General features: G+C 41.1%; 10 protein-coding genes and 1 long non-coding RNA gene across 16 annotated transcripts in view; 4 read left to right on the top strand and 7 right to left on the bottom strand.

Moving 5' to 3' along the window:
- Positions 1-2,973, top strand: part of isl2b (ISL LIM homeobox 2b) — a 6,013-nt gene extending 3,040 nt beyond the window's left edge. For both annotated transcript variants that reach the window (XM_037248228.1, XM_037248227.1), the window contains exons 5-6: positions 1,578-1,745; positions 2,303-2,973. In XM_037248228.1, the coding sequence (XP_037104123.1) occupies positions 1,578-1,745; positions 2,303-2,419 (285 nt within the window). In that variant the 3' untranslated portion in view covers positions 2,420-2,973. The remainder of the gene's footprint in view (positions 1-1,577; positions 1,746-2,302) is intronic.
- A 64,200-nt stretch (positions 2,974-67,173) lies between these two features.
- LOC119120953 (proline-serine-threonine phosphatase-interacting protein 1-like) lies at positions 67,174-72,395 on the top strand. 3 transcript variants are annotated; one of them, XM_037248237.1, is made up of 14 exons: positions 67,174-67,328; positions 68,111-68,211; positions 68,404-68,478; positions 68,564-68,598; positions 68,671-68,777; positions 68,854-68,916; positions 68,982-69,074; positions 69,461-69,506; positions 69,579-69,658; positions 69,822-69,920; positions 70,032-70,128; positions 70,226-70,405; positions 70,493-70,578; positions 72,105-72,395. In XM_037248237.1, the coding sequence occupies exons 1-14, from the start codon at positions 67,296-67,298 to the stop codon at positions 72,234-72,236; spliced, it is 1,227 nt and encodes a 408-aa protein (XP_037104132.1). In that variant the 5' UTR covers positions 67,174-67,295; the 3' UTR covers positions 72,237-72,395. The 3 variants fall into 3 exon arrangements, with proteins under 3 accessions (XP_037104132.1, XP_037104133.1, XP_037104134.1); XM_037248238.1 differs by lacking the exon at positions 69,822-69,920; XM_037248239.1 differs by lacking the exon at positions 67,174-67,328 and having other exon boundaries at positions 68,390-68,478.
- Positions 72,396-72,536: 141 nt separating this feature from the next.
- On the bottom strand, positions 72,537-76,088 carry LOC119120690 (tetraspanin-3). Its single transcript, XM_037247827.1, has 7 exons — positions 75,895-76,088; positions 74,755-74,946; positions 74,601-74,675; positions 74,382-74,483; positions 74,021-74,173; positions 73,837-73,920; positions 72,537-73,746 (listed from the first exon to the last, which is right to left on the bottom strand). Exons 1-7 carry the CDS (start codon positions 75,955-75,957, stop codon positions 73,654-73,656), a joined length of 762 nt encoding a protein of 253 aa, XP_037103722.1. The 5' UTR covers positions 75,958-76,088; the 3' UTR covers positions 72,537-73,653.
- A 1,393-nt stretch (positions 76,089-77,481) lies between these two features.
- nmbb (neuromedin Bb) lies at positions 77,482-79,729 on the bottom strand. Of its 2 annotated transcripts, XM_037247829.1 has the most exons (4): positions 79,388-79,729; positions 78,882-78,967; positions 77,969-78,150; positions 77,482-77,722 (listed from the first exon to the last, which is right to left on the bottom strand). In XM_037247829.1, the coding sequence occupies exons 1-4, from the start codon at positions 79,507-79,509 to the stop codon at positions 77,672-77,674; spliced, it is 441 nt and encodes a 146-aa protein (XP_037103724.1). In that variant the 5' UTR covers positions 79,510-79,729; the 3' UTR covers positions 77,482-77,671. The 2 variants fall into 2 exon arrangements, with proteins under 2 accessions (XP_037103724.1, XP_037103725.1); XM_037247830.1 differs by lacking the exon at positions 79,388-79,729 and having other exon boundaries at positions 78,882-79,056.
- LOC119120694 lies at positions 79,713-80,392 on the top strand. Its single transcript, XR_005097567.1, has 2 exons — positions 79,713-79,835; positions 80,035-80,392. It is a non-coding gene; the product is annotated as an uncharacterized LOC119120694 (long non-coding RNA).
- A 150-nt stretch (positions 80,393-80,542) lies between these two features.
- Positions 80,543-82,689, bottom strand: sec11a (SEC11 homolog A, signal peptidase complex subunit). Its single transcript, XM_037247828.1, has 6 exons — positions 82,504-82,689; positions 81,776-81,885; positions 81,524-81,673; positions 81,336-81,455; positions 80,707-80,764; positions 80,543-80,626 (listed from the first exon to the last, which is right to left on the bottom strand). Exons 1-6 carry the CDS (start codon positions 82,573-82,575, stop codon positions 80,576-80,578), a joined length of 561 nt encoding a protein of 186 aa, XP_037103723.1. The 5' UTR covers positions 82,576-82,689; the 3' UTR covers positions 80,543-80,575.
- A 3,097-nt stretch (positions 82,690-85,786) lies between these two features.
- alpk3b (alpha-kinase 3b) lies at positions 85,787-95,776 on the bottom strand. Its single transcript, XM_037247914.1, has 14 exons — positions 95,600-95,776; positions 95,316-95,514; positions 94,365-94,486; positions 94,043-94,160; positions 92,995-93,859; positions 88,630-90,916; positions 88,408-88,555; positions 88,222-88,349; positions 88,109-88,144; positions 87,761-88,035; positions 87,601-87,689; positions 87,195-87,412; positions 86,830-86,878; positions 85,787-86,745 (listed from the first exon to the last, which is right to left on the bottom strand). The coding sequence occupies exons 2-14, from the start codon at positions 95,441-95,443 to the stop codon at positions 86,454-86,456; spliced, it is 4,755 nt and encodes a 1,584-aa protein (XP_037103809.1). The 5' UTR covers positions 95,444-95,514; positions 95,600-95,776; the 3' UTR covers positions 85,787-86,453.
- A 2,447-nt stretch (positions 95,777-98,223) lies between these two features.
- cry5 (cryptochrome circadian regulator 5) lies at positions 98,224-101,897 on the bottom strand. Of its 2 annotated transcripts, none has more exons than XM_037247475.1 (11): positions 101,815-101,897; positions 101,015-101,263; positions 100,753-100,947; positions 100,217-100,335; positions 99,993-100,147; positions 99,737-99,877; positions 99,490-99,657; positions 99,279-99,419; positions 99,067-99,218; positions 98,617-98,837; positions 98,224-98,529 (listed from the first exon to the last, which is right to left on the bottom strand). In XM_037247475.1, the coding sequence occupies exons 2-11, from the start codon at positions 101,227-101,229 to the stop codon at positions 98,471-98,473; spliced, it is 1,566 nt and encodes a 521-aa protein (XP_037103370.1). In that variant the 5' UTR covers positions 101,230-101,263; positions 101,815-101,897; the 3' UTR covers positions 98,224-98,470. The 2 variants fall into 2 exon arrangements, with proteins under 2 accessions (XP_037103370.1, XP_037103371.1); XM_037247476.1 differs by having other exon boundaries at positions 101,015-101,234; positions 101,816-101,889.
- Positions 101,898-102,810: 913 nt separating this feature from the next.
- Positions 102,811-120,380, top strand: LOC119120508 (FERM domain-containing protein 5-like). Its single transcript, XM_037247473.1, has 14 exons — positions 102,811-103,118; positions 113,148-113,252; positions 113,376-113,418; positions 113,546-113,624; positions 114,584-114,681; positions 114,910-115,033; positions 115,414-115,501; positions 115,613-115,701; positions 115,776-115,839; positions 115,911-116,002; positions 116,079-116,153; positions 116,231-116,299; positions 116,386-116,492; positions 117,606-120,380. Exons 1-14 carry the CDS (start codon positions 103,017-103,019, stop codon positions 118,166-118,168), a joined length of 1,698 nt encoding a protein of 565 aa, XP_037103368.1. The 5' UTR covers positions 102,811-103,016; the 3' UTR covers positions 118,169-120,380.
- A 38-nt stretch (positions 120,381-120,418) lies between these two features.
- wdr76 (WD repeat domain 76) lies at positions 120,419-124,891 on the bottom strand. Its single transcript, XM_037247474.1, has 15 exons — positions 124,711-124,891; positions 124,106-124,222; positions 123,841-123,921; positions 123,681-123,767; positions 123,555-123,616; positions 123,315-123,432; positions 123,135-123,227; positions 122,955-122,995; positions 122,726-122,876; positions 122,468-122,626; positions 122,175-122,290; positions 121,992-122,090; positions 121,762-121,911; positions 121,617-121,670; positions 120,419-121,300 (listed from the first exon to the last, which is right to left on the bottom strand). The coding sequence occupies exons 1-15, from the start codon at positions 124,747-124,749 to the stop codon at positions 121,045-121,047; spliced, it is 1,623 nt and encodes a 540-aa protein (XP_037103369.1). The 5' UTR covers positions 124,750-124,891; the 3' UTR covers positions 120,419-121,044.
- A 691-nt stretch (positions 124,892-125,582) lies between these two features.
- LOC119120859 (ras-specific guanine nucleotide-releasing factor 1-like) lies at positions 125,583-140,861 on the bottom strand. The gene is made up of 27 exons (XM_037248082.1): positions 140,331-140,861; positions 137,766-137,872; positions 137,541-137,688; positions 137,060-137,152; positions 136,631-136,884; positions 136,470-136,549; positions 135,340-135,533; positions 134,707-134,816; positions 134,456-134,574; positions 133,989-134,149; positions 133,506-133,569; positions 132,860-133,002; positions 132,621-132,703; positions 132,248-132,496; positions 130,701-131,065; positions 130,502-130,615; positions 129,631-129,801; positions 129,199-129,305; positions 129,022-129,134; positions 128,781-128,841; positions 128,603-128,709; positions 128,316-128,400; positions 128,034-128,231; positions 127,883-127,962; positions 127,673-127,790; positions 127,538-127,606; positions 125,583-127,338 (listed from the first exon to the last, which is right to left on the bottom strand). Exons 1-27 carry the CDS (start codon positions 140,598-140,600, stop codon positions 127,249-127,251), a joined length of 3,753 nt encoding a protein of 1,250 aa, XP_037103977.1. The 5' UTR covers positions 140,601-140,861; the 3' UTR covers positions 125,583-127,248.
- Positions 140,862-142,188: the final 1,327 nt, after the last annotated feature.

Genomic DNA, 142,188 nt, shown 5'->3' with positions numbered 1-142,188 from the left:
AGGGCTCTTGATAATGTAAATGACTAGTTGACCAGATTAAAGAAAGGAGTGGGCCGTATGTGGACCCCGGACCACACTTTTCCCACGAATGCAAACTGATTACAAAGTTGACCTCCTGTAACATTATGTTCAATATCGTGCTTGCGAATGTTGTATTATGTTAAGTGAGAGGCGGTCATCACATTACAGACAAGATGCACGCAGTGCAAAATATAGATTGAAGAATTAATACCTGACATTAAAAATGATTTACATCACTCTTATGGCCGGTGTCCCGGTCGTTAGCACGTCTGCCTCATAGTTCTGAGATTCTGGTTTTGTATCTTTTATATTTGCCGTTGTTTATGAGATTAGCAGTTGTTATCGCGTCTGCCTCACAGTCGTAAAGCTTTGGTTTGAATCTCGGTTCCAGCCTTTCTGGGCAGTTTTGCATGTTCTGCCAATTGCTTCTATCGGGTCTCGTGTTACATTCCAAAATCATTCTGACAGTTGCTTTATGTTGAAAGCAATTGTCACTGTCCAACCGCTATTTTGCACATCATAGATGGCGCAGCTAATATCATCTAATTATCTGATTGCGAGATGCTGTGTGGAAAGTGTGCACATTTCCGTCAATATCTTTTTGCTGTGTTCGGAGTCATTATCATGAAGTGCCTTTGGTGTCCTCATTAAGATCACTCACATGAAAAAAGACATTGTGAGGTCTTATTGGAAGTGGGCAAACATTTGCACGCTAACTAGTACAATGATTAGTATCTTTAAATGTATTTTCTTAATTTTATGTGATTTTGGCACATACCCCGCTTTGTTAAATAGTGTGTGTAATGAGTGGTTAAATGACACGAAATCCAAAAAACTTTTAGGTGGTTTTGCTGTTCACAATATCAGTTATTGACTATAGTTATTTGATTTACTAATTTATATAAACCATATTGTATTTTCCCAATCACCTTAAACATTAGCATGTGTCTATGATTCCACTCTGATATGACAGGCTAACTGGCCATTTAAAAACCTCTCTGATGTTTTCAATATCATTACGACCAACATTTTGTCTTTCTTCACTGGAGGCTGAAAAAAAGATCCAGAGCAAATATTTACACTTTTGTAATTTACACCACATTATGTATATGGTTGGATGTCATCACGTTTACCGTGTCCGTCCACTCATATAATGAAATATATTAAATATTTGAAGTATGCTTGTGACACCCAACTTGCGAACTGAATTGTGTTGCTTGCTAAATGAAACTCCTCTTAAATGTGAACATTAGCCGAAATGTCCATTTTGTCAGCATATTTTGAATGTGCACTGTCTGCTTAGTCAATTGGGGAAAAAGTGTGGGAGTTTGACCAATATGCATTTCTAACAACATTAACAGGACAATCCGTTTTTAGCCACCTTTGGTGTTCAGCATACAATCAATCTAAAGTTCAATACAAAATCGCAACATTTTTACAGGGGGTGAAATGGGGACGTCTCAAAGGCACCTTATATTGACTCTTCAGTTCTGATGCAGCACTTTTGCATAATCATGATGTGAAAAGCAAAACTATATAAATGACGCTCATTTCAGAACCTGCAGGGCCTGACGGGAACGCCCCTGGTGGCCGGAAGTCCCATTCGACACGAGAGTACAGTGCAAGGCAACCCGGTGGAGGTCCAAACGTACCAGCCGCCTTGGAAGGCCCTCAGCGAGTTTGCCCTGCAGAGTGACCTGGACCAGCCTGCCTTCCAACAACTGGTACTTTCTTATTCTTGATGCACTTGGATCTAAAAATGGTCACAAACACAGAAGCAAACAACTGTCAAAAATGTCTTCGTGAGATATTTGAGATTGAGGAGGAATTAAAAAAGTCTCAATACTTTTGCCCACGTGTTGCTCGACTCATTAAACATAATGCAAGGGCACGTAATAAGATCTTATAAGATCAACATTATGAAACAAAGATCACGAAACTCATGTCATATGAATCTACACAATAAATGAATTTCACTTTGCGAGTCGAACTGCACCTGTAATGTTGAATTGCCCATTACGCAAGTTCTTGGATGGTATGTCGCACTTTGTTTAAAACGTCACTTCATCATCATGTTCAATATATTTGAGTAGCATAAAACAAAGCATGAAAATGTGTTTGGTCAATTTGCTTTACATTTAAAAATACACAATTTAATAAAATAATTTAATATCATATGTGTTTGTGAGTTAAACAGTATGAGAAAGAGCTGACAAAGCAAACATTTTGCATTATATTCTGCTACTTCTAATGTGTATTTTTGTGTTTTTTTTCTTTGCAGGTGTCTTTCTCTGAGTCTGGCTCTCTGGGCAACTCGTCAGGAAGTGACGTCACATCCTTATCCTCTCAGTTACCGGACACCCCCAACAGTATGGTACCGAGCCCGGTGGAGACGTGAAACCTGCGTCCTCCGCCAAGGCACCCGCCCCCTGCAAATGTTGCAGCATGAAATCCTCCTACTTAATTCCCTTTTGCATGTGAGCAGCTCATCACATCGACCATAAAAGAAAAAAACAAGGATTAGTCTTTTTTTTTTTGATTCCCAATCATGGAGAGGAAGATGGACGATAAAGCTGGCGATGTTGCATGAAGAAAGAAAGATGTACAGAACCTTTGGATGTGGATATAACCTCCATGATGAGACTTGAATGCCATGGAAACACTTCATGGACTTCTGTCACCTTTCATTGTGATCTTTTTGTGTCATCTTGTTTCCTCGATGTCATCTTTTTGTTTTTTTTATACGTTGGACTCTTTGTCTTAAACGCTGAGCATGAACAATAAGGAAAAAAAAATGCAATTTATTGGTGTTGTAAAATACAAGCTTGTTTGAGCTCCTCGAACAAACAGAAGAACTAAATTATTGTTATATTATTTATTGTTTGAAGGGCGATTCGTAAAGGGAATATTAACTGATCTAAATAATAATAATAATAAAAGCTGAAAACACAAGTATGTGTCGGTGCAGCTTTTATTTGATTTGTATTTTTTGTTTAAATTAAACATTATTTAAAAATTATTTTGACTTTTTTTTTTTTTAAATTGCATCCAACCCCATCAGATCAGTAAAAACGACCAAAAAAAAATATCTGTTGCTTCTCATGCATGTCCTTTATTTCTGTCCACTAAAAAAACCTGCTTGCTGCTCAGTCCAGTTCTTCTGGTCTGTGCAGACGGCGGCCAGCACGTCTTATCTGCTTCTGGCATCAGCTGATACACACTAAACTGAGACCGCCAACACATCCACATGCGCGCACACGCGCGCGCGCACGCACACAAAGCTCTCCCAGACCCTGAAGGCAAGTGAAGAGAGCTGCATGGTATTTATTTAGTTTTTAATCATAGCTCGGTCGTTTTAATACACAATTAAGAAAACAGAAACGTTTCCACAACGGCATTTTAATTGATTAAATAACGTTTTGCATTGAAATGATAATTTACCTATGTATTTAATAAAGCGCGGCTGTGAGTGACGTTTGGAAAAAGAGCGAGAAAAAAATCTTAGTGTTTAACGGTGATATTGAAAGACAGAGGACAGATAAGAGACGTGTAATTGGGCTCCCCCCCCCAAATAAGATAAGTAAACAATGCAGCTGGATTAAGATAAAGAAGATAAGTGAGGAGAATAACAATGGCGTTTAAAAAGCGAAGAATGCAGACCCTGTTCAACTGCCCGCGCGCGCGGCGCATGGCTGCAGCCATTTCTACTTCTGAAATGTTTCTTATACAATATGCGTCAATTCTGTCCTTTTGAAAAGATAATTTGTAATCATTGAAAATAAATGTCATGATATTATTTTTAACTGTCCAATGCCCGCAGCGTGCGTTTTGTCTTGTTATAAACGAAGAGCAACATTTTTTTTTACATTGTCAATGAATTTGTCAGCACCTATTCGCACCTAAAAATTAAGCAGATAGACCTTTTAAAATCTTATACAATATTAACTGAGATAGATACACTTATTTTGCTGTATTAAAATAGTGGACTAAAACAGTGGCAATTTTCTCCTGAAAAACCAACACAAAAATATTTTTTTGAATAATTTCATGCAAAAAATACGTATATTTTCACATTCCTAAGAAACGTATAATTTTCTTATTTCTTTTATTTCTTATAGCATTTTGGTGTATTTTTTTATCTACTTGGTGACGGCAGAAACGCATGTACTTCCACCTCTAAATCAATCAAACATATATATAGTCTAATTTAATGCAAAAAATACACTATTTTTTATCTAAATTTCGACAAAAAATTGTAATAGAAAAAATAGGTTTTGGATTAGGTCATCGAGGCAGATGGTGTATTTAACAAAATATAATTAAAACGCTCGAACGCCGAAATCAAATTCAATTTAGTTCAACTAAACAACAATGAAATGTATTTATTCTGATGCTTTTATTTGTTTTCAAGGTGTTGTTGATCTTTGGTTGCAATCAGTGGGCGTTTCCCCTCATTGGCAACCCAAAAATGGCAAACCGCGCACGCACGCACGCACGCACGCACGCACGCACGCACGCACATTTTCCTTGTTTGCGCAATGTAACTTCTTCACAGCTGATCAGGCTCTGTAGGTTCGAACGTGCGCGTTCCTGCGTCAGGCTGGATGCGGACGTGTCCGTAATGGGATGACGTCACCACATGAATGATTGAAGGCGAAGCTGTGACGTCATGCTGTCACTGACAGCGGGCCATGGGTAATTAGAGCACCACAAGCCACACACACGCGTTGCTCGCGTTATTATGTCTGATTATTACATGATTCTTTTTTTTGGACAGCTATTGCATTCTTGAGGCAATTTATCGAGAGTTATAGCATTAACAAGTAGTGTTTAATAAAATAAAAAGGAAAATTGGCTCAGGCAATCAGGCAACTAGGCTAATTATAAGGCTTATAAACAAATGACATAACATTCTTCCCTTATGTTGACAAACATGGCTAATTTGTTGTGAAAATAGCCAATAGTGAAAATTTCAGTAATTTGTACCACACTAGTGTGGCATTATTATGTCCAGTTCTCAAGAAGAAGCTCTCACGTTCAAAAAGGTTGGCGACCCCTTTTATATTCAATAATACCAACATTCCTCAGTTCAGTGCTTTTTATTCCTCAGGGGTTTTGCTTTAGTCTTTCGAATCTCATGGTCCAAATGTTCTTGGGGGACCGTAGGTTGGCCACCCCTGCATTTTAGATGGTTTGTGACAACAGTTTGGAGAAGTAAGGTTTGTGCTCCAGAGTGACCTTGGTGGTCCTAAGGGGGGGCCACCAGCAGAGAGACATACTCTCCTGGGATCATCCTGACAGGCTGACTTACTGCAGCCACTCAAGTGGGATTTTTTTTTTTTTTACTTTTAAAAAGTAGAGAAAGCAGAGTGTTGAACCAAGTGGGGAAACAAGGACTGCATGGCCGACCTACTTCTATGGACCAATAACATGAATTTGAAACATCTGCAAAAATATCCAATATATATATATATGATATATTTTTTATCGACTGCAAAATATCATTCATTATTGCGGCTTTCTACTTCTGTTCCATCATAACTCGTGAAGTATGCGTCTGTACTGTACTGCCCCTAGTGGCCAAAGCAAACATGCCAGATGGAGCAACAAATTTCCCTTTGAATTATCATGACAGTTTAATTCTTAGAATTCTACTCAATTATTATTATTGTATGTTTTTATCAAATACAGTATTGTAAATGCTATTGTTATTGAAAAACTTGCAAAAACTACATTAATGGCATCCATTCATTTCAATGGGTGTGCTTCAATGCCTGGTTGTCAGGTGTTTGCTAGTGTTGAATTTAAGGATCCATTCATCGTGGACGTGTAATAGCCAATGTAACATGCTGTGACAAGGATTTAATCATAGTTGCTCCCAGGTTACAGCCACAATGAGAGCTTGAGCGCAATCGATCTTGAACGCCGCTTTTATGGTAAACTGACACAATGAGTAAATATCCACATTTTCTCCTCGCAGCTTAAAAGCATCCCAGACAACAACGAGGGAAGGATTTAAAGTTGATGCATTAAAAAGACATCCATTAAAAAGAAAAACATGCACTTGCTGGCTACTATCAAACAAGCATCATTTAGCAATGGCTAACAAACTACAGCTATATGACTTGAGCAAAATATTTGGGGCATCTTTTCTGACTGAGGATGCCAACATGTCTGAAAAGTTCCAAGACTGGTGTCACAAAAGAAATAAATTGAATATAACTACATCAACAATCATAAGAAAATATTGAACCAACTCCAATTGAAATTGCATGTTGAATCGAAAACAATCATTTCATCCTGTGTGTAACATATTATTATATGAATAAAATAAGCAATCTATTTTTTTTCTCCAACAGTTTATAGTGAATTACAGTATCAAGCTTATTTTGGATGTTGTCATCTGGGATTTTGTTCAAATCACAGCCAGCAAAAACATTGTTTCCCTTCAGTTAAACAAAGGTGACTGATTTAGTATTTTAGCAACAAGTGTCCGAAAGAAAACGGAGCATTATTATCTTTACAAAGACCTATTTGTGTTTATATGATTCTTGAATTGGATCCGAAACATGAATGACCTCATCACCATGTGTGTACTTTAAGTGAACCTACAGGAGGAAATGACAACAAGGAGCAGCCGCCTGGGGCATCACACCAAAGAGCTTGCACACGCACACACACACACAGAGTCACAGCCAACCCGTGTGAGCCAGTCGGTGAGTAAATCATGGCGCCACACCCACACATAAATCTGTAGCAAAAACAACACAGCAAGGCCCATTAGGAAGACAGAGCCTGGCACAATGACTCACTGTAAAACACAGCCAGTCCCCACCCACAAAATCGTCGTTAGGTAAGATGGGAAGACAAACACGTGTCAATAGAAGCAAAGATGAGGAATCAAGACCTAGACTCGGCGGCGTTCGCTTCAGTAGGTCACAAGTTCAAGAATGTCTCGAGGAAGTCTTTCTTTTTTAGATTTAGTGCCAAAGTTCAATTATGTCTCTGACTCACAAGTTCACCAACTTTAATGATACGCTCGCAGCGGATGCGAACGGCGGCGGAGATTTACAGTGGCCGTCAAAAGACAACGCCGTAACTCACTCGTGTCATCTTTGCTGCTCCCGCCCGGCACGGTGAATTACAAACGTTGTCTTTATGGATGACCACGCCCTCTCAGTCAGGCTCGTGTCACATCGAGGATGTGCTTGCTACCGGGGCCACACAGAGAAAACAATGGTCAAAATAGAAGGAGGAAAGAATGAAAAAGAAAAGCAATATTAGTCATGAGTCATTTTTAAAGGGAAATAAATTCAGGTGTAAAGTACAAGAAAACAATAATATGGCAGTGAAAATATTTTTTAAATAGGTGTAAAAATTTGAAATATTACAAGAAAAAAGTACGAGTTGCGACTGTACAAGTATAAAAATGTAATATTACAAGATATTTTTTTTAAATTAATTTTTGTCCCGGGCTGAGGCCGCCTGCCGCCGGCCTCTTGGGACTCGCTGGCAGAAGCAACAATGGGTCAGCGGGCTTCTTTGTGCGCTTCCCTCCTTAATCAAACTAGCCAGAGGAGTGATTGGATTTTAATACTGCCGGGCCCACTGTAATGGCGTGATGGACGGGGTCCGCCGAATTGGAGCAGGATGTCAGCCCAGCAAGGCCTCCATTAATGATATTGCTTCATTTCTTAAAGTGGCAGCGACCACGAGATCACCAGCCGGGGCCCTGACCCCTCCCCCTTGCACCCCTTCACACTTTTCCCTCTGTTTTTATATATTTTCATCTCACACCGTCCCCAATATCATTTTTGGCATTAGACACACAGATGTGAACACAGTGCCAGACTAATAAGTGATTTTTCTTTTTTTTCCAATTTCAAGTGCAAAATGTCCTCATGAGAATGGAGCACTGCTACACTTTAATTTGGCATATTTTTGTAGTTGACTTTAAACTTTTCATTTTGGTCATAAAATGCATGAACCATAACTGTATAACCATTTTAGTAGACAAAGTTGATCAGAAAAAAAAAACTATTTGGGTTTACTTTAAGCTTTAAATCATGCAAAATATACAGAAAAAAAAAAATCTTACAAAAGACTGTGATGATATTTTTTGTACAATTTATAATAAAAACTTGAAAATTTGACTGGCTATTTTCAGTACAAATAGAACAAATCTATAGGTTTTGTGTCAGGGCTCAATATTTTAGGATAGTCTTGCACAATGCAATTTGATGTAAATAAATAAATAAATACATAAATAAATAAATATTGGATTATGAAGTCATTTCAAAATTCTAATACTTTTCCAGGAAAATGTTTTTTCCAGCAGCAAGTACAGTACGAGTTGTGAATTTGGCAGGATTTTAAAAGGGGTGCCTGACTGTGCGTTGTTTGCACACAGCGCTCCCAAAGGCACAATGATGCTCATGTTGCTGGGAAGCAGTCCACTTGGAACATAATACAGTGCTATCACTCTGACCAACACAATTTGTTCCAAGAAGCTGGGCCACCTCCAGTTTGTTTGGATGTGAGGGGGAAGAAAAAAAATTCTATTCATTTTAATGGAAAACCATGATTTGAGATACAAGTTGCATCTCAAGGTATTCACTGCGTAGTGATTAAGGATGGAGTGAAGGATTGCGAAAGCAATGGCTGCAAAGTAGCAGTCATCTCGGCTGCCTTGTGTCAGTGTCAGGCGGGCGCTGCCCCACAGGAGGAGGTCACGTCGGTCAGCTTACAGCAGCGCAGGTACGAACCTCTGCACCAAATTAAAAGCAGAAGGCCCGACCGGGGGTGAGCCTCCGTGACCGCGCTGACATAAATTACGGAGATTTACAAGATTTTTAAAACACTTTTAACAATACTCTCCGTTTAATGTGCTCTCTGTTTAATAATGCACTTTAGGCTTTAAGAGCACGATAAACAAACCAATAATTCACTGTTTTTTTATCATCTGAGGGTGAAGCGCCTTCAAAGAGGAGAGTGAAGGCTTGTCGCTTGATGTTGTTGCCAGCACTTTGAGACGTAAGCGCTGATCTCTTTGCTCTTTGGGAGATAAAAGTACACTGAGGTTGATCTTCCCAAGAAGATGGAGTGAAAGGGGATGCTGAGGGAGGAGTAAACAAGAGTTCTTTGCTCATTCAACACGGACCATGTTGTACTGAATATATCACGGCTTTGTTTTTTTTGCTTGATGACATCGATCCACTTTATAAAATCATTTGAAGTAACTCGAACCCACGTAGAAATGTTGATGTCGCCCAAATTCACCTATGAGGCGAAATAACGCCAATCAAAATTCTTATAATCGGAACTAATAATTATTGGTGATTATATGTATGAGAAACACTTGCAGGGGATGAATATTAAAAAAATCCAATAAAAAGACCAAGTATGGCAGAAGTGGCTTTTTGGTATGAAATTGGCATCCAACATGGTGGACACTTTTTTTTTGCCCATGTGAGATGTGTCATTGTGTCTTTGTGTGTCTGGGGAAGCTCACAATAGCATCTGGGTGGCTTTTCAGGATGTGAAGCCTTGCAGAAAAAGTCAGTTCTTCAGCCTTCCAGGATTTAAAAACAATATGGTTGCACAAAGATAAAAAAAAAAAAAAATCACATATAGAGATGATTAATTTTTAACGAATGTTAGACTTGGACAAAACACCTAAAGGGTGTTTTTTCCTCAGGAGATGAAGCGCACTTGTGAGAGGACAACTGACGTCTGTGTTAGAGCAAAGACCTGGAACTGATCACACACGTAGGCTCACACAGACACACACACCAGCACACTGAGGCTGACCCACTACCAGCCGCCACAAATCACTGAGCCATCTCGTATAATCCTCCACCAGCAGCGCGGCGGCATTAAACATCCAAACAAATTGCCTCTCGTCAGGCGCTCGCAGCGGGAGGACGCCAGAAGGAAACGCAAAGGTTGCAAGTGTAGCAACTCCTCTGTGGGGCTGGAAAAATAAATTAAATAATAAATGATTTAATTTAACCATGATAATAAATTCTAGCAAGGGGGATAAGGACAGCATGGAAGCCACTGATGGTTTTCACTCATATTTTGGTTTCTTTTTTGTACTGTACATGAAAGTGAAGTAAAACCTGTTGGTGACGTGAAATGTTGGTCAGATTTATTTGAATATGCCAAACAACATGTTTTTTTTACTCTATTCTCTTCGACAAAAAATAATGTGTGGCGTATAATAGTGAGAGATGTTTCTAATATATTGGCGAGCGACACATTTGGAACTTTAGTGTGTTTTGGGTGAGCCAAGGACGCAGTCATCTAAAATATTTTTTTGAAACAGCCAAAGGGAAAAATTACGTAATTTGATGTAATTTATTAAAAGTTGGTGTTTGATGAATGTAAGAACAAATAAGAAAGACCCAGATTTGTGCAAACTTAAAAATTTTCCACGCTTGCATGCCCTAAAGCAAGCGCGAGTCATTTGGATTGGCCAACAGTCAGTAAAATGCTGCTTGACAACTATTTTATTGATCCTCAACCAGACATGCCATTTAATGTCAAATAGCTTCCAAATAACATCTTCAGTGCTTTTTTAATAAGTTTGGGTTACGGGAGAAGAACCACATTTCCAATTCTGGCCAGGTTGTGAGTACGTGGCTAAAAGCGAGCCACTGACCGTCTAGACTGGCTTGACATGGTTTATGCTGAGCCCCGAGATGGGTCAGGAAAGCGGACACCTCAGTCAACATCACCTTGCCAGACCGCCCCCCCCCCAAAAAAAACCCCCAGAAACAAAACAAGCAGATCTGCAGAAGTCCGTGCAGGCTTCCTGTGGAAGTGGGCACGTTCAGTCTCCAGATAAGAACAGAGGGCACGGCTCTATCTGCTCAGAGATCTGACACATGCTCTCGGGTGGACCGACTTAAGCTGCGCCGGGGACTTATCTTTACAGTTTCCTATACCACCTACTGACAGATCCCCGGGACTGTGTAAATTCCTTCCCCAACCCTTCCCCCACCTTAAAACGACTCCGGGCAGACAATGAGACGACGCTTTGTGTACTATAACACAGAGAACAGAGGAGCTTTTTACAAGGCGTACGGAGAGACGCAGACAAACACAAGTTGGAGATGTTGCAATGTGTGTTTGAAAATGGACAATCCTTCAAGTGAGCTCATGAAGCATGACACCCTTCTCAGACTCTCTTGTGTCTCATTTGAACATTGTGAACTCAATTGTTTGATTGCAAGAGCTTACAATTCCAGTTGGCTCCTCTCACCAGCGTTCACGATATTCATAGAGCAACAAATATGAAAAATTATGTTACAGTCAGAAGCCTAAACCGAAACCCTGCCCTAACCTTCTCTATGAAATAATTGAACTTGGAGAAGTTCAAATCATTTGCGGCCACAAACCCAATAAAGAAACTGTCATATGCCAGCTAGTCTGTTGTTTCCTTGGCAACGTCAGGCAGATGGCTCTTCTGCATTATATAACAGAAACAAGGACAAGGAGAACTGATAACATGCCATGATACAGTATGTACTCTAAAGTCGCACTTTATGAAGGGGAAAAAAAACTGAAGTCTTGTCAGAAAAATAACAATGAATAAATCAAAATTGACAAGGTTGATCGCATAGCTGTGTTTTGCAACCAGTGTCAATACGACTGGACACAGTCGACTTCACTAAAATGAAAATAATAAAAAAAATAATACTAATATCAATAATAAACATAATAATATACAATTTATATGTATTTCTTATTACATATTGTTTATTGTTTATTCTGGGAGGCGTAACAGGTGTCAATTGAAATTTTACGAGTCATGTTCACAGTGTCAACTTTGTTGGGCTTTATAGCGAAAATGACTTCACTAAGGTTCCGACGTCAATTCATGCTAGCTTTGCTCTCTGCTCAACATGCATATCATAACACTCGTTTTCCATTCCAGTCATTTTCTAAATTCTTTGTTCCCAAGTCTACACTATGGTTGATCTTCTCAATCCTTTGACCCAAAAAACTGCAACACTATGCAAAACAAAGATAATCAAACTCACTCCAATATCAATGTACAACAGTCCCAAAGATTTGGTTCAAATTTAAACAACCAAATTCCCAGTGGATGACTCTGTTATTCAGAAAAAAATATGGTGTTTTTAGTAACCCTTGCAATGTCTTTTTTACTATAGGGAAGAGTTATTTATATGCGGACGATCTTGCGGGGGCATTTATCATGTGTGCTAGTGCTTCCCCCTTCAAAGTTCCCAGTTTTATGACGTGCATTATTTCTTGTGCACACACATAAACAAAGCCAGGGCTGCCGGCACTGAATCAGCAGCCTGTGTCACCGTGTGGCCCCCGGGTCAGGCTCGCTTTCTTGTGCCGCCAGTGCTTACATTAGCATGTGAAAGGCTAAAGCTGTTCCAAATATTCCCTCTAAACATTTAGCCTGCCCAAGACTCGCATGGAAAAACTCCAGGCAGGCACGACGATGAATGAGATGAGTTAGTTGGGATAAAGCATGAATGTGATTTTTTTTTTTAAGTTAAGAAAAGGATATGCGACAGCCTTCATCAGTACGTTTGAGCTTGTCCATGATGCGGTAGTCACGGAGGCACCAGAAGTCTGTGTTTACATTGCAAGTGCCTAAAAACCAATTTAGCCACACTAGTCCCATTTGTCTTATCAACATGTAAATGCGTTGCCGTGTCGACGGGGCATTTAAAAGATTAAAAACAATCATCGATTTCAAGCTGGTGCTTCTTTCAGCGCGGCCGGAGACGGTGAAACGGCGTGCAACAAGTTCAGCCGCCGCTGTTCATTTTTTAAATTAGCAGAGTGCCAAAGGGCCAGAGGGGCGTTGAAGCGCGGGCGAATATATAAATATTCAAAAGGCAACATGTCGTATTCCCAGTCTGCTCCTTCTGTTAACTTTTCTCAACTGGAAACAGAATCGTGTGTCATTCACCCTAATTTAATCATCAGCCACTCTCATTCAATTATCCAATATAATATGCAAATGAGATGAACAATGGCCAGCTCATGCTAATTATCTGCATCGGAATAATTAAATTGGACACAAGCGGTGGAGGGGAACTGAACTACCATAAAATAGGGAGCAGATTCTTTAATTAGGGTAGCAAAAATTTTATTAGAATCTGTAATCTGCCCGTAAATTGTGCGAGGGTGGCCGGGCACCCGGGGGACATTACTCTTATTGGAAAGCGCTCCCTGAAGACTCGCTCAGGGGAGTGGCAAGCAACATGGCCGTTATCAAGGGCAAATCCATCCGAAAACAGGTTTCCCATTTATGATATTATAGTAATAATCTTGGCTTGGGAACATTAACAAGAAACTGCAAACCAGAAAGCTGTTAATATACTAAACTGGGGATTGTGTTGTGAATCAAAGTTAATAAAATAAACTTTGTCTACTAGTATAGAGTTGAACCATGTGGATTAGCGATTTTTTTGTGGCTATTTTTGTCAAATTTTATTCATATTTTTGTTTATTTATTTTAGAAATCTGTATTCATTGTATGTGCCTTCTTGTTTTTACTTTTTGTATTGTTTACTTGAATGTTTTGTTTGTCCGTGGACCAATATAATATATATATATATAATATGTAATATGTCTTGTCACCGTGGGATAGTAGGAAACGCTATTTCGATCTCTTTGTGTGTCTTGACATGTGAAGAAATTGACAATAAAGCAGACTTTGACTTAAATTATTTTTACAATTTAGTATTTTTTTCCTGTTCTCACTCTGTTGGTACAATAAAAGATTTTCTCCCATTAAAATGAATTAAAATAGAATAAATCCATTCCAGCTCCTCAACTGAATTATACTAACAATGTTTTTATAGGGCTAAGCTGAAAGTAAATATTGAACTAAATGAAGCCTTTTTTGTCTCTTTCTTAAGACTAGTACAGATACAACAGCTTGAGCTTTGTTGGCAGCCATACTGAGGGCAAATTTAGAACAAAAACTAAACATTTACTGTCCCTCTATGTGAAATACACGACAGAGTTAAAGGCCCGGGCCGCCAACTCTGTGGCTGGCACTCGCCTTTGACGATCCAAAGGAGTGAGGTTTGACTACTAGCATTCGTTAACTAAGCATAGTTAGTGAACCAATGCAATGCTGGTTGGAGTAGCTTGTTTATAAACTGATTCGGTTGTGAAGGCGTCACGAATGACTTTGGAGTTTGTTGCTGCTGCTTCAGCACAATGATGGTCATAAATGGGCACTTTGCCACCTTGCAGAACCAAGTGTTGTGAATAATTTCTGCTGTTCCAAGGCAGCAGAGCATGCCTGCTAGCCAGTTTGACACAGAGAAAAACCTGGAGCGTAATCCTCGGCTCTGCTCCTGCACGCATGCAGGCACCGCTGCCTCCGCACAACAGAGCGGCCGTGTCCGGCGGCACAGCCCAAACCGGCGTGCCACTGGACACACAATGAGTCACTCCGAGGGCCGGCAGACAACGAGCAGCAGGACCCCGCACAAGGTGCCGCAGCCACTGAAATATTTACAGAGACGTGTTTTGTTGCTTTTGTGCTGAGTGATTGAAGGGGGAAGACCTCAAAGGCCGACGGGCGGGCGGGCGCCCTCAGCCGAGGGGAGGCGGCGGAAACAGTAATATTTCAAAGTGTGTAGCGAGTTGTGAGGTCTCCGTGGATGAAATGCACGAGAGTGTGAGTTTTAAGATAATGATAAGAAAAGCTTCAGCGCCATATCGTCCATCACTTTGTGAGCGGAGGCACAACAACATCTCTGTAACACCCTGATGTATCCTGCTCGGGCCCGACAGTATTTGTTAAACATGTCAGCGTGACAGAACAGCAGTGGGTCAGGAGCACGGCGGGATCAAAGCGGCAGTACGTTTGAGTGAGGATGTTGAGACGACTCGCAGAACACAATACACGGCACCCGCAGCCACTCGGCTGTCTTTTCTTTTTTTTTTTTTCCACATATATCTACTGTAGAAGCGCACATGAGGGAAAGGCCAGTGTTTACTTGGTGGATCCCCTTTTCTCTGTAAGATAAGCATGCCGAAAGTCTTGAATGTATCATTTTAATATCATCAATCACACATTGCAAAACACGTTCTTCAACAAATCATATGTCACCTCAATTTATTTTTTGAAAATGGTTGACATGTCAATCGAGACAATAATTGTTGTGAATCATCACCTGAGTATCAACAATCTTGCTGCATGGGAAGTTAACTTGGTGTAAGGACTCATTGTATTTATATAAAGATGTAACTTTGTAAATATTCCCTGCTGCTGCCTGACGTCAGAAAGCGTTGACACAGCATGAGACATCTCCGTGCGTCACTTCTCTTTAGGGCAGCAGTCCCCACCCAGTCGATTTGTTTTCTCCAAAATTTGAGTAGGTCTGGGTTATCATAAAACCGATTCTGCAATTCCAACTAAAATAAACCGGTGTCCTTTCGAGTAGTCCAAAAATGTTCCATTGGAATCCATATTTAAATATCTGAATAGCAGGCTGTCTAACCACCGTCTCTGTCTTGTCTGTCCCTGTGATGGATTAACAAGGGTCAACAGTCACGCGAGTTTATTCTCACAGAGGAAACAGCCCATTCTAATGAGTTTGTTATATTGCATGGGAAGATCGTTCCGCACTTCAGGTTTTAGAAAGGCCACCAAAATCTTACATCATCATAATTTGACATCATCATGGCAAATTTGGCTTTCCTTACTATATAGCACAGATGGATGCTTTCTTTTCCTGCTGTCGATATTGTATATCAAATGACTGGCAGCTTGTCAGCTAATATCCCGAATAAGCAAAAAGTCCACACCTTGAAACGAAATCCTTGTTCCTGGATGAAAGGCAAAATGTGCGTAAAAGCCCGATTCAACACCATCATGTCTAATAAAGTCATTACAATTAGCTTCAAATTGCTAGCTCAAGCCACTAAATGTCAAAGTTGTTCACAGCAACAAACACCAGCCTCACAGCGCTGCGGCGTTAAATCCCTACGAGGATTCCTAATGAGTCGGCAAACATTTTCCTTGCAAATTTTTGCGCCACATTCCGGTCCAAACGAGAGGCACACTTCCTCGTGTAAATATCAGCTTAAAGTATTTAACTCATACTCTCGCCACAGCATGCCAATACCGCCACAGAGCTCCATAGCCGCCCTGTACTGGGAAAAAACAAAAAGCGAGGATGAAGGAAGGCATATCTCAGCTTCCTCTCAATAAAAATCAATGTATCTTTGGACACTAAGGGAGCGTCAGTAAAGTGGCACTAAAGAGACTACGTTAGGTCGACTGGAGGGCACGACTCCCCCAATTGACGCTGGCTACTATTTTAAATAAAAGGGCTGCTTTTTCTCGCCGAGTTGTATTCGCTGATGTTGATGGGAGTGTGGAAAGAATGAGGCAACAAGTCACAGGTTTCTCACACATATTCAGTGACGAGCATGCGGACCATCAAACGGAAGGCTGTCGTTAAAACAGAGCAGCTGGAGCTGACATGGCGGCGGGGTCAAGTGAAAGACCTCGGCGATACGAGATGTGGATTCACTACATTTACAGCTTCTGTAGAAAACACTCTTCAATTTATTCCCCAACAAGGACTTTTTCCAGATAACTATCAACTCTGGGCACAGCAACAGGGTAAGATTACATAAGCATTTGCATTCATTTTTTTGCCATCACTCCCGTCAGTCCAAAACCTTCTTTATCACAATTTGATCAATTTAATATTTTTGTCATAAATCTGTATTATTTATTAATTTATTAATTTATTCATTTGTTTATTTCCCAAATTATTGGTCTGTGGAAAGTGTTTAAAATGGGTTGCCATACCCAAATATATCTACAGCACCAAAAACGGTAGATGGAGGACTTTAAAGCCATGGGATGACCGAGAAATGTAATAATAATCAAAAAAAGAAAACGAGTTGACATTTAATATGGTAAGATTAAACACCTTCACAATGCATTAGTGGGATATCACTAATTTGACTGAGAACATTCAGTACAAATGACTGGTAATTGGTCCATTACTCTGTCGCCATGTCTGCTTTAAGAAAAGCTCAGGGAGGCCAGCGGGGATCCGCCTCACCTTGTCTGAGGGGCTCAGGTATGTCAACCCCCTCCACAACAGCTCACTTCTCCTCAGGGGAAAAGATCTGTCAATCACAGCCCTCCCTGAAAATGTCTCCAAAACCCCGTCAGGTCTGGCGAGGAGTGACCTTGTGTGGAGCACGCTCCTCTTTCACGTCTTTGTTGGCGACTTTGCTCACGACAATAATTACAATCTCAAAGCCCTCGCAGCCTCCACACATCACTTGGGCTTAAGCTTGTTGTTATGACATGCTTGTGTTAAATGCTTTCACCGTGGAGGCGGCTATTGTCAATTTGTCAGCCTACGACTGTGGGCGCCACATTGAAGGTTGGATTCATGTGCCGCCGGCCACACTAGAGCTTAAGTGGGATGGCTTTAAGTACACTTTGTAGGCCACGCCTCCTCCATGCTCTAATACGTAGACAATAGTACCAGATATAATTGTGGACCTTTAATACAATTGTACTGGCTTTACAAGCATTGCCAAGCGTACTATAACTATACTATAACTGCTTTAATTTACACAAAAATAAGGGACAGTAAATATTGAGGAAAATAAAATCTTGTGGGCAAACTTTGGTTATAGGTTGATAGCCTGATCGTTTTAAGCCCTAATTTTCACTCATTACCCTTAATTTCTTTCCCCCAGTAATTATAAATACTATTTTTGGGCGTGTTTGTCTGATTATGAAATAGCGCTTATACATCGAGATTTTTATTATCCTTTTAATTAATGTAGTTTCTCATGAGAGCAACTTTATTCTTACATTTTTTGAATAAATTAAACATTTATTTTGGTTACACATTGCCAATTCTAGTCTTAATGTTGCTATCTTTGTACGTATTGAAAAAAATGAAATGATCAAATAAAATTAACAATTGTGGAAAAAAATGACAGTTTTGGTAAAAAAAAAAAAAAAAAAAAAAAAAAAAAAGGTGACAGAGAATCCAACCCTGTGAATAAATTTACGAAAAAGCAATCGAAATAGTAAACCCTCGTAAGGAATTAATTACGACTACACAATAAGTGATTCTGGGTCTAATTATTGTATATACTCCATCCTCCATAACGAGCGTAAATTACGAGCGAACAACAGTGCACTGAAGTGATGGAAACAAATTGGCATACGTAGCAGGAAGTAAAATGCATTCATTGAGACTTTTGTGAAAGAACAAAGGTGGGGAGGGACACAAACTTCCTTCAAATGGATGATCACTTAATCGTGACATCTCAAGTAAGACGACAGCTTTATGTTTGTGTTACCTAATAGCGTCAGAGTGACAGAGCATGGTCGTTTACATCGTCGCACATGTCCGCCCCCTCGCTCAATTAAAAGCCCCTCATGAATATTTATGGCTATCTACCAGCCAGTAATTCATATAAACGATGTTTCCGCTTGCGAGCACAGACTGGTCACGTCGTCTTGTAAACACAGCTCAGTCATGGGACTGTTGCTCCGCTGTAATTCCAGAGCTGGTGTGAATCGGGCCCGGGGCCAAGGCCTTGCAACGTGGCCACGCTAGCGGTGATCGGTTTCGTCAAAGCGGCATAGCGCCGACTCATCTGTCGCCAGAGCCCGGCGGCGGCGATGATAGACGAGGAATGCCGGAGGGGAAAAATAAGATGGAGGTCAAACGTGTGCTATTCTGCAAGCAAATTTATAATGAGCAGTTGTCATTTTGACTTAGGAAAAAAGGTGAATGGTACAAGACGTACATTAGTGTTGTTGACTTGACCTTAAACCATCATCCGGTGTGACTTCACATGTGTAACTTTATCTCATGGAGCAGTTAAAAGATTCATTACACAAAAGTGTTTGGAGGTTTCTTTGGTTTTTTTCTTTCATGGATGTCACCATCTTACCAGTGAGGGCAAAAAGTGTGGTTAGAATAAATTTTAAATCAATTAGACACAAAAAAAAATGCTTAATATTACTGCAGCTTACTGAGCCAGTTGTAACCGTCTTTTTCACGTACTATATATCCTGTATGCGTGTATTGTACTGCCCCCTAATGGCAAAGACATGCGCACCAGAGGGGACAACACAAATATACATACGCACAATGCATGTTTAATTTGTTTTTCCCATTTAATCATTTTATTGCGGTATGTTTTTGCAAAGTGCCTACTGCAGAGTGCTATTTTTTTAATTTTTTTAGGGGGTGCTGGAACAGATTAATGACATTTCTATTCATTTCAATACAGACTGATGCTTTGTTGAGTGTTGGGAGTTCCAATTGTGGTCAGGAAACAAATTCAACTTATTGGTCAGGTCACAAATCAAAGACGTGTTCATTCCAGCAAGAACTATACAACGTCATTCAGGGAAACTTCCTCTTTCTTCCTATCCAATATGTCAGTCTCTTCAACCAGGTAAGTAGTTTTACACAGTTTTATTAGTACAATTGTGAATTTATTTTTGAGGCTTGTTACTTAAATCAAAGCCTCTCAAGTCAAAGTGTCAACATTTTGATTCTGGAACAGATTACTTAATTCCTATAGAGGCAGGAAAAATGAAATTTGCAAGTCAAGCAGCGTCACCGATTGGGTTGTGTTCTACTTTGGAGGTATGAACTTCATATTGTCACAGCAACCAAAACATGCATCACATTTCTATGATGTTGCATTTTTTTGGTCTCATTTGCAAAGCATGGCACCACGAATACAAGCTCTTTTCCTTGTATTATTCATCAGCTGCGGGCTAAAGGCGATCGCCAGCAGTCACCGTGACAGATGCTTTGTGGTCGGCTGCCAAATGAAGGCGAAGTGAGAAGTCTCGGAAGTGTTTGTAAAGGAGCCCTGCAGGTCATGTTAGCCCTGTTCCGATAACCACGGTTAAACACGGAGGCCAAGCATGAAGCGTGTACAATGAGTTAACCCTCCAGAGGACCATTACAACATCACAGTGTCAACTTATAGCACGACGTGGGACTATATAACTTGATCCATTATATCAAGTGTGTTGAGTTTGATGTTCAAGTCTGAGCGGCTGGCCGTGACAATGTCTAAGGACACTTGTATCTAGGTTAGTTTTGGATTACATTGTTTTCATGGTTTACATTATTAACAATATGACACAATACACTCGAGGCACACAGCATTTGTTATTTCGTTTAGCCGAATTGTAATATTATTGAAGTACTTCTGTGACTAGTTTTGGGAGTAACACACGGTAATGTACGACTTTACATTTGAAAATATCAATAACGTACATAAAACTACATTTTAACATCGTGGTGAAGGAAACCATTAATGTTTTCCAGGACGATTAAAAGAATATTACTGGTCAGTTCAGTCTTAGATAACACTATAATGTTAATTCATATGTATAAAAAGAAAGTATAAAAAGACGTTCATCATTGCATAATGAAAATTAAATCATTTAAAATGACTCCTTTTTATGCATATTTTTGGTTTTGTTCAATGCATGCATCCATTTTCCAAGTTCAGTATGCAAATTCTTCCTAAATAAAGGAATTCACATTTTTAACTTCCACTTGCTTTTTTCCATCTATCTGATGTATACTTGCCATAAAAAAAAACTACTTTTGATATACAGTTTTTGATCAGTCCTAAATCCTCAGACCCTGCCTACACTCCGTTCATGCGATCATATGATACAACTATATATTTTTTGTAAGTAACGTTCAACCTACGTTGGACGTCTTGATGTCACTGACTGCACATGTTCGAGTGATAAGGTCAAAGAAGTTTTTTTTTCTTCTTCTTAAACACAAACCATGTGTGCTGAATTCTGGCGAACCAGCGTTGTTTAGTCTGCACGGTTCACTTTACATGACGACGTGACAAATTCCACATCTTATGGATCGGGACTGTAGCTATCTACTTGAAAAAATAACATTATGGATACTAATCAAGTTATCGGTCAAAACATTGAGAATTTGGAAAGGTTGTCGCTAACATCGTTTCGTTCATACAGGTGGAACTAATGTCATTCAAAACAATTTTCAAATATTTTCATTTGTCTCATATTTTCAAATTCCGTTCACGTTGTGTCCTGCATTGCGGCAGCTGTGGATTCACTTTTGTCTTTGCATACGGTGCTAATTCCAGAGATCTCTCTTTTCAATTATTCATGCCAAGTACATAACTTTTCAATTAAGTAATTGCCAGGCTCGGGAGATTTGTGCAAACACTGTAACACACCCACCAAGCTGCAGCAAGGTCACCCAGCAGCCTTGGGGAGGGAAAGCTTCACCTGTATTCTTAATAAACACTGACTTCAAGAGGTTTAGCAGTAAATATTAAAGAGAACAAAATGATGCGACATCCATCTGCGTTAGGATCACAATGCTTCCGTGCTGCCAAAGCTTTGATTTAGGAGACACAAAATGATTAGGAAAAATGTGGAAAAAAACAGCTGCAGAGGAAGTGATGGGAAGATAGGAGGAACCTGTTTCAATCACTTGCCAAATTCTACCTAGCAACCAACAATCTAATCTCTTTGACCCAGTAACCTGTCCACACAGATAAGAGCGCAGGACACTTCTTACATAACCTGCTGTTGGATTTTCAAACAACATCATACATAACATCCAGAAACTGTGCAGAGCATTTATAATATCTTTTTGTTGTAGCAATGTAAATAACTTTGATAGAGAAGGTTGGAAGAAGCAGATCTGGAAAATGCAATCAGCATTCTGATTTTTGACCTTGATAACCTTCAACTCTCAACTGAGAAAGGCTTAATAAAATTCAGTAGGGGTCTTTCTTTGACATAAAACAATAATTATATGTTTATAGAACTGACCTTTAAAAATGTAGCTTCTAATCCTATGTACTGCCATTGATCAAATTAACCATAGTCAAAATTACGACTCTTAATCAAAAGGTCAGATCGTCACAAACCGTCCTTTTTTCTGGCTGCCTGATCAAAAAGCCAAACCAGAAATCCGAACATTAAGCAGAAAGCCAGCGTGATAGCATCAGGCTACATTTGTGGAGTTATTCTCCAGCAAGGCCCTGTTTATACCTTGTCATAAACATTTCAACATCCATGATAATTGTATCCATCTGGCCCTACTCCTCCGATGCAAAAACGGTAGACTCGTGCAACCGCACGACGTAGCGGCATCAAGCTTGGCCTTGCGGTTACGTTCCAGATCGAGACCATCTGAGCGAGGTTCGAATATGGCCGCCGCTGCCTTCGGACAGGTAAACACGGTAATAGGAAAATGTCACAACTGATTTTAAGCGGCACGCAGAACATGATGGCAATCTGTTGCATTGGAGGGAGTGGATAGGAAAGAAGAATAGAAACAATAATGATGCAAATGGAGATGACAGGAGGAAAAAGAGCGCGAGAAGGCGGAGCCTGGAGGAAGCGGCGACGAGGCGAGGAAGAAAAGCAAAGGTGTCAGGGTGAGTGCGCTACAGTGATAATAGGGGTGCCTTTCAGCCGCTGCACAAGGGTAAGGTGAGACTGCCTCACAAACTGTGCTTTCTGGGCAGCGGCCCAAGCCCGGGGCTGCCTCATTGATTTGCGCTGGAGAAAGGTCCGATTGTGCAGCTGTGCCAGAGCGCTTTGCGCCCAAAAAAAAAAAGCAGCTCATCTTGCTTCACGTTCGCAGCAGCCTCTTGTAAATAAATTTTGTTAAAAAAAAAAAATTATTTAAATCTTCTGGAATTAGGGCCGTTTTTTTAGTTATTTTTAGGCAATACGTATTTCCCGCCGGAAATGATCAAATCCGCTCTTTAAATGAACATTCTATAAATATTTGACATTTAGGACGAGCCAGCGTCCTTTCATGCCCTAGTACGATTATATGAATCAAACCCGCTTTGATTAGTCAATTCATGGCGGGCGGGATAAGGCAAGACCCAGGTGGCCCCCTCCATTAAATGACAGATTAAGCAGAGGCCAACTAATTTCTTTAGCCTAATCTTATTAAAGGCAAAAACAGCTGTCAACTGTCATGTGACTCCAGGAAAGAACCGGAGTACGTCTGCGTGGTGACAGCGAATATTCCCACTTCAGCTTTGCCTCCATTTTCGTTTCTCTCTTCTGTTAGCGAGCTTCTTCTCCACAGATAAGCAACAGAATGCTTTCTGTTATCATTCAATTTAAATTAAAGTAGCCATTAAATGTGGATATTGATGCAAATGTGAGAATTGGTTTCACACAGCTCAGATAATTACATAATGACATCTGGATTGATGTCGAAATTAGTTGTTGACAAATGCATTAGGGCAGTGAAAATGTAATTTAGGGGGAATTAAAAGAGGAAGTGACATTGGAGAGATGTTTTCATTGGATAAATGTTTGGCGCTTGTACTGTCAACCACACACTGTATTCAGAGAGTACCTTGCCATCAGCACTTTTCGATTGCTCCTCCTCGCTTGTAATTGCCGGTGACTGACCCTGGCAAGAGACATGACTGGTGAGGGTCCCTTCGCCCTATTTGCTGACAATCCTTGTCAGTGGGCTTGAGGGGCAATTTGGCCGCTGACAAGCCTTCCTCAGTCTCTGGTTACCGCGGGGGGGAAGTATACGCCGAATTCAAACTAGCCATGCGAGACAATCGGAGGTGACTAAATTCCTTTCTCTTTCGAGTTGTCTTTTCCTTCGGCCCTCCAGGAGTCTCTTCCTCTCTTAACTCTTCTTTTTTTTTTTTCCACAATGGACAACGCTGGCTGCTCGCAAGGCTGCAAGGGGCCAACAAACAATGGGCATATTGTTAATCGGTCCATAAGAAAGCCTTATCTTGTTGTAGACGTGGTATTAAATTTCGTGGAGGCCCCATGCGGACGAGCGAGGGAGGGAGAGAGAGAGAGAGAGAGAGAGAGAGAGAGAGAGAGAGAGAGAGAGAGAGAGAGAGAGAAATGTAATAAACTGCATAATCTCTTCACCCAGTTTTAAAGAGCTTAACCCCGTGTCAGTGACTGCTGGTCCAGCGGTACCCCCGAAATGAAGCAACAAAGGGTTAAAAAAAAACAAGCAGGTGGAATATTATGTCAGGGTCGGGAGCTATTTAAGGTATTATAGTTTTTTGAAGTTCAGAAAAGTGCGAACAATTGTATTTATTTTTATGCACTAGGTGAGAGGTTTTAATTACTGCCTAGCCAAAAGTTTCACAGTTTTGCATATTAATACCGGCAACTATTAAAAAATTGAGTCCATGACACTGCTTGTGTTTTCAGGAATTTAGCTTTCTTAACTTTGGTTGCAGCGCAGTTGGAATTCCAGGACAGATGGTTTATCAGGGTGAGGGGGGAAAGAGGATTATAAAGGAGCATTTTTGTACATTCGACATGACTTCAAATATACTCATCTGGGGCTCATTTCATTGGAGTTAAAAGACGTCTTTTAAAAACACGCGCATGTTTCCAGTTGCTTGAACAAACATGATACCCGATATGCAATTTGATGTATTTACAGCCGCTTTACGAGGTAATTTGCGCAAGGGAAAAAGACAAAAAAAGGTTCGTCTTATGCCAAAGGATCATTGGGGATTACCCAAATCAGGGGTGTGCATCCAAAGTTCAGATTCCAGAGTTCAAACTGGACCCCCCTGTGATAAAAAGAAGTAAGATGGGGAATCAGGTATGACCTCACACACCAATTAACAGACGAGACATAGTCTTGTTGCTGGACACAGAAATGCCGACAATCATCAAAAGTTGTCGAATTGATCTCGTCTATCTTGAAAATGTAACAATAGCCAAGTTGTGCTGACAAAGTAGGTTAAACAGTGTTTTCAAAATGTTTGCCTGGCATGAACATGCAATCTATTGTTACTGTGGCTTTTTCGATCAGGGTCTCCTTGGAAACGTGCTGATTTGTGGACTGATTGCTGACAGGAGCTTGGTGGCAAGCCCAGATTGTGGACTGCACACATGCAGAGTTAACATAGACGCACAAACGCACACACACGCTCACAAACACACATTATCTACGTTGACTCAGCTGCTCTCTAGCAGCACCTACTGGGAGAAGTGTGAATCTTCAGAGACTGTCAGAATGGGAATGCAGAGCAACTCATACTGAAGTATATTCTATACCCATTATACATTATTGTTAAAATACTGCACATTTAAAGTTTTATTTTACATTATTATACATTTAAAGTTTAAAGACAGTTAAAAAAATGCATTCCTATTCACAATCTAATTGACAATCATTACTTTAACCCTTTATAGACACATTTACAATAACATTTAAAACGTTTATTTTTTATTTTTTTATAATGTACTATTATTACAAATACATGTCAAATAATAATTCGAAAGGATAAAATATAAAATGCTTTCATTATTGTATTGTTTAAAATGTTTTCTTATCAGAGTACATAAAAACTAGGATTTTTATTATTATTAGTAGTAGTAGTAGTAGTCATAGTAGTATATATTAATATAATAATAATATTAGTAGTATTTATTTATTTATTTGCTTTCAAAGAGGCTACATTGGAAAGCACGCACACACTATATAAATGTCCTCTCAACTAATATTGGACGGGTGAGCTAAAGGAATAAATACAGGAGATGCTTACGATGAGTAAGAACCATACTATCCAGAATAACAAAAATATAAAGCTTTCCAAAGCAGTGATGCATCATCCACAGAGGCAACATTAGCTCACATTTTCCTTGAGTGAAATAGAAATAGAGAGAATACATAAACATGGCATGTACTTATCAGATGACAGCAATACTTCACGAGGTCACTTCAAGGAAACAAGAGTGGGGGACTGACATTACCCAAATAAAAATCAATGATTATCCATTTGTTGTATTGTGTATGTTGAAGTAAAAACAAAGTGAGTGCATTGAAGAATATGAATGGCCGCATGTGTAGAGATGATGTTGTGTGCTTGTCTTTATTTATTAGAGGACAATCGGGGTCAATGTCTTGGAGGCTGTCCATGCACATTACAGGCGTATGCCTGCTGCAGGTTCATTACTTGGTTATTTATGTAGACAGCAGCAGTTGTCTCCCTTGCGCTCGTCACATGAGCAGACAAGGAGCTTTGTTTATTGCTAACACGGCAACTCAACCGTAAAACACACAAAAGTTGACTCAAAGTGTGCAACGACAAGGCATAAGCAAAAAAAAAAAACCCACTAATTGTGGTCCAGGTTTATAATCCAACAGACATCAGCCTCACATTATTGACGGGGGGGGAAAAAAAAAAACACTTCAAGGTTGCATCTTGACGCAAAGTAACTGGATTAACAGGCTCCAGAGATTCACTGAAAGGAAATGAGGTTGTCCACCAGGTAGGCAGATTTCTGCCGGCGTAATCTTTTTCAGTTAATGGTCTGACTTACTCAAGCGCTGCCAATCAATAAAAACTTGCTGAAGTTACTCTCTGGTAATGGCACACCTCACAGCATCATGAGTGACAATCGAGGAGGAGATAAGCAGATTCGTGCATGTCACTCTCAACGTAGGAAGAATAGAAAATATGCTTCAAAAATGACGGCATGAGGGATGTACGCGAGTGTTTAAAGCAAATTTTAGAAACATGACGGGAATGAGATAATCTGTGAGAATTAGGAGCCTTTGGGACCTTCCTGTGGTGCATTATAGAATCTCCAGGAAGTAGACTGACCCCAGTAGACTTCCATTGTGCCTTCTAGTGCTTCTGTATATAGCCTGTGTGCGCGCGTGTGTGTGTGTGTGTGTGTGTGTGTGTGTGTGTGTGTGTGTGTGTGTGTGTGTGTGTGTGTGTGTGTGTGTGTGTGTGTGTGTGTGTGTGTGTGTGTGTTCGTGCGTGCATGTTTTACATCTTTACTTTATTAAATGCAAAAAAAAAAAGTGTTGATGAGGGGGGGGGGGGGAAGGAACAAGAAAAACAGTCTTTGATGCTTATTGAACTAATTCCAAAGTATTATGTGACCATAGAGACATAATTTCCAGAAAACTATGGTTGAATGAATTTTATGACTGCGGGAATATTCCAAAGATGTTCCACAGAGTAGAGTAAGCAAAGCTTGAAAGGATAGTAATAAATAAAAGGCCCAAATGTTTTAGAAAGATTTGAGATTCAGGAGGAGCAAAGTCTAACCTGTGATTGATTAGGCGTACGTCTCAAAACTTTTGTCCATCTCAAGTATGTGTTAGATGTTAATGCTGCCTGGCTTGCACTCCTCAACACCAGAGATAGCGCAAGTGGAGACGTTTCTCACACTCACACACACACAGGAAGTTGAGGTGCTGGGGAAGCCCGCTCTTATCTAACACACACACGCACACACACAAACGCACGCACCGGGATCGGCTCTGCTTTCTGTCTCCAACATTAAAACCTCTGCGGGTTATTTTCATTTGGACATCAGGCGAGCAAGAGAGGAAATCACTCGATACCTCAGGCGGAGAACTAGTTGAGGGGGACTTCCACATTTTGGGAGCGGAAACTTAAATCAATTGGTCTGACATATGAGGAACATCACTTCCACTGTGTATGCTTTGTGCTCTTCTATATTACGCTTTTGGATAATATTATTATATTTAAAATATATATTATATATAATATATATAAAACATAATATTTAATATTACGCAACTGGAGTTGCGGGACTACAATGGCGTATTTCAAACTGCATTATAAACACTGATGTCCTTCAAACTTGAATTATTTGAATTACTATATAACCCTACGATAAAATATAAAATGTCATATTGGTAAACCTCAGAATGATCAGCTTGCAGGTATCCAAAGTTCTACCACACACTCACTTTTTGTTATTTTTGCTTCCATCAGCATCCATCCGCATGCAGCAACCGCACACCCTTATCAAAACGTTGTCTTGTTTTGCAACTCAAACCCAGTTTTTCTTAATGCTTGCAAAAAAAAACTTACTTCATATTCCACAATTGTGTAGATTATGATATTGATTGTCCATCCCCTCTGTAAAAGCATTATAAATATAAAGAGCATTCCACCATTAATGGAGAGTAGGAAGCTGGCTAATGCTAATGAGCCTCAGAGTGCCCATTCCAGTCCATTAAGGGCTCTTAGCACTGGGAAATGATGGTGTTGTCGCGAGGAGGGGAAAAAAATAACACGGGCCGCACTGGCCCACAGCGTGCACATAGTCGGGCTATGATGAATGCTGCTAATGGACTTGCTGTACATTGGTGAGAGAGAGAGAGGGGGGGGGGGGCGTATTTATTGCTGTATGCATGAAAAATTGAATTTATTTGAGGATCTGATTCCTAATGGGTGATATAAAAGAGGAGAGCTTTTATGAAGCTCCAAAAAGTTAGACAATACTGTTTGTTTGGAAAGTTAGGGGGAGATTTACTTGGCAAAAAGACCGGGACTTTTTTTTTTTTTTTTTAAATCACAACTATTGGAAGCCAAACTTTTTTTTGGGGCCATTTTTCAGGAATGCTATTGATTTTAAAATATATCAGACACAAGCTGGTTGAGAGATTTTATGTTTTTTGAGCAAAGCAAATGTAATTTAGAACCTAAGAGGAAAAATCAGGTCAAATTCGGACAAATGGTTAAATTGTTTTCAACTCATCTTCCAAATTCTGCGGCCTATTGAGTCCTATCAATTTGGATGATTGATATCAAACAAACACCAAAAAAACAAAACATCAGTTCCTTGCCACCTGCCTGTCTTTAAATTCTTCCGGATTATTGTTTGAAATTCGAGCCTTACCATTACTGGCAGATACCAAATGCAACATGTTTGAGGTATTACGTTCTTAAATCATTTTGTCACCTCTCCACAAAGTCTTACAAGCTATTGTCCATTGTGAAATAGGTCCGTAAAGAAACAGTATGGAAAAGAAAAAAGTGATACTGTAAGACATGAAAATGTCACCTTTGAAATGGTAGAAAGTGACACGCCCCTTTCCAACTCCCAGAGTTTGGGCCACCAGAACCACCAAATTAAAATTAAATTACATTTTTATTTAGCTATATTTATAAGATTCAAAATAACTTTTTTTTCTTTGAGGAGCAGTTTTGTCAGTGACTTCATTTGCAGAGCAACCTTCTAATTTTGGTGAATTTTTTAGGGGGAACATTATTATCAACACTGGTAAAAAATACGACATGATTACAAATGACTAAATGGTCTCAAAAGTCAAAATCAAAACTCGGCACATTCTTGTAAAAACAAACAAATAATTGGAAGATGTTTATTTGAGGTGTGTTGCTTGTGCAAAATGCCAGTAAAGAGAATTGGGTGAAAAGAACGCGGACACACAAAAAGAGGGGGGTAATGAAGGTGTGCAGGGGTCCAAGAGAACTACCTGACTGGAGCCAGAGGGGATGAAAAGGCTGGACTTATACAATGAGACCAGAACAAGGGGGCCGAACATGGGATGAGGGCATTGGGGATGCATGAATTGCGCTGCTGACTGCGTGAAAGAGAGAAGAAACAAATGGATGATGTGAGGGGGAGCAGAAGAAGGGGGGGGGCTACTTGTCTGCAGAATCAGACCTGAAACATGACCCCGTCTGCATTGTTCACTCACGCACTCAACAAGACACAGTCAAGAAGCAACCAGCCAAGCCGCGGATCAAATGATTTCTCACAGAGAAGAGATTTACCCTGCGACCCCTAACCCCCCCCCCCCCCGCCTAACGAAAGCTTGCCCCTGTTTAGCCCCCCCTTCATTGCTCCAGAACTTCCAGACCTGAGGTGAAACTTGAAACACAACTATCCCAAAACACTAAATCTCAAAAGCCCACGCTGCCAATGCCCCTTGTCGCACAAAAGAGGCCCGTGAGTACACTGAGACACACTAAATGCCCTGACACGCCACAACATGCTCACGCACACACACACACATGCACGCACACACACACACAGGGCTAAGAAGTGAGATGAAGAAGTTGAGAAGAAGCAGGTCTGTGCGTGAGGGAGGTCTGCTCTGATCCAGGATGGCGACCACGAGAGAACGTGGGAGGGAAACACGCCAACAGAGGAAGGGGAAGAGAGCCAATGATGTCAAATACAAGAATAGGAAAAAAAGGAATGCCCTAATTTAACAAAACAAAAGGTTCTATTCATGCAACTGCACTGCGTTGTGTTATTATTGAAAATGGTGTTCAAGCATCCCTTTCATAAAAAACTGCATTGAAAAATATTTGTGCTGCATTCAAATTGAAGCATATTTTTATTTTCCAGCAACTTCAAGCTGTGTTGAACAAATCAGTCGAAATAGCAACAATGGATGGGAATGAGAGTCGGGCTAAAGAAACTATTTTTCAGCACACAAGACTGAAGAAGCAACAGAAAAATGGACTGCTGCAGCAAAGCGGAGACTGTGGAAGGGGGAAGACACCAAAACAGGCTAATATTAGCATAGCTTGACCAATGAACAACCACCAGCGCACATTATACCCAAAATATATCAGCTCAGCATGTTTGGAAACAAGGCTGATTAGGTACTAAAACATTTTTTCTTAAATATATTAAAATTGAAGGTTTAAGTAGCAGTTGCACTCCTGACACATTTCAATTTTTTTTTTCATCCCCTTTGAAAATAAAATGAAATAAAATAAATAACTAAATAATAATAATAATAAAAAAAAAACTGAGTTTAGTAGTAGGACCTCCCAAAAGAAGGCTCAATCTGAATGAATGGGCTAAGCCCCGCCTCCTTCAACAGGCTTAGCTTGGTGCAGGACTTTCACTGTGGCAGCAGCTAAGAGGCTACATGATCCTTTTGCATTGCTCACATACTTAACCTGCTTGCAAGACTTTCCAGCCTAAGGGCTCTTTGTCAGGACTTGCAAATGATTTTTCAGTGATACAAATAACGTCCGAATGCTTTAGATAGTTTACACATGTGAGATAGTTATGAATGAGGAGAATGCACCCTCACAATTATAAACAGACCAGCGCATATATCCACAAGCAGGACACTTTAACTTTCTCTACAGAAACGTCAACACCTTTTGTGGATTGCCAACAGCCCTGTACCTTGAAAAGTGACGCTCGAGCGCTTTTTTGTCACACCTTGATGCAAACAGCGAGTGAAAACAGGCCTTTAACAACACAAAAATGCACACATGGTTGACCAAATTCATCAAAGATAGCTTAGGTGATGAACCATAGATTAATCAAAAATAAACATTCACGAGTAGTTGAGTCAATGTATATTTAATAGCAGCAATCCAATTGTGGAATTTGTGTATTTATATAAATAAAATATCTCTCACAATCTTGATAGTGCTGTATTACTTGCTGTCTGACCTTGGCCAGCAGGTTCTCTATGTCCTTTATCTGATTGGCAGAGTAGCAAAGCTGTCCGACCCAAATTAGCAAGAAAACTGTAAAGCCAGCTTGACTGACGTACGGCAATTTTATTGGACTCTTGGGCACAAGTGATTGTTATGATTGTAAACGGTTGTACGATGTGGAATGTGACCAGCCATAGAAACCGAGCACCGTAATCTGTCCTGTACAGTTTAAAATACAATTCTAAGGACCCTTATGATAAATAAAAGGAAACCACAAGAACCATGGCGGACTGTATCTCCCAAATCATAATCACAAGTTTACATCATTCCACCTGTGAAAGTCTGTAAGGAGTTCCTCATAAACGTACTTTGTCCGCTGTGACCTCCTGCAAATCAATTTCCGTCATGTCAAGGACTGTGTGCATCTTGCACAGCAATTTTAAAGAGAATGAGAGGAGCTTCTATTGGCCAATCAATTTGGCTGTGTTCACACCCACAATGGCGCAAAACACCCTCTTTAAATCGGGGCAAGCCGCATGTGTCTATGAAAATACCAACATGAAGGCCGTTTTTGTGTCACCAACCTGCCTCATAAACAAATTAGACCATGCCTTGTGCCGGATTTGTGCTATTTCATGAAATTATCTTCAAAGCTCCAACCTGCTGGACAGCACTGACAACCGCCCCGACCACACAAAAGGGTTGGACGTCAATAAAAAGGATCAATGCCAGAAGTGATTAATCGACAAAATAATATGTGATGATCCATCTCAGCAAAGAAAAGTCCACTTGTTTGACCCATGAGGTCAACGTAGTCGTCGCCTGAGGACATTCTAGAACAGACACACAGAGGACATCTAATCAAACAGCAGACCCAAAAGACAATATCTCTTTAATGACAGACTATTGGCCTGGCTGACCAGCAACTAGATTAGAGGCTAAGTCGCTGAGCAGCAGACCAAAGACAAACAAGCGAGGTGGGCCGGGTGGGACGGGAAGAGGTGAGTGACACGGCCCGGGCCAGTTGTATCCCATGATTAACCCTTTGTGTGCGGGTCTTCTTGGACCTAATCAAAAGACTAGGACAGGTCTAATGGCTAGAAATGATGGCTCAGTAAAAGGAGGAACAGGGTCAGTGGGTGGGCCAGACGAGGTCTTTGTACTGCCCTTTCCTCACCCCACTAATTAGCTGACATGGAAGGTGGAGGATGGAGCACAGACGAGGCGAGGGAGGAGCAAAAAGGAGGAATAGGAGCACAGAGGTGAAGATTTGAGGCAACAGATGGAGAACAACTGTGCCAAGCCAAGTGTGAGGGCAGCGTTACTGCGACTGTTACACCACATAAGAAGACGTAGCCAGATGGAAAGTGACACAGTCACGGGCATCTCAACATAACTTCACAAATGCTTAGTGGAGCTGCGACGGACGCCCTCGGGTGCTCAATTCGAGTCCTACTGTTGCATTCATAATAGCCTAAATTATAAATGCACATGAAACCATCACGGCTGCATCATTGTGTTTAAAGTCACTGGAAAAGGTTCACGACTATTGTAAAAATGAATTTATCGAATGGGTTTTTTGCAAAACATTTTAACATGACATAAATGGCTGCCATACAAGCGTACACATAAGTTAACCATTGTTAATATTCAAAATAATACAGCATTTACAGTTCATTGAGAATAGGATAATAGAAAGTGCAAAATGAATAAATATCAATAAATGCTTACTAAATACATGATCGAGACCACACTGCCCAAAAATTGGGGTAAAAAAATCTGAGTTGCATGCCCATCTTTTTTTCCAATAAATGACTGTTTTGTCAATATTGGTAGATTAAAAAAAATGAAAAAAGGCCTGCTATGGGTTGCAGACCTACTGCAAAAAAAGTCTCTAAAAGACAGCCTGGATCCACTTCCAGAATGACGATGCCCAGCTAGCAACCAACGATTCTACTCAATTGGAAGCAAATGTCATCACATTTATTTAACGTTCCCCACCCAGCTCCACCGTCTAGACCTTTGATTTACAAATCAACGCTATGAAAAAGAAGCTTTGAGTCAGAACAAAAGTTGAAACCTCAAGGCTCTCCAGGACCAATGGTTTTGCACAATAAATAGAAGCCATGCGGTGACCGTGAACTGCCAAGACGGCAGCAAGAAAGAAGAAGGAGTCAAAATCACCTTGGAATGCCATCCCAGAGGACAACGCTGGGCTCCCGGCATCCAGTAAACACTGTCCATCTTGGCTACCTTTTATTTGAAAGGTGTGACAAACAAAGGCAGACCTGCGTTGTAAACACGTGAGCTCATGGCTGTCTCCAGTTGCATGGCGACGGCTGAATTTGTCCAGAAAAAAAACAAAAAACGATTGAGCTGAGAGGGACCAAAATGCACTTTGACACAAAATAAACCATTAGTGGTCACCGAGGGAGCTGCACCGCCAGGTCACACGCTCGCTCGGGCCAACGAGTCGACACTGTGAGTGCGGGGAGGCTCCAAGTCTGGCGCGGTAATGAAATTTACCTAGTGAGATGACTTTTAACCTTAGCTACCTTCAACGTGTGGCATCAGATATTGTTCATCTGCATGCTTGCTCGTTTCTTAAATCTTAGTTTGACACAGAGCAATAATCCCAGAAGGTTTGACGAGGATTGATTTAAAAGGACTTAACGACCAAATACGTTGCCAGGTAAGATTCAAAATTGACAAATCAATAACAAAACCAAGTTTTGAAGAGGCTTAGTGGATTCTGCCTGCCATTATGCATCGAATATTAATTTAAAACTACTCCCAATCAGTAGGGAGCCCCGTTTCAAACTGGATATTGGTGTTTTTTAAAATCACTTGTTGAAGGTGTAGATTTTGGGGTGGGGAGGCAGACGAGGGGCGGCGTCTACGTTGGCAACTTTTTGAGTAGGAATGTCCGAGGCGATCAGATAATCCAGAAAAAATAAACGTAATCCAGGGTGGCTCCGGGACACGAGAGACGGCGGGTGGCGAATGTGAGGTCATGTTAACACGGTCAAGACTTTGGTTTACTCTGGAGCCAACGGTTTATACATATACTGATGCTATAAAAGTAAATTTTCAAGGCTCTAAAATCGACGACTAGTAGGTTCTTCTGCCGTAAAATCAATAGTAAAGGAGAAATATCCTCTGGGTGCGCAACAGAGGCAGCAGCCACTTTATTGACTGGAGTGGATATGTGATCTGAGTGCTAGGCAGGGGAACGCCGCGCCCTTTGACCCCACCCCCAGCCCTCAGGCATGGCCCTTATGCCCATTGGCAGATGTGACTTACTGGAGCAGACTTTCCTGTATGGTGACAGCTTGTTAGCCACCCCTTCCCCCTTTTTATGACACAAGTGCAGCCTTGACTGTGAGGGGGGCTAGCAAGATTTATTTTTTTTGCTTTATTATTATTTTTATTAATACCGCAAGTGTTCTTAAATTGGTCAGGCACTCTAAGAATATTTGAGCTATGCTGGACAGACATAACACAAGTTGGGCAACTGGTTTAACTGGATGATGGGAGGCCGGGTTTTGGCGTGGCCACGATAAACTAAACAGAATCCGAATGTTTTTCAGAACTGACCACATGTGCATCCACTTTGATGAAAACGAGAAAAAAAAAAAAAAGCGAGCTGGAATGCAGTTGGTAGTCGTTTGTTGATTTGGATTTTCAGCTTTAATTTCTTTTTTATGTCAGGTGATTCAACATGTAATTTATTTGGCATTTATCAAAAATACTGGCAAAAAATGGAACCTTAATGCAGCACTTGCCCAGTATGCGACTGCTGAGCTGGTTGCGGTCTTTCCTACACTATATTTCTTACTTTAACTATACATAAAAAAAAATCATTCTTAAAATCCAATAAATAAGAAAAACTGTCACTGTCGGTGCTATCTGTACAGACTCAATGTGAGCTAGTTTTGCAATAAATAGGAGACAAATAACTCAAACACGCCTCCACCACTGTTGCCAGTCCGCCCCCTTCACTCAGTCTCCTCCATTGCAATCCCCGGGGAGACTTATTAATGATCCACATGGTCTCCGCCCTCCTCGTCGATTGGCAACATCAAGTACCCATCCACTCCGCCCAGCACATCAATGACGCTTGTGTGAGTTGCTCGTCTGAAGGCAAAGAGCGACGACTGTAAGAGCATCTTGATATTGAAGACAAAACAAAATGAAAATCCAAAGCGAGCTTATCAATCAGAGGTCAAGCTTTTAAATCCAGGTTAAAAACTGCCCCATAAATATGTTTGTTGCGTTTGTGTAAAAGAACTTGACCTCAACCACATCAACCAAGTTTTAGATTGGTCAAAATGTCTTCCAGTCTTCCAAAAAGTCATGGTTCAATTTTATTGCTCTAATAAAAAGCGAGCAGGAGATACTGTCAAGATAGCTCCACCTCAGCGAGGCATGACACAACATCTAAGTGGAAGGAAAACAGCGAGCGCTTAGCAGAGAGAGGTGTCACTTGTTCTCAGTATTAGCGCTGGAGCAGATAAGAAAACAGATGGGACAGGGCAGGTCAGAGGGCCATGCTACGGCTGACAGCTTTGTTTATTTGGCCTGTCTCTGATATCCTGCTTCCAACCCCCTGACCCCCCCTTCAATGCACACTCCTCACGCCCGACCTGGAAGTGACCACGGCTGGATCAAGGCTGCTTTCCACCCGAGACTCAATCCAACCTGGCCCGCTCACCACTCAGGCCAACTCAAAACACATGGAAGGCAAGTGTGGGCTTCTTTGACAAGAAAAACAATTGGCAAATTTGTTCTGGCTCAGTTGGGTGGCGTTAAAATATTGTAGAGTGAAATGTCAACCAGAATAAACATGGCTGACCTCGACAAATAGATCAGATAAACATGACGGAAACTCCTCAAATGAAGTCCGTGACGATGGGCGTGACCGAGATTATGTCATACATCAACCATGGGTTAAACTTCAGCTTTGTGACGATATGCGAGGCCTGAAATGCACCAGAAACGATAACCCCACATGGACAACAGCAGATAAGAACGATCAGACCCAGTTACACCAAACTAAATGGGGTCCTTGGCCTGGTGGTAGATAGCCAATAACAAAAGATCTTGGATGCTATGACTAATTTCCTGCAATGACACATGGCAAAAAAAAATAATGCTGAAGCAAAAACAAAGTTTGGCAAGGAAAAATAAAAGTCGCGGTAGAACCGCCATTTATGGAAAAACTTTGAAATTCCTATCAACTCGATTATTTTATTGTGGAGTTCCAACATAAGAGATTTAACACTCGTTCAAATGCCCCATTGCGGTTAATTTGTAATCCCCCCGCCTCTAAACACACCAGGGAAAACCAAAAACAAAGCGGCGCCTAACAACAACCAAAACATCTGCAGGGCATTGGAGCCGACCCGCACACACACTTTTAGGCCAAGCAGATGGTTTGTCTCCACCATCACCCTTACACACACACACACACAAGGATCACACTGCAGAGCCGCCAAGGTTCTCAGAGAAGGGGGTAGGCCGTTTGAAAAATGAGAAAAATCCCACATTTGTGTTTTCTGTATGTGCGCTGTATGCGTGTGTGTGCGTCTGGACTTCTTCTCTGTCTGTCTCTCGGCCTCGCACAGTGCGATGGAGACCTGTTGAGACAGCGAGGGCCCGCTCCTGTTTAGACTGGGCCGGCGCCAGTCGTCCCCTCGCGTCGCCCTCAGCAGCGACAGGTGAGACGCTTCAGTCGGCCATCATCACACTCTCGGCTGACAACGCCGCGACGTGCCGCATTCAATCCATCACGCCTGTCACGAGCTAAAAACTCCCCTTTTCACATGTAGTGTAAAGGAATTTGCTTTTTCCCTTTCACCAATGTAAGAACCAATTTTGGAACTTGATTCGGAAGATGAGAATGGCACATATCAAAAATGGACAACACGCTGTCATCCATTATTGTTTTGGGCTAATTATCTCCACTGAGATGCAATTTATTTAATTTAATTTAAATTATTTAATTTCATTTAATTTAATTTATCTATTTATTCTGTTTATTTATTTTTTATCTATTTAATTAATGAATTAATTTGCTGACTGCCCTATTTTTATATCTCTACTAAAGAGGCAAACATTACAGTAACATAAAAAATTTTTGTCAACAATATGTGAAACTTGTCAAAGTCACCTCGAGAGTTGGAGGTGACACGTGTTGCATTGTTGGCTGCCTTCCATCAGATCTCGTTTCTTTAATCGCATGTATAAAGCTGCGTGTGCTCCTTCACACCCAACAATTGGCTAAATCCCAAATTCACATGTCTGGAAATGTCCAATTTTTTTTTTTGGAACTGCCAACCCTTTTCACCATAAGGAAATATTATATTTTGCGCAACATCCTGTAACACATCCAACATGTGTGGTTACTTTTGATGTATTTCACATCACATGGCCTTAATTACAGGATTTGAAACAAAGCAGAGGTTGTTGGACTTCGTTTTGATCAAATTTGCAGCTACCTATTCCCTGTACTATAATTTGCCCCTTTATGAAGGTGAATATTACACTATTCCCCCACGACAGCTTTACAATCTTCAAGGTTAAATGAGGACCAATTGCTACGCAATATATTACTTCTCGACCATTCCCAGTTAAATGGGCTGATGGTTATAAATATTAGTAATCATTGGAAGGGAAAACACAAGGCTTGTGAGCTGAACTAATGATCAATGAATCAAAAGTGTCCCTACGTTCACCCCTGCGTGCGATTTGACGCACGCAAGCCTCGTCATAAAACGAGATCACGGAGGAATTTGCTATTTATTGCTGCTTACCAAGCACTGACAGTGGACATCTGTTTAAAGTACGCAGTAAGGGCGTCCATTTTTTTTTTGTGCAAAGCATTCCTCGTTTGGTGACCTCGGCATGTGACGGGGAACTTTGAAAAATTGAAATGAATTGCTGCATCAATTTGAATGCGCCTCCATGAAAATTTTCGGTCAGCCGTAACCGAGATGACAGGTGAGGCAAAAAACGCCCTTTGTTATGGATGGCGATCAAACATCACGTTCCTACAAAAACATGCAAATCAAAAGCTAAAACCTTCTCCAGTTGCGAACGGTTTGATATTAGAGATAAAGATTTAAGACATGACTGTTTGTCTCCATTTTCTTCCAAGTAGCGTATTTTACTAGCCGCTTGGCTACAGTACAACATGTCCAGCAAGATAAAGAGCTTTTGCCAAAGCCTAAAACCAACAACCAAAAAAATAAAAAGCCTCAAAACACCATCAATCACAAAACCGGGACATTTTCCAGCACAGATGAAAAATAAATTTGATTCAATCACATAATATATCAATGCCATCAAGGGATGGTACAAAACCTGTAATATCTGCTCATACTATTTCCTGTATCTAATTTCACACACTCCACTCGAGTCCAATAAAGATATGACCATTCACAGAAGCCACCGGATGCGCACATGCAACAAGAAACAATAACGCCCGGTGAAATGTCCATTCCCTCTCCTCTTGCAGCACGCATTCATAGCATCTAAAAGCCTCTTCCATTTAACAGCGGGCCCGAGGCTGTGAGTGACAGGCAACAGAATGGACCTTATGTTGTCACGTTCTCAGCCTGGAGGGAGGCCTGGCACAGCACTCAGGAAGGAGGGAGAGAGGGTGGTCTGGGCATGCGCCACACACCAGCCAAACTGGAGCAGAGTCTCAAATATCCATGCAGAGTGTTGCTGTTGCCCGCAGGGCAGAGTGGCACAGGCGGCTGCCCTTTGTGTTCCCAGTGAATGAAGATTTGATGAGATTTGATCACCATTTGACCAAAGAGCATCTCAGCCGGGTGAGAACATTGTCCAGATGTTGTTTGATCCGCTCTTGAGTTTCCAGTCAAGAAAAACACGGTGTATACTATGGAAACTACTTGACCTCCTATTGAACTGGAGAGGGCAGAAGTGAATGTGTCGCACTTTACATGTTGTCATGAATGACAAGCATGAAGAAAAATATATGTTTGGTTCTATTGGAAATAACGGAAGACGTATTAGGAATATAGTGAGCTAGCTAGTGTATCAAAAATATTTTGCCTCCAAGGCCAGAAAGTGTCAAATTCAAGTTCACAATAAACATACAAGTAGATGTTTCTGCAGCAACACATAAGAAAGAAAGAAATAAATAAAAAAGAAATTTAAATACTAAAAAAGAACAAAATAAATAGAAAATAAATGATAATATAGAACAATCATGAAAAAAGGTATTTACAGTTTGTCTTAGGGTTTCTTCTGTCGTTTTTTGTTTTTTTTGGGGTTGAAGAACAAAACCCCAAATCTTGGGAAGTAATTTTGTTTTTATAATTTCATTGGATCCAAGCCTGAACTGATTGCTCATTAATCATAAATTATTAATGATCAGTCAGTTGATTGCTATCCTAACTTCTTGCCAGAGCATCTTTAAAAGATTCCAGCCCAAGAGTTTCATAAATGTTCAAAAAAACATGATTTAATAATTGCTTAAAAAAAGTCAACTTGTACATTTCAGTTTACATTCACTTTAATTAAATGTGTATCAAACTCTTCAATAACCATGAACTTGAACTTTATTGCTTGTTTAACTGTGAAAGTCAAGTGACAGCACACAAGTGGTAGGATTAAAATAGATGTTTAAGCCTACAAGGTATTTTGTGGAGAGAAAAAAAAAGAAGAAAGGGGATTCAAAGAACTAAAAAAATGTGAAAATGATACCTCGCCTATTGTCTGGCCCTCATGCGTAGCTACGTTCACCTATCCTCAAAAAAAAAAAAAAAAATCCCCCACAATCAGGGTCTTTGAAAGGCAAATGGAGGTGGGGGGGAGAGACCGGCCTATCACGTTCAGGTATGCGAGCTGGAAAGGCGACGTGGAGCGACGGCGAGGTGTTGACAGTGAGTGGCAGGTGGAGCGACTGTTTCACAGTTCACTTGGAGATTGATGAAGCATTTTGGACGGCCGCCTTTGCAACGGCGCTGGCAGAGGCGTAAGGCGATACCCGGCCCGAGGGATACTGTAATGTTCGTACATGAATCGCCCCAAACCAAACGATAGCCCGTTCGGCCTCCCGCTGACAAATGACACATTTCTGCTTTCCATTCACAACAGCTTGCTTTTGCATGCTCGTGTTGTGACAGGCCTCTAAATTGATTAAGCCCTGCCCCGGGATCTGACACGACAGGGTGTTGCCTCCTATTTGTTGATTACTATCGATTTTCTTTGATACTTCATTTAAAAATCAATGGCGGGGAGCGCAAGAAAAACAGGCACAGTTTACACGTACTTGAACATACTATTGTGCGGCGGAGAAGGCCGCGCTTTTGGCAGTCGCCGTGATGGAGGCAGCCAATTAGGTGGAAAGCTCTTAACAGGTGAAAGAGAGAGGCCCGGCTCGGATCGATGGCGCGCTTTCTTCTACCAATCACAGAAAGTGGTCATAAATTACGGCGCATCTGTTTTGTTTCCACGACAGCCACCGACAACTTTGTTTTTTTTATTATTTGTTCTTTCTTGGTAACCCTTGCTCTGTCCAGGAGTCTCACTTGCGAGCCATCTTCCATCATTACTTGACATACGGCGAGGGCAAGTGTCAAATAACAACGCTGCGACAACGTGATATATGTCACAGAAATGCGACCTGTCTCACTAAATGTAAATTTCCAGCTGAGGTGTTTGTCTATTTGCTCTAAGTTATGCTAGGCTCTACACGTAAACCACTCTAACTGTATTGGGGCCGCGTGCACATCAACACGTTTGATATGCGGTTTGACCTTTCGGCAACACGCTAACTGCATTTCCGGGGATCTGTCAGCCACAGAGGGAGGAGACGGGAAATATTCTGTGTATGGCGTGACGAAATAATTTACAATTTTTTGATTCAATTAGTTATGGATTATTCGATCGATATACAATATATACATATATTGCTGATTATCGTAGTAACCAATTGTTATTTATTCGGTATTGTTTCAAGACAATAAAAATCAAACAACATTTAGGACTGATGTACTCACCAACTTTACAAAGTTGATTCAGTTACTGGTTTTGTTATTATCTTCCAAAGTAAAAGATTATGTTTTTAAATGTCTTATTATGATTGAACACACAAAATCATCAGTCTGCTATTATGAAGTAACCAGAGAATAATTTGTGTTGAGAGCCTGAAATAAGAGGATTTGGACAATTTTAAGATAAACAACAGTTCTAAATGATCACTCGATTATTACGATAATTGTTGATCAATTTGATAATCGATTGTTGATTTCATTTTGACACCGCTACTCCTCAAGACAGCTCATTTTCCAGACCGTTTTGTTTTTCCTCTACGACCTTCACCTAAATTTGTTTTTGTTATTGTGCCATACCTATTTTAGGAGTTTGGACATGTGACATTTGCAAGGTGAGCCATGATTGGCCATTACCAATACACATTTTAACTCTCAGAAGTGCCACACCCTACGAGAACTGTATGCCTCACATGGTTCTTAAATTTTTTTTTATTATCCGCTTAACAATTTAGAGGTTGAGCATTTTAGTGGAAGAGATTGTGCTCAATGACCTTGAAGGCGCCACTGTACTCTTCCTTTTCAGTCTATCCTCTCATATAACCATTTCCATAGAAACAAGTGGGGTAACCCGTTCACTTAAATTGTACAGAATAGACGACGTCATTGAATTCACAATAATGTATTATAATGTATGCCACATATTCTATAGGATTTGAAATAACAATTTTCTAAGAAACAGCATTTCAAATTCTTTGTGTCTTCCCTGTGGCACAAATCTTTTCCTCTTTTATTCACACTTGCCTCTCACCACCCCCTTTAGCCCAAAGTCAAGCATGCAGAAAGGAGCAGGCAGGTTGTCTCCAGCAGACCCGAACGCTCTGTTCTCAGAGTACTCACCTTTCACCCGGCGTGAATGTGACGCGGCATGGCTCGGGCCCCTCGAGCCCCGCGGAGACCAGAACACAACACCCGCCAAACAAATGAGCGGGGCTTGTGTGAGGAGATCCAGTGGGCTGCTGAAAGACACAAGGTGGCATAAAGAAAAGCAGGCAGCACAAACAAGCCAGCGACATTGTAGAAGAGACATGGAGATGACACTGAGGTTACATGCGGAGAAGTTGAGGCGCCTTCTTACGTAAGGAGGCAGGTGCCTTTGTGCGCGACCCAAAGCGGATTGTGTACTCTGGCCCTTCATCTCCTTTCTGTAACACAAGCAACATATACCGTTATAAAGTGGAATCTCCAAAGTCATTATTTTCTGGAATATGCATGAAAAATCAACTCAGTGAGTGTCAAACATGAACACAACAAATTTCTAACTTTATTTTTTTTTTTGATGCCATCACAAAAGTGCATAAAAAATGGTAAATTGTGAAAAAGTGACAGACAAAATGAAGGACCAGACAATTAAATATCAATTACTTATGTTTGTTCATTTTATTGTGTATGCTAAAATACTAGCATGAAGGCTAATGATGAAGGAAATGTTTACATCTGTCAGGTTTACTTTTATTTGAAGTTTGTAAAATACATTTGTTTGGCTTTTATCATACATTACGAAATAGTTTGGTTTTCATTGTAATTTGATTGCCTAAATTCACTGTAATCCCTCAAAAAAGCAGGCTTGCTAATAGATGCTGCATCACAATTACTTCCAAGAAAATAAACACTTCAAATAGACTTTGCAATGCTCATTAAAATATCTTTCACTTAAATTTGATCTCCGCTTCAAATAAAATTGACCACCACATATTTGGATGAGGGAACCAAATCACACCTTTTCATAGAACCACCACTATTTTGCAACTTTATAACATGTCCGCCATTCATTTGTAAATGTCCTGTGTGTACATGACTTCAGCGGTAGCGACCTTGCCCCTGCCCCCCCTCCACCTCCAGCAAAAGTGACAGATGCTCAGTAATCTGTGTGAAAGGCGATCCGCCACTTAGTGGGATTGTTTCTGTTACACCTTGAAGAAGTGGCGGCCGGCAGGCTTCGCGCGATGCAGCCAACCCCTGTAACTGCTGTCCTGGGACCTCAGGTGGACACAGCGGGTGGTGGGACACCACCCGTGGAACGAGGAAGAGGAGAAGGAGGAGAACGTTCACACCTCGGCGTCATAAAACAGCAGCGGGCCCCTTCCGCGTGGAGTGTATTGTCTTAAAACAGATGGCTGACATATTGACAAGAACTGGAGAGATGATATGGTTGCCAAGTGCTTTAAAAATGTGAAGAGCCTCCAACATATGGGAGCCTGATTATGGCGGCTAATGAATAAGTTGTCAGGTCCTGACAAACAGCTGCTTCCTTGGACGGCATGAAATGAACGCTTGTCGGATCAATTGATGAAGACTTTTACAACTTACTCCTGAAATCCGCACAGCAACAGTGGACGGGGATGGAATTTGTTTTGGTTCAATACCGCTTTCAATATTTAACTTGGAAGGCTCGAATTTAAGGGTTACTAGGGCTCATTTATTTTTTTAGAACGATTTCAAATGTGTCTTGCGTGCAATCGAATGTTGATTGAAGTCGTGACTACGAGTTGCAACTTTTCCAGAAGCACTTTCCTGTCTATTCTTATAGCTTCTCGTTAACTCACCAACATTGTGTTTATTATTCTTGAATGTTTCAAGACCCCGTATTTCAGAGTTAACTGCAACAAATCAAATCTGATCAAATCATAATGGCTGCAACCAGCAGAGGCACTGTGGAATCTGTCTCAAGTAGTTACATGCACTCACTAATCTGAGCCTGCGAAATTCAAAGCTTTTATTTTGCGGTATCAATAAAAGCTGATCAATAAGGTGGAGGAGCATTTCATTTGATTAATCTGCCATACATAGTTGTACAAAGCTATATTATTTGCAATAATAAATATTTGAATGTTTAACATGGCTGCCTCACTGGTTAAAACAATTGAAGCAAGTGGAGTGCAATACTTCAGAGCAGCCAGCAGAGGTGCTGTTGAGTACAATATCGCGTTCTGTTTGAATCATCTACGTGAAACACGAGTAGCAGTTTCCTTTCCACCTATGGCGGCAGTAAAACCATCTGTGTCATAACGCCTAAACGTGTCAAAATGATATGTCAAACCACGACCTGGCTATTATTAGGCTCAATAGCGACCCCGGATGGGTTTCCTCTCGGTGTGAAAGGACAGATTCGCCAGCTTTCTTGTCGAGTGGCCCCTCGGCTCGCTGCTCCTCTTCAAAAGGTGGCGACTATGTGTGGGACGGGAAGACACGTGAAATATTGAGTTTCACAGCGCACCTCCATTCAGCCTTCTGATTGCCTTTGTTTCCCGGACAGATTTCCATAAGGGACGGCAAGGTGGGGACCCCCCCTGCTTTATAAATGATCTGCTGCTTTGTCAACACAGGAGTGTGGTTATCTCAAGCAATAGCTGAAAGATTGATGGGGTGAGATCATAATCAGTATAGTGACATATAGACACTGTACTTATGGAGGAATGGATTATGTTACACTAGACAGTTGTGTCATTGACTTATGACTAATTGCCTCATTGTTTAGCCTGCAGTGACTCACAAAGGAACCGATTGCTACTTCAATTTTTTTTTTTTGCTAGAATAATCAGTATAAGACATTTTTGGAACACAAAATGGTTGACTTCCAGGTTCTTAGTTAAGGTAACAAGAATTCATTTGTTCCAGGCTGAATTTATTGTGAAGGCATTCTTAACAGATATAAAAATCTAATGAGATTTTAACTACTAACTATCCATCATCGGGAAATGCCTGACAGTCACCTCACAAATCGGAACAAGAAACAGCTTGCTGGCAAGCTTCTCTGGGTCGTTGTTATATTTCAATGAAACAATCGTTAAATGTTTCCACGAATTCTAACTGCAGTACTGAGCACCGTAATTTCTCCTCACAAGTTTAGTGGAACCTCTAAAGTCGTTTTTGTTGTTAATATTATGCCTTGGGAAACGACTGAAATTGGCATAATAAAGCATAATAATTATGGTCAAAGCATCATCATAAAGTGTTTATTAACGGTCACCTGTAGCACAAGTGGGAAGCTTTTTGAAGGCAACAGTCAGAGAATAGTAAAAATAAGTTAATCGGTGTATTAAATCACTGCCCTTCAGTGTTAAAGATAGACAAAAGCATTGGAACCTGAAGGGCTGGCAATTAATGTGCATTTTACTGCCATTATTAAACTTTTCCTCTCAATCATCACTGGTTGCCTGTGAATCATTTAAAAGAGGAATGTGTTCTCTGAATTGTTTTCTTTTTTGGACATTGTAATTTTAAAGCAGATTGTGCCCCAACGTCTGGCGGAAAACGAATAGCTTCTTAAAAAAACACATGTACAGTATGTGCGAAAGCAACCGGAAACTTTTCTTCTACTCGGACAGATGTGTGATGAGTGAAGGCCTGAGGGTCACAAGGGAGGAGCGTGGGGCCTCAGATCACAGGGTCCCATTCCTCCTGCAGCCTTTTCAATTAAGCCGCAGCCACACCGGCAACAATTTATGAACGTGACCTTCCAACTCTCCAGCTCCTGGAAGACCTCTACCACCCCAAAACTACATCAAACCAACGCCCTCACACCCACACTTTGACCCGGCTATCTCGACAATACAAATCGAGTTTCAAAAAGCATGTGCGTATTATGTCGGAAGTCACGCGGCCGCAAACAGATGCGGCGTTCACACGGTGGGGTCAGTGGTTATTCTTCAGCGGAGGATCAAAGGTGAGTCATAAAAAAATCCAATACAGTAAATGCATAGGGTCAGCGGCATATCAATATATAATACAGAAAGGGGACAAATGACACGCCATAAGTCGATGGAGAGCGATTGAATTCTCTGTTTCTCGCTATCTACGGATGCATCAATCTGCGGCTGTTGATAATTGAATTAAGAAGCGGACGTGATTAACAAGTTCTTCAAACAAGCCGCAATTGCCGGCGATCTGATGCGCCGAGACCTTGATGGGCAAAACTATTTGTGACGTCTCCACAGTTCAGCTAGCTGTCTTCATTTTAATTAAAAATCTTTCACCGTTACAAGAGTTATGGAAGGTGCCGCTCGGGCTTCTGGCAGCTTCCGAGTGAAATAGCACGGAACGAATGATGCGTAAGCAACGGCCACAGTTATCGGGGTTGTGACAGAGGACGTGATTTTCCCAAAAGTGGGTCGTCCTGGGCAACTTTATTAAAACGTTGAAACTTGATATCAAATTATGGGGCATGCTGTCATTAACCAGAGCTCATTACATTATCAACTTTACTGCTGAGCTGCTTGACTTTGACAAGCTTGACTTTTATTTCACCTAAAACATGTCAGATGGATCCTCAACTCAAGTTTGACTGAACAAGGTTGTAAAGACGTTTTATTGTCTTATATTCATTCGAGTTCTGTCAGCTTCTGCATTCAACTGCCTATCAGTTGAAAGAACGGCTTTGGTTGTTCAGTTTCAGCCTAACGTTTATTGATCTTGTCCAACTGGCTCAAAAATAATACAAACTGACATGGAGCATTAATTCATGGCGTGCCCAGCATTTAGTCAGGGAAGAAATAACATTCATTATGTTTGCTATATCCTGAACAAAACAAAAATAGTCTTTTTTTTTTTTTTAAGCAGAAAGTAGGACAGAAATTGCCAATGGCCTGAAATGTAGATTTTATATTAACGTTTGACTTTGTTGTCTTACAAAGGTCCGTTAATGTATTTCCTGTCTTAATTTAAACACTCCTGACCACAAAGCCATTTTTATTTTTTTTTAGGTGCCAATTTTTCAGTCATTAGCTCACCAAACTATTCATACCCGCTAAGTTTATGGTTTCTTCCTTGTCTTCTAATTTGGGGTGGCCGAGGGCACTTTGATAATGTTTCGAATTTATTGTAAAATTCACATCCTATTTTTATGATCACACATAACACAATGCAGGCATAATGATGACCATGTTATTAATCTCTAAATTAATTAACAACTGATCTCATTTCTTATGTCATGTCTGTGCTTGATATAGTAAAAAAAAAAAAATCAGTGTGACAATAAATGTCTGTGATCCAACACATGTTTTGAGGAGAGGGTCCATATTTGCAAATCATTTGAAGATTTTGAGACACAATTAACCTGGCTGTAAGTCTGCTAACATTACACCTCATCTATGACATCACAGAGCGCAACAAAGAAATCTCAAATGCATACGTTACACATGAGCATATAAAGAAAAGCGACTGTCACTTTTTATAGTGGCTTTTAGCTATCCAAAACAACACTCCCGCCGCTCTCAACCAAACAGTTGCACTTTGTCATCTTTATTCAAGTTCACTTCACTCCGACCTCCTCTCCAGTGCCAGATTCGCTCTAATAGACCGGGGTCCTGTCTATGACATCATAAATCACGTAGCTATTCTTATCTTTGCTTTGGATACGATTCTTTATCATCCAACCTCATTGATGAGTTAAATATAATTGTACTTTTTGTTATTTATTATTTAAAGATTGTATTGTAACTTCTGGAGAGTCTTTCCCTTCAGAGTAGGAGATGATCCCTCCAGGTCCAACATGTGTGCAAAGCCACCACTGGCTAATTCTACCTGTTACATAACAGTAGGGTGGAAGTGCAGAACAGCTTGAAAATTTAGAAATTGTCAGAAAATTTATGTCGTATAATCTCCGACTTCATAAGTGGGCCGGCACTTTTAAGTCCCATACATGCGATTTAAAAGTCATTTTTTGTCCCTTTAAAAATAAAGAATTTGCAAAATAACTACTGTTGTAGTAGATGAATTTAATATTCATTATTTTTTATTTGGAAAAAAAGCATTTTCAAATTAGACCACATTGCCAATCAATTTTGTTCCACTGCCTTCATGTCTGGTTCTCAACAGCAACCAGCGCACCTTAGATCAAAACCGGGCTGGGCTCATAACAGGGTCCAGCGTGGTCATGACCTAGCAGGCTAAGCGAGGGGGGGAAGTAATGAATTAGAGTGGAGCTTGGAAGACATAAGAGATTAGGCAGTGAAGAGGGCTCCGCGTTGCGGAGCGCCTGCGAGGCCAAGGGTCGGGCATATACCAGCGACGATTGTCAGACAAGCTCAGCATGTTTATTCAGCCAGCAGTGAGATCTGCTTACTGCACGGAGGGATAGGGAAAAAATGAACAGGGGTTTACTGTAAAGCCAATAGCTGGTCCACTTACAACAGTTGCTTGTCCTCCAAAGATACAATAAATCATTTCCAGGCCTGCACGCACATTGGTCACAATATTAGGTACACTGATGCAATTTCATGCACCAAGTAGAGCATTAATTTTGCCTCAGTTGTTCCCAGGCAGGATTAATCAAGAATCCATTCCACACAAACTGGATTCTTACCACTACAAAGTTGAAATTGGTTTTAACTCAAAAACTCAAAGTCCTATCTGCACATGGCCCATCTCTCCAACTTGACTTTAGATAAGTCAGTTACTATAAATGTGCAATCTTTCAAGATGTTGTGCTTCCTGGAATCTTCGCCGCAGACTCTGATCAGAGAGACAAACAACGTCCTGACTCACACTCTGTCAATAACAAAAGACCTTCACCAGACAGTCCACTTTGCTGCACTGACACAAGCACAGTCTTAGTCATGCTGTGAAACATTAGCCTGCGTAACCGCACGACAAAGTCGTAAATAACACTTGTGGCATTTGAGTAAACTTCCCAGATCAGGCACACGTGTAGTGATGTCATTCCTTCTGATGATGACCGCAACTGACGACATGCATTTCGGTCAATAACATCGCTGTCCATAAGTAAGTATAGTACCGTATTTTCCGCACTATAAGGCGCACCTAAAAACCTCCAATTTTCTCAAAAGCCAACAGTGCGCCTTATAATCCGGTGCGCTTTATATATGGACCAATATGGATTCGTGGATGAGGACTAATTTTAAAAATAAACTTTACGTGTGTATTTTGTGTGTTGTGTGATATTAACGTTTGAGCAACGTTGAGTTATTGATATATTGTTTTCACTATTTCGAGCGTTACTATATTGTGATTGCATTCACGTTTGAGCAACGTTGAGTTATTTATTCTATGCGCCTTATAATCCAGTGCGCCTTATATATGGACACAGTTTTAAAATGGGCCATTCATTGAAGGTGCGCCTTATAATCCGGTGCACCTTATAGTGCGGAAAATACGCTATGTGCCCTGTAATTTACTGTCGACCAGTCCGAGGGGTTCTTTCAATTTCTGCCCAGTCGGAACACCAACAAATATGGCTGCCTTACTCAAAACAAAGGCTGAGTAACTCAAGCTATGCTTATGGTTTGTCTGCCAGCCTTTTGTTCTCCCGTAGCAATTTTTCAAAAAAATTTGAGTCGCAAAGGTGGACGTCCACATCACGAGCAGCGTGACCCCTCGAAGTGGCGGCTAATGTCAATTAAACAGAGTGGCTCGGCGCCTGTGACCCTGAGATGATCTCTGGTGTCGGCTACAGGCCAAGGTCATGCCACAGTGTTAACAAGATTTGATCCACGGAGATTTTTCTATCGTGCTCTCCTCAGCGTATCCTGTCCAACAATATTTCACTGTCAGGTGTTTTTTTTCTTACTAAACATTCTCTCCTCTTCCCCCTTCGTGCTTCTCTTTGTCTCTCCATCTCCCTCGTCTGTGTCCGAGATGGCTTTAATCAACAAAATGCCCAGTGACATTCATTCCATCAACCATTCCATTTTACTGGCTGGCATGTTTTGATTTGTAGCCCCTTGTCTCTCCTCCATACTTGTAAACGTCAATTCATTTATCATCCTGACCGCTTCATGTTGTCTTGAATGTATTCAAATACTCATTTAAATATGCGTATGCCAAAATCCAATATATTTAACTATATATCACGCGCTCGCCGCTACAGATGATTATGTAACCAGCAATGTTTACATGGGATCCATTTGACTAATTAAATTACTACCAACCTCTTTTAGATGGAAATCACAGTCAAAGAACATTATTAATAATTGATTATTCCATTAAAAAAAGTAATCCTATACACGTTACACTAAAATCTCTCGGCACATTTCAGCAAATTGGCAATTATTATTTTTTTAACAAAGTAATTCTTGCTAATCTATCTATTGGGTACTTTGCTATATTAAAAGTACTATTATTCTGTCACGCAGAAATAAATCTAATTAGATGTTACAATCAGGCATCATCTGGAATCATTTTAGATAAGAAAGCACACTTTTATGTTATCTATTTATCATCCGTCCGTTATCTTCATCCTCCATTTCCAGCTGAATTAAAAATAACAATTTGTTTTGAGTCAACAATTTTTCATATAAACATTCTTTTAACCGACCAGTATATTAATTCTTAAAATGTGTAAATACAGCTTTTGAATAAACTATGAAACAAATATCCACTTACCAGCATATTTGAGAACAGACAAAATCTTTAAATTATACCATCAAGTTCAAGTCAGGTTTTGAAAATGTTGATTTTTTTAGGAGTGTGAGACAAACATTTCTAAATCAATTTTAAGTTCAAAATAGAACAAAGCCACAAGAATTCCCAGCGAGAATAATTTTGACCTTATCAAATCAAGGACAGTACCTGCAGTCTGTGATCCGCCATCACAGCAAGCCATTGATTATCTCTAGATATACCTTCATCTCTTGCTAAGTGATGCTTAGGTCATCACTCAAGCTCGGTATAATGATGACTCAGCTCAATACAGACATTTTGAATATGGAGGGCAATCAAGTTGCAACCTGACAAACATGGCAGCATATTTTGTATACGCGTGGGATCATTCACACACTTTGCATAAATACCAGCAGAGGGAGCATGAAAATATTGACACAGACTGAACAAATATTGTGTCCATACTGTACATGATGCCACATAAGTAAGTATAGTGGTGGTCTTAACAAGTGCATCACCATCAGAGGCTGTGCAGGTCTCACTCACATGATGTGATTATCTGCTCCGCTGGCCTCGCTCTCCTGACTGGAACGCATTAGCAACCTGGATATTTCTGCCTGGCAGAGCTGCTACCTCGAGCCTCTCTTAATGTCAATGTGTGTGTCAGTTCTTGTGAAAAGGACTGCATTTGTTCACTTTCGCCATCTGTTGTGAGATGAAAGGGAAATGTAGTCGAGGGTAATGTGAAGGTAAATATCAGGGTATTAGTACAAAGGTCAGAGAGATTGTACCTAATGTATTGTCCTTTAGATTTGGAGCTAACCTAAAGTGGCCGATCATTTTCCCTATAAGGTAATACTGGATTTTTTGAATAATTGGCTACTGTAATCTTCCGATAATATTCTTCTCTTAACACCATTTGAGGGTTGTCCTGTATGTCTCTATCTCCTCACCCCTTGTTGATGTCTCTCACAGAAGTTTTACATCGACTTGAAGGTACGCTGAGGTCAGCGACTTGGTTTTGGAATAAGTGTAGCCGGGAGTCTTTAGCCTGTGATGATTTCTGAATGGTGTTGACATCAACGAAGATGCCAATTCTAGGATTACTACTGCACACGGGACGATTCGAGAACTTAGTGGGGGCCCCGGGAAAAAGAAGGCCTACTTGTACTTGGTCTTCAATGGCGGTGAGTTGGGCATCCACCTGAGCCAGCTTGCTGTTGAATGAGTTCTGTGTAAGTCTCTCCCGCCAATTATCCGCCACTCAAGCTTCTGGATGGCCTCCGCTTCACCGCTGTTCCGGCGCTTCCCATGCCAATACGGCCTTCAGCATCCTCAACCCCCTCCCCCCGGGTTGCTTTCACTCTTGAATTTATGGAGCCACCCCTCAAGCATTTGCCAAGCAGACTGTTGCCTGAGGTGAAAGGTCCACACAATCGTGTTTTTATCTCATCGGGTTTCTTTACACACTTTGGTATTGGGTTATTTAATTGAATTTAGACCAAGGGTGTCCAAACTAACAAAATTAAAGATGCTTTAAGTATGTCTTCTTATAAGGCATACGACACTAGGCAGTCCTCTAGAACCTAGCATATGTTTGATAGCAGGTATAAATTATTTCTCAGAGTTTTATCCAAGCTTTTTTGACATCTCTTTTTTTGGAGGTGAAATATTTATGACAGTGCAGGCTAGACACACACCACACTGTGCTTGTGTGTGTGTGTGTGTGTGAGAGAGGATATGAAGCTAGACCACAAACTCAAGGGAGCAGGTCTCGCTTCTAGATGGGCTCTGACTGCTCCCTCACGGGGCTATCAGCACTAACGTGTCAGTTATGGTTATGTTACCTGTCACAATGCTTTGGATCAGGCCCTCCATGTACACCGAGGGTAAGAGATAGGCCGGCTCATCATGCAGCGGCCCGCCAAGCCTCGTATCATCAGTGATGCTAGGGGAAATCTTAGAACTACATCAGAGTGGTTTAGGAGTGTGAAAGTGGCTTAGTCGGTAGGGAGTATGGTCTTGGTTTCAGGACCAGAAGGTTGCAGGTTTGAGGCCAGTTAAGCTATGAACCAAAAAAAAAGAAATCAGAAGACCTATCAAAGAATATGTAAAAATTCAGATTGAAGGATTCCCAGCAAACCTTTCTGATACTGTGCCCTTAATCATTGTGCCATTTATTTATGGTACAGTATTTAAAAAGGAACTCACTTAACACCTAGTTACAGTTCTCTGAAGGTGATTTGGAGGCTTGCCGGCTGAGCTGTGTGGGTTTGGTTTTGAAACGCTTATCCTAGTGTTGACAGAAGACACTGGAGTTGATCTGGTGTCAACTCCAAATTTTCGACCGCCCTCAGACAACAATATTCCTCTGGTCTGGTATCTGCCAACAGGCTATGACAGGTTCTAATGAGGGGAGACTGGTAACTTTTGAAGGCAGTTCCTACAAGTGTTCAATGGCAACACCAAGCACATAAAATGTTTCAAAATCAATTCAGCAATTCCTGCTGTGACATAGAGCAGTAGTAGTTCCTGAAAGTTTGATAGAGATTGATTCGAAATTGTGATCTACCAAGGAACATCAAGGTAGGATTTAAAACTTGAACTCCTACCTCAAGTATCTTGCATCAGGTCTCGATTCCTCATGCTATCATACGTCAATCAGGAGTAAACATTCCTTCCACTTATTTTGCACCCCCTTTAAGTGTATTGAGCTTGGGTGGTACTTATGAGGGTACTTGACTAAAGACCACTGGTGGGCCTGGACACCAGATTGGGTGTCCAAGCCCACACTGATCGCAAAGAGGCGCAACAGACTCCTTAGATTAGCATCAATCCCTGAAGGCTATTAAAAAGTCATTTGTCTCAATACAAATGGCAGCCCGTCATACCCAGGCCAAGTGTTGTCTGTTTTATTTTAACCCTCAAGATTCTTCTTGAAGACCAGCAGTAGGCACAAACAGTCAGTCAGTTCGTCTTCAAATCTTACCAGCCTGACAACTGACGGTATCGATCTCTCTCGCTTCAGAACTGTCTGTGGGTCATACATACACTTGTCTACCTGTCCGGCAATCATACTTGCCCCTTTTTACCCCGGATCAAACTACCTCCATGTCCACGACACACCTACCGACCCGTCTTGTCATTTGACCAATGGACTATCTGTGTATCCCCACACCTGTCCCACCACCTACCTACCTGCCTTTCCATAACCTTCAGGTTTTACCATTCATCTTCCATCCTGCTCACCTGTTCATTAATTCTATCAACTGCTCCATCTTTTTTATCCAATCATCATTCTCTACCCACCTGAGTAAGCTTGTTGTTTCCCCGATACATCCAATGGTCCAAGCTACATATCTTCTGTCAATCCCTACCAAAAACCAAGCACCTGGTTGTCTGTCAGACTTGTTTGTCCCCATCCGGCCTACCTACCTACCTCTCCTCAGTTTGAGGGTCCTACCCTGTCAGTCCTTCATACATTTCCTTGTACCCTCCAGAACATGCACCATCCTTGCTGGTCTGTACTCCTCCCTCACCTACTTACCCATTTATCTGTTTATTCATTTATCAGACAAGGCCCCTCCCTATCTGCTAATCCTTCTGTAGTTCGTACCTACCTTCCTACTTAACGAATCTTGCGCCCTACCTTCGTATGCACATCTATCTGCGCTTAGTCCATCCTTCCTATTTAGTCTTATCTATCCATCGATCTTTCTGGCTTCAATTCGTTGTGACGGTGACCAATGATAGGCCAGGAGGAGTGTGAGACGGATGGACAGAGCAGAGGGAGAGCGTGACGGATCACAGCAGTTAGAGGAGAAGAAAAGACGATAAGGGGAAAGACAAAGGGATGGCGAGAGTATCAGAGAGCGGGCGGGTTGGAGCGTGCTGGACGGGCCCCAGCGGAGTCATCGATCCAGGCTGGTCTTACATCAGAGACAGGAAACCTGAGCCGCATGCTTCATCACCTTCCCTACGGAGTCCTCGCTCTGCTCTCTCTCTCCTTTTCTTCATCCCTCCTGGCGACCGTCTTCTTTTCGCAGACGGACCCTCGCCACGTTTCTCTGCTGCTGTCCAGAACCTGTCAGCTGCTGCTACAAGATGCTGTCAATTCATCATCTGCGGCTACTCGGGCCGAAGACCGGCTGCACCCCTACGCTAAGTGCACACTGCCGCTCATTCATTATGCTGCCTCTGCATGTGTGTGCAGTTGTGGCTTTCTTTGTGCATACATCAGTGTGTCTATTATGCACAAGTTGCCCCAATACTATGAAGGGGGGGTAGCATGGAGGCCAGCGACTTGGGGGTAACAAGGTTAGCTTATCAAATTTGTTTTGGCGTCACCGTCTCCTGTGCAAAACAGTGCATCCCGTCACTCCTCCTACTCTCCCAATTGCTCGACCCTTATTTCTCACCCAACTCAATCGAAAATATCTGTGTTAAGATTAGAAAACCTCCAGTGGGACAGCTGGGGTGTTTGCTTATAAACGCCTCACTGCTAGACTACATTTACCATACTTTTCAAAAGATGCTATCATTTTTGGGTTATAATTGGCCACCATAAACAGTGGAATGCGAATGCAGTGCTTTGTTTTCCACAATACATTTGCTTCTTAAATGAGCCAAAAAAAACAAATTATGTGATGCAATAATGATCTGACTAAGAATATTATTGTTTGACATTAAACATATTTTTACGTAACTATCTTATGCTACATGACATTAACCTAAGCTAATACATTTACAAGTTAACACGCTAGTTAAAACTACAGAACTTGTTCCCAGTCAGGTTATAATTTTGCTACCATAATGTTTAAGATGATTGAAGATATACACCTAAAGTGAGAAATTTGTATGGAGAATTTGAGCATTTCAGCTTTTATATACCCAGGGAAACCCCCATTCAGATCCATTCTTGTCTTCCGTGGCGACTCTCAGACCACACACAGACACACTCTCAGCTTTCAGGAGGAGACGAAAGCCAAACTAAGAACCCAAATAGGACAAACATGCCTCTTTCCACAACGCACACACTTTATCGATTTGCACTGTTGATATCATACTCTCCCATGGACGCACTTTCTGACTCGCACATCGCCGCCATCGGGTCTTCAAATCTAAACGTTTTACAGTCTTAACTGAGACAAATCCTCTAGAATTCCCCACTTTGTTCTTTGTGTCCTGCTTATCCTGCATGTCCGCGATCCAGATCAATGCTGGATGGAATTCCCTAAAGAGGCCAGGATGGAAGCAAGAACGACATTTTTTTTATATGAATAATAAATAAAATATGAACAGCAGCCTGTTAGAGCAAATTGATCAAACCAAGGATTTGCTGATTTCAACTGGGCCGCTTGGAAAAAACTACAGCATCATGACATTCCAAAAGTGGTTATAATTGACAGAAACTTTTAGAACATTACCCAACTGACCGCTACAAGCTTCAAAGATAGTAGTTCCCCCTTTCCTAATCTCAGCATCTTCATAGAAGATCTCACTTGCCCCCCCACACACACACCACCAGAGAGTGAGTAAATGGTCATTATGGTCAATATCTATTTCCTGTGGTGTCAGGTTTCAGAATAATGTCCATATTGAACCAATGTTTCAGCAGACTCCCATCACACTTTTCCTCCCACTCCGCCATCCACTGTCTCCAAAGGAGAGAAAATCCCTACAAATGCGATTAAACAAACGATTTTTGGCCAAGCCATCGATCATCCATCTCGCTCTGGCAGCCTAACTGGGAGATCCTAACAGCGCAGGCGGGGCATCTGAGATGGGAATGTGCCTTTAATCTGGTTTGTGATTCCTGTTTATCCTGCACAGATCAGCAGTGTTAACTTAATAGGTGGAAACTCTCCATCTCGGTGCTGCTCGGAGTTGAAGAAAATGGACCCTGACACCTGAGTCATTGATGTTCCTGCTAAGTTTGTGAATTTTACAAGAAGGTTAGACTCAAGTACTGAGAGTCCAGGAGGCTTTGTGATTCAGAATCAGTGAAAATGTATTGTTGTGAAGGTGACATTTTGTTTCTGGAGAATTTAATTACATCAAGCAACTCATTCACAGGCAGCGTAGTTAGCGCCATTGCAAGAGCGTGCGAGCGATTTCCCGCTTTCTACCCTCAGGGATTCTCCGCATTACAACAGAGCAGCTCATGTAAAATACATTTTACATCTGTAAACTGAGTTATTGCTCTTATGGGAAGCAAAAAGGCCAGACGTGATGCCAAGCGTTTGTGAGCGCAATCAATGTTTGGTTTGTGCTAAAAGCACCAATTGGAGGAGGGGCCACCTTCTTAAAAGCTTGCACTTTTATGACTTAATCAATTTATTGGTGTACTGCTCATTCTGTTTAAGCCAATAAATGGCAGAATTACTCTAAAATACTACTTAGCCCTCTGGGCAGCCATGTTTATGAAGCGGTTCACAGTGGGTGTTCATGGACATACATATGAGGGAGAGACAAAATGGCCACTAATATTGGTCAGAATCTCAACTATATGTCAGGACCTGCAGAAATATTACACCCGGGACAGAATTAGGGAATTTAGGGAATGATGAGCGAGGAAATTGGCGTACCTGCTAGATATCACGGTTGTAGTCTACTTTAAGGTAGCAATAGCATTAGCAAGTCATTTTATGTTGACTTTAAGCTAGCAAGTCATTTTATTTTTTACCGACAATTTTTTTGTTTTATAAAAACAAGGCATTTGTATCGCCATTTTAAAGTAGGTTTTGAGATTTCCCCTGCATGAATCACAATCTCTGTCAAACATGCCCACACAAATACAGACCCACACACACACACACACACACACACACACAAGACATTTACTTTCAGCTGGTTTCATTTTCACCTTTTTACACTCATCCTCTTTCTCGTATATTGCGACATAGGGAGTGTCAGGTGAGGCCTGGTTATTTCAGGCATAATTGAGAGATTGATGCCCCGCCAGAAACCTGGCACCTTGACAGGCCTCTTAGCCTTCCGCGCACACTTCCTCCCAAACGGGCGTGAGCCAGACATGTTGACGGCTTGCTGAAACAAAAAGAGCCGACCGACATTTTGAGGAAGATGAGGATGACACCGGAGGTCATAGGGAAGCGAAATGTTACCTGTTACCTTCCTGAAACTACGAAAGAAAGAGCTCATCCTTGATCGGGTTGGAAGAATGGGAAGCATCAGTATGAACTAATGGGCCTATTTGTGTCTTGAGGAGAATGCGGCCGTAACCTGAACCTCACTTGCAGACACTTCTTACAACATCAGCAAGGAGCACAAAAGTCCAGTGGAGCATGAACGGGTCGGCGCCCTTAAAACTTTAAAGTCATTTTCCCATGCCGAGGTCAGTGGCCGATGATGTCTCAATGACACTCTCACTATTATGCATTACTACATTTAAAAGCCGACAAGAATAGTAAAAAAAAAAACAATTATCGACTGATATAAAATATTTATATCATGCTACACTTTTCAACCAAAACTGAAAACCAAGAAGACTTTTAAATTTGTTATAACCAAACAAATAATAAATGAATAAATCAAATAAAATACTCGATTCCGATGTGACTTTCGGTTCGATATCTGCCATAAGATTTTATAATCAGTCCACATAAAAAATCTCTAATATTAGCACTCAAGTACATGCAGTCCATACCTTCCCAAATGATTAAAGCAACATTTCATATTAAAAAAATAAAATAAAAGCATGTTTTATTCCTGCTTATACCGTATCACATCGACATATGTATTGGACATAACTCTCGGCTACAATATTTATATTGTATGGTAGTGAAAAAAAAAATATCGGTTTGGAGTTTAAATCTGGCATATCATGAACAAAATACCCAAATTCAGCCAATCACAGCATCACAATCATTTTGTAGACTGCTAATTGGAGATTTTGTTCTGTCCGGGTTAGGGCCCTAAAGACTAAACTTCCTTCCGCATTTTCCCTTCCTGTTGTACGTAATGGAATGTTCCTTACATGTGTCTTGGATTGCAGTTCTTAAAAGTTGAGGGCTTTCAGTCACACTAACACAATTTTCTTAATCGTAATATATGGCATCTCTTACTCCAGTTAAACGAAAAGCTTTAATGTTCTCCTCCGACAAGGCACCAAGTGTGACAACTGGTCTCCCACAACTGCATCATCCAAATCCACGGCGAGATACTCATCGGTGACTAGATGGGCAGCTGAAATTACCAATTAGTTTGCCAATTGGCTGCAGCCAATTCGATTGGTTTGTAATTAATTCTAGTTACTGGCCCGTGGAGCAGGACGGATGGCGCCATGTCTTTGTCCTACTGACACACTATCCTGCCGATCTGGGCCTCGAGGGGGAGGCAGTGCACATCAATCCATGGCCCCGCAGTTACTGAGCTCTGTGCGCGTGCACACACACGCACACACACACACGCGGAAAGACAACACAGAAAGAGGCTGCTCCCCTTCACACAGTCCGACACACAATATCTCTCACACACTCCGACACAAAAACCCTCGCAGACGGACCCCGTGGAGCAGAGCTGATTTACAGTAGATGAAACTTCCACAGTCTGAGATGGTGCTGACTACAACGTTGAATCCTGTTTGTGTGTGTGCGCAGGTATGTGAAGGAACCTTAATAAAAATACTGTACTAATAATCTGAAGTGAAACATGAAATTTCAGGAAGTTGGCTAACTTCTGATTTGATTTCTACAATACTAGAAATGAGTCAAAAATATCAACATAAAACCTTCTTTTGACATCCTTTTATTGTGTAGATCACAGGTGTCAAAGTCAAGGCCCGGGAGCCAGATATGGCCCGCCAAATCAATTTAGGTGGACCGCGAAGACAAATTGTGCATCAAATTCATGTCAATTCCAAAATTTCAAATTGTTGTCACTTTTAAAAAAAGAAAGATATTGTTAGCAATTTTTATTACATTCATTTTTTTAAAGAATTTTTATTTTTAAATATTTGATTTAAATATTTCATTTTTAAATATTTCAACAGTTTTTATTAGTCTCTATTTTGAAAACTAGTTATAGTATAATATATATACAATATTAGACATTACACTGTAGATATTTTCTATAGCACTAATCCTCATTAAACGGATCTGGATCTGGCTGACTTTTGGCAAATTTTCAAATCCAAACATTTATTCAACATTTATTCATTAATGGCTCTAAAAACAAAGAGGGTCTTTCATTATACTGAATTTGTACATTATACTGTATGCAAGTGTGTCTTTGCCACTTATATTTGTCCGTGTGCATGTGCGCGTGTGTGCTTGTGTGTGTGCGTGTGCGTGTCTGAAGGTCACAGCTTCCACAGCCAGAAAAGTAAGAGGTAAAGTGGAATGAAACAAATCGATGTTCCAGATAAAAATACACTGCACCTCAGCCATTGTCTTTTATAAATACACACATGAACACACGCCCGCACGTTCACACACACTCAGCAAATGACTCGTCGGTCACTGCAAGCCTTTTAATGAAAGCGATATGAAAGAAGAGGCCGAAACGGTGGCTGCCGGCTTTTAGGATATAACGACGGTGTAATGGAAGACCATTAAAAGATCATAACAGCTTCAAAGGAGGAGGTTGCTATTGTTGCTCCGACTTCAACTTCCCGCAATCAAGGCGGCGATTACGCTCGATATAGAAACAGGCCAGGTTGGAAGGTAAAGTTACTCCTGTTCCATTGGTTGGCACCGGTAAGTAAATCAAGTGTGATGATCATTTGTGATTCATGACAGCGGTCATTGGATCTTGATGGATGAGGATTAACGAGAAACTAATTTTTCATGCCGGCTGATTTGAGATACCAGCATTAAATAGAGGCAGTGAAGTAAACTCAATTCAACAATATTAAAATTTATTTAAATGTAAAAAAAAGAATGTTATTTTGTCTGAAAAATGCAACAAATCAGAAGACAATCAATCCCAAGTCTCAAACCAGCTGATCTTCTCTCGACAACACATAATAGCAAAGCTTAGCGATCCGCGCATGCTCCATAACAATAAAAGAATAAAAGAATCGATAGCGTCTTGTCCTGACAAGAGTCAAGCGCAGCCGAGGTTAAATACATCGCATCAAACACTCCGCTTGATGTCAATGCGATGTCCCCGTTCCATAGGAAGGCAGTGGAGCTTGCCAAACATAGCGGGAGAGGACAGAGGCAGGAGGAGGTTCGGGGGCGCTGGGGGCACGCCTCAGGCAAAACCTCCGTCAGATATTGTTTGTGTTTAGTAGCTGGGGTCCATGCAGAATTGATGAAGGCTCTCAGGAAGGCTTCTATCGTCGGACGAGGGGAGACTGAGTGAGCGAGGTGAATCAGAGCATGGCAAAAGTGCATCTCAAAAGTGTTTATGAAGAGGCATCCATTAGCTCCAGACACTCCCTCCGTGTGCTCGCTATCCAGGTGGATGCGTATAGGAAGGCGATCAAACAATATGGGGGGGAAAGGCCGAGGAATCATGCAAAGATAGAACCCTAGATAGATGTACAGTATATTTAGTCTGTCATGCAGCAGGGCTATTTATTAGCACTGATGCTAGGCCCAAGGTGTTTCCAAAAGGATTAAATGTCAATTAATAAATAAAAAAAGGGATCTAAATGCATGTATGGGTAAAAATATATATATATATTAGGACTGCAGGGTTAGGATGTTCTTCACAGCAAGGCTCATTTCAGTTTTTAGTCCTCAAAGGATTATTTATGAACGAATATGTTGCAATTCAAAACGGGTCACATTGTGGTATAGTGGTTAGCGCGTCTGCTTCACAGTCGATTTGGTTTGAAATCTTGTCTGAGACGTTCCTGTGGGGAATTTTCATGTTCTCTCCATGCTTGTCAACTGTAATTGCTTACAAATCCCACAAGATGATGGTTACTTTTGTCGAAATGGAGCTCCTCAACGCACCTCAGCACCAAGATGCCACCAGAGGGCACCAAAGCAATACTTAATATTCTGCTTTATAAAAGCAGAGTAATCACATAATTAGAATTTATCTCCTCAGTAAGCCACAATGGTTCTTTGCAGAGGATAAAATGTGATAATATGCATAGTGTTACAATCTACATGTGTTGCTCCACCATTTGTGTTCAAATCTCCATTCATTAAAGGACACTTAGATGCCACTGCTATTATTAGCCCATCAACCCAATCCCATTTCCTTTTTTCCCATTAGACTTCATTTTTTATTTCAAACAAATTGAAAATCATCCTGGAACGGATTGTGTTCACCTTTTAAAGTTCCACTGTAATTGATCAAGAGCCGCCTTCCATATAGAGACAATGTGCAGGCAGACAGTATACACACAGACACACACATTTGCACACTCACAGCTGCCCTTTTTCCACATCCTGGGCTGTGTGCAGTCTAACCACAATCCTGCCTCCCTCCAGTGCTGACCGCAAAGCAGTCAACAGAGGCACACTGGGCCTTATCCTGCATGACACGCCGGTCGATAATCATGCACGCCGCCACGCAGCCCAACACCAGTGTAACGCCGATACCTAGGGGCCCGGCAGCGCCTGCATAAACAAACACGCCTGCCTGGAGCCACACGCACGCTTACAGTAATTAATCGTCGGGAAATAGAGATTAGACGGAGATTCAGAGTATTTGCTTCCTTCCGACTGCGAGGTTCAAGTGATTCGCTTGCCTGGATTGGCGTGTTTTAGAGATAACGGAGAAAAAGGACGCTTGGAAAAACAGCGGTTGACATTATCATCCAAGCAATAAGCTTTTTCCTGACAATGACATGACCTGACATGACACTGTCAAGATTCAGCCTGCATGAAGAAGAGAGAATTTGAAAATATTCCGCTTCGTGTGCATCCTATCAACTTTTCTGTTGATGTTATGAACAAATCATTATTAATCACCTGCTGCAATTTGTTGATAATGCAAAACGTGTTAAATATGACACATTTAACTACTGTTGGTAAGGATTAATGTCCTTACAATTTCATTATTGCATTGTACCACACAATGCATTCTATGAATGGGAAAGGAAGGTTGAACCATTTATTTACAGTTGACCGCTATTCACAGTGAGTATAGGGACCATAAATACCAAAAATCCATTGAAATGCTTTAAAAAAAGTTATTTTATGCATTGGACATTTTTTATTAATCAGTCAATTAAACAATCAATTCTCTTCTGTCAAAAATTAGCATCGGCCTAATTTAACTTGGGTCCGGCCCTACTAGTTATATCGTGCTACATTTTTATGTATATTTTAAATGCTGCTTGCACCACAGGTTCAGTGCAGTTGAAGTCTTTGGTGCAAAAAAACATTGATAAAAAGGCCTTTATTGCGTGAGAGAAAACATATGTACCTGCATGTTACGATGTTTATTTTGACTTTAGAGATAAGGAATGTGAGTACATCACAAACATGGACATCCATTTTCTAACGCAGTAAGAGTGAGCTGGAGACTATCGCGGCTGACTTTGGCCGAGAGGTGGTGTGTGTGAGATGGACATGCAGCTCGGTGATAATTCTGTCAGAAGGCCTCATCAAGTTGGAGTGAGACTGAGCAGAAAACAACAGGAATGCGCACTGAGAGTAAAAAGTGAACAGCAGGAGGATGAAACTGCTGGAGAATTACCGAAACTCAACAGCACCACCTTCAGTTCAAGTACAGTACTGCTTTTGAATAGGATGATGTTGCAGGTGGCAAAATTAAAATTAAATTTAAATTATTTATTAAAATTAAATTAAAATTAAAATTCAGTCACTTCATAAGAACTAACCATTTTAACCCTTTTAAACCGACAATTTTTCAAATATATTTTGTAACATGAATATGATCTTACAACAATGGTTGTATTGAGTAAAAGTTAAACTATTACATTTTAGGGATACAAAAATGCATGTCACTTTTGGGAAAATCTCAATTAATATTACTGCAAATGCAAAAAAAATTATAGTTTAAATGTATGCTCTAAACAATTTCTAAAATGCATACATTTGATACTTTGAAGTTAATCAACAGGTTTTGTGAATGGGAAATCACATTTCACTTTCACACACAAAGCGCATCTAAAAGAAATCAATTATTACTTATTGAAGAGAAACAACAAAGCAAAGTGTGTGTGTCTGTGTGTGTGGGGGAGAGCCACACCTCACGGCCACGTGTGGTGTGACCCTCAACCGGGCCCACTCAGACTCCCCCTCGTGGATCACCCGGATCACAGAAGTGAAGCCGAGCAGAAATTTTGTCCTCTGTCAGATGGATGACTCCATTTAGCAAATTAGCAAAGCTTACCATACTGCCTTTACAACACACTCACAGACACACACACACGCACAAATTGTGCATATAGGCACACCAGCGAGCTGCATGAGGTGGGAAAGGCCAGGTCACCTGAGACTTTTCACATGCGCAAACATGAAGATGCTGGAGAGCAACCAGTAGAGGGGAAAAGATGCCCAGGAGAGGATAGAAAAACAGTATCGCCTACCAGGCAAAGAACATACACTAGCATGCGGTAAGGAAAGTGCTTTTTCATGGACCTTGAACGCATCACTATGAGGAACCATAGTAGTAGCCCATCAACAGCAAAAATTTATACAACCAACAATTCCTATATATTATTTGTACGGCAGCAAGTCAACCCAAATATTTTCTTTGTAATAATATTTTCTGTCCATCCCAACGAGTCGAAACGCAGTGTTCTGATTAATGTTTTGTTTGTGGATGATGAATTAAACAGGCAAAATCCACCTGTTTTTATCTATTTTAGGAAGCGGCCATTTTGCCACTTCACGGCTCACCAGTTTTCTGAAGCTGGGCCATGATTGGTTGTGGCAATTGTGATGTCATTTTTAGGTGACAGCAAATGGCAAAATGGCCACCCTTTGAGATTGATAAAAACGGTTGCATTTTGTTGCCTAACTTACATAAACCGGGAAAGTTACAACATATTATTGTAAAGAAAATTTTTAGGTTGACTTCTGCTTTGTCGATGCCATGTCACATCACAAAGCAGTATCTGTTGTCTACATTTAGTGCTATCAGACAAAAAAAAAGGTATTTCCATGTATGTTTTTGTGCGGCAAAAGCAAAACCATGGGAATGAAAGTGATTAATGCCGCTCTTTTCAGCACTAATACTGAGGATTAAGGCTAATAAATGTTTCATTTGAGGCCGAGCTCGGATCAAAGGTGAGAAAAGCCCTCGGGCTTGCTCTCCCCTTCCTCCTCCTCCTCCTTCAGCTGTTGCCTTCAGCTGTATTCTGACCTCAGCAGCAAGTAGCACATCATTAGACCATCTTTCAACTTTTTAGCAGGTTCTCACTCATACGGCCAAGGTTGCGATAAGGCTATTCTGTTCAAATGTAACTTTCTAATCCCAACATTACTGCTTGTGTACATAGACTTTTTTTTTCCGCCAATTTCACTAGTTTTGAATTTGATGCCTGCCCCAGGTCCCAAAAGAGTTGGAACAGGGACATGTTTACCACTGTGTTCCATCAACTTTCTTTTCACCAACATGTATCGTATTTTCCGCACTATAAGGCGCACCTAAAAACCTCCAATTTTCTCAAAAGCCGACAGTGCGCCTTATAATCAGGTGCGCCTTATATATGGACAAATATTGAGCCACTACAGCAGGCCTGTCCAAAGTCTGGCCCGCGGGCCAAATGTATATATCTTATATACGTATGGACAAAGTTTTAAAATGGGCCATTCATTGAAGGTGCGCCTTATAATCCGGTGAGCCTTATAGTGCGGAAAATACGGTAATAAACATTTGGTAACTGAGCACACTATACTTTATAGGAATACTTTATAGGTTGAAAAGGATTTACAAGTCATTGTATTCTGTTTTTATGTCTTTTATGTCCCAAATTCATCGTAATTGGTGTTTGTACATGAGTAGATAGTGGATACGCATTTAACTCCACACACACACACACACACACACAAATTCATTTGCACATTTGCAAAAACACATTAAAAGCCCGCACGCACAATCGCACATACGCAGAGTCAATATTACGATAAGACAGTCCTGCTGTGGAGGCTAATATGTAAACTCAAATACGTCAGTTGCGGCAGAATTGCCACTCTGGTTGAGGTAAATGGGCTGTATGATTGTGTGTGTGCGTGTGTGTGTTACTTTATCTGGGGAGGGTTTGAGGGGGTCTTCTATACAGCAGTGGTTGGGTAATGGAAAGGTCATCTATCCAATTCTCCAGGTGGGGGGGCTGCTCTGACACGGCTCGTTTGTCACAGTTCAATAACTGCCACTCCAGGGAGTGTGAGGGGGGATACAACTGTGAAGTGTGTGCGTTTGTGTGTGTGTTTGCGCACTAAGGCCCTGCTTGGATGCACAGCTGATTCCCAAAGCTTGTCCCTTCCATTAGAGGCCTCAAACGGGGTCACGGCAACGGGCAACAAGTCACAACTTTCCACACAGAAAACTGACTCGTCGGGCCTGTGTGGACAAGCTTAGCCTAAAATGGTGGACATGTACATGACATGTACTGACAACACACAGTGTTGGTTCAACAATAGAGTGAAACCACCAAAATCGGAATTTTCTGGATGAAACTTGGTGATTTGTCTACTCACTATGCCACCTTGTGATTGGCTGACGACCGAAAAAGAGAAATTTGTACTTCTGCTTTTGCTTCTTATTTAACCTGTCTTGTGCATCCTTCAGAATTTCACTCTGAGCCATCAAGCATCTGCTGAGGCACTCTGCTTTCTTCCATTTGAAAATCAATGGAAGCCTTCAGTGTTCTCTGTGACGTATCACCATGTGGCCCCCCACAGAGGTGCCCCAGGCACAAGGTGCTTCTCATCCCAACTGGGTGCACTGATTTGGGATTTTGCTTTCAAATCTACCCCGGGTCCTCCCACACAGTCAACTTCAAACTTATCCACTCATGGGTAAAGTTCAAACTCAGGTCTGTGTCTCCCTCTTGTGGCCATCACAAAAACTAGCGGCACGTGGAAAAAGGTAGTGTTCCGATAGATAAACATGGATTTGTCTTTGTGAGTGAAGAGAAGGTCAATGAACCAGGACACAGTGATGGGTGACTCAATGCCACGAGATATTTGCCTTTTCCACAGCAATGGAAAACAAACCACACCAAAGCAAAGCTAAGCCAAACTGTCAATATGCAGTCAAAAAGCAGCAACAAAAACACTTCTTATTATAAGTGTACTTTTTTTCCAACCTAGAACCTCTCAGATTGCAATGCTGTATGTATTTACTGCAGAAATTGCTGCAAATTGCTTTCATCACACTGACTCTTATTGTGATTAACACGGTTCAGCAAACCACTTTCAGTGTCAACATTATCGAAGCAGTCCGCTTAATATTTGCACAAAATGCAAACAGTCCTCTCGGTGGGTATTGAAAGAGGCCAAACATGGCTAACACGTGATCAGTGACATCATGGGATAGAAGCACTTCCTCATTCAAAATGACTAAGTGCTGCGAGTCGGGGAGTTGAGTTGACCAAAAGCCCAGTGACCTTAAATCATCAAACTTGTGGCTACACAATATTTTCATTGTTTGAGAGAAGCTTCAAGGGAAATCTGAAAGATGACACGTTTAATGTTTAGAGATGCTTTTTGGGTAAGTCACTTGTGGTGGTGTATTTTAATTCATGATTTTTAAAACTGAAATTAAAGAAAAGACACACAACATGTGCTAAAAATAGCTCATGAGTGATTGGACATTGCAATTTCCACAGAATGTTTTTGAAGTGATGATTTGAAAATGTAAGCACTTGTAGAGATTTAAGAAAGTGTTGCATATGGATATTTATTGTTAAATCCTCATTGATAATGACTGTGATAAATTTGCATGATCGCCATCTTTATACATGAATATCATTCATTATTAACAATAAGTCTGCAACTAACTGTTATTATAATAATTGAATAATCTATTAATTATTTTGTTCATTAATCAATTAATAATTTTTTAAAGAATAAAACTAATTATCAGTACTATCGCTATACCAAAAACAAAACATTGTTTCAAACTGACATCGCATCATTTAATTCAGGTCTAAAAGATGTCAGAAAATGGACAAAAATGTTGGCCAATTTCAGAAGTAATATCCCAAAAGTTGTTCTTAGATTCCAAAACAGCTGCTAATGCCTAATGTGAATGGTTTGGGCCATTTTTTGGCCATCCCTGGATTGAAATAACCTTTCTTGTCTAGCACTTAAACACAATTACAAGAACCACTAAAGAAGCATTGTAAGACACTTTCGCGGTTATTCCAAAAGACAAGTTCTGCTTTTTCATCCAATAGCGGGTGTCGAATTCGCTTAGGGACATGTGGCAATAGCTGCTGAGCAATACTTATCATTGCATCGTCAACCGCACCCGATCTCTGCTCTTTGCAGGGCTCCGATTTTACCTGCCACGCTGGCTACGAAGCTTTGATGCAACGCCTGCGAGACGGAAGACAAATGTGCAAAGATGTGGAAGAGCTCTTAAGGATGAGGTGCATTCAACATCTGCAACATTGCAATGCTTTTCACAATCAATTCAAAAGTTTAGTCACAAAAGTCTATGTAAATAGGGCAACATATTTGGCTCTTGTTTTAGATATCAAGTTGTGACTGTCTGTACAAAAAAAAAAGATTGATGAGATAAAGTGCCACAAGTTTTTACTTTTGTAGTGTTTTGTGCACAGGGCGTCAGCAGAAGAAAAGTACGGCCGGGAATTGGTGAGCATAGCCCGCAAAGCTGGAGGACACGCAGAGATCAGGTACACATCTCGTATACTCAATTAAAAAAAAAACTAAGCCACAATATAGTACTTAATGATCTGATCATATAATACTTCCATACAGCACGCTAAAAGATTCCTTCGAGCAACTAAAAACACGTAAGTCCATCCCAAGGGGGAGATAAAGGCTTGACACTCTACAGTTGAGGAAACAAATAGCCTTGGTTACAGAAATGGAGAACGTGGGAAACTTTCACATCCAACTGTCGGAAGCAATGAAAGAGGAGGTGAAAAAGGTGGAGGCCTTCCGAGAGCGGCAGAAAGAGCAGAAAAAAAAAGTACGTTTGCTTTGAGGGGAAAGTTCGTGATATCAAAGAAGGTGGCAGGTTCTCATCGTAGTGTTTTTCCTGATAGTTTGAAAGCATCATGGAGAAAGTGCAGAAGAGGAAAGTGTCCTTGTTCAGGAAAACTATGGAGGTAAGGAAAAGATGGCTACAAGAATTTTTCAACCAGAAAAAATGTTTTGTCTCTCCAACCCACAGTCAAAGAAAAACTACGAGGCAAGATGCAAGGAAGCGGACGAGGCAGAACAGACGTCAGAGAAGACTGCCCATGCAGCCAAAAATGGCGACAAGGTAATTTGCACGTGTGCTGTTTGGACACTCCTGATGATTTCTGATTTCAAATGTCGGACCGCACAAAGATATATAAATGATTGTATTTCGTTTTTATTTACATTTTACTCCATCTTCATCAGAATTGGCATTTGAATTTCAACAGTCTAATTGAAAAATTGACTTCATGCAAAACTGATAGCTTAAAGCTAACAGAACTATATTTCATAGGGTATAATAAAAATGATTAAATATAGAAGTTAGTTAGGAATTGGCTTTCTGAAATCATTTTCTGTGTAAAAGGAATTTTTTAGACAATTCTTTTAATTTTGAAATAAACTTTTCTGACATTTTAATTTGCACAATAAAAGTTTTGCTCTTTTATTTATTTAAAATCTGTCTCATAGGCACGCCACAGGGCCAAGCAATGCAGACAGGCAGTGAGTGAAGCAGGTATAATTCTGAGTCGTCATTTTTTCCCGTGTTGTCGTTTTGTACAAACTGCATCGTCCACTATTTTGACAGAGACCTTATACTTGACCAACATCGACCAGCTGGAAAATGTTCGCCAGGACTGGGAGGAAACACACAGAAGCACGTGCGAGGTAACTGGACAAGTTTTACACATGGTCACAAACAGGAAGTCCATACCAACTTCCTCTTTCTTGACACCACTTCGCCTCACGGGGGAAAATGAGAGTCATGTGCAGTGAATCAGCTAAAGGCGGAATAAATCTTAATGGCAAAAACGTGGACGTGGTCTTGTAGGTGTTCCAGCAAATGGAGGCTGATCGCATCCACTTGCTCAGGTGCACCCTGTGGGACCACTGCAATCACATCTCCATGCAATGTGTCAAAGATGATGAGGCAAGCACAAATTCCATTTGTGGTAGCTTTTATGTGCTAGCTCGAAGCTTCAACAGAAAAAGAAAAAAATCCTTAAAACTATTTAACTCCATGATGATCATCTCATGTCAGTTCTGTGAGGAGGTAAGGAAGCACCTGGAGCACTGTGACATCACCACCGACATCAACTGCTTCATTGAGATGAAAAAGACGGGTTGGCATCCTCCAGGTCATTTCTCACACTTTTCCATCCCTTATTCTGTATCATCCAGTCATGCATACACCTTAATCCCGATCTGCACTGAAGCAAACTTTTCTTGTTACAGATCCCATCGTCTTTGAAAGCTATTATCAGAAGGAGACCAGATCTGGGGATGGGAACGGCCTAGGACACTTCACGGGGGGCAGAGAAGATCACATGAGGAGGACCTCGGATCCTCTCCTGGAAGCTTCCGTGAAGAGCAATGTTGTCAGTCGCCATTCAACAGTGCCCTCTAGTGGAGAAGGTCAGTCCGATGATGTTTCCAGCAATGGCGTATTCAAAGGACAATTCCTCACTATCTTTGCTGCCTTTTTCTCTGCTACGTCTTCAGATGGGTCGTATGCATCCCTGCTGGGTCTCCAGCAGCCAATAGTGGACGAAGATTCCTACATTGCGCTTTACAACTACAATGCACAGGTGCTATGCAAAGAATTTATTCCATATCCTTGATATTTAATTTAAAGTTCATGTACTAGTTTTTATGTCCTCACTAGTAAGACAATTCGGCACACTGAAATTGGAAAACATGCAATACGCGATATGGGTGTTGCATAATGCAACATTGATATTTTTGCTATATTTAACTTGTACCTCGAGAAAATACATCTTTGTCATGTAATTAAATAAATCGTTCCCTAATTTAAATTAGTGTGGGTTGGGAAAAACAGCAACAACGACATAATAGTGGAAGTTTTAAAATGTTACAGTTCTAAGTAATAGCTCTTATGTAAAAAAAAAGAACTTTAACCAGGCCCCCTATTAAAAGCTTTAAATAGCTTGCTTAGGGTGACCTTTCACGCATCCGTAATACTGTTTGTTGTTTAAATTTGTATGTCTTGGATATTGCGTGAATAAACTCAAACTCAAACCAAATATCTTACTATCTTTTCAGAATTATGTAAATAATAATTCACTTTATAATCATTTCTTCTTCAACATTGTTTTTTTGTCCATCCTGTGTTCATGGGTCTAACAATAATTGGAGATGAACAGCTTTTGTTGTGTTTTATGCACATGCAAGCTTTGCACAGTGTTACCTTTTGCTTGTGTCGTCACTGGGCTTAGATCCGAACCGTATTTTGGGGCGAGCCGGCTGGAGTTGCATTTGGCTTGTTCAACCTCCGGTGAAACGCAGGCGAATGAACAGGATGATGAATTGCTTCCATCGCATTTCAGCAGCAGCTTTCTTCTGCACTTGCACGCTTGAGAGCCCCTCCGGATGCTTTCTTTTCCGGGTGCATCTCACACCCACGCCAATAGCTTACTCCGCCTCTCACGACCCAAAAAAAAAAACAACTCTCATTTGTCGCGCAAAACGTCAAATTAAATATCTTATTTGGTCCCGTGAAATTCTGTTTATTTTATTTTATTTGACAGAAAACTTCCACAGGAAATGCATTAAACCGATTGGCACCTGTTTTTTGAATAATTCTTCACTATTTGCTAAACTACTGCTCACTGCCACCATACAGTACAGTGATCCCTCGCTACTTCGCATTTCGTTTATCGCGGCTTCGCTACATCGCGGATTTTTTTTCCAAAATTAAAAAAACGTTTAAAAGTCCAAATAAAACTTCTAAATTGAGGAAACATGTGTCTAACCTTTAGGACAATGTAGTATTGCTCCAAATGTTCGTTTACATTCCTTTAGAAATCCGTTTACGCGTGTTAGCACGATCACGAATTAGCATCTTTCCCGAATTCTCATCTGCCCAGTACCTCTTGTTGGTGAGCGTACTTCGCAGATTTCACTTATCGCGGGTGGTTTTTGGAACCAATTATCCGCGATAAACGAGGGATTACTGTATTTGTATTTCAAGTCTGTGCTCGCAAGTCAAAGCAAACAACAGCTCATATCTGCACAAGCCAGGTCACGCGTATCTCAAGGCACCACTGCAGAATTAAAACTAGTTGTGTTGATGCTTGTTGTATGATCTCTTCAGGTGGAAGATGATTTGACAGTTCAAAGAGGTGATGTGGTTCAGGTCTTGGAGCGCGGTGAGGACGGTTGGTGGACCGTGGAGAGAAACGGCCAGGTGGGAATCGTGCCTGGGAGCTATTTGGGCAAACTCTGAAAAGGTTTGCAGAAAGGGGCAGATGAAATGAAAATATTTAGGGGGGAAAGGGGGAAAGTCAACAGACACTGTAAATGTAAATTTTGTTTCAATTTCAGGCAAATATCTGTTACAAAATAAAATTGTTAATAAAGTTATATATAAAATGAAACATTGTCAGCAGTTGCCATGGTGACCTAGTATCCCGTACTTTAAAAAAAAGTTATTGTCTAATATTAGACCTAGAAATGATTATTTTAATGTATTTTTTGCAACTTAAAAAAACATTCCCATCCGCACCTCACAAATGAAAAAGAAAAGTCAAATTGAAATGTATGACTTTATTTGTTTCCTCTTCAAAGCTCCTCACAATTTGTTACCCTTTTTTTACAACTCCAGCAAAATATTTTGGGTTTCACATAACAGCTCCAAGTCAATGAAAACATCGCAAAATTTCACAGGAAAATAACTATATCGAAAAGAAGTCATTCCTACTAACAAATGAAAAAAAGGTGAAACAAGGGAACGCTTAATACTTATTCTACACTCACAACACTGTCAATCAAACTGGCTCACACTTTATATATTCACAGTGCTTCAACAGTGAAGCGGATTCAGAACTAAATATACACAGCATGAGAACTAAACAGGAAATATAAAGTATCTGCTTCACTGCTAAATCAAACTTTTTCAGGGAAAAAAAAACATCATCCTGCCCTGTTTATTTTTGGGGTTTTTTGTATAGACGAATGTCTGGAGAATATTTGGCGAACGTTTGGACCTTCAATAAACCCTTTACGAGAACACAACATTTGCTAGATTTAGATGACTAGGATAGGATTAAAAAAAAAAAAAAAAACATAGCCACCTCTCACACAATTTAGGAGTGTTTTGTACAAAATTAACAGTGGTTAGGAGAATGGGCAATTTTCATCCTACATTGAATTCATTATCATTGGCAGAAAACAGTAAAAGCTCTAAATTAAGGTTGAAATTAAGGTTAAAAAAAAAAAAAAATCCATTTAATGTCACACATACTACCATCATTTGCAAAAGTGCACATTTGCCCCACAAATATTCAACCATGACTTGACATATAAGCGGCTGCTTTTTCCAGTTTTTTTTAATTTATTTTTTTAAGTCATTCTGACTGAATGAGCTCATTTTTATTCTGAAAAAACAAATGCCGATAGCTAAATATACGCTGGCTATTTATAGCTTGTCACTGTCAAGGAAATAACATAAGAGCTTACAAAGCATGTCAATAATAAGAATAAATAGGTGGTTCCTCATGTTCCCCGGGGACCACGTCGCCAGTGTCTGCTACTTTATTGGATTGTGCAATGTGTGCTTGAGCGTATATATCTCAGCTTAAATATAGAACTACAGTTTGAAATCTACCAGGACGTGGTGACGCTTGTCTTCCGATGCGAGGCCCTCAAGCGTAGCTGTTGGTGGTGACCAGCAGCTCGTACGCCGGGTCGTGACTACGCCTGCAGAGCACCACGCAAGCGCACAGCATGCCCAGCATCTGGAGGCAAACACAGGAAGGGTAGGGCAACTTTGCTCTTGAGGTTTTATCCTTTGCACTAATACTTCACATTCCTGACTTCCTCCTCACCTGTATGGATGCAAAAGTTAGCGCAGCCCAAATGACATACATCATGATCTCCTTCAACTTCTTCACAACCAGAGCTTCACAACCCTGAAAGAAAACACAAATATGTAAACAACTTGAAAAGGACTGTTATTTAAAAAATTTAAAAAATAAATAAATAAAAAAGACAACTGGCACTATTGTGCACCTCTTGGTAGAGGTCCGCCGGCCGGGTGAGAGTGCCGGTACAGTTGCTGATGTTGGGTTGGCAGCAGCTGACAGGGACGCTGTTGTTTTTCGACTCTTTGAACCAGCGAGTGTTCCTCCAGTCCGAGTAGTTGTGGATACCGCAGCAGTGAAGCTAAAACAACACGCAGGAAATGTTTTCACAGCCCAACTCTCTTGTTAAGACATTGACGTGCTTAAAAAAAGCCAGCGTATCACTGTAACCATTTGCCTCCCTCCTAATAGACTCCGCCCCCTCTCAGAAGCATCATACTACATACAAGGTCAGAGCTTAGAATTGACAATGACAAAAAAACTTTGTATCTTTTTTTTCCACCCCTCACCTGTCTCTGCACATAGTCGATGGCACGACTAGGAGCGTCCGTGTTGGTGCCGTTATACTCGTTGTATACCTTCTGGATGGAGTGGTTCACCTCGTCTTCCACCTGGAATGCACATCAGCCCATTTAAAAAAAAAAAAATTTAAGTATTTTTGAATATTTCTGGATATTCACTTTTGGCAGCAGTTTTGGAATATTTTCCTCAACTATATAGAAGCTTACTTTTGCTCTATAGATGTAGCCGAGCACCACCACCACACACTCTGTCACAAACACCAGCAGCAAGATGGCAGCAAACTGAGTAGAGCAAAAAAAAAAAACAATTGATTATTGATCATGGCATTTGTCCTAACATGACCAGCAGGCGTGCACTCACGGTGGCCAGGCCGCAGGAGCTCTCGCGTATGGTGGCACAGCAGCCGATCAGACCGATGACAAAGAGGAGAGTGCCCACGGCGATGATGACGATTGCCGGGATCAGAGTGTACACATCTTCAAAGAAGTGGTCGTAGTCGTCGTAGGTGATGAACACGTAGGCGCCGATGTAGCATAAAATGCCTGCCGCCGCCTACATAAAAATACATCGAGACGATTAGCTCTCATATTCTCGTTACCAATACATACACTCACCCAGATGAAATCAATGATTAACAAAACTGCTTTGCAAAGAAATAGTTATGTCAAACCTTGTACTGTATTATTTGTTTTGTTTCTGCAATGTCAGTCGAGAAATTAATTGATGATTTCAATAAATCCGTTTTTTGTGGAAAAACAAGCAGTTTGACAAGATACAATCATTACATTAGGGATTATATACAATAAAACAACACTCCTGCTCGTGTGATGTTGCTTTTTTAATTTTTTTTAATATTGAACCATACCAACAATAACTTAAAAAAAAACGGTTAAAATTTTATTTTGCAATACGGTTGAATGCGAAATCAAATTTTAACAGATGGAATAATCAAAATAGATTCCATTCGATAATGATCGTACAGAACTGCACTGTACAATATTACATTATTACGGCACTGCCATACAGTTTTGTATTTGACGTTTTAGAAACGATTTTACATACAGTAATTGTGACTTCATTAAATCGCGTATCGATTTACGCCAAAACGCAGTGCACTTCTGCATCCTTAATGTCGTCATAATATTGAATTATTTCTACCGAGACCTTTAAATTAAACATTATTAACACCGCAAAGGTAGACTGTACGGTGCAGGTAGCCAGTGAGTGTTTATATTATGGGATGCAGAGCTGCTAGCGTCATCCTAGCTTAAGCAGCACAGCAGGTCAACAGCTGTCACGTTACGTCACGGCAGATTCCAACGCAGTTTATTACCTCACGTTGTTGCACTATAAAAATATGAATGATAACCTCAAATTCAGTTTCTCCACCAAAGCTAAAGTGAAAAGGCGCTCCTCTGTCGCAGTGCGCTAGCTTGCTAATAACATCGCTCCGTCCTCAAGGATGCCGCACATCGCTCAAATGTGCCCGAAATTGCTTACCCAAAATATGAGATTGAGGAAAACCAGGACGGTTTTCGATGACGTAATCCCGCACTGTCCCATCCTTTGCTCGATAGGAATATAAATATAAAGGAATGAATACAATAAATCACTCTTGTCTCTATGCGACGGAGAGAAAGCGATGCACCTGCTGCACTTTATTTTACTGTTTTGATAATAAAATGGCTTCGGCGGGCCCGCCCCACTGTGTGGAGTCTCAAGGTTTTGACCAATGAAAACAAGGCAGAGGGAGACACAAGTCACGTGATGCTTGACGTCACACCAAATAGGCCGAGACGTCCTATAATTTGATATTAAGGTGCTTGATGATGTCACCAATATTTATCTATTTATTTATTCATAAATTTAATAAGCTATTGAATAGATTTTTATAAGATATGAATAGTTTTTCTCAATGCATTTTCTATCCCTTTTTTTCAGTGTCAAGAAATATACTAAATTATTCTTTAAGATATGTCAATTATTTGTTAAAAATCGACCTATTAAAAAAGACTGCCGGTGGTATAAAATTACCTCACTACCTACAAATCCTTGGTTAAACGTAGAATTCAAATCAAAAGTGATTTTTTTCAGTTCAAATTTTTATTCTTTGATTTTATTGTATTTTTGTAGGCCTCATTAGCGTTGCATTATTGTTCAAATCCAAGATAATACATCAGTTGCTTACTAAAATCAATTTATTATATTAAAAAATACTACAGGCAATATGAATTGACCACGTTTCATAAATCCAGACTATCCAGTTCGGTCAGAAGGTGGTAGTATATCACAAGTAAATTCTATAAGATATTCTTTTTTTAAGAAAATCTCAAGAAACCCTCAAACGTCATCATCGCTAATACATCATTTAACAAACACCATCATCTAAAATATTTTATTCAGATGCTCCTAATGTCTTAAAATATTCACTCATGCAGTATCCTGGCAGATAATCAAGCTAACATGGACATTAGTACTCTTTTGGTGCATTGTCATTAATGTGTCACACTTTAACCAGTAGTACTTTGACTGAGTTAAAAGTTTCCCCATATATCTGTGTCACCTTTTTGCAACTTACTTTTACGTTTGCATCAATTAGCATGACATTGTTTGTTGGCTTGAGTTGTGTGGGCGAAGATAGTTGCAACATTACAAAAATACCCATCCATCCATTTTCTAGAAATGCTTCTGCAATATTTATACTGGGTTCATATAGAAGAAAGAGCAAAAAGTACTACAATCCTTTTGATCCATTCATGAGTTTATATTTTTATATTAACATGTTTCCATTTCATCCCAATATCCTCACAAAGTGTAGTATATAAATGAGATGAGCACAGCAGCCAGTTAAATAGAAACTAAAGCCTCCGAAATGAACATAGGATAAGGGTGAATAAAATCTTTACTGCATGATGTCCAATTATTGCAATAACCTTTCAAGCATGAGCTCTCGCTCTCTCTTGATTTCATACAACATATTTGGGCAAGTAGAAACGTGATTCAAATAATCAGACTACATTTATGTACGTCGTATTTTGCATATGTCTCACGCAATATGTGTTGATGATGTCATACTCCTTTGAGGTCTTGTTTTTGCTGCATGTCAGCAGAGAGCAGTGGAACTGTGAATTTTATTGACTACAAGTAAGCAAGCAAGACCAAATATTGAAGCGTTTGGGGGGAAACAAAACAATAAATGAAAATTGTGAATGGCACAAAAATGAGTAGATTACAATCATTGTGAGCAGTGGACTGTCCTTAATGGCCATCACGTGTGTCACTTTCTTTGTGTGTAGATCTCCAAAATCCGATTCAGCATCTCTGAATCCTGCAAGAGTCACAGACGTAAATATTCAGCGAAAAAAAAAAAAGATAATATACTATCATATTATATAATATTAAGTACTAGGGAGAAACTGTAAAATATTTGGGGAAAAAAATGAAAACAAATATTCACACAAATTCTTGGGGGAAATCCTGAAAATTGGGAAAATAAAAATAATTTGAGGGGAAAAAACAACAGCATTCAAATGTAGCATCCTTTTATCGCATAATTTAAAGCAAGAGACCTCACCAGAGTTTTTAAGCGGCTCTCTTGTGAGTCCACCTGCGCTTGCATGGCCACCCGCAGGAAGTGCTGGAAAAGCTCGCTGAGGCCGCTGCGCCCCTGGGTGTCGTCCAAGGGTCCCACACCCCGTTCCTCGGTGGAAGACAGCAGCGGGGTTTCCATCACACTCTTCTTGCCCATGAAGTGCCCTTAACAAACACAAATCATCATTCCACTATTCAACTCAGAGCACAAAACTGTCACAATTTGCAGGTTGTTGTAGTGGTCGTGGCAAAAAACAAGGCATATGGAATCAAAAGTATTTAATAGAACCAAACCAAACAAAATCACCAATCATGACATAAAACATTAAATTAATGACATAAAACTGTGAACAATAAAAAATGCCAATGAGGTTAGAAATTGTCTGTTGTAAAAATATTGAGTCATATTTTAATATGTTAATAAAAAATGCCAATTAGGTCAGAAATGGTCAATTGTAAAAATATTGAATCATATTTTAAGAATTTTCTAAATAGCGGACCGAAGTATATCCAGTATGCAGAAATATATTTAGCATGCATATAAATTATGTTGAATAAAAAGTCTCCTCAACTGTGAATTGTGCATTATTAAAAAATAAAATCTATTCATAAGAAACTTAAGTAACATATGTGCTAAACTAATAATAAAATCGTTTTTGTCTTTTAACATGCTCATAAATGTATCAAAGGCAGTCATCAATAAAAAAAAAAAAAAAAATTCAATAGCTTTTTTTTTCAATTTGCTGTTATCACTAAAGTACAGAACACAGTTAAAGAACAGAGTTAAAAAAATATAAAAACAATTGACTTAATACAATTTTGACAATACTGTACTTTTGGCTCCTATACAAAATCAATGTCACTATTACATAATTAATAAACACTTGCTCTCTTACCTGTTGCCCAAAGGTTCCCTCTGGGATTCACTTTAATTTTGGCCACTTTATTCCTCAGCTCAGTGAGATCGAAGCTGACCGCTGTGCTGACAGGAGCGAGAGAGAAGACGACAAGATAAGTCAAGAAGCCACACCAGCACACGTTGTTCACTGTCAAACCCTTCATAGTGCACCACTATGTTAGCGTATGTGTGTGTCTCCCATCATTCCCACTTTTATAGGCACTCCTGGCTTGGCCCCTCCCCTTTTGCTGATGATGATGATGTGCATATCATGAATAGTTTTACACACAGCATCATTTTTTTTTTTAGCCCACGCTTTTATAAAATCAGAACATTTACACAACTAGCGATAGACTTATTAGTTCTAAAAATGTGTCATGGTTAGCCAGCCACTTCCACCTTGGGTAGGCAACAGTGGTGGTTTTAAGGTAAGCAGAGCTGCATTGAGTTTTGTGGGTGGAACAGATTAGCATTTTCTGATAAAGTGCCATTCAACTTGATTACCTTGTGAAGGTGAGGACTTGCAGAGGGGTGGGAGCATTGTTACGTTCGGCCAAGGTGAGCAGGAGCCTATCCCAGCTGACATTTGAGTAAGCGGAACGGTGCACAGACAACCACTGACTCATGTTGTCAAACCTATGGACGCAGATCTCATTGAAGATGACATGCGTGTTGGAAGGCAGTAGAGTAGGAAAATATGACTGAAAACCATAATTAACACATTCCTGAAGCAAAAAAATTGATTGCAAATTGTCCACTTGTTGCTATATATAGACAGTATCCATGGCTAATTTGTATCACTCCCACCTAATGAGCATTTGTTGCCAGGGTCCCTGACTGGCTTTGACACAATGAGCCACATGATACTGGAGTGGTTGCAACATGCTGCTCTCCTCAGCACGTTGGATGCAAAGAGCTGTTGAAGACACACACAGACTCTGATGCTCTGAAGGTGATAAACTGGCAACTTTCAGCTTGCTCTTTAAATAACCTTTGACATTCTCTCACACGTACACACGCACTGCTGAATGTCAGCTCAATTGGAAGACTGTGGGACCCATCGGGTCATATTTGGCAACAAGTTCACAGTTTCATCGAACTGCTTAGCTTCATTAGCTTTTATAACATTTGATGGTGTTTTTTTTTTTTAGGGAAAAGTATCTGCAGATGTAGGTGTGAAGGTCGCTTGAGACGGTGTCCAAATTATCTAGCGTCCCGGGGGGGAATGTGGCAAAACATGGAAAAGAAAAACCGTGTGAGAGAGAACAAAACTGCTAAGCAATTTTGCTCCAAATGTGAGAGCACGAATTGAAGTCTGAAACTCTTTCAAATAAATGACTGACATTTATGGCAACAATGTTGGTGCAACAAAGCAAAATTATATTGGATGGTAACCAGATTCCATATTTAATGTTTGTACTGTCATAAAATACTTCACATCTGTTTTTTCCAAAGACAATAAGTGGACAAGAAAAAACAGTGCTTAAACCATGTTTAAGAATTCTCCATGAGAAAATAATAATAGTCTTGTTCCCTCACAAAAATATCTTAAAGCTATTCCCACTCTTAAAAAATGCTCTAACAAATGGTACAAAAAGAAAAATTGGACAGAGCGAAACTTAATTGCTGTATTAGAGGCATCATGACTTGCGTGTGGGGTTTTTTTCTTCTTCTCTTTCCTGGACATAGACTTCACTCCCGGTGGATCAACACGAAGAGACCCAACATGAAGAGAACGGCGTACTGCGCATAGACAGGACAGACACATGAGAAAATTACACTGAGGCTTCCATTAAGTTGGCCAAGAAGTGGTTGAAACCTACTTTGAACTTGGGGTAGTCGTTCATGAGGATGGTGACGATTCCAATGTATGGCACAAACCTGCGGAAAAGACAACGACTGAGTCAGCTCCACACTGATGACAAACAATCCTTGACTTGATCAAGGGCAGCCAAGATGAAAGCCTTGTGGACTTGCATCAGTCACGAGGCTTTGGGAAATTCCTTTTAAGGGGTCAAATAAAATGAGCAAGCAAGGTAGGGCACATCAAGAGGTGATGAACATAGGACTCCCCTTGATTCGCTTCTTGTGCATAATGGAAAACGTGTGTGAAGAGGCTGTATCTACCCTTAATCCAAACCTCATTTGATGGAAGTTAATAATTGACAATCACAGACGCTTAAACCCTGACGCTGTTGACCTTGCAGCGAAGTGCTGATATGAAACAAAATGTACAGTGGAACATCCGCAGACGAATAACTTTGACACAAACTTTCAATTTAATTTTTTTCTCGGGGCTGATAAAAGTTGATAAATATAGCGACAAAGTCAAAGAGACTAAGTAGCCACGGTAGCCATGGTAACCAAAGGCATGCTCAGCATTTGCAGGAGATCATTTATCATTTGTGTATTTTGACAGACGAATGTCAGTGTGTGCGTGCGCTTCAGTTACCCCCGCGCTCGTCCCACCACATCCTTCTTCTCCAGCCAGTGTTGTCCCTGTTTGTATAGACCTCGGTCATCCACAGCGTTATTGTCCCCTTTGGTCAAGAACTTAATGTCTCCATTTTCCCTGGAAACACAAGCATGATTTTAGTCCCTGATGTCTGCATTGTTTTGTTTTTCTTAAGTCAGTCATACTTTTCATGAAGTTTTAAGACTCTGTGTACTATTGGGATCTCTCGGCCTTCTATCCTGAAGACCACGATTTCTCCCACCCGGATGGGGTCCTCCACGCGGTTGGTGAGGAAGAGAAGGTCTCCTCTGTGGAAAGCCGGCTCCATACTACCACTGAAATAAGCCAGAAAGAGCACGCTCAACTACAACAGCTAACAATTAACACCACATTTGAACTGTGAGGCAAAAAAAAAAAGAAAGCTTTTCCAGACGTACCTGAGAACGACAACGATGGGACTCTCGCTGCCAGTGACCACCATCAGACCCTTCCAGATCATCAAAGCCGATGAAACTATCATACCAAAGTTTAGCACTTGGTAATAGAGCTGCGACACACATGCACAGTTAACCGTTTATTTATTCAGAAGCGGTTATGAAAATGTATTGTTCACATTGACATAAAAGAAAATATCATTACATTTAATATTACACACTAGCAGCAGGTCTTGCTTTACAACTACCTCACGCTGCCTTTTTAGGGTCCGTTCATTTCTGTATTGTACTGGTTTGATATGGAAAAAAAATCATGAACTGAATCAAAACACAAGATCTTATCTATATTTATGCTTATTACTTTGTACTAACTGTTTAAATGACTTTCAATGTGTAACATTATGCTTACAACTTGTTTTTCAAAGACAATTCACATCAATAAAATAGATGGTGGACCCATTTGCGCACCTCTGTTTTGACAAAACTTATACGATTCATTGATGCTCAATGAAGTTACCAATAATGTAGACGGTAGCTAGCTAGTTGTTGCTCAAACCGGCTCGACGACTTCATTTTCACTTCACACTATCGAATAATTATCTTGATAAAAAAAACACCGAGAAGTTTGTAGTTTTTTTTTGAAAGTGTGTCGGCGGCTAGCGACCGTTAGCCAAGTGCCCAAAGGGTCTCGTTGCCTCCACAAAGAATCAAAGCGACGCCGTTATACCCACCTGTCGCTTGTTCATGCGACGCACGTCATCAAGGAAATCAAACGATAACATCGTGGAAAATGATAAGAGCATTTAAAAAATAGGAAATTCACATGAAAACGTGTTTTGGGGGGGAGCATATGGATGCGGCGTCAAGCGCTTGAACAACTCGCATTCTGTCTTCGTCTTCCGGGTGCGGGCTACAACCGGAAGTCCCGCCTACTTGCGCACGCTATGTTGAGTTGTCACTTCGGGATACGGTGCGGGGTGGGGGGGAGAGAGACCTCAAAAAGCTGCAATAGTTAATGTCAATATTTTGTTTTATTAGAGGTGAATTAACTGTTGAATTAAATGAAAAACATTTTATCCGCTCCAATTAGAGTTAACTAAATCCCCAAAAAATTGACTTGAGAAAAAATATTAATCATATCGCTTGCTCACAAGCAATACCAATTCAAAGCTGACAAAGCAACAAAGGTCGTGGTGTTTAATAATAATTAACCATCTTGTATCAAAAAGCAAACATCCCCCCATCTATGAAAACAACCATGGCAAAATGATAAATTATGTCAGTTTAATTAAGAGGGTAATAAACAGAGAGCAGAAAATAAATTATGTTTATTTAACCTGATGAAGGAAAAACAAATGTAATTATAGTCACGTTTATGTTCTGTCATTGAGACAATGTAATTTCCTTAGGGGAAGTATTGAGGTGACTAACAATATATCATTGCTTGTAAAAAAAATAATTTGCGACTGTCACACTGACTACCATCTGAATTTACACACGTGGTTTCTGTTAATTTGTTTGTAATAATATACTTTAAAAATATAACATATTTTAAGGCCTTCAATTTCCCCAAAAAGCAGTTTTTATCATTTTCTGTTAAATATTGTACTCAGTATCATTATGATTGAAATTTAGTATAAGGTAGGTGTTACAGTTTATGTATCGTTACCATATTTTTACAAACAAAAGAAGTAACGTTTTCATGGTTTTTGCATGTGCTTTTAACTTGGCCATGAAAGAACCCATTAAAGTTGGTGCAGCTTCTGGTTAACAATGATTTTAATGCTAAAATTGCAAGAATGTGTGCCCTCACACACACTTAGCATTACTTTTGCTTCTAAATTGGGACTGTTCGGCCTTAGGAGATATCCATGTAAGTAGTTAAAATCACACATTTCCATTCATGCATTCATGCACTTCAATCCCGGTTAACATAACAGACATGTCCGCCAATGGGCTGCTGCATGTGAATGTGTCAAGGCCATAACACTGAACAGAATTTCACAGTTGATTTGCGATGACTTTACACTCCATTAAAATTCATGTCATGTTCCATACACATAATAAACACATGCGCTCTATGTCTCTTTTACAATACGTCACATTAGCTGCTCTTTCGGCATTTGTTCACAAGCCTCGGCTGAGTACAAGCAAGGTTATGGAAAGAAAACCTTATTTCGCATTATATGGGTGAAAAATAAGCCATTGGGAAGTTGACTAACTCTTGAAATACTTTTGGAGGGGAGTGTAATTCCAAATTCAAGTCATTCATTCATACGACCTGTAAAAGTGAATGATTGTTATTGAGAGAAGGTGAATTGTCTAAAAGTGCGTGCAGTGATTAGGCGCTCAAAATTCAGGCAATGATGTGCGATGTCTTGTATTCATCGTAGACAAAAGCGACTTTTTGCAGATAAAACTTTGCTCAAATGCCAGCTCGTCTGTGGCATTTAGCCGCCTGTGATGTTTTTCATCTCGTCCGCCTAAATGCTAACACCTAGCGCCAATGCTAATTAAGGTCAGCGAGACAACAAAAAGCGAGGCGAGGCCCTCGGAGAGGACTCTCGTCATAACACGCTGGTCAGCTCTGTCTTGTGGATGGAACATCAACTTCAGCGTGCGTCTATTGTTGGTGTTATCTGTTAAAATTAAAAAAAAAAGAAGCGGACCCAAATGACATGCTAATAAGCTCAGGGTATTTTCACCACCTCCTAACTTGGTGTGTCACAAATCTGTGCTCAGAGTGGCAAAATACACATTAGGCCTTGTTAAACATAGAATGTCGTCAGTTGATGACTGGCAATTCACTCATTTGCTGCTCTTATAATAGAGACTTAATGTTCAGATTGTCCCGAGTGATGTCTTCATTACATTCCGTCAGAGCTGCTCGTGCCACAGCAACTTTTCCTCTTTAATTTCTTCCGCTTCACTAACAGCTTCCTACGTAATGATATGCGGGAAGATTATTCTCAATACTTCATTGTTTGACGATTTTCCACTCAGACTTGTTTAAACAGACATGGACAATATGAATAAATCTTGTGAATGGAGTAAATGGGAAATGTAAATGAAAAACTGCACACAAATATGCAGTCGGTTCAGTTTTTGATTGACAGTGTTTTAACAATATATTAATTATTGGGGTTGTATAGCTTGTGGCACACTCTGGTTCTTAATTGCTAAATACGTTAATCGAGGTATTAAAAGCAACGATAAACATATTGTTGAACAACAAGATAAATCAAACTGATGGATACAGTAGTCCCCAAAAATTTTTGCATCTAAATGAAATTTGGAAAATCTTGATTCATTCATTTTATTTCAAATTATTGGCACACCAAGTTACATTATCAAGAGTCCTGTTGTATTTGTTGCATTATCCCTTGTTTTTTTTTTCTATTAATTTCTTCAAAAATATCCCCCACTCCTCACCAAATAAGTAACTTTTTTTTTTTTTTAACTTTCCAGATGACTGAACAAACAGTAGGTGGCAGGAGTGTCTTATCCGGTCCCAGTCACATTTCCATTGTTACAAACTTAGAATTGACACAAGATAACATCGAGTTAAAGGATGAATAAAAAAAAAAAACTTAAGAGAAACTTGTTGACGTGCCAAACGCAAGTCTTTGTTGTGTTGAAACGATGTGACACCCGGGTGGCTGGGCATCATCATAAATAACAACAAGTGAACTTTTTTGGTCAAGATAACATGAAGTGGTCACGCTGAAGCTCTTACATAAAGGATGACTCACTAATGACCAACGAATCACAAGTGATTATCATGATGAGGTTAACCTTTTGCATTGTAAACACACACATTGGGGCCCAACACGCCAATCTCCAAATTTAGCCAAGGCACCTCACTGGCACAATGTTGGCGCAGCTTTTTCATCTAAATAAATAGTTTAAGCTAAATAAGGAAGTAAACAAAGCCATGAGGAACTTCAATGTATGCAAACGAAAATATGTGCAAAAACTAGGACAAGATATGATAAGAGAACTGGATAATTGCTCTTTTTATACACACGGCTTTGTTTTATTTTACAACCAGCAACATATACAATGAGAATGCGTGTCACTGTACATCTGTGTCATATGACAACACAATGTTTACATTTCCGCTTGGTTGGCTTCTCGCTGTACAAAAGGTGACTTTATGTTAATAACGGTTAACGTGTTCAATATTTATAACATTTTCTTTTAATCCACAAGCCTTGAACTCTGGTTGTCACATGAAACGCGCCGATAGCCAATCTGTGGGCAAGCTAACTCAAAACGACAGAAGCGTATAACAGTATAACAAACAATTCGTGCCAACCGGCAACAGCGCCAAGTTGAAAGTGAGATAGACAAGTGTTTTTAAAATATATGTATCTTAGTGTCGTAGAAATGACAAGAAGATTTGGTGAGACATTCTCACTGCAGTGGCGTTGCTAGATAAACTGAAAGCTAGCGTAGCTACTACGACTACTACTAGTTATTCTTTGTAATTTATGGGAATACTTTCTACAAGATGTTCAAAAGCTCTGTTGTTGCTCATTCCAAAGTTGGCTTGACTTCAGGTTTGCCACGACGAACTGTTTACGATGAAGTGGTCCAGAGAGTTGATTAATTGACGTAAATGTAGTAAAACAAAATGAAGTAAAGACACGGAATGGTGGTAAAATCATGATTTGTAATGCTAGACTTCAACAGTAGCTTTGAGGCATTTTGGAGCATCTTGCTCAGCCTTCCTGGGCATGCGGGGGCTGCCGGTTACTCTCCGACCAGCCTGTGGGCTGCATGAGCCAGGAGCCTGACTCTTACGTTGCAATAATGGGCTCCTGGAGCCTTTGGGCTTGGCTGGTGCCATTAAAGAGTCCAAAAGTTTCAGTGACCTCAAGCCCAGAAGACCGCAGAAGTAGTTGCACTGGTGCTGTGAGACAAATCCTTCAAATATTTGAGGTTTGCCTTCCATTTGGAGGTTCTGATATCTGCAGCAACAACAACAGTATATGATGAGTCGAAAAGATATATTTGAAGTAAAATCATTTAACGTGAATCATTCGTTGACTAACCCTGTGTATTTGACTGCAACTCCAATGTTGGTGATCTTTGTATCAACCCCTGAAAAAAAAACAACAGTGTAGTTATGGTTTCTACAATTCATTCACATCTGAAAGGATTTCGGTAGCAGTTTAGACAGCAGAGCAACACATTTTGCAAAACAACTTTCAAAATCTAAGCCGGTAACGATCAAAAGTGTTTGTACACTTTCATCTGGGGCTGTCACGATAGTTTCTAGATGACAGCAATAAAGAACAAAACGCTTTAAGCAGCCTCAACGTCGATAGAACCCCAGTCAAAATACTAGCTTTTTTTTTTTTTTTCAATTTCTTAGGACCAATGATGTCATAAACACACACAAAGTATCACAGTTTACCTTCGAGTTGGGTGATGAGCAGGTTCCCATTGGTCCATTGAAAGATCCAGTGCTGCAGAGCACAACACTTCAGCTCTACCTCTGAAATGGCTTTCATCTCAATCTTCCCCGCATGATCCACCACGACATATTTCCGATAGACTCCAGCCAGGTCAGCCTCCACGGTGGCATAGGGGACGGTGTTTGCTGGCCGATACATCAAGTAGACAGGGATGACCCTGGTTTGTTCAGGATCGGTGTTAAGTGAATGTCAAAGCAAAGACCAGCGATATGGAGAACATGTCAAGTCTATCCAGGAACGACTGAGAAGAAATTTGAACCCAAGACCTTTTGACTGTGAGGTAGATGTGCTAACCATACCACAATTTTCACATTTACAGTACGGAGAGCCCAAAGTCAAACTCACTCGAGAGGTTGCCCAAAGTTCTCAATGACTCTTGCCTCTGCAGAGAAGATTTTGCAGTACTCACGAGCCAAATTTTGAATTTTACATTCCTGTATGCAGAACAATGGAAAATATCAGGTCCGAATTACTTAGAAAATTTCAATTCGGCAGAGAGACACACCTGCTTGACTAAGTCCAAGTTCCTGTCTGTGAGGTAGTGTTCCTCCTTGCCACCATAAGCAATGTGGCGTTGGGCTTTGAGGATACACGTATGACCAGACTCAAACACAGGCTCAAGGCCATAGATGACTTGAGCCCTCCAGACTTTGTTGGCACAGCCTTTGCCAATACAGGATTTGTGGACCATCACACGACCAAACAACTTGCTGCCCCAGACACCACTGTCAGCCAGACCTTTGCTGAACACCAGTGGCGCCATTTCGATTTCTTCTCCAACTTGATGACAGAACATAATAGTTGGAAATGCATTCAACTTTTGGTTGTATTCAATGCTAAGATCTGATCTTACCACTGTGGTCCATACGAAGGGAAATCCCTGCCAAGCCTGAAACACATTTGGAGAGTTTTGAGTTTTGTTGCAGCTAAATAGTTGACTTAATAATATGCAAATGAGATACATACTGTCTGGCCCAAGTAGAAAGTCAGTTGAGTCACTTCCGTAGTCATTTGTGATAATACATTTGTAAATTCCAGTGTCTTTACTTGACGCTTGAACGATGGCCAGATTGACCTGGCTTTCATCCGCCGCACTGAGACAAACACTGAGATCGGTCGTCGTTTTTTCCAAGACGTTTATATTCTTCATACCTTTTTTTAATCCGGGCAATCTCCAGTTGATCTCTGTACCAAGTGATGGTTGAGTCGGTTAGAATGTTGAAGAACTGGCACCACAGTTTAAGGTGTCCCATGGCATCAGCAAAACTTTCACTGCGGATCTTCCGGATAACTTGAGGGGCTAAAATGAAGAAACTTGTACTTATTAAAAGGCATAACACTAAATTCTTTTGGACTACCATTCATCTTCTTTACCTTTGCATGGATCCCGTCTGTCCTTCTCGGTTTTCTCATTTTGGATGTCCTCATTGGATGGTTGGCTTGATGTGTTAGTCACAACGGTCATATTCTTTCTTCCCAGCATCGGCGATCGCTTTTCTACAGGAGATGTATCGTTGTTCTGCTGAAGAAGAGGTGACCGCTGAGAAGAGTCTGATCCAGGACTGGTGGAAAGCGTGCTGCTCAGTGGGGAAAACTCTTCCTTCGCAGGTTGGTGATCAGATGGTAAATTGGTCTCCTCTGGTTTGTCCTTGGAAGTAGAAGTAAGGATCTTACGACGGGCCCCTGAGGCCAATTCTTGAGGAGTTGCAGGAGTAAGAAAAGAATCACAATCTCCTTTCTGCAATACCGGACTGGCTTCGGGACTTAAATCTTCACCCTGAACACTTGTACTGGGAACTTTCAGCATACCCTGTGAACAACTGACTGGACTGTTTTCCCTTATCAGTGTTTGGGAAGTATTTTTATCTGTTCCCTGTTGAATTTCAGCATCAAATTTAATATCTGGGATGAACTTTTCCACAAGACCCAAGTCTTTGCCTTGATCACTTTTGCCGTTCGATGTTGGTCTTTGAGTTGCTTTCTTCTTGTGATTTACAGGATCAGACGTTTTTGAAGAACCTGCAAGGGGAATGACTGCAACATCTTCATTGCATTTTATGCTGAAGGGATCGATAACAGATGAAGGGGAGGGACTTGGATCTTCCTGATGAGTACTACTCTTTCCCAGATTATTTTGCGTTACAAGATGTTCGTTTGGAGGGGTTGCATCAACAATTTTTTTAGGTGTGCTATCAGGTACTGACTTCCTCAGTTGAGTTTCCACCTCTTTAGAATTTACGGGAACAGAAGAGTAGTTATTTAAATTTGTCACATCTCCATTTGCTTCCATGCCAAGGGGATCAATGACAGATGAAGGACAAAGACTAAGATCTTGAAAAGCCCTTTTCTTCCCAAGATGATTTTGTGTCATAAGGTTTTCCTTTGGAGAGGTTCGATCAACATGATTCTGAGGTATGCCATCAGGTGCTGACTTTCTCCCTTGAGTTCCAATCTCTTTTGTGTTCATGGGATCAGAACATTCCTTTGAAAGACCTGCCTGGGTATTGTTTGTCGCATCTCGGTTCCGTTCCATGCTCAGGGGATCAATGACAGATGAAGGACAAAGACTCGGATCTTCTTCAAAAGTCCTTTTGTTTCCAGGATGACTTTGCGTCGCAAGATGATCCTTTGGAGATGTTTGATCAACATGATTCTCAGGTATGCTATCAGGTACTGACTTACTCCCTTTAGTTGAAATCTGTGGATTCACAGGATCAGAACAGTACTTATTTGAAGGAAAGGCTATGACATCATGATGGCATTCTATGCTGAGGGAACCAATGGCAGATGAAGGACTACGATCCTTTTGAGAAATCTTCTCTCCTAGATGGCTTTGTTGTGCAAGATGTTCCCTTGGTGTGGCAGAATCAACATTTTTGCTGGGTTTGATGTCAGGTACTGACGTCCTCTCTTGAATGGTAATCTTACTTTGATCAAGGTTTTGAGATTTGTCACCCACAGCGGTACGTGATCCAGAGTCTGCAGAAATGTCTTTAGCAGGACTTGTTGCCGCAGACTCAAGAGCCTTTATTTGGGCTCTCATAAGTTCTGCAACAGATACAACTCTGGTGACAGGTTTGGGGATTTCTTGGAAGTCAGTGGCTTGCTGCTCATGTAAACTGGGATTTTTTTGGTATGGCCCAGCAGTTTCAACTTCAGTCTGTAATTCCGAGTTGGGTTTTAAACTAGACACTTTTTTATCTTTATGAGACGCAACCATGGGATTAGCTTCGTTAGCTATTTTATCGTTCTTTTGTTCTGGTTTTTGAATCTTAGGTGCAACAGCTGTTTCAGTTATCTTCTCTTTTCTCACCACTGCTCTGTTACCCTCTTTACTGTCTACCTTCTTAAAACCTTGTGCTTCTGTCCGTTCAGAACTCTTTGCTACTAAATCAGCTTGGCTTTGTCGGTCTGCAAATGAAAGGGGATGCGATTTTTGTAAGACCGTTTGGCTTTCCCTTAATCCCTTGGAATGATGCTGTCTGTGTTGTGGTGATTTTGGTGCGACGAAATGGAGCCGGACGTCGTTTGTTGCAGCTTCTCCTTTCGATGGGGGTTTACGCTGTGGTTGTGCATCTGCTGCTGCCAGACGCCGGTCAGGTGGAGGCTCCAGGTTGACAGGTGCATCATTCCTACTCTTCCATGTAGGGGCCTGTGTAACCTTGGAAAACAATTCAAGCACATGTTGCCAGGCTGTAAATACTAATGATACTTTATCCCTGGCTGTACAGTACATGGGTAAACGTGTAACTCCAACAACAACAATAGTGTAACCAGCAACAAACAGACAAACCTGGAATGACAGACGACTGTAGATTACCGTAGTTTCCGCACTATAAGGCGCACCGGATTATAAGGCGCACCTTCAATGAATGGCCCATTTTAAAACTTTGTCCATATATAAGGCGCACCGGATTATAAGGCGCACCTTCAATGAATGGCCCATTTTAAAACTTTGTCTATATATAAGTATATTTGGACACGCCTGCTGTAGTGGCTCAATATTGGTCCATATATAAGGCGCACCGGATTATAAGGCGCACTGTCGGCTTTTGAGAAAATTTGAGGTTTTTAGGTGCGCCTTATAGTGCGGAAAATACGGTATATAAAATATCAGACACTTGTGGCATATGCTTTTATGGAATGGCACTTGCGGCATCATTTTTTTTTCTATTCTATTCATGTAGTGATTTGTTTCTTTTTCCAACACAATTCTCATGATTTATATGTCCCACTCAAATAGCACAATGGATGCTCCAAATGCAATTTTGTCATTCCTCTGTGACAATAAATACTTGAATATGAATCTGAAATGTTTATCCATTCTGTAATATGTGTATTCAGATATGCTCATACGTACGTGTATTTTTGTTTGCCATTATTAGCATTATATACACGTATTGATTCATATAGATTCATAAAGAATATCATATTTTTTCTGTCATACCAAGACTGCCAGGACACTTCTCACTTCTAATCCTTGGCGCCCCGTGTTGGGCACATTTGCACAGCAACCATGTTTCTAGTGGGCAGAGATAACCTAGTGACAGGCGCAACTTACGTAAACACTGGAATAGAAATATAGTCTGATTTAGAATAAGCTCAACAGTTGGTCTGCCAAAGTAAGTTGAGACAGTGAAGATGGTCCACAAATGTATTCACGAGCTCAGTAATGGTATCACCGTCAAGAGTTTTATATTGCAGCAATATTCTGATCCATTATTACAAATAATATTGCTTGTGCTACATTTAAAATTCATTCCTGTTGAGTTACAAAAAGGTGACGAGTTGTGCGTATCGGCTCTCTGAGTTGTGCGCCAGACAGTGTCAAATCCACATCACGTCTGAGCATGAGCTATACCCCCTTTTATAATTAGCAAGAAAGGTTCCCTGAGTCACAAGACATTCCAAAATAGATGAGATAAGCTAGGCTAATAATGTTCACGGTTTTTGTGCTGCAAAAAGTGAACTCCAAAGCTTTTAAATGCTTCCGTGTTGATTGCTCGACTGTATTATGACAATTATTTGTTTAATTTGTTGCGCATGTTTTCCCCTCAATCTAATCTGGAAAATCTCAGGTCAATTTTGTGTTGACGTGTGATTACAATGGAATGTCAATCATTTTGAGAGGCACTTCAGTGGAGCTGCCTTTTGTCTCACTGATGTCAGTAGCTGTGGTTGCGTTAGCGCTTGCCTGGAAAAAACATTTCTAATCATAGAAAGGCAAAACAAATTTGTCTGATAATTACAACAATAATTATAGTCTTGTAAATGATGACCCTGCAAAATTCATACTCTTTGTAACATCTCAGTCTGAGATGAGGCAGTGACTAAAAATTAATTTGTTTTTAAATTTGAGCAGGTTGGAGTTAGTATTTTCGCCTAATGCTGTCATACCGAAATAAGATAAGCAGCATATTGGGAGCAACTCTCGGTATGACGCAATACTGTCCATGGTCCCCACGTTAATTCATAAGTCATTCACTGCCAGCCGAGTTAAAATGGACGTCTATAGCCGTCAATGGGAGCGAATGATTTCGAGGGTCTCATTAAGAAAAGTAATGCTGAGATTTTTCTTCTCATTGCCAGCCTGTTGCATGTGTAAACAGAAGTGCATCATCGAGCTCCATTGGGACTGGAGTGCGCTAACATTTTGTTGCTATAAATAGCAGCAGCTTGTGTTGGCTGGCATGATGCTCCCATGAGCTCATGGGAGGAGAGAAAAAAAAAAAAGCTCACCTCACTCTGCGTGGATGGATTCTTTTGCTTCGTTTTTGTTTCCTTTTGTGGCGGCTGATCTGGCATCTTCTCAGGTAAAGCAGTCTTGTTTTTGAGGACTCCATCCACACATCCAGGGTCAGCTGTGTGCTGCGTGACTAAGCTGGAAGGCTGTTGAGGTGAATTTTGAAGTCTGGAGGGCATGCGAGGGTTCTTCCCCAACACTTTCTCGTCACGTTTAAGTACACTTTCCTTGTCTTTCCTTGCACTTTCTGGAGAGCGAAGCGCCTCCGAGCTTTTCTTCCTTAACAGTTTCCCCAAAGTGGCTCTGTTTGGACGTTCCGTCATGTTTTTGCAACTCTCCACTTCCATGAGCTCCTCCGAGCTGGTCTTTCTCATCTCCTCAGGCGTCCTCTCACCTCTGGAGCAAATTTTGATCTTCTTCTTGACAAAGGGAGTCTTGGCAGTGCCACCCACGTTTGCGTTCTCATTATTTGTTTTTGTACACGTTTTAGTAGAAGGCTTCTCCTCCACCGGTTCTTCTGATGGTTCCTCCAATCTAACCTTTGAATCCTCACAAACGGATGGAATTAACTCCTTGTTGACGTCATCCTCTGTGGAGCTGGGCGTGCTCAAGAAGGGTTCCATGGTGGAGCGGCGTTTCCTCAGCGAGCGTTCCGGGCTGATGGTACGAATGGGCTCCTGGTTCTCCTTGCCGTCGGTCTCTTTGCCACGGCCATCCGCCTTCTGCTTGATCTTGGCAAAGTAACGCTGGTGGATCTTGAACTCGTTCATTACACCCACCTCCAGAACTCCGGAGCACGATACGATGCCTTTGCTGTTACTGGCCGATACCTGGTAGATGGCTGCGTCCTCCACTGTGCAGCTGCAAGGAGAAGACTATTCAAATTTTGGGCAATCAGAGTGAACCCAAAATTTCACGGCAAACCAATCAAATTTTATGTTGAGAAATTCAACAAAATATTTTAGGTTTAGCTGATTTTTAAGTTGTTGAAACTGTGTTTGCTCCAAACAATTTTTTTCTAGGCTGGACAATAAGTATACATACTTGTAAATATGCAGAGAATGGGTTTGCCCATTACGAAATATTTCATATTTCGGAAGTCCACAGAATCTGTCCAACTGTTTATCATCCTTATACCAAGTTAGTTGAGGGATAGGATAACCTGTAAGACAAAAAAAAAATATTACTACTACTCCTACTACTACTACAAATAATGATAAAAATATATAAAGTGTATAAATATATTTTTTTGCATATTACACCAAAGTATGGTGGTTTAAAACAAGTCTTACAGTTATTATTTCCTGATTAAATATGTTATCCCAATTTAGCTCATATGTCACCCTTGACAAATGTGGCTGCTCACCGGTCACCACACAGAAGAACTTGACGTTGCTGCTCTCTGACACGGCTCTGGACTTGAGAGTGGTCAGGAAGGCGGGCTGCGTTTCCTGTGTCAGTTGAGCTATCACGCTGCAGAGTGTGCTCCTATGCAGAGAGAAGACTTTCAATACTTTTAGTCGAGCTCAGATCTCCACCAAGGTTGACTTGACCTGGATGATTAGAATATCCTGCTAACTCTTATCACCGCAATAACATCTGCTGGCTATGTGGATTTCGAAACTTTTCTGTTTTGATCCAAAATAATACAAAGAAATCATGTTTCATTAAAAAAAAAAACCACATAATACAACATTTGGACCATATCTCATTATGGCTCCACACACACATGCTCACACTTGTGTTTTTTTCATGTGATGCCACTGAGCCATGTTTGGTGTTGCTCTCCCCCTTGGTGTTGGGGTCAGTGCTCATTTCCACAGCTCATTGCAGGCTACTCATAAGTGAGCAAACCAAACATGACATAAATATGCTTTTAAAGCGTCTATATGTGCATAGCCTTTGGCCTCTAGGCACCACTTGATGTTGCTGTTTGATTAAGCAATGACTAAATACGTAGTAAACACTACTGCTAATTGGCTTTAATGAACGGCGTCTTGAAGCATAAATAGCTGGTCTGTTGTTTATATTTATATATTTTATTCATATTTTAAATTTATGGAAAAAGAAATTCGGGATTTATTTTTCAAGCATTTTTCTTTTAGTTTGCCAAATTTCCAATTCAATAGAGCATTGAATTATTTCTCCACTTTTTCTGAAAAAATTGGAAATAGACCAAATTATGTTGCAAGAGCCTCCGGTTCGATTCCAGCAAAATATTTTCTTTATATTCTCATTGCATGTGGTCTCTGTTAGGCCCGAGTAGTACATGGGCTCCAAAAGAGTCTCTCCTGCATAACGTCACATCCCACTGTACCTGTTCTCTGGCCGGACGTTGGAGAGGTAGCTGCAACCTCCAGGCCGGTTATTGCCAGTGCTCCCGTTCCCTTGGCCGGATCTTCCGCTATCCGAATGGGAGCGTGACATTGTCCGCCGCGAACCCATTTCAATGACCGTCAAAGTTCTCTTCTCCCAAAAATCTTCCTTAAATTCCTTCAAGTTACTTTCGATGGCAGCTGCAAGGGAATAACATGCTAAATGAAGCCAAACATCAGATCAAATCAGCGCCATGTGCAAGTATCCTTAATGCAGTGCACTCACCGTGGAAGAGGTCACGCACGTCCCTCTTTGACAGATGCCCCACAGCTCTGACTTGAGGCTCTGTGATTTCCAATCAGACAAGAGCATGCGTACACAGGCGGCTGCCGCACTATTTTTAGTGGGCCCTCAAATAGGCACAAGAGTGCATCACACTTTCCCACCCAACCTGCCTGCACCGCACCCCGTACACAATAGGATGCACCAGGCGGCACGTCAACCCTGCAGAAGAGGAAATAATCATTTAAATGTGAAAGTCAAGTCACATGCATATTTGTTGTAAAAAAAAAAAAGAAAATCCGATATGTGATACAGTGGAAAAAAAGTGCTCCATCCTCAGGCTTCATTTTGTATCCCAAAGGAAAAAAACAATTGAAATAGAACATCCCTATAAGGGTACAACTCACTAATGACTGCATGCATGAGCTTCTCATCATGACCCACACACAGACCCTCTTTGGACTTGCATGCATGACATGAAGAATTAAGGAGTCCTTTTCTCCCTCGAGAGGTACTAAATGAAGTTAGGCGACAATTTTCAATTATTGGAGCGATGTCACGATTTGAGTGGTCTGCTCTTAGAGTGGTCTGCACTGCGGCAAACAGCTGCCATTTTATTTTGTGAGCAGGGTTACCTCATCATGGTGGAGATATTTCAGACAGGGTGTGTACGGATGGATCAAAGGTTCGGAGTGTGGAAACATTACAGAGGTAATGTGAGCAGCGTTCCTGTCTAAACAAACACGAGGAACCACAATCTAGTCCACCAATTGGAATCCTTGGCTAGATATTTTTTTTTCTTTCAAGCCTTGGTTGTTTTGAAAACTTGTTAACCTGAGTTAAGTGTTCCCCAGACCTGTTACAAATATTTTGATGCCTTGCCCAGTACAAATCTAGTTGATTATTATTATGTTATTGTTACGATTAACAAGTTGACACCTACTCAGAATTCATTTTTAAAAGCTTGTTTGGTAGCAGGACAGATAAATCAAATTCTGCAAAAAGGACAAGGCCATTTGTTTGGAGGTATTTAGTGAGATTTTTTTTTTGTAATGAAAAATGGCTGTCTTGGCTCGCGAGGTTGTGAAATTCTGGCAAGAATGTGAGATATGTGATGATACAAAATAATGTGGAAATATGCCCCCTTGTGGCTGTGATGAGAAATCTGATTGGATGCTGTGAAAGCTGAGATGACGTCATTGTGAATTTAATGCTCAAATGCATAACTGGAAAAAATTAAATGGCTATAACGGGTTTTAAGATCACTCCAACCATCATCAATAACGACTCCCCAGATATGTAAAAATATTTTTCGTATCAAACCTGAAGTTGTATGAAGTCACACTTTCGACATCAATGGTTGTTGCCTCGTGATGATCTATGTATAGCCGCCACTCCAAATCTCACTGTGGCTTAGCAGAGCAGATTTATAGGTGGGGGATGACAGACAAGACCACGTTTGCAAGGGACTGTTGTTTGGGATGTGTGCAAAGGTCACATCATCACACTTTGGTGCCACTTCATGAGGTCATGTTATGACGCCCCAAATGCGTCGAAACGATAAAGATTTACTTGATGTTAGGTTAAAAAAAAAAAAAAAAGATTGAAATTGAAAATGCATTCACAATAAATCAAATGAAGTCATACCTCAAATTAAAGGCCTTGAGGAATGCGGTCGCAATCTGTAAGAATTTTTATAAACATGCCAACAACAAAATTGTAAAGCAAAAAGCGACGACACGAAATATCTCAAGTGTCAGCCTCCAAGCAAAATAAAGTCTTTTGACCTTGACGGATCAGAGAGAACTAACGTCAGCGTGGTTTCATTTTTCTGGACAATTAAACACCCACATTTATCTCTGTGCTGGACTCCACAATCTGAAACTCTGATGGATAATCTTGTCTGCAAATGCATTCATACACTTTAAGCAAACTCAATAATCTCTTGCTTTAAAATAGTGGTGTCCAACAAGCAGCGGAAATCTCCCCCTCCCCACTGTGAGCGATGATGATGAGTAAGCGAAGAGGTCCACTATTCTCTCCTATCTATCCGCCATACAGGAAACAACAGCTGCTTGAGGACACGCTGTCCCACTGATCCAAGCGCCACGCTTCCAAATGTTTGCAATTGTGACGTGTCGACGCAGATAAACAGGGAGGGTGAAAAGAGGAAGAGGAAAGGGGGGGGGGGGGGCACTCACATGCATGCAACACTGTTTTCTTGTTTGATGCGTCTCTATGGAAACTGTGCTCGGCTTTGACATCATCTTCTGGATATTCACACCGGTGTCAGGTCCAAGGAAGCGGCAACGGGAGAACGCTTGATTTGCCGGGACAGCTGACGCACTCACACACACACACATAAGGGATGCCGGCACACTCTTAATGATTGCGTCACTTGAGTTAAATAAAGCAATCAGGTTTTTCTACACCATTGCATCTCCCCTTCTGACACTAGTACAACTTGTTAGAGGCTTGTAACTAATTTTAAAGCCAGTAGGTGACTAAGCCCTTTGCAAACAATCAATACTACCTCACCATCAATTGAGATTTTAGTTTTTCTATTTTTGAGGATCTTTTAGATTTGGGGAAAAAAAAAAAAAAAGTCAAATGACCATAAAAGATACTTAATTGAAAAAAGCATGTCATGTCTTTTAATACAAATGTCGGCCCGAACATTCCAGTATGGCGAGAATAAAAGTAAACATGACTTTTCCACAGTACACCAATAACTCCAAACATCTACAAAGGTATTAAGAGACATGCATATCAAAATACCAACAAAAACAAGCACTTAACAGTATAACCAATGTAAACAACTAAACCAATGTAACCTATTAAAAGAATAGCTAACTAAAGGACTGTTAGCTTGACTTATTTCTTTGCTTTTTTGTTCAACATTTCCACAACGGAGGGCGCCTTTCGCTTCACACCTGCAAGACAAAGCAACAGAAGGGAAATACGTTATATGACCAAAAGAAAATATTGCATATGTTCTGTGAGCATGTTAAAATGAGCACCTTCTTTCTTGCTGGGCGATTCTTCAGTGTCGACGGACCTCTTGGCGTAGGCCGACTTCATCCTATTTAAGTTCTTCTTGCTGATGATTTTATGGTCCACAATGGGAAGCGGATAATCCTTACCCACAATGCACCCTGCTGCCTTCTGTACACTACTTGGAGCTTTCCAAGGCTCGTAGATGTACTCAGTGGGGAATTTCTTCAAGATTGGAAGGTACTTCCTGAAAAGATTGCAGATATGAGCAAAAAATGGTGACACTTTGTTTAGTTTTGAGCTAACATGAGTTCTCTTGGAGATACTCTGGCTTCTTCCTACATTTAAAAAAAAAATATTGTAAAATTTTTAATAAAACAAAATAATAATAAAATTATTATAATTAAAATATTATAATAAAAATATTTATTTATTTACAAATAATTATAAACAATAAAAAAAAAAGATATTCATACTTGATGTAGTCTCCATCTTTGTCAGTCTTCCTGCCGAAAGCCACAGGAGAGTAGACCCTGAAGTACTGGTGGAAGAATGTGCTGGCTGAGAGCCACTGCCAGTTGCCCGCATTGAGAGCCCAGTCGCCGTCTAACAGCAGCTCCTCAAACACCTTCAGTAAATATAGATATGAATTTCTAGGAGAGGTTCAAATGTGGTTTGATAGGTTTACCTTCTGCCCTTCCTCCCAGCTGATCCACAGATCTCCTCTTGTGAGAAAGCAGGCCACAGCATGTCTGGCCAGGTGATGGATCCATCCTTCTCGTCGAAGTTGGGTCATGATGGCGTCAATGAAGGGGTAACCAGTCCGAGCCTTGACAAAATAAAGGCCCTCGTGACGACATGCAAGAAAGTGACGTGGTAGTCAGACGTGATGATCGTACCTCCCTCCAAGCGGTCAGGTAGTCATTGTTTGTGTCCCAGTCTATTTGAATGCAAGCAGGATTGCCCTCCATCTTGTTGAAGTTCGGGACGCCGACACTGGCCGTGTAGAAGAATTCTCGCCACAGTAACTGTCCGTGCAGGGACACTGGTGGATCGGAATGCTTTTTCTGCAAGACAATTTGAAAATCAAAGGTTAGCCAAACCTTAACTTGAATTAAGGTTGACAATTAGCAAATTGATACTCACCCCCTGGTAGACTTCGGTCAACCTCCACCAGAACGTGCGTGCAGACAGGCACCCTAATGTGACGTAAGGGCTGAGGACCGTGGTGCTCGGGCTCAAAGAGTTGGGAGACGTCTGAGGTTTCTCAAAGCCGCACACCCATCCCTGTCGGCACACACACTTGCACATTACTGAATATGAACAACATTAAGAAAAATGTGACTTTTTTTTGGTTACAAAGTGATGATATGTAAACTTGCAAAATGAAGATGAGGATTACAGTATTTTGCATATTTTCCTCTAGTCGCCTCAAAGCTTCTTGTTCTCCTCCTGGGAAAGGTTCCTCTCCGAGTTCCGCTATATCATGACCGAGCTCATCCAGCGACGGGATCGCATATTTGTTTGCGTCATCTTCAGAATGAGGGGTCTTCACACCTTTGACGATATACCCTCATTACTTATTGTGCTGCGTTTATTGCATGAAAATTAAAAACGCTTCCATACCTTTCATGTCCTCTGCAGTGGGAGCAGGGATTGGCTTCTTCGGCGGGCCGAGGGTCTTCACTATTGCCTGCATGCGCTTGTATACGAGGGAAGCTTTGCCATTATTTTCCTCAATGATTCTGGGAAAACACATTCAGTATATATTGTTGGATTTCATTTTTGAGACTGAAACATCTGAGGAGGTAGAACTACCTGGTTTTAAAGTGGCTATTGAAAAATTTGCCAGAGCCCAGATCTAAATCCGCTAGAAAATGCGTGGGATGAAAAACTATTGTGCATTTGTGAGTATAATCATAAATATAACAATAACAATGTGTTTATTTAAATATTTATATTCGTAAATGCTGAAGAAAAACTATCATGAATAAATAAGAGTTCATCAAAGTGCATCAAAATGTAAAAACAAAAGTGACAAATATTTCACTGTGTGGTAAGTGTATTAAATAAGTTGTACTTTTTAATTGAACTCCTAAAATGAGTATTGAGATGGACCAACATGTTTCTGCATTGAATAAAAGGGGGAGAAGCGCAAGCACCTGTTTATGTCATAAAGTGTGTGGGACACTCTATAAAGGACTTCCACGCTGTGTTCTTTGGCTAGTGTGGCCACCTTCTGGTCACGGGACAAGCTGTAAGGCTCTGTGTCATACTCGTACGACAACTTTGTTATTTGCCATTTGTTGAACAGTTTGGGGAACATCTCCTCTGGCTTGCCTCTGACAACAAATAGCCTAAAGCAAAGACCGAAAACATATTAGTCACTAGGATGATCATAGTGGTAATGCTGATTGTATCTACCTGGAGTTGAGTTGCCTGAGGCTGAAGTCTAAGTCTTTGAGCGCCCCCAGCAGGAATCTCCAGCGGTTGATGCCCACCGTTTTCTTGTCAAGGAGATTTGGATCAAGGATGAACACCGGGTAGAGCTCCTTGCAATCCTTCAGAGCGGCCATCAGAGCCGGGTTGTCGTGCAGCCGCAGACCTTTACGGAACCAGTGGATGCATGTGTGCCCCATGTCTGTGTTCACAAGATACAATGAAGTGAGAACTGTCAAATAGTCACAAAATGCAATGAAGATATGTCACTGTTAGAACTGTAGTAACCACAAGATCCGTTACACCGGCACCATCTCCAAAACAATTATTGAATAGCAAAAGTCTGGCATGTCTATTATGGAACAAAATGGTTACATTCATTATTATGGGTGAACGTAGTTTCAAGGGCTGTAGAACAAGCTATTTCAAATTGGTTATTTTCTTTTGTAACATTTACATCAAATATTTTTTTAAGATAAATAAAAATAAATATAATGTTCCTAGTAGATCAGTTAATCTGAAGAAAAATATCAAGTTAATTTTATTGATATTTTCTCTGATTTACACTTTCGCCAACAAAAGTATTTAAACTTGCATAGGTATTTAAAAACGATTTAAAACCTGCTTGCTATGCTTCGTGGGTGACATGAAGACTCAATGCAGACATTTCAAATTTTACATTTTAAAATGCAGCGATTGAACCAGTTGCTGCCACTATTAATTTGTCAACGTGAACACAAACTGACCGTGAAAAAAAAAAAAATTCAACGTCAATAAATCCAACACAAAGTCGTCTTTTATTCCTCTCGACCGATCCTTGTTGGTACTCGATTTGTTTGGTAACAGGCACGTTGTTGAGTTATGAAACAGGAAGTGTGCTAGCCAATCAGAGGACGATGTAGGCGGGGCGTCAGTGGTGGCCACACACGCTGTATTTGCGATGTATACAATGGCCACTAGATGTCGCTAGAATCCAGTAAAAGCAGTGGTGCCATCTTTCCAAGTCCCTCGACAGGCCCCAGCTTGCAGCCCAGCCTGCGTCAGTGCTGCATTACTTTAATAATCCGAATTTCACCCTGAAAATTAAATGAACGTGTATATGGTGTGTGTTTATGTACCCGCTGCGTTTACTTCGTGTACATACTGACCCCTAGTGTTCAAGCTGCGACACCAAGCAACTAAATTTACAGGTCACGCATGGACTGCTTTCTGTGTGAAATGAAAGGCAAGACTTTGACAAATTGTGTTGTTAGATGTGAAAATGTCAGTAGTGACTAGACCTGCCACTTGAGCAGAAGCACGTAAAGCCAAAGTGTGGCAGGCATTTTGATTTCTGGACCTGGAATTTGCCACCTCTTGTAGTGGCGAATGGTTTCATTTGAATGACACATATCTAAACGCCATGTTCACAAAAAGTTTATGCTTTTGCATTTTAAACAATATTTGTTCAACATGAAACAAATTTCCATCACGTGCCAGTCGTAATGGCATATTGCACGTATACTTGTACTCATATTTGGTCTGAATGAAAAGATATCACTAATTTTAATTTATTTGTTTGAATGCTTAATTGACTTAATTGCGCATTTAGATGTTTGGGTGGCGACTAACTCCTGAAGCGCACATTGCAGTGTGTGTTGTTACTGTCATTATAGACACGCATGTGCCATTCCGTCACGACTGCTATTCTATCAGCGGCTGCAAAGGCATGCATTCAATCGTAGCACGGTGAGGAGGGGAAGGTGTGGTGTTAAAAAAAAGAAAGAAAAAAAAAGGAGGGAGGGGGTGACACTTTAGCGAGGACCACTGAGCAGCCAGCACCTCCAATCTCGTGCATGCTACTCCTCACTCAGCCAGTCGGAGATGCTCCATCGGCGCACATCACGGCCGCCTCCGCCGACCAGGTGCTGGAGCACGGTGCGTCGTTAACTCGCATGCATGCGCCACGCGTCGTCCTCCCCGGTCCGGTTTTCAGACCGCTGGGAAGATGCTGAGCAGACTGATGAGTAGCAGCATCCGGAGTCTGGACCGGGAGTGCAACTGCACCGTGCGGCTGCTGGACGACTCCGAGTACACCTGCACCATTCAGGTCAGTGCAGTGCAGCAACACGTCCTTATTTGAACAAGGCCAGCATTTTATAGACTTGGATTTTGGGAGGGGGGGTATCAGACAGTCAGTCTGAGGATAATCGGGGGTGGGTGGTTAATGACATCACCGGTGTGGACATCCCATCAGCATTCTGCAGCAATGTTGGACACTGCCAAAGCTGACAACCGCATGCAACAATTAGAACATGTCATTGCAGCTCAGAGGCAATGAGACATGCAGCCTTTTTTTGTTTTAGAATAAACAGGATTATCATGCAGGATTAGGTAATTTGCTTTTTCATGAGGTGTGTTGGCTACATAAATCAATTTGGAAAGGAACACAAAGATGAGTTTTGTGTTGCAATTTGATTGTAATTGATTGCCAACATTTTGAATGAGTTGTGAGTATGTCTGCCTCACACTTGTAATGTTTGGGATTCAAATCTTGGCTATTTATCAAGTTTGTTTGTCCTGCTTCCATTGAATGGGTTTGGTCTGGGTAGGCTACTCTATAGGTTCTTTCTACTTTCCCCAAACAGACTCCGCCCAAGACTCTAAATTGCCCATATGAGTGTGATTGCGTGCTTGGACTTGGATGGCGACCAGTCTGGGGTGTTTTAAACATCAGTGATGGAACAGTGTGATTTCCTAGGAATATTGTAAAAATAAATACTTGACAATGTAAACATATGAAGCGATTCATAGGCAAAAAATGTTGCATATTGATGTTTGTTGCCTTTCTTGATAGGTAATGTTAATACTTTCACGGCTATTAGTTGGCCAAGAGTTTTCTCAGCCTCATTTCCAAATAAAAATCATGTCTGACGTCATCTGGCGTTAATTATATTTGAACAAATTTGCAAATTGTGTGTACAACTTCATATTTATCCAAAAGTATCACTCAGTTTCAAAAAGGTTAGTGACCCTTTCTGTAGATTCTGTGCTGTGGTATTTAATAGGCTGTTGTGAATGCACTTTTAATGCGTTTCCAAAGAAGCTTCTGCGTTCCATTAACAAGAAATAATGGCGCATACTCAATCCGACGCAAACGTACTCACTTATTCGGGGCCTTATCTTAAAGCGTTCCTCGTTCCTCCTTGCACTTGACGCATCAGAGAAAATCAATAGCGTATTGACGTGAATGAAGACGAGACGTGTGTTCCTAAGTGGTGAAGATGCAGAGAAGTGAGGGGAAGTTATTAGAGTTCACGATTGAAAGTCACATGATGCGTTTTGGAGCTTCCTCGGATATTTAGGGATTCCGTTTCTCTGCTGAATTAGAGATGATGACAGCACACAAAGACGGCGGCTAGCGGTGCTACACGTTTATTTCAAACGTCGTAACGTGACAGCAAAGGCAAAGCAAAGCCTTTCAAGCACTGACAACTTCAAGTGCTTTTCCTCTGGGGATTCTTGAAAGGTTTATTTGAAGTCACCTCAAGTTCTTCTCCACCTCAACTCTCCATTTATCAACAAGTGTGAAGGATATGAAATTTCAATTTGATGTAAAAAAGGGAAATAATGAAAATAATGTTTTCCACAGTTATGGTTCGAATCTCAGGTCTTCACCCGACAGTTTATTTCTGTCCCGATATATCTTTCCATTCTATTTCCAGCATTCCTTATAGCTTCTTCTGGGATACAATAATCCAATACTTGAAAAGAACCATTTGGAATTAAACTAGTACTTAGAGACCGCTTCATCTAATCAAGATCCTAAGTTTGGAAATTAAAATTTGCCGATTCAACACTTTTCCCAAGACAGCACAACAGGGGAAAATATTTAATTTCTCTGTGCGTATCCAATTATTCCCATCATGGGAAATCATAGGAAAGGGCAGAATTTTACACAGAGGGATTCATAATGTTAGCAAATTGTTGCGCTTGTTTACAGAGGCTGCAGCTTTTATTCACATTTCATAAGTCATCCTGTCAATCAATGTTTTGAAGCAGTATTAACATATTTTTGTCATTCTGGTTAAATGTGATGTCTGATGCGCAAGTGGGAGATGTGGCCCAGAATAAAATGTGCTAAGTGTGGCCCAATTAGTTCAATTAGTACACATACGGTCTACGCAAGATTGTCATCTTTGTGGAATGAGGAGAGATTTAACCTTCACAGATGGAGGAGCATTCAGTAGTGAAATGGCACAGTGTGTGTCTGTGTGTGTGTGCGCACATACAAGAGTCTGCTCCTTTTGTCTGTGTTGCTTTTACCTCAGCACTAAATTAATGATAATGGCTAAATTTAGCATAAACTTGCTTTCAAACTATCTAGTCAGGCAAGCACTGGTGTCCAAAAAACATCTCAGGGGGAGCCAGCGCATTCGAATAAATGGAGTTATAAAGTCGAGAAAGATTTGTCCTGAAAGTTTTTCATTTTTTTCGGCCGGTGAATTGAAGCAAAAAAATTATAATTGTCACAAAAACAGTTGAATTCTTCACGCTTCATTTAAATATATAATTTTGATGTATTTTTATGAAGTAACAATAGTGGACATTTTCACATTGCTCACTTTCCATTTTCTTTCACGTGTGTTCAAATGATGGACTATCATCCAGTCCAAGCGTGTCTGTCTCATGAGGACTCATGAGGAGGCGGAGCCTGAGCTCCTTCTCAGAAGGCATAATAAGGCTTGAAGAGCAGAAGAGTTTTTTTAGTGTGCACCAAAGGCATCAGAGGAGTGGCTGGCGAGTTGTCTGCCACTTGGAAGCTGGCCGTGTTGAACTTACAGCTCAGACACAGCGCTCATGTGTTATTCATGAACCCTGCAGGGCTGTGCTGCTGATATTTAATTACCAAGAAGGGGCTGTTTTCACAGAGGTGGGTCTAGTCACCGGTGTGTAGCCCTCCTGTTGTGCCATTCATGTTGCCATGCACAAAGTGGATTCAGGACTTTGTTTGGACAAAAGTTTGGAAAAAGTATTGTCCAAGAAATATAGAAGTGTTTTGCCACTGAACTGGAAATAGTGTGTGTGTAAGAATATAATAAGGTAGTCATGTGATTATATTTTCTGAGTGTGTACCGTATTTTCTGCACTATAAGGCGCACCTAAAAACCTCAAATTTTCTCAAAAGCCGACAGTGCGCCTTATAATCAGGTGCGCCTTACCAACATTGAGCCGCTACAGCAGGCATGTCCAAAGTCCGGCCCGCGGGCCAAATGTATATATCTTATATATGGACAAAGTTTTAAAATGGGCCATTCATTGAAGGTGCGCCTTATAATCCGGTGCGCCTTATATATGGACAAAGTTTTAAAATGGGCCATTCATTGAAGGTGCGCCTTATAATCCGGTGCGCCTTATAGTGCGGAAACTACGGTAATTGTAATTGAACGTTTCTCATTGACATGTCATCCATGTGATGAGGCCTTGGGATGAAACTCAATTACAAAACACATCTACAATCTAATAAGAGCCAATACGAGAGCTGTAAAAATCAGCCTTTCCGAAAATGATGACCAATTGATATTAGTCAAAAATGGAGCCACGTCTACAAGCAGACAGCCTGTCACGGCATCGTTCAGATTGTTTGTTTTTGGAGAAAATGATTTTCTGGTTTGGCCATGCAAAGCATTCATCTCACTTTTCAGCCCTATCTGAGCCCCCCAGAACACCAGTCCCATTAGCTCAGTGCACCGTGGTCTATTTTTAAACACTTGCTATAGTGGAGCAACTCTATGTGCATGGAATATTAAGCACTCTTCCTCGATAAGCCGCCCGTCGTCTTTCCAATAGCAGCCAACTGTGGTCGTCATTGTCTCATTTGCAGATCTCATTTAGTATATGCTGTGCACTTTTCTCCATGTGAAGTGTCTGTAAATTAAAAGGAGGAAGAGGAGCTGTCCAGCGGGGACTCTTTGTTCCTCTTACACGTCTCAGAGGTGGACCGCATGCTAATGACCGATATACTCGAATCGCAGGAAATCAACATTAAAAAGCTGCTGGAGATTCTCCGTATCTTAATCAGCACACTGCACAGAAGGCACAGAAGCCAGGAGATTTAGAGATTTCATTTAGATGGATTTCAATTTGGTCTTTCAGGCGTGCTTATCTGTACACGGAGGGAAGCGGGATTCAACGTACTGGCTGGAAAATAAATTTTAGCAGTTACCTGGATTTTTTTATTTTTTTTATTTAAATAAACACACAGGACTGTCTCAGAAAATTAGAATATTGTGATAAAGTTCTTTATTTTCTGTAATGCAATTAAAAAAACAAAAATGAAATGAATAAAAGGCTTGCAATATTTCTGCTGATTTGTAATGAATCCAGAATGTATGACATTTTTGTTTTTTTTAATTGCATTACAGAAAATAAAAAAAACTTTATCACAATATTCTAATTTTCTGAGACAGTCCTGTATATAAAGAATGCATAAAATTGGAAAATAATACAAATTTAAATCATATGTTCCGGTCATCATAAAACTTCAAACTGATCTAGCAATAGTTTAACATACCCTTTGACATTTGTTGGAGTCAACTCAATTTAAAAATAAATAAAAACTAATAGGGTCATTAAAACCCCAGCAGCCGACGGCACTGGAAGCATTTATTTCAATACGTATATTTTTCACCGATTGTTTCCTTCCTTGCCCCGCCTCAGAAATGCGCATGAATCCCCACCAGAGCAATCCCTAAAGCATTAGTCTGGCTTGCCAGCATAAATGAGCAGAGACCTACAAACAACATGAGTAAATCCATTATGTATGAAAGGCATTGAATGCTAATTCCAAGTTTCCGACCCGCATGGACAATCTAGTTTTATACCGTGCATGGAATTTATTCGATGAAAAATACATTCGGCCGTGAAAATGCAGCTTGTCAAGCATATTGATGGGAATGGCTTCAGCAGTGTCCCTGCCTAGCCAGACAAGCAGAGTGACTTTCCACCGTCCTTGGATTTTTTTTTTTGGGAACCTCGGGTCTCCATGGTAACAAGATTATTGCATCACTACTCCACAGCTGCTGTCGTCAGGCTGCTGTTTGGCCGAGCTCTGCGGCAGCCACGCGCACGCTCGCTTCCGTGCATGCTAATAACCTCACTCTGAACTTTCAATTGATGAAGTCAACGTCCCTTGTCGCTTTCTCTTGGCCCAGTTTAGCGGTCGCCTCTGGGATGGTGGGCCTTAAAGCGTTTGGCATGTTTTAAATTGGGGTTAATAGCCATTTTGAGAGCAGGAGGGGGCACCTGTGAAAGATGGTCCGCCAAAAGCAACCCGCCTATCTTGTATCTAAAACACGCATGGTGTTTTAACAGTTACCAAAATAGAAGTCACTCACCCCTCCCCCTTCTCCAAGATGCATCATTTACTCGCTCACTAGAGGTCACGGTGACCTTGCTGCTTGGCTGAACCTCACTCTGCTTCCTGAGTGTCTTCACTGAGCCGACGATGATGTGAGGATGCCGAGAAATGGAAGGCGTGTTTGTGGATTGTTGGAAAGAGAACACAGTAAAATCCACTTGGTTGGCATTTTCACTTCATTAAGCTAATAGCTATCAATTTTGTTTGTGAGCTTTTATATAGTCCTGTGAAGGCCTCACGGAATTTAGGAATCCATACTTGTCGTGAGATAGCTCACCTTAAACGTGAGTCATTCCACAATGAGTGCCCACTCAGGAGCTATTTTACCATCAGAATGATTATTTGGTATTCAGGAGGAAAATTCTCCCGCCGTGCTCGACGACAAAAACGACGCTAACCCTCCAACATGGACAGAAAATGGAAAATAATGTCCCATTTTAGTCCAATTAGGGCTTCCCAATTATCTCCCTAAAGAAACAAGCATGTTTGAAAAGAAGTTTTCTGCTGATGCTTTCTCATGCAACGTTGCGGTGCTCTCCCCAGTCATGTATATAAACGAGTCAGCTCATTAATTAGTCATCGGCTTTAGAATCTCATCTGACTGTGCACAAATGCATAAACAGGCTCCCTTTGTTCGTTCGCTGCACTGCTACGCAAATTTATCAGAAGGCGTTTTCTAGGTCACACTTCAAAAACACGCAGGCCGACACAAAAATATTCACGTCTCAAAAGTTCTTCTTAAACTCAAGGAGTCGCTATGCATCTTCAATGGTTGGACAGACAATACGAGGGTTGGGCAGAATAATCAATTACTACTCATACCTCCATCATGACACAATACCTTGGTGCGCTCGTTGGCTCGATGAAGCTCTGCAACTAATTGGCTGCTTGCTGCTCACTTTTCGACGCTAGACAGGTCCACTATGAAGATAAAAAATTGCATTTCATGTTTTTGGACTCACACTTGATTAGGAAAAATGGCATCATTCAGAAATCAAATATCATATAATATGCAATATTTTAAAAAAAACGTGCCTTTTTTGTGTGGAACGTAAAGAGATTAAGAACTCATCTGCACTAAATTGGATTATAACCTCAGAATGTTCAGCATAAATAATCACTGCCTCTATGTTGCACATAATACTGGATAGCCTCGAGGTGGCAAATAGATGACTGAGAATTTGTTCCCCTGGTTTGATAGGTTGAATAAAGCTTTACAGAGCATCTTAGACATTATGAATTTCTCTATTTTGACAAGTGGGACAATGAGTGAGTGCAGGCTCAAGCGGTGTTCCACTGTAATGGGATCCTGCAGGCTGGGTTATATTGATGTGATGAAATGAGACTTTCATCCAGTAAGAAGAGTTGGTTTGGACTCATTGTCACTAGAGATGGATGGTACTCAAGTCGGGGGAAGTAGCGTGACAAAACTGGAGGGAGGGCTGATGATTTGGCAAAGAAAAAACTCCTCATTATAGGTCGCATGTTGGAAACTGTTCCTTGTAACATTGCTAAAAAAAAACATTCAATTCTATAATTATTATTATCAATTATATCATTATATTTGTGTTTTTTTAAAAATGTAATTGACACAATATTATTTGGTTCGACAAATACATTTTCAGTAGGGTTGTATATTGAATATGTAACATGTATGTTGAAATTCATTAAAAAATAAAACAAATATATGTATATATTTTAATATTTATATTATATTATATATTATATTGTTTTTTATGAAATTCAAAACATTGATATGTTAAATTTCATAAAAAAAAATATATTTTTTTTTTAAATGAAATTCAACACACATGTTACATATTCAATATACAATCCTACTGAAAATGTAAAATATATAGTATTTGGAAAAAACCTGCCCTCCATTCATGCAGCCAGCCACATTGTCAGGCTCCCTCATAATAATATATCTTTTTTACGAGGAGGAAGCAAAGTGTGCGATTTCATTGCCAGGAGTGTGCATAGCATTTGTCAGTGGCTGATGAAATAAAAGCGTTTTAAAGCTGAGCGCAGCGTTTCGGATCCGAAACTTCACGCTGCCCTTCGGAAAATACTCGTCGGCGGGAGGGATGCGAACACAGCAAATGCGAGGCGCCAAGCGCCATCACGGGCTGTGATCAGTAACGCGCTTGACCCGCTGAGGTGCTCAGTCAGGGTGACAGTATCGACCGTTGGCACTTTTCACTGCGCAAAGCCATGTTTGTGGTGTCACAGCTCAATGCCGCGCTGGTACAAAAGCTTGCTCGAGGCTGCTCTAATGGCTGCTGAAGTCAAGGCCCTTCTATGAAAATGTGTTCATGACATACAAGGTTGTGTTTGGTGTGTCGTGACATTTCGACGCAGATATTTAGTCGGTAGTCGGATTGGCGTTGATGAATGTGACTTGGCTCTGTATGTTTCCTACAAAAAAAGACAGTTGGTTGAACAAACTGTGGCTGTAAAAAAGAAAAGAAAAATGTTGGCAGGGAGCAATTGCAGGGATGGCATTTTATTGTCAGCCAAGTAAAAAGAGATTCGAGGACAGAATGGCACAAGGGAACTGCAGAACTGCAACAACATACAAAAGGAGATTGAAAAGAACTCCAGAATAGAAATCTATTAAAGGATGCCATGAAGGCGAAAGTATGAGAAGCCGACCCTTGACTTTGACTTTTTTTCTGAAATGTTCATCTTGCAGCTTCAAAAAAAATGACGCCATCTTTTATTGATGTGGTGTTTCCCAAGGTCTCAATATTTAATCAAACACGAGGTGAGGCCTGACAACAACAAAACAACAGCATAAAAAAACATTTGGTCCGATTCTAGTTTATTTTTATCCTTTGGTTTATGACTTTTATTTATGGCTGTAATAAAAAAGCAGTACCAGTACCAAATGGCCTTAGACATTTTTTTTTTCTCCCCCCGATTGTTCTACTTCTAACTCAAGACTCTGGCGGATAGAACTGCTCAATGCTGCTGACTCATCTTTTTTTCTTTGGTAGGTTTCAAGTGCTGCCCCTTGTTTAAAGTCATGTAACCACCAATTGGTAAAATGATTATGTTAGGAAGATTTTTCTGTAAAATTGGATCCGGCACGGCTTTCTAACGGGAGCCTGAGTAAAACTAATCATCCACCTTGCCTATTTCCACACAACTGACATCGCTCCTATCTTCAAATGATATATCTTGTGGTATCGGTGTGTAGTATCGGGACACCTTTATTAGTACCGACATCTCTATCGGATCATCCCCAGTAAGTAAGTCTAAAAAAATTGATAAAAGTGTACATTCCTAGTATTATTCAACACTCTGCTACAAGTGGAAGACCTGAGTTTTTATTTCGATTTAATTACTTTAGAGACAAGTTTTGTGCAGGTCGTTGTGGATGATTTCCCTAATAGGCTAATAACTTTTGTTTTATTTACAGCCATGAGGAACAAGGGTGTAATGATTCAGACACACACACAAGCACACACACACACATGCAGTAATTGTAGCTAGTGCTCAGGAGGAAATGCTCTGGAGCAGTGATGAGAAGCTGAGAAGGAGTTTGTTGGTGTCAAGTGTAAACAGCAGATGGGGAAGGAGATTAATGCGGTGGAATTGCTGTGGAAATACTACAACTCAGTGTGTGTGTGTGTGTGTGTGTGTGTGTGTGTGTGAGTGTGTGTGTGTGTGTGTGTGTTTATATCCGTACATGTGCACATGTATTTCCGCTGCTAGCCGAGTCAGCAGGTCTGTCGTAGTGAATAAGGATGCTGTGACAATGACAAAGAGATACGCTGACGAGGTGGCCTTCCTTCTTCCATGTAGTCTTGCAGCAAAGACCACAGAGAAGCGAGAAGAAAATGTCCAGTGACACGTTGTCGTACAATTCGGAATCTGAATCAGAATCACTGGGCTATGTGTGTGTTTGTGATGTCATCAAATCATAAATCAGGATTTAGATTTATGGTAAATATTGTGACAAAGTATATTACTTTTTTTTTAGCCTTAACATAAGACATTTTTTTTCAATCAGCAAACTAGCTGGTAGCTTCTCCTTTAACAAGATTTGGCATGTTATTCAGCACTCTCTCCTAAAATTAAAATTAAATCATGACATTTGCAGTACATTCATTAATTATCTGAACCGTTTGTTGCATTTTCAACTTCTCGACGCAAAAATGAGCCAAAGAATGGAGTATCACTTTTTTCTCATTTATTCGTACCTTGGCTCTGTTTCTACTTTTTGGTGCAGCCGAGGCGTCGCAGATGGCTGCTGCTTGAATATGAATATTTGATCGTCCTCATAATCCTCCCCGGAGGATGGTGAAATATTTAAACAGTGTCTGGTGGCCCTTTTCTCCCATAAAAATAACACAAAAACATACTGGACGCAATCAAACTAAAATGTATTGCCTGGCATTATGTTTTATAAACGTTGTTATGTTGCTGTCTATTCTTTTATTGATCATATTAAACATTGATTTGTGGCAGATGAGCCTTAAGTATAGAAAGCAAGTACACTCCATTAATTTGTGTAAATTAGCCATTTTGTACATCATAATTTGGCAAAATACAGAATGGTGGTTACAACTTTTCAGATATAGATATAAAAGATTGACTTGGTTCATTTAATTTTCGATGGATTTCAGAATCCCAACTGTTTGTCTACAAAGCCATACATAATGTTCTTTTAAAATAAGTGCATAAATAAATATGTGTGCCATTCTTTCATAGCGGGATGCAAAGGGGCAGTACCTGTTTGACCTCATCTGCCACCACCTCAACCTGCTGGAGAAAGACTACTTCGGCATCAGATATGTGGACCCCGACAAGCAGAGGGTGAATCATAAATCATAACAAAAAAACAAAAAAACAAACAAAAAAAAAAAAAATATATATATATATATATATACTTATATAAAATATAATATAATAAAATAAAATTTCCTTTCTACCTTGCAGCACTGGTTGGAGTTTTCAAAGTCCATTGCCAAACAAATGAAATGTGAGTATTTGATAAATGATGTGTTCCTTTCATTCACTCAGAAATAACATAGGAGAATATTGGGGCCACAAAAAGAAATTGTGTGTACTAAAAGTCTTAAAAGTGTCTATGTTGTGATGTTTTATAGCTCAGCCTCCTTTCACTATGTGCTTGCGTGTCAAGTTCTACCCGCCTGACCCCGCCGCCCTTCGGGAGGAAATCACCAGGTAGGACATGAGGAGATGACACGTCTTCTTTGCATGCCAGCTCGCTTTTTTCTCACACGAATGCACATTTGAACTAGAGCGATGCGACATTTTCACGCCTCGCTGGTTCCATCTCGCGGTGGAGCTTTTCTCAAATCCACTTAAAGTTGCTTGATAAAACGGCGTGGGTGAATAACGACTTATTCTTGCGATGTGTTTTCTTCCTGCAGGTACCTACCTCTAAGATGTTCTTTTACTTTCTATTAAAGTATGAATGTGGCTCACGCTGCGCTGTTTCATTGTCTCGAGCACAGTTGGCTCTATCTAACTGTACCCTGCATGATTATAAAAGGCCATTGCCTTTCAGACTTCTAATTAAGTTCATTAAATGATCCCAGCGCACAAGAGTTTTTAGATAAATGATAGTGGCTTGGTGCCAAACATACAATTTAGATTAACTCCAATATTGGCGCGGTGTTGGAATGAACCCAAATACGGCAAAGCAAAACCGATCATTGCTTTTGTTTGAACTTGACATGGGATGTGTCCCTATACTTTTGTCTATGTTGTGTCTATAATAGTAGCCTCTCTATTGCTGCCCTTTCTGAGGCCTACCTGACAATTTAACAAATGATGCACAGAGCCTCTGAGCTTCCCCCCTCCCCCCGCCTGCCCACAAATAAATCTCACACAATACTCACAGCTTGGCTCTGCTTTGACGGCGCCAACAAGGGAGAGCAGCTCGCCCACTTGAATTGACTTCGGTGACACCAATAAAAGCCTGCAAAAATAATTAAAGGAAAGTCAACTCAAAAAGGTTTAATACGTGCACTTTTGATGACCTTTCAGCTTGGAAAGAAACACTTTAATGAACAGTCTCCCATTGGACAACCACGTCAAGCTTATAAAATGCACAAATAGAAGTTAATCACTGCAATAATAATAATAACAGCTCCAACCTGTGTTCTTCCACGCTGCAGATATCTGGTCTTCCTGCAGGTGAAGAGGGACCTCTACCATGGCCGCCTGCTGTGCAAGACCTCGGATGCCGCTCTTTTGGCTGCCTATATCTTACAAGGTAACACATATGGCTGAATTAATTCAAACTAGGAGTCATACAAGTGTATACAAGACTTAAGTAGTGGAAAACAAAACAAATTGTCAAAACATTAATATGTAACAACTTTAGGCCTTTAGGGGGCAGTAATGAGCATTCCAAGTTTGCTAGCTGGTAAACAAATGAAGGAAAATAATTGTGAAAATTGTGAAAAAAATAATGTTTGCACGATTTGATTCTATTAACCAGCTGAAATCGGTGACTATGACCCTGGAAAACATCCGGAAGGTTACAGCTCCAAGTTTCAATTCTTCCCCAAACACTCTGAGAAGTTAGAAAGGCGGATTGCCGACATCCACAAGACAGAGCTGATGTAAGTGAATATTTTGGAAGTCAATGTGCTTCGTGCGTCACTCCTGCCACGCTTTCGGAGATGTGACATGATATACGGAGAAGGTTAAAGCAGCTTATGTTAACTTTAACCTTGTCATCAAAGTAAGAGCCTTTGCCCGTCAACCTTTATGGATCATGCATCAGATTACAGACATAGTGAAATGGACACCGGCAAATTCAAAAAAGTTGTGTGCTCAAGGAAGCTGAGAACGTTTCAGAAAGTTGGACAATTAGGATTTGTATAAATATAATTTGAGTTAACTTTGTATATGTATAATTAACCAATGGAAAAATACAAATCTGTCCATGTACACTCTTGACAAATTTGACTGGCCGGAGGATATTTGTTGTTTTTTTCAGAGGTCAAAGTCCTGAAACGTCAGAGCTCAACTTCCTCCAAAAGGCTCAGATGTTGGAGACCTATGGCGTGGACCCGCATCCATGCAAGGTGTGCATCATCTCAAATTCATCCTGATTCTTAACAAACGTAACTTTGCGATTATGAACCGACAACAAATCTATCGGAAATTTCAATTCATTGTCATGTTTTTGGTGTCAGGATGTATCTGGGAATCCAGCATTCCTGGCCTTCACTCCCTTTGGATTCACTGTTCTGCAAGGGAACAGGAGGATTCATATCCTTACCTGGTGAGTGCAACTACCTGTCGACAAAGTATGGAGAACCATCGTGAATACAAACTTGGATCTTCCTATGTTGTCAGGGATGAGGTGACCAAGCTGAAGTTTGAAGCCAAGACATTCCATATTTATGCAAATCAAACCGAGGTACGAGATGCAAATGTTGATCATCTTTAGATTTGATGTCATTAAAAATGAAATGATGGCGTGTGTTTTAGGATCAGAAGATCATACTGACTTACTTTGCGCCCACACCTGAAGCTTGTAAGCACCTATGGAAGTGTGGCGTGGAGAACCAAGCCTTCTACAAGTAAGTCGCAGGACCTAAAGAAACTATTTAACGTCCTCAAGACATAATGACTCATACTGTTTGTTTTCTCCATCAGGTTAGAGAAGTCCAGTCAAGTGCGCACAGTGTCCAGTAGCAATCTCTTCTTCAAGGGTAGTCGCTTTAGATACAGGTGGGGTTGAAACTTTTCTCTATATGTAGCGTAGCTGATCATATATATAATATGAATATGACAATGTGTCTTTGCAGTGGAAAAGTTGCAAAGGAGGTGATGGAACAAAGTGCCAAAATTAAAAGGGACCCACCTGAAATCCACAGGTCAGAATTCAGAGTCTTTGGTTTTCTATTTTGTGATTGGTTTGTGTTTGCTTGGTTAGATTGTGGAATGTGTTATGTGTTTCCAGGGCGGGCATGGTGCCAAGCAGGAGTTGTCCATCCATCACGCACGGCCCACGTTTGACGAGCGTGCCCAGGACACGACGGAGAGCGGTGCACATCTCCATCATGGAGGGTAATAATAAAAAATTAAAAAAGCACTCACACATGTATAAATGCGCTAGTAGGGTGGTGAACTATTCCAAGAAGGTTTTAAAAGTGTCGATTTGTCCATGCGTGTATTTTGCTCTTTGCACATTCCATTTTGGGGCTTCTTGTTCTAACAATTTAAGAATCGATAAATCGAGTGATGTTTTGTGGAAAAATCAGAAACTTCTGGAGATTCTGCCTCTGAAGAATTCTCCATGTCAAGTTTTCCATAGCATGTCCTCTTTAATTAATTTGGACCATCTGCACTGCTGTTTTGTCCCGATTAGGATCTGACCTTGAACTGAATCGGATCCCTATCGGGTGTTTTGTCATGTCGCTCTGTCTGCGCTGGAATTCTCACTATCTAAATATAGCTCCTGCTGAGTGTGTCATGGTTAACATGAGAAGGGCGGGGGGGATTAGGATTGGAGTGGACCACATTCCCGGGCCTTGTCTTTTCCGTCAGTCTGATTGTGGCTCTCGAGCTGGTAGTGTGAACGCGAGCGGATGGTCGCTTAGATCCTTAGCTGCGATCACGGAACATTTTTGGAGGCAAGACGGGAATCCTCAAGGTCTTACCGCTCACCTTCAACCATGGTCAAGTGTCTGATCCGCATCGAGACCAAAGTGAACGTTCACTTGCGGATGGTCAACCACTGCTATCGCGATGTGAAGGTGCGCGTCTTGTCTCTGGGACCCCGATTGATGGGCAAGGCTCTGGGGGCTCTTCCGCTCTTCCCCTCCCTCACGGAAGGGCCTGCACCAGGACAGAGGTCCAAGGGTCCTGTCCATCTAGCTGTACCCACAAATGCCCGTCCAGGTAACCTTTTTCTGGACCTCTTGGAGATTTTCCTATTTGTTATATTTTCCGAGCTTAATTTGTTGCTGTTGTCATTTATTCTTGGAATAGAATTCCGCGTCTTTGGTGCGTGAAGTCATTGATTGGTTTCTTAAGAAGATCATTAAAAGTCAATCCAACATCTCCTCTATCCGTATAAGGATATACTCATCAGACTCATTCGTGTCACCGCAGCACAGGCAAATATATTTTTCGTTTTTTTATGATTCAGCTTTTGCGTCCCATTTGCCATCTTGTCAGGTTTGGAGTCCCTCCGTGACAGCGCACATTCCACGCCGGTGCGTTCCCTCTCCCACGGTGACTCCTTCCTGCCCTCCCACGGCCACACGGTGGACGGCCGAGAGGCGAGCGCATCGGCGGTCATCTCCGACGAGACCTACAGCCCCTCGGACAGCGTCCTGCCTACACCCGTGGCCGAACGCGGGATGGAAATGCACCTTAACGGCACCACCTACAGCGCCGACGACAAAGACGCCGGCTCATCGCAAGGAGCGACGGACAAAAGAGCCGGGAGAAAAGCTCCGCGGGTGCTTAAAAGCCGACCGTCGCCCCCTAGTGATGTGGAGGAGCTGCACAAGTTCATCCTGAGTGTTCTGCGCCTTTTCCTGGTGACCATCGGACTGCTCTTCGCTCTTCTGTTGCTCCTCATCATGCTGACAGAGTCTGACCTGGACATCGCCTTCCTGAGAGACATTCGCACGACGCCTGAATTCCAGCAGTTTCACTTTGAGTACTTTTGCCCGTTGAGGCGCTGGTTCGCCTGTAAGCTCAGATGGATGGGAGGGCTCCTCGTCAGCAAGTAAAACGAGATAAAGAAGATGGCCATCCTTTTCCTAGCTATCCCCATGTCACAAGCCACGGATTGTCCAATGTTTTCTTTTCATCTGCTATTATGGCAGGGATCACTTTTATTTTACTTCACAACGTCCATTTCAATTATTTCGAAATGTAATTCACGAATGAAATTATAGTATAGTGACCATCCAATTCAAATGATATTTGGAAATTAGTTTTTTTTTTTTTTTTTTGAAGATATAATGATCAATTTGGATTGAGACTTTCAAGGACCTAACAATTAAGTAGGGGGTTATAAAGACCTTTTGCGTAACACAATTGATGCCTTTCTTTGGGCGCTGTTGTGGGGGTCGGGGTTAACACAACATAAACTTAGTAATAAAGGGATGCCTCTCTGACTGTGTCAATCGAAACGGAACATTATTGTCCATAATTTTAGTCGTAGCTCTTATACTGGAGATTGTCAGGATAGGTAACAGCTATAAGACAATGTTGCGGAAGCCAATCGAAGTGATGCTGTGTTCTCATTTCAAGCAGACATTGAGGGTGAGAGAAAGTGTGAGGTGAAGAGTAATTTGTTAATGGTAATTATATGATCATTTTTGGTGTAGCAGGAAGGATTTTTTTTGTGCCACAGTGAAATACATACAAATGTAAAAATATAAGGCGTTTTTTAAATTTAATTTGAAAAAGAAATCAGTTAACTTATAAATTACATTTCATTCAAATTCGTAATTTAATTTTATTTGGGGCACTAAAAACCTTCCATGTGTTGAAAAGGGATTCGGGATGTCATAATAATAAATGTAGCACTACTGTTAAAGTGATTTTGGCGAATATTAGTCTTTTTTGTGCACTTCTTGCCATTCGCTTTTATCATCCAAAGACTTTTGATGAAAGTTTTAGCTCAAATTAGCAGCCAAATAATGCTCATGAATACAGTACAATGTACTGTACAAACATCTTGTGTAACAGCTAGTCAAGTGTTTGACTTGTCAACTTGCAATAGTACTACTCAGCCATTGTAATGTGCACAGGTGAGTAGAAGAGCAGCCTTTTCTTTATTAGGTAAAAGTTTCTTTTTTTTCATTATTACGCTGTAGAGACTTTGAATGGACTCGCAATAGAGCCTCAGATAAGTCTTGTTTGTTGTAATGCTACTTTTATCACCACACCAAAGAAATGTGTTCATTGTTGCTTTAGCCTTAGCCTGCAGTGTCTTTGACTGGATAAATGAAAAAAAAATGGTACTTAAATTTGTAACAACTGTCTTTCGTTCCTCAGATTAAGCGAGCGTGAAAACATCATCAATTGTGTCATGAATGCAATGATAGGAATGGAAAATACAATGAGACACCTCACATCTTTCTTTGTTCATAGTAAACTTTCAATGTTTCTGTTCCCACATCGCAAGGTTTACTTGTATGTGTTTGGTGTAGAAAGTCTTCCCAGAGGAACCCCAGCAACTGTTCTCAGCACTTAGAATGAACTGGCCAGGTGTCCCATTACTTTTGTCCTGTCATGAGTCAGCGATGATGTCATAAGTGATCATTTGCACCAAGAGTAGAAATGCTCTACCTTGTCACCAAGCATTGGGTTGATTTTGACAACATAAACGAATTGAAGTCAGCAAATATGAACTCCTAATGTATTCAGTGATACGTTGTCAAGTTTAGTCTGAATATGATTTTGCAGTATCCACCAAAAATTTGAGCGCTCAACCATGCACATTAGGTTTACATTTTTGCTTCATTATGTCAATGTAAAGAGCAATAGTGTGGGTTTTGAAGCCTAATCATCAGATTTGAGGTTTTTTTGCAGTTACTGGATGATTCTCAGAAGGCCGGCCGGTGGATGCATGTGTGAAGGATCTGTTTCTGTAGTGTTATTCAAATTCATTTGTGCTTATTGCCCCTTCGTGGACTTACTTTGCAAGTTTTGAAGCGGACACATGACCATGGATGTCGGTAGCAAATCAAATCCAGGACTTCTTTCTTGAATGCAGATTGCTGTTCATCATGTCACTGTGGAGAGCAGATAGTATGATTGATGGTATGATCTTACAGCACGTGCGTCTTCCGATCCATCATGGCGCTGCACATTGGACAGTGTCTGTAAGCATGTCTTCTACATTTATTGCCTCCTGACCAGACAGATTGAGTCAACTGAAGACTGCTGTGCTCTGTTTATGAATAAATATATATTCTTGACATGTGCCAATGACTGCGATCTTAGTCATTGTTTGGAACAGACAGCAATGTTGTGTCATGTATTTATTTAGATGTAAAACGACCAACCAAAACAAGGGAAAACAAGTAGCGTGAGGTAAACATTTTGGCCAATCAACCAAATTCAAGGAAAGAGAACACTTAATTTTATAATCCAATGTGTAGCCTGACCAGTAACATACTTGAAAATGTGTCAACAGTAATTACATTAATTCCCGAGAACGACTCAAAACCTTTTAAGCAACCACAAATACTACGTGGAGACTGATGTTGAACTATTCAAAATGTTGAATGATCGACACAGTACAACCACAACAAAATTTGATAAATAACTTTTAGTGTGACTTAAGTATCTTGGAATTTGTGATAACCAGCGCTCTCGACTGAGGCCCGGTGAGCGTGTATGTCGACAGCGCCATCTTGAGGTTGTCACACTTGAAATGAACGCCAGCTAATTATTGGATCAGGTTTAAAAGAATATCTTGAAACCTATGCACCGTACCACAAACATCAACATTTGTTTGCACTGGTATAAAATTCATTTAGAAAAAGGTACACAAAAATAAAGGACTAGGTTCTGCTAAACGTAACTTATTTTAAACTCTGATCTTTGAACGATTGCCACCGACGTAATCGCTGAAACGGGTGGCGAGGTTTTAATCTGAGAAGACATGCAGGCGTCCCGACGCGTTGCCGCCCAGGATGCTGTTTCGGGTGGGGTGGAAGGCAGTGACGGACAGCACCGTGCTAAGGTGTTCGTCGTCCACGAACGTGTGCATGAGGCGACCGCTCTCGTGGAACACCTGCATCCTTCGTGGCCTCAACATGCTGCCTACCAACAGGCAGTCTTCCTGTTTGGGGTCCCACACGGCCGACAGTTTGGACAGCCAGCGGCCCGTCCTCATGTCATGGCTGCGGACAAAATAAATCATCTTCTACCACTGACAACATTGACCAAGTTGCTAAGGGTACCAAAACGAGGAAAATCACCACACTTCATCCCTCCAGACATATTTCTTATATTTTTAGTTTTCCCATCATCGGTTTAAGTCGACTCAGAACGTCTATCACGAACTGGTGCAAATGAAGCAGTGAAGTCATCATTTTGATAAATATTTGAATGAAAAACACTTCTAGGCCATAAACATTAAGCCAAGCAATGTAAAAATAGTATATATGATGGTTGCTGAGTCAGCATTGTTATGCGTTGCGCCAAGGACACACGTACCTGATGGATGTCAGCAGCGGGGCTTCGGTGATCATGGCAGATGTGTCATATACTCTGTTTACAAAAAAAGACATGAGAGGAGCCCTCCGCTGTATGAAGTACAGGACGGATGGACGGATGGATGGATGTGACGACGAGCACGCACCTGATGTAGTTGTCCATACAAGAAGTGACCACTCTGTTGCCAGTGCATGGAGAGAAGTAACAGCTGGATATGCTTAAAGAGTGACCCTGGAGCTGGGACACTGGTTGGCTGTTTGTCATCAAACACCGCACGTCGTAAATGTTCACACCCCTGAAGATCAATTCCGTGCCAATGACGAACATACGATATATATGATACACATGCACGTTACGTCGGTCGACCGTCCGCACCTGCTCTCAGCCACGGCAAAGTATTGTTGCTGTACAGGATGGACGCTGACACAGCGTAGAACCTTTGGGTCCAGTGAGTGGAGAGACTCGTGTGACGTTCTGCTCAGCCATAGGAATGTTTGTTATAACCTTTATTAAATGACCACCTCAGAGAGACACGTGCAGCACAGAACGATACACTACCCTGGTGTACGCCGGTCCACAATGGCGACGTTTCCACAACAGTGCCCGACCACGAGCGTCGAGCAATCATGTGACAGGAAGTCGAAGGTTTTCAGGTTGTCTTCCATGTTGTATACCTAAACGCACAATTATTTCATAAATCCCTCCAAATTGTGAGACGGGCAGGCAAACACAGTCGAGACAGACCTGTTGCAACATACACTTCCGTACAGCGCACCTGTGAGATTCAAATATGAGCCGATCTCCGATTGATTCCCCACTTCAAATTCAAAAGGGACTAAAACATGTCTCACATCATCTAAGGCGCCCTTCTCCACATCCATGCAGCGCAGGGATCCATCATAGCTGAGAGTCAGCAGCTGAGCGGGTTGAGCCTTGGAGAAGGCCAAGCAGTTCACCGGGCGAGCGTGGGGTTCAAACAGCAGAACGCCGTCGTTGCCCCAGTCGGCACCCTGAGGGAGGGATCACAGAGGGAAAGGAGAGCAGACTTTGGTCAAAAAGAAAAACACAAATGTTACCGACATATGTAAAATAATGAAAAGAAAACCCACCACACTCCAGAGCCCCACTTGGCCACTCTTGTCGCCGGCGGCCAGGAGACTCGCGGAAGCAGGGTGGAAGGCCGCTGAGAAAATGCGGCCCGTCACGACTTTGGCCACCCGGGCTTCACTTATTGTCATCTTCTTTAGTGAAGAGCAGTACCTTTAACAAAGAGTTGACTTCTCAGTATTTGTTTTGCCAATTTGGAACCGCATGAGTAAAAATATAAAAATAACGTACTCTTTCAAATCACGTTCCACTCTTCCTTCTCCTGAAGACACCTGAAAGGAGAAAAGTAAATTTCATTAACTTCTATTTCATATTCATTTGGGTGCAAGGCAATACATTTCCAATCCAATTCCCAATGGAATTTGCTGGACATTTTCCAGCCTTTTTGCAACCCTGTTTTGGCGTCCTTACCTCTAAGCAGAGCTGGAGAACTTGAGGCGGTAGCTTGCTTCCTTCGGCCATGTTGACTGGCTCGATAGGTAGAGGCCCTGCAGGCTTCTTGTGCTGGGAAAACATTCAAAACAACTCACATCGGACGATGGAAAAGACACAGTGGAGGTAGAGTGCAAGAAAGTCCTTTTGGGGCTCAACCTGTTTTCCGGTATCTGTTCCTCTTGGTTCAGGGGGAAGAGTGAGGACCTCTGCTTGTTTGTTTTGGAGACGCAGGGACTTTCGAGGCGGGAGGACTTCTTTTACTACTGGGAGTGACCTGCCACCACAAAAGAGGAGCATTGCAGATGCAACGAGGCTACACTCGCTCAAACCTTTATTGATTTGAAACAGAATCGGGGAACAAATCATAAAGACACCAAATGAAAATAGTTGTCATACCTCGGCAGCCCCCTCTGTGATGGCTGCCGTTTTGCTGACAGTTGCTTTAAGTCCTTGGATGCCTTCAGGGACACAAACCAAGGATTAACCACGCAGAAAAAAAATTGAGATGACCGTGAGATCTACCTGAAGGAGCTTGATAGAGGAGAGGAAGGCTTGATTCCGCTTAATGTTCTCCAGACGCTCCAGTTCATACGCCGAGAGTCCTTTACCCTGTCGTGACAAACGTACAACAAACGTTGTGCACAGGTTTTATGAACATTGAATCCATTTGATCGATACTTACATTTGTGACATCTCCGTCACTATTTTCATCATCGGAAGAGTCCTCTTTTTCTTTGCGTTGTATGTTTACCATGTTGCGCTTCTAAAGATGTTGGACAAAAATGAAACAAAGATGATGCTTTTTCTTTCTTCGCTCAACCTTAACAATTCAGAACTACACTGGAACCTTTTTTTTTTTTTTAGATTATCTTGGTGCATTTGTACCTTGTTTGGGTACCGAACTGCCTTCATTCTGTTTGTTGCAGGTCATGTTGATTGAACCTCACCTTACTTTTGTGTCGTGGTGCAGCAGGAGAAAGAGGAGGCGAGTAGCGAAGACGCTTGGAAGCCGGGGCGGTTCGAGATGATTTCCGGAGTCCATTCGTCTGGATTGGCAACATTTCCTGCCAGGTGAACAACAACAAATGTACACTTTTCCCCCCTTACCACTTAAACACTGTAGGTTTTACTTTAACACCAATGTAGTACAGAACAGTGATAAAGAAAAGATAGCTTCAATAAATGTCATTACTATCCATGTAAATATAAATAATACAAAGCTAAAAGTTAGGAGTGACACAAGGAGAAACAAAAACCTTCATACATCATTTGGCAAATTTCCGAAGGAAATTGTTTTTATATTCTTTAGTCTACTCTAGAAAGTGTTTATCAGAGTTCCAGTTCCAAATACACTGTACATTCAGCTCACATGACATCACTCTGTAGTATTTGTAAATATGAAATTTGTCCAGTAGACGTAATTTTATTCGCATTTTTGTTTATGATAGCAACATTATAAAAACCAGACAAGACGTTTTATAGTCGTCAAAGCTGTCGAGAATCACACTCGAAGCGAAGCGGCCTTTGAAACTCGGCTCTAAACAAGCGTTACCTTATCGGCAGCGTTGTACTTGAAACCTTTTGTCGCCATCAAAGTTTTTGATAAAACGGTTGAATTTACAGAGGTACCGGCTCCGCGGTCCTCTACGCGCAGTCAACTATTAAAATTGAAACGCCGAGAGTTGCCGCGTTCTACGTTTTATAACGAGTTCTCCATGGCGTGTTGTGAAACAGAGTCGCGACATCTTATTGGTCAATTTTATGGTGTCGTCATAATAAAGGCCGGTGCTTCTGGTCTTCTTGGCCAATGAACGTCCGAGAAATTGAGCGTCACTTCCGCAAACCGCTTCGTCGCACACGTGTGTTCTGTCGCTATTATTTGGCAAAATCACAGAAAGTCCTGCAAGAATTTGTATTATATTATTATTATTATTTGAATTATAGTAAACTACCACCAAAACATAAAGAAAAAATAAAATGTGAAATGATGCAATACGGTTTTGATATATCGAATACATAAAATATCCAAATAAGCAAATAAATCAATAATCAAATATTTTACATTGATTATAAACTGTTACCACAGTAAAGAAAAGAAAAATAGATTGTATTACTTTAAATCCCCAAACACGGTACATGCATTCTGCATATCTTTCCTCAAAGAATGATTTCATTGTAAAACATTATTGCATCTTGTAAATAAGCAAAGAAAAAAAGGGGTAAACAGGTACAGGGTCGCTGGATAAAAACGAGCACAAACTACAATAAAGTCATCGGTTGTAAATAAGAAAAATGTCAACGTGGATGTGATAAACAACCAGTGGCATGCTCTCCCTCAAAGCCTCCACAGAGCTTTGTGAGCATCACATGACAAACACCTCCTCCTCATAGCCTATTTGAGTGTGAAAAACACAAAACACATTCTCCCCCTGAGAAATAAGAGATTTATTAACAAGAGGTAACCAGGAAAGATTTTTTTTTTCATTTGCCAAAAAACAAACAAAACAAAAATGCAAATACTGACTCAAGCTGTTGGCACATAATTGGTCATCATAGCGCTGCATATATGCAAATATCTCATGTGCCAATTTGGGAGGGTGACTACAGCTAGATCGAGATTTTGAACATGTGAAAAAGTGGTACATGCGTGCCACTTAAGCTTCAGGCGCTCATCTGTACAAAGCCTGTAAAAATACATATAGAAATATCCCAAGAATAAACACAATTTTACTGCTGTATAGATCCTGCTAATACATGGCAATAGACAGGATGTGGTACACTTAAATATCATACGCAGAGGAATCATCATTACAATATGCTGTACACAAGAAAAACATGTACATCAGCTTCAATGGCAAAATAGCTTAACAAAATAGCTGACATACATTTGTGGTCTATAATATTATATCATCTGTTTTCATCATTAAGGCTTGAAACTATATGTAACACTAGCCTAAGAGGTTCATCTATCATGAAACACTCGGAAGTAAACTTGCTACATAAATTGCGTTACGTCCCAAGGGAGAAGAAGCAAAAGCCAAAGCGTGTTTTTCCACAGGTAAAACCCAAAAAGTATTATTCAGTGGCTACATGAAACATCTCGCCATTTCATTTGGTTCAAGCAAACAATATGTCTGATATGTATTTCCTCATTTAGTGGCTGGGAGTGTTTGTAAAAAAAATTAGGTGGTGGTCATATTTAACTATTTGGGAAAATTAGATTTAATCAACTTAGCCTTTTCGGTTCTAAATGTAATAAAGGTTTACGGCATTATCAATTCTGTTTTTTTGATTTGATGATCTCTTGAAAACACCTCATGAAAAAGGCAGCTGTAATTTTAAGGCAAAACTTTCATTCTTGGATATAAAGGCGACTGACGAATATACCCGGTCAATGCGAGCTTCATGTTATTGATATCCGCCAATTGTTTAAGTTTGCGTGGTTCAACCGCATCTAGTTGAACCATGCAAAAATGTGTTTTAAACAGTTAAACCACAGAGAATGCATAGATATATAAAATCTAAATATGCTACATTAGAGATAAATAATTCCCAATGGCGGTCAATAGAGGAATGTGAAAGTCACCCTCATTTAAATAAATGAGGGGAAAAATCAGAACCGGCCCAGGCCAGCTAAACTTTATGCAATGTTTGATATTTGTATTATTCATGTATAATTGTTTACATCTGTTTTCCTTTTTTTTTTAAATATTTACTTACAATGTGGGCACATGGGATTTACTTGGAAATAGTGAGTAAAAAAAAAAAAAATCTGATTTACTCTAGAAATTAAATGGGAATTTTCCACTTGGACCTGCAGTGTAAACCAAACCCAAGATATGTGAATTATCACACCCCCGCTGTTAAAATAAAAATCAACGTATACAGTACATAAGACCATAAATAACATATACTCTGTCAACTATATGAATAAAACCTCTGATCATCTACTTAGCCTCTATATTAGACATTGATTGAGGAGAACATACTAGAGGGGCACTGCCTCAAATACAAATAGTAGCATATAGTACGTATGTACATTTCAATACGATCCTGTACACTTGCTATGAAAGTTGAGCCAGCCTCTTCACTATGATGTTTTGGGTTCGATTCTCAAAGACGTCTCGTAAAGACGTTCCTCGCCCAGCACGGAGCTGCTGTCCACCAAGTACTTTGCCACCTATGAGAACAACAAAGATGAGTCAGGGTTTCAAAATTAGATAGCTCCAGATTAACTTGGCGGTTCACATGCGCCAAAACCGACCGGCCGGGAAATTGACCAGCCGTTCGGGCATCTCCTGAAATTTCTGCTGGCCACCACACTCTGAATCCAATTTTTGTCCAACGTGCAGAAAAGAAAAATAAATGACAGTACTCACCTTTGGTTGATAATCGATCTTGTAGGCCGTCTGCTGGAACTGCCTTATTTCTCTGATGATGTGAGATATCTGAGAACAAACAAGATTGCGGTCATTTTAAGACCACATAGATAATTCCATGATCCTGTCCTTTACCATTCTCATCTTGGAAAAGTTGACCAGGTTGTCCTCAGTGTAGTTGGGTGTGCCTTCCTCAATGAAGGCCAAGTCAGTCAGGTACATGCCCAGGTAGGGAACACAAGGTGGGTCGCAGCTGAGAACACAAACAGTACAGTTGTGTTGATTCCTGATAAATATGGAATAATCAGTTTCCTCAGGAACTCATCAGACAAGAGGCTGACTCACTTCTTGAGCGCCTCCCTCAGGTTTTTGAAGCGGCCCTCAGATGACACCAACTTCTGTAACTTGTCAATTACTGTCTTAGTCTAAGAAAATCAGACAGAGAGCACAGATTCAAAATGAGAACGGCGCGCTACATGACACGATTTCCTGCCACCTGCTTGGAGACTTTGAGCCAGGTCCTCTTGAGGCGGAAGATGGCACTGCGGTTGAGCGAAGACGTGATCTCCAGCACGGCGTTGTAGTTGTGCAGGCAGCGACAAATGTCCGCCGCCGCCACCCACTTCTCGATGGCCGCCACCCGCATGTTGACGTCGTCCCACTGCAGGATTTCGGTGGCAATCCTGTCGCTGATCTGAATCAAACAAAGCATGGAAATGGCCGTCACTCTTTTTGGGCTTCAAATCTATTCTGCCTGTTATTAATTTGGTGGACGTACCTCGTTGAAGTGCTTGGTTGTTTTCATGATGTAAGGAGTTCTCTCGTTCTTGTCGTTCTTCATCCAGCCTTGACCGAAGAACTCCCTGGGGAAACACCAAATGCAGTAAGTAGAACACAACCAACGATTAATGATGTAGCGCAGAATTCGTAAAAATGGTTTACAAAAATGTTGCTGGGCTGCTCAGCGTCAACGTTTTCCTAATTTCCCTCATGCAAATAACTTTTGACGACATTTACTCAAACAACTGAATTCTCCAGACCAACAGTGTAGTTTGTTACACTCACTCGTACGGGATGACCTTAAAGACCAAGTGATCAAGCAGAGTGAGCTGCTCGGCGATCTCCAGGGCAGAGTGGTTCTCAAACGGCTCACTCCTGCACTCCTCCATCGCCTTAAACACACCACATTTTATAACACGGGCGCCGACAACATAGGGCAAGCAGGCTGTTTCTTTCCTCTCACCGTTTGAATGATTTCTTCCATCGTGACCTGGTTGTCTCCGGGGTCCTCCTGTGTTAGAGTCCTGCACGCAAAATGACAGAAACGCTTGAAACTCAACAACTGTTTTGGCAAGAGACAGAATCCATGGCCTCTATTTTTTATAAAGCACCAGTGGTGCTTGTTTATTGATACGTAACATTAATGTAAATAAAGAACTTTGTCATCTTAGTGTGTGATCAAGTGTTAAAAGACAGAAGCCCACCTAATAATGTTAGCAGCAGCCTTCCTTTCCTGTGTCAGCAGTTCTGGGTCATGCATCACCTCCTCAAGAAAGCCAATTACCCTTGTCTTCAGCTCAGAGTTCAGCTCAAAGTCCTGCACATCAACAACAGTAACGTCATTGCTACGTATTTTCTTTGGAAATCAAAAGTGTGTGTACCTGGGCGTGTTTGGAAACCCAGTGACGCAGCACGTTCAGAACTCGGTTTGTAGCTGCTCTTCTGATGACAAACTCTTTGTCTCCGTTCCTCTGGTCTGTAGGAAAGCCTGGCAACAGATTGAAGATATAAATGCAGTTGAAGAAATCAGAAGAGGAGAAAAAAAAAATGTAGTTGAATTCAAAAAGTACTAATAGTAATATTTTTGATGATTAAAGGTTAAAGCTAATGAAAATCCCCAAATGTCAAAAAATTATAATATCAAATAAAGAGCAACCCAAAACATTTTAAATATAAACATTAGGTATGCAAGGATATTCTAAAAACAAGATTGGCTAAGCACAAACTGGCTTCCAAATGCCTGAGTGCCGTCCAATCCATCAAAAACTCCATCTAACCATTTAAGGCGTTTGTATTTCTAACGATGGTCTGACCTGTGGCAGCAAGGGACATGCGGCGGTACTTCTCCTTCGTCGGCGTGCCCTCGTTGGCACCAGCTGTGGCGATAGCGAAGGCCGAGGCCGCCGAAAGAGCGCTGCGGTTATTGTCCAGCTCCCGGCAAGAGGACACCACCATGCTGTTGTTGAAGGAGAACAGCGTAAACTCTGCGGACCAAGAAGAATTGACATTCAATACAGGTGTCTTGCCCAAAGTTTGCTAGGAAAGGCTCCAGCCGACCATTTTTGAGACTGGCTTAATGCAACGAGGATTTTACGTTCCCAAATGACAGTGTTGCCCATTGGAGGGCGACCTTGAGCCGAGGCAGAGCGAACCGTGTGTTTGTCCTACAGCTCGCATCAGTGACGGTGTTTGCCTGTGCTGCCCCCTCACACTTCCTCCCTGCCTTCCTCCATCGAACCGGGGGCGGAATTAGAGGAACACGCACATGGTTGCTAAGGTACAAGGTTTCCTTCCACCTACACTCGCACAGAACTGGCTTCCCTTGTATCCAAAACCGTGGGAGGAGAGCTCAGTGGGGATTAATTGCGCCTGACTGCCGAAAGGCATCCAACCAATGCCGGATTTACGAACAATCCAATTTGGGTTAAAAATTGGACCGACCCAGGATGTTAGGTCAATTTAACCCAACTTCCTGGGTCAGTCGAATTTTTAACCCAGCAGTCTTAAGGGTATGGATGCTCCTTCTTGGAAGGTGTGGGTGTTTGTTTTTTTCCTCTCTCCCCCGACAATCCCTTATTTGGTTGCTGCCAGACTTTCCACTTTCAAAAGTTGACCGACAAACAACTGCCAATAATGTCATCATGCGAGGAGGGAAAGTCTATATTAACTTGTGTGACGTATTACCGTTTTTTGATTTGACGTTTTTGGGTGTCGACGGGGACTTGGGAGGAGACATCTCCGCTTCAGTCTCGTCACTCTGACATGGTTCTTTGTCACATTCCTCTCTCACTGACAGATCTGCATAGAGATAAAAAGATTTGTAAGGAATATACATTTTTATTTGTTCAAGTGGTGTCTTCAGTCCATCCACTGGCAGTCTAACCTTGCTTGTTGGGGGCAGGCTCATCGGCTTTGCTCTCAGCCTTGGTTTCCCCCTCGTCGGGGATCTTGCTTGCCAGGGTGCTGGTCACAAACAGCTTGTTGATGTCCAGGGCGGTCTTACCGAAGGGAGACATGGCGGCGTGCATGCTGTTTGGGGAGCAATTGAGCGCGGCCAGGTCCAGCGCTTTGCCTCCTGTGATAATGGGAATGTTGAGCGAGAGCTTGCGGCGGCGATTGGGTGACGACGTCTTGTTGATGGTGAGCGGCGGGGGGGATGAGAATTTGCGACTGCCACGTGGCGATGTGGGTGACTCGCCGTACAGAAGTTTGTTACTCTGGCTGCTGGCGAAGAAGAGCTCCAAAGCACTGTAGGCAAGGAAATATCATTTTAATTGAAATAAACATTTGTATTGTATGGAGTGTGTCTGTTGTCTTTTTTTTTTTTTTACATAATCTCTACTAAAATCCAGCAATGATGGAGGAACTAAAATTAAAACCAATTGAATATAAAATAAATTAAAAATAACTATGTTAATAATGGCACATGGATACCACACTTGGTGGGCGCATTGTGTACGCAGAGGGAGCACATTAACATCAGTCACATTTGGGAGCAGCGCCAGCCATATTTTCTTTTTTTCATGGGAGCAACATTGTTTAAGACAGCATCCTCCTTGCACTGAGAGCCACCCCCTCCGAAGGCCTATAAATAGCATGCCAAGTGACAACGTTGGAAGGCACGGGCGCTGCCAACAGCAACCAGCCCGGGGGAGATCCATTGAGACACAAGGAGAGCGAGAGAGAGGAGATGGATTCCTCCACAGTGAAGGCTTTTGTATGAAAACGGGTGTGAAGGGACGCTACCGCCATTATTTGTTGAGAAACTTAAAGCGCTGTTGTGGAAAAAATAAGCAGGAAGCGGACATCGATGGAAGCGTCAGACAAAAAAAGGAGGGCGGGGTGATCGGGTACAAAACACCACCATCAACATTTAATACTGCTGCAGATGAGAGGAGGGGGGGGGGGGGGCGAGGGAGGAAGAGGATGAGGAGAGGGTGGGGTCCTGCAGCAAAGTAAAGGGTTGTCATGGCGACAGCGCAGCGGAGAGAGGGATGGTCAGACTTGTGAAAAGAGAAAGAAAAAGCAAGAGGAGGGTGAAGGGAAAGTGGGTGGGCTTCAGTGGAGCGTGACGTCCTCACCTGGACGACAGTGGAAAGAAGAAGTACGGGGGGGGGTCATTGCAGGGGGGAATATATGAAGTTCTTAAACTTGACAGCACAGTGCACTTGTGGTTAACACTTGTGCCTCGCAGTTTTTAAGACCGAGGTTCAAATTTCAGCTCCCGCCTTCCCATGTGGATTTTGCATGCTCACTTCATGCTTGCACGATTTTCTCCAGGTTAGTGAAGATAAGTAACTGAAGACTCAAAAGGTGTGGACGAGTGATCTGATTGGCTGGCCACCAGTTCAAGCATAGACTCCAGCTCACCCGTGACCAAGTACTATAAATGAAATATCTCCTATCCAAATATTAAAAGACGATGCTAACCGTGCGGGGATGGCGCTGATAGGCTTCTTGTAGATGGTAATGAGCTTGTCCAGCATGACGTCTGCGCTGGTGAAAACGCGGTAAGAGTGAAGGAAGGTGTTGAGGAAGTCGATGGAGAGGAAGCGCAGGTCGGTCAGCCTCTCCAACAAGCGCTCCACGCTGGCGTAGCGGATCTGCAGCACCTTGCACGAGTTCATCATCTTGCTGAAGCGTATGTCCACGTCGTCGCAGTACAAACTGGTGTCGGACCTACGGAATGAATTGTAGGTTGTAATATATAAACGCCCATGAGGGAAGGTTCCCCATCAGTGTTTGAGGGATTTCTGTCATGCTTTACTGGTAGAGCATGTCAAATGGATGGCGGGACTCTCACTTAATCATCTGTGGCACGGAGACTTTACTGTTTTCCTCAAAAGCATTCATCATCAGACCATTGCAGCGGATGTTGTCGATGCACTAGGAGGAGAGACAAAAAGAGAGCAGGTGGAAGCGCAAGAAGAAGTTCTCAGCGATGGAATTCAAGTGAGGGCCCGCTGTCGCTTCCTCACTGAAAGTGTTTTGCAGTAAAAATGGGCATTTTACAATCTGGCAGTGGTATTTATTGGTCTTTACCTGGCTGATGTCACTGGTCCACGCCGACTTCTCTTGTCGCGATGAGGCCACCAGGATGACAGTGTAAGGCTGCCCATCTTTGGGCTCCACTATGACTTTAAAGTCCAGGTGCTCGGTGTCCTGGCCATTCCGCTCTCCTTTGACTAAAACATACAAATTGGGTCCATTCGATTCAAGGCTCTGTATATTTGGTTGCGCTACAAAAGGCACTTCAAATACTTTGCATGTCTTACCAAATAGATTGATTCAATAATGCATGGTGAAAATATAAAACATCATAAATATTAATACATTAAAAAATCCTTGGCATGTTATTTCCGTAATTCTTGGCTTATGATTATTTTTTGTTTATTTGGATTGATTGGCCTGATTAAATTAATAATCATTTATTAGTTGTAATAAAATAAAAAAATATGAATACAAGGAAACATTTTAAAGATGCATTTCAATAAAAACATGAAATACTCAAAATAACCTTTAACCACATTTACAAATTAATTGTCTTTACAATGGCAAAACAATTTTTCTTATTTCATCTCGAATGTGAAGCAGAAAATGCTTTTGAAATGCGGTTTTGGTGACACTAGTCCTGGAAGTTTCCTGACACACTTTACACAGTAAGGCTCAGTAGCTCATTGCAACTTACACTCATCATCAGTGCCCTCAGGATCCTCCATCAGTGTGCAGTCAATGAGGGATACCACACCATTCTGCAAAACAGGGGGCCAATTCATCAGATTAGAAGTCATTAAACCGCCAATATTGGCCATGATTGCATGAAAGGGGTCCAGCTCGGAGTACTAAAATCGATTGATTTGGAGTGGATTTAATCAACTCTTTTCAAATGTGGTCAATCACACAGTTACTGGAGATTGTCGGCATTTGGTGCTGCAGTCTCAGGGCTAACTATTTAATGTCTGTATGTGCACACAAAACGCAGATGTTTACAGTGACTGCACTTTTTTTTTTTATGTGAAAAGAAGAGTTTATTTGCCTTAAGTGGATGACATCTACTAGAGGGGTGATAGAAATTCCTACTACAAATTCCTCTCTCAGCACAAGTTTATTATGACTATTATTGGAGTCAAAAAGGTTTTTCACATTCCTGTGCGCAATGTTCTCGCTTTACCTTGGTGACGTGCAGTTTCCCTCCTGAGCCTCGAGTGCAGATGATGAGATGTTTGGAAAAGAGGAAGCACTGTCTCTCGCCTTCCTTCTTCAGGGATAAAGAGCCCATGCGGCCCCTGGTGATTTTGCCTTTCTCGCTCATGGGCACTTGGATCAGAGAACCTGTGGAAGGCCAGAATGATCAGAATCGCATACAAAAGCACAATGATGCCGACAACTAGATAAATAAAGCGACATTGAAATACGCTTTGAGATGAAGGACTCTTCATAACTTAGCGGCAGCGGTTCTTTTGGCCATTTTCACTCTTAATCTAAATGTTGTTGTTTTTTTGGTGGGTAGAATCTAAAGAAATGAAACAGCCATCCATAAATTTGTGTTCCCAAAAAGTGGTAAGTGGTAGAAAATATCAAATCAGTATGAATGGATGGATGGAGAAATGCCAGCGAGTGGTTATAAAACAAGCCTACCTTGTCTGACAAAGGTCTGGCTGGTGTCCAGCAGTACTTCGCAGCCCTCCACAATCATTCGCTCAATTGCCAGATTCTTTCGAATGTTCTCGGTTTCGCTCACCTCATCGTGCATTATTCTAAAAAGAAAATAAACCAGGACTTTAATATATATTCAAAGCAGAAATTTGGGATGGATGCAATAACGTCCTTATGCCTCCTTGTTATTCTTGGCAGTACGTGTTTGAATGATCGACAACATGGAGATGTACCTCGAAAGTTCCTCGAGTTTGGATTTGGCATAGTCCAAGCTATTTCTCTCCACATGCTCATGAGGAGTGTGAGCCAGCAATTCATGGAGGGTTAGGATATAACGAGGGATCTGAAAGAGAAATACAGACTAATTAAAAACTTGTATGAGTCACAAGATGATCAACGTGTGCTTGCTGTACAAAAGTACTGGACAGGTTCCACATTTCAAGATTACTACCATACAGTCCAAATGAATTTGGTCATTGAACTAGTCTAGTTATATTTGATCCCCCCCAAAAAATCTCTTCCCGTTGAATAGTACAGCTGTCGTTTAGCAACTGTTGCCACCTCACTGAGAACCACACGCTGGCAAATACGAATGACCTCATAGATACAAAACATTAACGGCCATAACTGCTGCATGTAACGATGATAAAAGTGAAATAGCGCGGGCTGCTGCAGGGGTTGTAATTAACAATTGAAGTTTCAACACTTAAATTCCGTTCCGCAGTTCATACTAAACCTTAAGGATGCTCGGATTTATGCTAGCACTTTAAACGTTTTGCTAGCACTTTAAAAGGCTATTAAAAAAAAATCGGTGCTACCAAAGCAGTAACAATTGACGTTTAAAGTGTTATTTGTGGGCGGCGGACCTGAAACATGGGGTAAGTTAGGAAGGTCTCCAGAGTTCTTTCCTCGCAGTCTGGGTTGGTCTCATACTGCTTAAGCAGCTTGTCAAAGTCCCGGTTCTGTTTGCAGTGGGCCAAGATCTGCAGGCTGTACTGGTGGTTCCGTACAAACTCTTGGTAGATGTTTAACATGGGCAGCAAAATGTCAAAGAGGTCCGCTGAAGGGAGGACAGAAGTATCATTTTAAACAACAAACAGGAAAGAAGAAGAGAATAAGAAAACACTCGACGATGATGTCCCTAAGGTAGCGTCCTTTTGAAAGCTACAAGATGGCAGCTCCAAGTTGGCAAAGACCTGCGTGACTTTTGCACACTCATCTACAGTTTGGAGAACTTGATTAAAGTCTCAGTCAAACACTTGGCGGCAACAGGAGAAGCAGATTGGATGTCTGCGGACAACAGGGAAGCGCAGTGGAGATTTCTTACGATTTGTGGACTCACACAAGTCGAGACGGATTTACTGAACAAAGAGTCTGAGGCCAGATGGCTTGCACATCATAAATGTTTTATGCCGGCATTATTCAAGTGGTCCTTTATAAAACGGGGAGGTGGAAGAGCGAATTAACATGAGAATGACAGCGCACCTTTCATTGTGCATACTGTGTGTGTGGTGTTGTTTACAGGCAAGCGTTTTTATTCATCCATCTGTGACCAACATGACTGTCAATGAAAAAGAAGAAGCTCATGACACTTTTACAGAAAGCAATAAAAAAAAAATTTAAGAGTGACGTAAGACTTGAAAGGTTTGAAAACAAAGTGTCCGTGATATGTCCGTTTCACTGGTTGCGTGGCAAGATGAATAAAACCTGCTTATTTGCAATTTTTCAAAATTTTCCTTCAAAAACTATTTATTTTCAAAAAGTTTACTTGTATATGTTTTTTGCCCTATCGTTAGCTAGGCACTCAACAAACTATTTTTTTGTGGGAGCTCGTCATATTTTTGGCTTTTTCTGTAGCAGTCAAAATATGACAACAAAACTGATCGGAAAGTAATAATTGGAGTAAAGGAAGTATGTTAGATTTTTTTTTTTCAAAGTCAAATAATATGCAAAAATGTTATGGTGTAACAAGACTGGGGTCTTGTCAACGTCTTACCCAGCACCAGTGTAGGCCAGCTAGCTATCCTTGCCTTCAGACCTTGGTAGAAGATCTGATGGAGGAACATGATGGTCTCGCTGACAAAACAAATAATCACAAATGTCGTCATCCCATTGGTAGCGACGAGAAACGGATTCAGGATCCTGAAGCGATCTCACCTGTTGAGGAAGATGCTGCTGACGTCATCATGGGTGATGGGCGGCTTCTTGGAGCTCGCAGCCATACGTAGCGGCCGCAGGAAGTTGTTGACCAGGATATGCAGTTGCTGGACGTATTCGGCCTCAGCCTCCAGCATGCTAAACACAACCTGGTTCCTCTTCCTCATGCTCTCCGCGTGGGGTGAGCGAATGTAGTCCTGGATGATGGTTTTCCACTTCCTGCGGCAAATCCAACCTCGCAGGAAACTCTGGACCTGTCAGGGTCATTCATTACACGGCTTGAAGTTGCTGACCGGTTAACTTAATCAGTGACTTTTTTGATTGAGAGCTGCAATCCGAACGAGTCCCTGAAGGTGAGCAGCTGCTGAAAAAAAGTTTCTTTCCTTACATTAATTATTTTTAGCTGCTTGCTAAATCTGTTCCCCCCACCTTTTTGATCTTCTGGATCTCAGTGTCGTCATCGCTTGGCGGTACCTCCGGATTGGACTGGATTTTCTCGTTGTCCTTCAGCAGAGAAGCAATCTAATGTTCAACACAAACAAGAAATGAATTATTATAAATAGTGTCATGCATGACAGAAATGCTTTTTTTTTAGGATTCTTCAGATGATTGACAGGTTTTTGTACAGTTCGAAACTTGCGTACTGGAAGATTGAGTTGATGATCCAAAAAAAAGATCATAAAGCCTTTATTTAAAGTAACTATTAAAATTGCCGATTTGAATCCCAATTTTAGAGGACTTTCATAAAAAGAACTTGGGGATGCTTGGAAGTCACAGTGTTGACTTCTCCAGAATGATTTCATGAAACCTTTTTGTCGCCTACTCATTATTTGACACCTTCGTCCGATCTCCTGTGTGGACATTCTGGACAAAAACATACATTAGTGTTTCTTGCTAGATAGCAAGTTACCTCTGATTTTAGCCGCTCTATCTCGATTTCCCCATCCTCTATCTGTTGTCGAAGTTGCTTGGCAACCGTTTTCTCCGTCTCCACTATTTGTAGAAGGTGCAGATACTTCTGCATGAGGCTCTCATGCTCTGTAGCTAGGTTCCTGTAACTACAGTGACGGACACATTAAAGCCATGTTTTAGCTGACATACACACAAAGAGATGTTTACTGGACCTGAGTGTTACCTAGCCTGCGTGATGGCGGAGACCCATTCGTCACAGTCCTTGACGTCTTCTGTGCGCAGCTCCAAAGCCTTCTGGTTGTCATGATTGAATGTGATTGTAAAATAATACTAGAAAGGAGAGAAAGAGACACAAAGAGATGCGGTTTTCACAATCCATTCCACTGTCGGCATTAAAATGTGCGAGAGAATATTTTTGGAGATAGAAACAAACAGGATTGACGTGATTGTACTGTTTTGTTTTTGTTTTCATGAAACCCGTCATTGGCTGAGTTTAAACAAGAACACTATGAACTATATAATAATTAACAAAATTCACTGAGCAATTGTGCAAATCCATCCATCCATTTTCTGAACAGCTTATACTCTCGAGGGTCGCGGGCGTGCTGAATCGATTTTCTAAAAGCAGCTCGCCCAGAAGCATTTTTTTGTAAACTTGGCTTTATATATTTGTTTTGTCCTTTATGTGTGACCTACTTTTGCATTGCCACATTTCTCAGTCACCCTCTGCCACCTGTCATATTTGTTTCATCTCTAAGTGCACAATAACAAGTCATGTTCTGTCCTTTTTATTGGCCCCTTGAAATGCACTTTTTCCCAGATGCAAATAATGGTTGCCATGGTAACATTGAGCTTAAACCCAGCTCGCCTTCTAAATGGAGCATATGAAAGTGGAACATAAATACTACAATGAGAAATGAAAGCTAATTGAAGAGGGATGGAGGGGGAAAAATGCTTTTTTGTTGTCGTTTTTTCAAGTGGAGCTATAAAAAGCACTGGAGGCCTACAAGGTGGCAGTTGGCTTGGCATCGATTCGCTGCGTTGTCCCTTTCCCTGTCACACACTGATAAGATCCGCTCGCACGGCCCTTCCCCCCGCACTTTTTGCACCGCTCACACACATATCCAAGCAGGTGTGCATATATTAATGCCCGAGATGTCTCCCCACATGACCTTAACAACCTGCTCAGCGCTCATTGATTCAAGTTCTGATCTTTGCGGAAATCTGGATACCTTCTGTTGGTTCCTTTCCATGTCCTCCTTTCACCTCAGGTGGATGCAACATGAGCTACAAGCAGTGTCGGGAAAGTTCATTTTCTAAACGAACTAGTTCAAAGTTCAGTTCACAAATTTTGAAATGAACTTGTTCAGTTCATATTTCATAATTAATTTTTTTCCCCAAAATTAAAAGTTCATAATTCTTTTTCCTTCTTTTTCCTTCTGGCATATTAGTATTTTCTCATTGTTTACACCCATACATGAAAATATTGATTGAATTCTTTAATAAATTGAAACAAATACACGACTGTGGTCCAAAATGTGCAAAGACAAATAATCTGCTGTAGAAAAAAAAATGAAAAAATCCGCTGGGGGTGCCAGACTGAGGTAGGAAACAAAGGCTGTACAAATGAAGTATTGAATTCAATTCAAAACATTTGAAGTCACATGATATTTGTTTTAACTACCTTTTCATTTTATGTTAATGTCTTATTTCTTAACGTATTGACATATTCCATCATACCTTATCGTTGCCATTTGACGAGAAAGGGCAAGTGAGGCTAGTTGCTAGTCTCGCGACATTGAGTGCGTCGATTTACGCGTTTTCGCGCTTTCTTCGCTCGTTTAAGTACTCGTCGCATTTTGATGACGTACGCGCCTTTTACTCTCGCCTAATTAAGCCGAATTTAAAGTGTGTTTAGCTGGGTAATATTTTGAACTCTAAGTCAAGAAAACCTGGCACTATTAAACCCAAATAAAATGTACTTCAAAAACTGCTCATTGGCCCTAAAATGTGCCCGTTCACAAAAACGTTTACGACGCAAAAATGCGCTGTTCGTGCAAAATATGAACGAGTTCATGAACTTTTGTTCATTGAACGCATTCAGGTACTGCACTAAATTATCCAGCAATAAATATGTCTTGTAAATTTAATTCACCACAAAGATGTTGCCAAATACCTGCCAAATTTGAATAATTAGTCAAATTTGTTTGTTGAAGACTGCATATTGCATAACTTGGGGCACATGTACTGTACAATTTGTACCGATATTTGTGATTATTTGCTGGATAAAAATAACGAGCATGCGGAGACTTTCTGCTTAGAAGCTGTGCTGCAGAAGACTGCATGCAGCTTGGAGGAACAATTTCACACTGGCCGTCAGATCCCCCATCGATCTCCGTCTTCATAAGCTTTTGCCTGCAACCTGCCATACACTTTCCCGAATAGTGTTTTGCATTTAATTAAAAGTGGTGAAATGCAAGCGGAGTCATTTCTCATTACTTTGGTGGAAATGCAAGCAGTCTATCCGCAGATTCATGCCGCTACAAAACGGGCAGACGCGGTTGCTAAGGTAGGATGCTATTAATATCAAGACAAGGAGTTCAATCAATACGTCAAAACTGCAGGGGAAGGGGCAGCTCGCTTCCGCCGGAAGGCAGACTACAAAAAGTTTGCATGCAAGCTTTGCTTCTACAAAGTTCATTTTTAACACTTAAAATGCATTATTAGAATGGCAGCTTTGCCGAGGAAGTCCAAACGCACAAATTCCAAAGCAGTCTCTGCATCCTACCTGCAGACATTCCTTAGCGGAGGGAGGCGGCTTGGGTGAGGGCGCCCTGTCGCACACGCATCCCTCCAGCAGGTAGAGTCCGGAGGGGCGCGAGCTGGAGTCGTTCTCGAAGTAGAAGAGCATGTTCTGCAGCAGGCAGAACCACTTGGGGTGCCATTTGGTGTTGTCCGAGCTCTTTTTGCTTAGGCACCCGCGCCTGGTGCCGTCCTTCCTGGCCAACAGCGCCAGATAGGTGACATGGCCATCGTTGAGCCTCATGCCCTTCTGCATGTTGCATCCCCCTGGGAGGACGCGCACTTACATCTTCCTCCTCCTCCTCCTCCTCAGCACCTCGGAGACTCACACTCACTTGGCGGGCACTTGAGCAAGCGCCGCATCTCTTGGGTGAGAACACCCCCTCCTCTGAAATGGCAAAAAAAATAAAACAAAGATGCACTCAAAAATGACTACACGCGCATACAAGTCTGAAACCAGAGCATCCACGCGAGAGAACCCCTCGTTGTGAGGGTGGAAGTGCGCGCGCGCACTCGCTTCGACGCATAAGCGCGCAAGAAAGCACGATCACGTGACTTGCCCCCCCTGAGCGGCAGCTTTCAGCACGTTGGACAGATGCTCTAACTCACCACGAATACAACACACACACATGCACACACACACACGGCTTTTGCACTAAAATATCGATCATTATGATATTGATTTAATGCACTACCAGGTCACAATATTAGGTACAGCCTACACCTGCACAATCAAGTGAGACATGCCACAAAAATATATTTGCCAACAGGGGCGGGGTGGGGGATCGGCCCTGATCCGCGGCAATGGACCGGTCGTTTGGGAATCTTCAGAAATTACAGATTGCCAGAGCCTCTTTCAAGTCAATACACTGTCTCATTGACTATCTTGCAGAAACATTCACACCCACCCTGCTGTCAAGTCAAAGCCAAAAGGTAAGCAGAGCTGCACTGTGTTTTCTTGGATGCGCAGATTAGCATTAGATAGCAGCATTAGCTTCAGACAAGCAGCAGGAAGTACAGTGAGAGCATTTGATCTGTCTGGATCTCAAAACCTCAGAAAAACTGTTATAAAAGCCCACACGGTTAAAATACATAATAATAAACATTTATTTCATCATTGCATTATATTTTCCATAAATGTCTCGAAGAACATTGTTTGTTGCAAATGCTTCTCTTGCGTCCAAAGGAGCCATAAAAGCGCACTTCCTGCAGCTTTGCCCATATTTGCACTTCCTGTGTAATTACTGGGCTGAAAGACAATTCATCTGTCATGCTGTCAAGGCGACAGGTATCAACTGCTGTGATGAGTGTGACGTCAGTAATCCCGCAATAACCATATGGAGGGGCAGCTTTGATTTTAATTTCATTTTTAATAATCTCACTCGCCCGAATCCCCAAAGGTGAACTCAGATTACATTTGCACTCATTTCTATTACACACATATATGTCTTATCGTTTAAATTATTCTAAATGATTATTATCTGATGTCCCATCACTCGCTTGACGAATACGGTGTGAACAAAAGCCATTGATTCATTTCCACATCTAACACAGTGAGAGAGACCCTCATTAGTGCCAGCCCATAATTAAACCTGGATTAGCATATTGGAAAGAGGACACACACAATGGTTTGTTTCATCACAGAGGGATTACGGCACTCTGCCTGGGCGGGATCATTAAAAGCATACGGCCAGGTTGCAGGGCCCAAATCGAAAAATTTGCTTCCCAGAATCAGCTAGTTTATGATTGGAAACGATTTTCCATTATCATTTAATTGTTTTTGAACTCTCAGATAAACAAGGACAAATATAGGGCACATTTTCAGTTGTTTTTTTTTCCCACTT

This window comes from Syngnathus acus, chromosome 3 (assembly GCF_901709675.1).
Source record: "Syngnathus acus chromosome 3, fSynAcu1.2, whole genome shotgun sequence".
In the NCBI taxonomy this organism is placed as follows: domain Eukaryota; kingdom Metazoa; phylum Chordata; class Actinopteri; order Syngnathiformes; family Syngnathidae; genus Syngnathus; species Syngnathus acus.
Note: the sequence above shows the minus strand (reverse complement) of the source record. Positions and strands in the feature narration are given on the sequence as shown.

Bases quoted from the DNA above. Each gene is read 5' to 3' on its own strand.
- sec11a (XM_037247828.1), bottom strand. From the start codon at position 82,575: ATGCTCTTATCATTTTCCACGATGTTATCGTTTGATTTCCTTGATGAC. The intron at 81,886-82,503 runs GTGGGTATAACG...TGTGTGTCGCAG, and splicing joins GTCGCATGAACAAGCGACAG to CTCTATTACCAAGTGCTAAA. The intron at 81,456-81,523 runs GTATGACTGACT...TTGTGTTTCCAG, and splicing joins GTCTTAAAACTTCATGAAAA to GGAAAATGGAGACATTAAGT.
- cry5 (XM_037247475.1), bottom strand. From the start codon at position 101,229: ATGGGGCACACATGCATCCACTGGTTCCGTAAAGGTCTGCGGCTGCAC. The intron at 100,948-101,014 runs GTAGATACAATC...TCTTTGCTTTAG, and splicing joins CTCAGGCAACTCAACTCCAG to GCTATTTGTTGTCAGAGGCA. The intron at 100,148-100,216 runs GTATGGAAGCGT...ATATCGTCAAAG, and splicing joins CACTGCAGAGGACATGAAAG to GTGTGAAGACCCCTCATTCT.
- wdr76 (XM_037247474.1), bottom strand. From the start codon at position 124,749: ATGGCGACAAAAGGTTTCAAGTACAACGCTGCCGATAAG. The intron at 122,877-122,954 runs GTACGTTATTTT...TCTTTGTTAAAG, and splicing joins GTGGAACGTGATTTGAAAGA to GTACTGCTCTTCACTAAAGA. The intron at 122,091-122,174 runs GTAGTGTATCGT...ATGGCTGAGCAG, and splicing joins GTGGACCGGCGTACACCAGG to AACGTCACACGAGTCTCTCC.
- LOC119120953 (XM_037248237.1), top strand. From the start codon at position 67,296: ATGACACGTTTAATGTTTAGAGATGCTTTTTGG. The intron at 69,075-69,460 runs GTAATTTGCACG...TCTGTCTCATAG, and splicing joins CAGCCAAAAATGGCGACAAG to GCACGCCACAGGGCCAAGCA. The intron at 69,659-69,821 runs GTAACTGGACAA...GTGGTCTTGTAG, and splicing joins CACACAGAAGCACGTGCGAG to GTGTTCCAGCAAATGGAGGC.
- LOC119120690 (XM_037247827.1), bottom strand. From the start codon at position 75,957: ATGGGACAGTGCGGGATTACGTCATCGAAAACCGTCCTGGTTTTCCTC. The intron at 74,947-75,894 runs GTAAGCAATTTC...ATTTTTATGTAG, and splicing joins TCCTCAATCTCATATTTTGG to GCGGCGGCAGGCATTTTATG. The intron at 73,921-74,020 runs GTGCACAATAGT...GTTTTCTTTCAG, and splicing joins CGGCGGACCTCTACCAAGAG to GGTTGTGAAGCTCTGGTTGT.
- LOC119120508 (XM_037247473.1), top strand. From the start codon at position 103,017: ATGCTGAGCAGACTGATGAGTAGCAGCATCCGGAGTCTGGACCGGGAG. The intron at 113,253-113,375 runs GTGAATCATAAA...TCTACCTTGCAG, and splicing joins TGGACCCCGACAAGCAGAGG to CACTGGTTGGAGTTTTCAAA. The intron at 116,300-116,385 runs GTCAGAATTCAG...ATGTGTTTCCAG, and splicing joins GACCCACCTGAAATCCACAG to GGCGGGCATGGTGCCAAGCA.
- nmbb (XM_037247829.1), bottom strand. From the start codon at position 79,509: ATGAGTCAGTGGTTGTCTGTGCACCGTTCCGCTTACTCAAATGTCAGC. The intron at 78,968-79,387 runs GTAATCAAGTTG...CGCTCCTGTCAG, and splicing joins CAAGTCCTCACCTTCACAAG to CACAGCGGTCAGCTTCGATC. The intron at 77,723-77,968 runs GTGAGGTCTCTT...TGACTCTTGCAG, and splicing joins AGAGCCGCTTAAAAACTCTG to GATTCAGAGATGCTGAATCG.
- LOC119120859 (XM_037248082.1), bottom strand. From the start codon at position 140,600: ATGCAGAAGGGCATGAGGCTCAACGATGGCCATGTCACCTATCTGGCG. The intron at 136,550-136,630 runs GTGAGATCGCTT...TTGTTTTGTCAG, and splicing joins AGCAGCATCTTCCTCAACAG to CGAGACCATCATGTTCCTCC. The intron at 127,963-128,033 runs GTGGCAGGAAAT...TGATTTTCTTAG, and splicing joins GGCTCAAAGTCTCCAAGCAG to ACTAAGACAGTAATTGACAA.
- alpk3b (XM_037247914.1), bottom strand. From the start codon at position 95,443: ATGGGTTCGCGGCGGACAATGTCACGCTCCCATTCGGATAGCGGAAGA. The intron at 88,350-88,407 runs GTATGAAGAATA...TGTTTGTCTCAG, and splicing joins ATTGCCCGGATTAAAAAAAG to TGCGGCGGATGAAAGCCAGG. The intron at 87,690-87,760 runs GTGTGTCTCTCT...TTCTGCATACAG, and splicing joins ACTTGGACTTAGTCAAGCAG to GAATGTAAAATTCAAAATTT.